This window comes from Tiliqua scincoides, chromosome 3 (assembly GCF_035046505.1).
Source record: "Tiliqua scincoides isolate rTilSci1 chromosome 3, rTilSci1.hap2, whole genome shotgun sequence".
Classification (NCBI taxonomy): Eukaryota; Metazoa; Chordata; class Lepidosauria; order Squamata; family Scincidae; genus Tiliqua; species Tiliqua scincoides.
Genome location: NC_089823.1, coordinates 224,755,764 through 224,872,141, shown reverse-complemented (window position 1 = coordinate 224,872,141; position 116,378 = coordinate 224,755,764). Strand labels below are relative to the sequence as shown.

Genomic DNA, 116,378 nt, shown 5'->3' with positions numbered 1-116,378 from the left:
CCTATCCAACTTTCAACACCGGTACAGCCACAATACAGCCCTGAGGTAAGGGAAATAATGTTCCCGTACCTTGAGAAGGTCTCTGTGACTGCCTCCCCAACACAGGAAGCAGTGGAACAGCAGCACCGGCACTGGAAAACTGGATAGAATTGGGCCCACAAAGGCATAGTTTGAGCCACCCATGGTGGTTCAAATGAAATGAGAATAGCTCAAATGATTCAGATTGAGACTGCATTGATGGTGAAGGGGCTTTGCCTTCATGTTATGTACACACACACACACACCCATGTGTTTGCTATTTCCCTTTGGGAAGAAGATCCTCTTGGTACCAATGGGAGCTTCCTCCCAGAGTAAATACCACATGCAGGGCCCCTGATTCAGATTGGGACCACAGTAACAGCAAAAAAAAACCCCTTCTCCCATTCCATGGTTCCAATCATTGAGCCCTCCATGCTTACTTTTTTTTAAAAAGTGCAATGGTTCAAGCTATGAATTTAAAACAATACACTGATTTCACCCTAAAATACTTCAGTGAATAAAAGGTTCACGTGACATCACAAAGACATCAGGTTCAATGCCAGCTGAGCCTCCCTGAGGAAAGTGTTCCAGAGTTGCGGTGCCATTACTTAAAGGCCCTCTCATGTGTCTCTGTTCATCTAGATGAGGTTACATTCCCCCTGCAAGAGCAGTTGTGCAGTTTGGGGATGCTCCTGGACTCACAGCTTTCCCTGGAGAGCCGGGTGGCAGCAGTGGCCAGGGGTGCATTTGCCCAGCTTTGGCTGGTGTGCCAGCTGAGGCCTTACTTGAGTCAATCGGACCTGACCACAGTGGTCCATGCCCTAGTGACTTCTAGACTGGATTACTGTAACGCATGCTACATGGGGTTGCCCTTGAAGATGGTTTGGAAGCTGCAATAAGTGTAGAATGCAGCAGCCAGGGTGGTTACTGGAGCTAGGTGATTTGATTCTGTCAGACTGCTGCTTTGGTGACTGCACTGGCTGCCCATTTGCTTCCGGGTCCAATTCAAGATGCTGGTATTGACCTTTAAAGCCCTTCACAGTTTGGAGCCAGGTTATCTGAGGGACCACCTCCTTCCATATATTCCAGCCCACCCTCTTAGGTCATCTGAGGGGGCTTTCCTGCAAGTGCCTTTCTCTCAGGGGATTGGTGGTATGGGGGTGAGCCTTTTCGATAGTGGCACCACAATTATGGAACTCTCTACTACCCCCTCCCTCATAGTGTTTCAACGAGGGCTCAAAACCTTTTCGTTTTGTCTATTGTTTGGGTGATGGGTTGTCTGTTTCCTGTGCCTCTAAAGCAGATCCTTGATTGGAAATAGTTTTTGCCCTCCTCCGATTGGTTTTTTTTAAAAAATTCATTGTTTTAATAAATTGTATATTTTAGCTATAAATTGTAAGCCACCTTGGGCATGTGCTCAGGCAGAGGAAAGGCAGGATAAAAACCTTTGAAATAAATAAATTTAATACTCTCTGAAGGCTGGGGTACCCAAAGAAGGGCCTCCAAAGAAGAACATAACTGGACAGGGTCAGGCAGGATGAGGTCCTCTGTAAGGTAGCCTGGTTGCTGGTTACTTCGGGCTTTAAAATTGGTGTCTTAGACTTTGAAACAGATTTATATTGGCTTGCAAGAAGAGCCAATGTAATCTTTTAAGACTGGCAAGTTATATTCCATACATCCAATCCCAATTAGTAACACATGCCTCATTGTGCACTTGTACAGACCTCTGAAGTGGTATTGTTGAAACAAGTTCATCACAAAGGAGGGATATAGGCAACCATTCACTGAGTGGTTACTCACCATGGTATACAACAGCCAAAGGCCTATGGCAGCCATTTTCAAACCTTTTTCATCTTGCGGCACACTGACAAGGCACAAATGGTCAAGGCACACCATCAGTTTCTTGACAATTGACAAGGCACACCATGCTGCTGGTGGGGGGGAGGGTTCACATCCCCATCGGCTCTACTAATATATGACCGTCCTCCAAACTTCTGCAGCATACCTGGAGACTAGTCGCAGCACACCAGTGTACCATGGCACAGTGGTTGGAAATGGCTGGCCTAAGGACTACACCAAAAGTATCACTTCTGCCTTGATCCTAAAGACATTCAGGGTGCTGTCCTAACCAACTTTCCAGCACCGAGGTAAGGGCAATGTAGCTCCAAAGTAAGAAAACATACTCTTACTTTGAGGAGGCCTCCGTGATTGCCACCCAACTGCAGGATGCAGCACACACCCCATCAGCACAGCTATGGCAGTGCTGGAAAGTTGGTTAGGATTTGGGCCTTACTAACTGCTCTTCAAATTAAGGCATAAGCCACTCATTTTGCCCCTTTCCAAGATGGCTTGTTCCCGATTGCCCCCATTCACAGCACTTTTGTTCTTCATTTGAAAATGATTCAGGCTCTGATTATATATCACATCCAGTCATGTGGAAGTACATGTTACGAGAGCAAGATATGTTATGAGGGCCACAAATGTCCTTTTCTGTCAGGACAAAAAAAGAGAGAGCAGGGAATATTGGCATATTCTGGAGCAGAGAGGATTAGCACAGAAAGTAGGTGACATCTACGGTTTGTTATTTTTGTTGGCTTGGCCCGTTGACAGTTTCTGCCTGAATTCTGAAACAACTGTCACATTCCATGGGGCTCTCTGAGTTTGCAGAACCAACCGAACCTTTCAAACAGGGAGTGAAGATTATTTGTTTACATACCTCTGATGTCATAAAATCACTGTCTGGCCTCCAGTAGGCAGGCACCAAGAGGAGAAGAAAGGATTGGTGAGAAGAGAGGCCAAGAAGAGGCTGATGAGCTCACCTCTACCTCCGATATCATAATAATCCCACCATGGCTGCTGACTCCAGCTTCAGCTTCAGCTTCGAGATAGGCTCATCTTCCCAGGTATCAGTAGGGAAAGGAGGAGAAAAATAGGGTAGAAGAAAAAGGTGTGCCCTAGAGCAGTGTTTCTCAAACTGTGGGTTGGGACCCACCAGGTGGGTCACAAGCCATTTTCAGGTGGGTCCCCATTCATTTCAATATTTTATTTTTAATATATTTGACTTGATGCTACCATGATATGCGAATGCATTTGGAGACATGTTATACATCTAGACTTTTAACAATGATGAAAACTGAAGTAAGCCTATTGTGTTCAATAAGACTTGGGGCACAGTCCTAACCAGATCTACTCAGAAGTAAGTCCTATTTTATTCAATGGGCTTACTCTCAGAAAGTGTGGTTAGGATTGCAGCTTTAGGCTGTAAACCTATGTGTACTTTTGGACCCCTTGTTACAATAGCACTTTTTGGAGTTATATAGTGATTTTCTGCAGGAAAACAATATGGATGAAAAGGGTTAAATGCCTTCTACCTCAGTGCCACAGTCCCAGTCTGAACCACAGCCCTTGTGGCTGTTGCATGGATGTAAAATTGAGCCTCTACCTATATCATTACAATGTTTTACCGAACATGTACTTTGGTCCTAATGGTCAAACTAGATATGGCACTGTACAACATCTGTGGCATAGCTAGAGGGGGTGCAAAGCACTAAGTTTTGCAGGTGCCTGAACACACCATGCAAGTGAAATGCCTCCATTTTGCTCCCATAGAAAGGCTCCGAAGAGAAGGGGGAGGGGCTGCTTGTACGGCACATTCAAGTGCCTGCAAAACTTAGTGCTTTGCACCCTCTCTAGCTAAACCACTGCTTGGAAAGTCTGAGAAAACACAGCAACGCAGGGACGAACAGACATACTGTCCCAACATTTCATGTTACTGTCCTTCTACCCAGTGGCCCACTTTCCAAATAGGAATCAGAAGTCACAGCCTCTCTCAACCTCAGAGCACTTGTCTCTAGACTCAGACATGTGGGTCTGAGTTGTGCATGTGGGAGTTCTGCAGGGTGACCAGATGTCCTCTTTTTCTAGGACAAGTCCTCTTATTTAGCCTTGTGTCCTGGAAAAGAACTTAAATGCCCTCGTTTTCTCTGTATGGGGGCCCCTGCAGGTGGCGCATAGCCTTCTTATATTTAACAAATCATGTATTATCGTTTTAAATTGAATAATAAATAATATAGTGTTTAATTTAACCCCATGAAATCAATACATGAGTGTTTTTGGCTTTGATTTTGTCCTGTCCGACGTTTTTCTTGGATGTCCAACGTTTCGGGGTGCCTGGTCCTCTTTTGCGGTTATGACATCTGGTCACCCTGGAGTTGTGGGAACTGATCCATGAAGGCGCGGTGCATTCTGCACATGCTCAGCGGCACCCTTGACTTTGACTTGTTCAGCATTAGGACAGGCGGAGCTTTGGCACTGAAAGTTGGTTCTGAACAAACTACACACCCTGGTGAGCAGCCAGTGCAAGGAGGTCCCCCTGTGCTTGCTGCTCATCACATTGGCAAGAAGGGCACCTTGCAGTCCAAGCTTTGCAAGGATGCAGCTTTTCTCCCTGTGCAATGCAGAAGGCGCTGCTGCCACCGGGAGACACGACAGCAGGGGCTCCAAGGCTGCTCTCTGCGGGTCAAGGTGGGTGGTGCGCCCCTTCTTACCCGGATTCCGGAGAGCTGGAAGTGTAGGGGCGCAGGCGCAGTGTCATCCCCGGGGCTGAGCTGGACACAGAGGCGCGTGCCACGTCCCCATGGCAACCGCCGCCCGGGTGCAGCCTGTTGCCCAGGTAGGCGCGCGCCCGTTGCCCAGCAAGCGACGCAGCGAGAACTGCAGGTGAGCGGCGGCGCGCATCCCTCCAGGCTGCTGGGGTCCAGTTTGCAGGAGGAAGGTGTCGCCGCGGGGCTGCAAGCTGCCCGAATCGCGCGGCCGAAGGGGGAAAGAGGCAGGCTGGAGGGAGCTGTCCAGCCCTCTTGCGAGCTTGATTGCTGGTGCCAGGAAGAGAGGGGCAGTGAGGGGAAGTACCTGCTTCCATCTGAATGAGTGGGAGGCCTTTCAGGCCTGCAATTTCATTTTTTGCATTTGTATCCCTCTCTTCCTCCAAGGAGCTCAGGGCGATGGGCATGGTTCCTTCCCTCCTTTCGTCCTCACAACAACCCTGTGAGGTAGATGAGGCTAAGAGAGAGAGAGAGAGAGTGACTGGCCCAAGCTCACTTAGGAAGCTTCGTGGCTGAGCAGGATTTGAACCCGGATCTTCCAGGCAGGGTGACCGAACGTCCTCTTTTTCCAGTACATGTCCTCTTTTTTAGTCCTCACAACAACCCTGTGAGGTAGACGAGGCTGAGAGAGAGAGACTGGCCCAAGGTCACCCAGGAAACTTCATGGCTGAGTGGAAGTTTGAACCTGGATCTTCCAGGCAGGGTGATCGGACTTCCTCTTTTTCCAGTACATGTCCTCTTTTTTAGTACTCACAACAACACTGTGAGGTAGACAAGGCTAAGAGAGACTGGCCCAAGGTCACCCAGGAAAATTCATGGCTGAGTGGAAGTTTGAACCTGGATCTTCCAGGCAGGGTGACTGGATGTCCTCTTTTTTCCGTACATGCCCTCTTTTTCCAGTACATGCCCTCTTTTTTAGTCCTCACAACAACCCTGTGAGGTAGACAAGGCTAAGAGCGAGAAAGTGACTGGCCCAAGGTCACTTAGGAAGCTTCGTGGCTGAGCAGGATTTGAACTCGGATCTTCCAGGCAGGGTGTAGTTTCTGGTTGCTCATTTTCAGAATGCAAAAGGGTCAGATTAGTAGTCAATCTATACTGCATTACTCATGCTTTGATTCTCTTCATATGTGGTGTAAAATTGCATTTTTGCCCCCCCCCCAGGTAGGCATGCAACCAACATACGTAACTCTTGATCGACAATATTCTAAAGCTTGTGAAGATCTGAAACATCCTGAGAACCCATTCATAACCCATGTTCTGCGAGAAGTGAAGCAAGACGACGAATCGTAAGGCAACCATCTCTGGGCTAAATTGTTCTTGCAGTCAAAAGTAGGGCTTTTAAATTTCCCTAGAATCAAATGTCAAAATTTTGTGCCAAGGCAACCTGATTCTAGTTTCAAGCCTCAATGTCTTTGAGCGCAGGGTCTTGGGTATAACAGGACTGGAAAAGAGGTTAGGGGCCCACTCCTATCCAGTTTTCCAGCACTGATGCAGCTGTGCCAATGGGGCGTGCGCTGCATCCTGCAGTGGGGGGCAGTTATGGGGTCCTCCTCAGGGTAAAGGAATGTTTATTTCCTTATCTCAGGGCTGCACTGCAGTTGCTTGGGCACTAGAGCAATGGATAGGATTGTGTCCTAGGGTTGTTAAGGAAGCATGATAAGGAAGTAGGACCCTGCCTCCTGGCTACATCTTTGACATTGAGAAGGTGTGAAAGCCATGCATTGGATGTTTGTGTTTTGGCTCTCTGCACATGAACAGTCATATTCACCTAGGGCTTCTCCATGCATTTGGGAACCCCAAAGACCAGGATTCATGAATGTTTGGGGGAGCTATACATGTTCTGAACACACAAGGAGAAAATGAGTGAATAGGCCTTTTTGGAAAGCCTCTGCCAGACCAAGTAGGAAATACTGGACTAGAGACTGCTGCCAGAGGCATATTTATATGACAGAACTTTTTATGTTATCCTGGCTGCATAGAGTTGCTTTTCTGTGAGTTACTTCCCATGGTATTGTTTAAATGGAGCAACTTAATGGATAGGAGCTGACCATGTGGGATTTGGCCACTGAACTGACACGTGGAAGGAAGTGTGTGCCAGTTCTATAGGAAAGACCCATGAGATCAACCCCACTCACTTGACTAGACTGTTTTTTAACCCGAGCTCACCTAAACAGGATCTTCTTATGGAGAAATTTGACTAAAGAATTGACAAAAGAATTATTTCTCCGAGTTTCTTGAAGTGGAGCAGGTGGCTTTCTGGGTGGGCAGAATAGGAAGGGCAGGTTGGGAAGAAGCTGGAGAACTCTCATTGGAAAAGCTGGAGAACTCCCTCCCTCCCTCTCTCCCTCCCTCCCTCCCTCTCTCTCTCTCTCTCATAGAAAAAATCTACAAATATTTAAAAGGAGGTTGAAAAATTGCTCCAGGAATGGGGTGATGCCACATTACTAATGTCAAAACTGCTGATCAAGAGCTAGGTACAGCTCCATATGGAGCCAAGTACTTATAAAAAAAGAACCCATTCTGTAGTTTTTCATCTTGATGGAGATTGAATGAGGAAAAACTACCTGTGGACAGGTAGCTCTTGATCAGCAGTTCTGACATTAGTAATTTGGCATCACCCCATTCTTGGAGCAATTTTTCAACCTCCTTTTAAATATTTGAAAATTTTTTTAATGAAGGCAAATGTTAATGTAAATATAAGTGTCTACAACTTAAAAAAAAAGTTTTCAAGGCAGATATCGTCCCTGACTGGGTCAGGGGGAAAGTTAAGTGGGGATGAATACTGCATTGACCTTCTGTTGTGTACCTTCTGTTGTGAACTTGGTACATGCAAAAGAACCTGTAGCCATAGCTTTTTAAATATGTTGCTGTGCATCCTTGCAGTGCTCACCCAGGTGGCTCTCCTTGGGATGGACTGGTCACAAAACTTCAGACAAATGGGAAGATCAGTAAAGGCCTCCTGGCCTGACTGGCTTTCACGTTCACCACACGGGTGTTCCAAGGAGAAAACATAGCTACGTTTTTCAGGGACATTCGTGTCTTCCCTGTTGTGCTCTGCTTTGCCCAGGGAGAACTATGGAAAATGATTTCTAGATATCTTGTACAATGGAACGGCAGTGGATAAGAGCTGTTGTCAGGTTGTGCCCAAGAGCATGAGCTAGGAAGTCCCTGGTTCAAACCTCTCCTTCCTCGTAACGCACTATGGCTGCAATCTTAATCACACTCTCTTGGAGTAAGTTCTATTTAAAATAGTGGGACTTCTGAGTAGTTAAGAATAGGTTTGCACTGCTGGTGATTGTAAGAAGCTACACAAGGCACAGTTCTTTCAGGCTCAGTCCTCCATCAATATCATTTATAAATGATATTATTTATTACTCTGAAGTAATCCCACTGTGTTCCTTAAGACTTCGGCTGTAATCCTATCTTACTCACCAGAAACAAACACATTTACCTATGGCAGGGGTGGCCAACCTTTCAATTTTAGGGCTCCTGGACCTTTAAGAATTTTGTAGAGGTGGGAATTTCAGCAGGTGCAGCTTGTCACCAATGAGATGTCACTATTCTTAAAGGTCTACCCAAGTGTTAAAGGTCCAGGAGCCCTAAAGTTGAAAGGCTGGCCACTCTTGACCTATGGGGATAATACTACTGGCCTCCCTTACAAGTCTGTTGTAAAGAGTACTGATATAATGTATGTGACTGTAATGGAAGATCAGAAGATCATCAGGTGGATGATGTGGTGTTGACAGCGATTCCATGTTTTGACAGCTGTTTGACAGCTCTGGGAAGGGCAAGGGCTGGCTCCACAGCTGTAATCAATCAAGGCCAATGGAGACTCTGATGAACACCTGAGCTTCATTTGACCTTGATGGGACTTTGAATGGACATGAACTGAAGAGATGGCTCACCTGGGCCTAATTTGGACTTAACAAGGGGCTAACAAGGTAGCTCACAGGTGAGTTGCATTTAGGATTATGAGACATCCAAGGCTAAAAGGCAGCTTCAAAAGGAGACAGAGCTACCCTGACCCAGAGGGAGATGCTGCCTGATCCATACCTATGGGAGAAGGGGACTGCCAGAACTCTGCTGGAAGACACAGAAGAAAGGACTGCCAGGACCCTGCTGGAGGAGACACTCTGTTGGAGAAGACACTGCTGCAGATGAGGGACTCTGCTTCAGAAGACTGGACTGTGATTTGGAGGGATTGGATTGGACTTGGGCTGGAGGCTTTGGACCTTTACCCACTGAGTTAAGTGGAGTTTTGGGGAGGGAAAGCCTCTGGACAAGAGGACTTGCAGGAGTGTATGTGTTTGTAGCAATAAATTCTTGTTAATTGCTCAACTGATAAGGAGTTCTGGTCACTTCTTTGCACACCACAGCTGTTGGTCTTGGAAAAGGAGGGTGTTAATTAGCCAAAAAGTGAGCTACCTTTAAACAGTTAGAATATGCTATGTAAATGATATCTAATATTATAGCATCCAGTGCATTCTAATTTTATGAAAATTGAGGCTAGGGGAGGAAAGTATTTACTGTGAAGCAAGTAATAATACATACTGTTTGCTTTTAAACTCCCAACTACGCATGCATGAGTTTCTCTTCAGGTTTCTCTTCATGGATTACCTGTTAAAGGTTTCCATGGAGAGCAACCCTTGAGTCTAATCTTTTGAACCTCCATTTTCCCGGGTCCAAAACAAAGCAAAAACAATCCCTTCTGTTTGCATATTATTAACAGGTTATCAAAAAGAATCACTATCAAAATAGCTGGAAATAATCGCCTGGTACCTGTTCAGAGGGTTACAGATGGTGATTTTCAAATCATTGCCACTATCTTTACAAACAATGTATTCCTCTCAGGTATGTCTCATTATTTTAACCTTTGAAACTCAAGCCAATGTTCATGTTTTTTGCTGGCCTGTCCTTTCATGTACATGTAGTAAATAGTTATTAATAACTAGACTTGTGTAAAATTTATTATGAATATTTCACAAACTGTTCACAAAGCAGTCTACATAAGGGCCCAGTCCTATCCAACTTTCCAGCATTGATGCAGCCGTGCCAGAGGGGTGTGTGCTGCATCCTGCAGTGGGGAGGGGAGCAGTCACAGAGGCCTCTTCAAGGTACAGGAATGTTTGTTCCCTTGCCTCGGGCTGCATTGTGGCTCCTCTGGCACTGGGAAGTTGAATAGGATTGGGGACCTAAATCAGGTGTGTCCAAAGTTTTTGGCAGGAGGGCCACATAATCTCTCTGTGTTGGGGGCCAGGGAAGAAAATAATTAATTTACATTTCAAATTTGAATAAGTTTACATAAATGAATATATTAAAGATGAACTTATATGAATGAATGAAGGTCTTGCAATAGCACAAGGCCTATAAAAGGCCTTGCACAAAACAAGGCTGGCCTTTTCTTTGCTGCTGCTACTGCATCACAGATGTGAAACAGCAAGCAGTGGAGGGAGTCCTCATCCCACAGTCACCCTCATACCGAGAGCAGTTGCATCAGGTCAGTGTAGATTCCAGCAAGTCTCCGGAGGGCCAGAGGCTCATTGGAGACTGGGGGCTCCCTGAGGGCCGCATTGGGAGTCCTCGAGGGCCGCAAGTGGCCCCAGGGCTGGGGTTTGGGCACCCCTTACCTAAATCAATAAACGGTTCCCTGTTTCCAGAGGGCTCACAATCTTAAAAAAAAATACAGAAGAGGCACTGGCAAGTGTTACAAAAGCTGTCATGTTGGAGTTGGCAGTTGCTTCCCCCTGCTAAATATAAGAGGACACCACTTTGATAGGTGCCTTTTTGCCCATTTACCAAGAGTTTATGTAGGAAGCTACCTTATACTAAGTCAGGCCTTTGGGCCATCTCCTTAGTATTGCTGTCCCTGACCTGCAGCAGGTCTCCAGGGCTTCAGACAGGAATTCTTCTCTGCTGCACCTGGATATTGGCCCTAGGATCTTTAACATACAAAGCAGGTGATCTTCCACTGAGCTAAAGCCCTTCTCATGTTCATGTGCCTGCTAGCAGAAAGTAGGCACTCGATTCCTTCAGATCCTAGAATCCAGCAACTGGCTACAACTGCGCAGTTATATAACTTTATACCACTTGAACCATAATCACCTCCACATCCTACAAAAATGCTAAGAATCAGTGAGAGTGAGACTGCAGATCATTTTCTGTTAAAGGTACACCTAGCCCACATCTCAGAACTATTATTTACAGGTTTCCCTAAAGAGAAGGAATGTCAAAGCAGTTTTTCTGTGTATGATCCCCTCATAAGGTTCTTGCCTGCCCTTTTCAGTGCACTAACAGCCCAATCCTATGCACATCTACTCAGAAGTAAGTCCCATTACAGTCTATGGGGTTTACTCCCATGAAAGTGTGCATAGGATTGGGCTGCAAGACGGTAATCCTATACACACTTTCCTGGGAGTAAGCCCCACTGAACATAATAGAATTTATATCTGAGTGGAGTTGTATAGGATTATACTGTGAAACATATTGGTAGGCACTTGGGTGCAAGTGGACCACGTTCCGCATTTAATTCTTTGTGAAAAGAAAAGCAGGAATTCGCAACTGCAGTTTGGTGAGGGGAAAGCAAGTGGATACATAAAGCAAGCAAATATTATTTCCAAGCCAGCAAGGAAGTATATAAGGAAATGAAAGCAAATGTGAGTGTTGGTGGTGATGGACATAATCCTAATGACCACTTGCTATCAAATTACTCACTAAATGGGGATACTGCTTTGACACTGCAGTATGTTCAGTAAAAGGAAGCTAATTCCAAAATATCCAAGGTTTTTCTGGTCTTACTATTAATCACCATGTAGTGAGTAATTTGATAGCAAGTGGACATTAGGATTACGTCTGCTAAGCTAAGCTACTGGGCTGGGGCACCTTCCTTATGAGGAAAGGCTATGTTGTTTGGGCCTCTTCAGCCTAGAAAAGAGGCGCCTGAGGGGGGACGTGATTGAGACATACAAAATTATGCATGGGAAGGATAAAGTGGATAGAGAGATGCTCTTTACATCAGAACTAGGGGACATCCACTAAAATTGAGTGTTGGGAGAGTCAGGACAGACAAAAGAAAATATTTCTTTACTCAGTGTGTGGTTGGTCTGTGGAACTCCTTTCCTCAGGATGTGGTGACGGCATCTGGCCTGGATGCCTTTAAAAGGGGATTGGACCAATTACTGGAGGAAAAGTCCATCACAGGTTAATAAACCATGATGTGTATGTGCAACCTTCTGATTTTAGAAATGGGTTACCTCAGAATGCCAGATGCAAGGGAGGGCACCAGGATGTAGGTCTCTTATTGTCTGGTGTGTTCCCTAGGGCATTTGGTGGGCTGCTGTGAGATTCAGGAAGCTGGACTAGATGGGCCTATGACCTGATCCAGTGGGGCTGTTTTTATGTTCTTATGTTTTGTTTTGTTTTTATATATGCCTTATGAAGTTTTTATGAGTGAGTCTAAAACCACCTTTGAACCTCTCTACTACTACGTATGCTGAAGAGAAATGGGGAAGAGGCATTTGTAATGTGAGTGAGCCTTCTGGCCAGCAAAGGCTTTGCCTTCTCCATACCAAGCCAACTGGCTGCTGCTTCTATCCTCAAGGGTGCAAACAGCCACCCTCTGATGATTGCAGATGTGGGAAAAAAAGAGAAAGATGGACATTTGTAATAGGACTGAATGTTCTGGCCAGTGCAGGTTTTGTATTTGCATTTGGGACAGATTGAAGCAAGGGCTGCTTTCAGGGCAAACTATACATAACATTAAACCTTTTGTTAGATGATAGGCTTAATGTGAATGTGGACCAGAAGCAGTTCTATTATCTCAAATAATTAGTTGGGGGGGGGGAAGGATCCTGTCCGAAAGTGTAGTATGTGGCAAGGGTATTTTTTACTACCCCCCCCTCCTGGTTGCTGTTTTTACGCTGAAAATTCCTTCTACCCACAAAGTGGCAGTTTGCCCCCAAAGCAAAAGAGCTGTGCTGGGAGCAAAGTGCCACTTTGGGGAGGTGGTGGAGAGGGGAAGTGTCTCAAAACATTAAAAAACCTCACCATGTGCTACTTTTACTCCCCTCTTTTGTGGTCAGAGATTAAAGGACCACTACTAGTCCACTTCTGCTTGAAGCAAGTCTTCTTACAGTGGGGTTAATGTCACGTGTAGTTTAGTACAAAGCCTCATGGGTGAAAAATCACAGATTGTTTGGAAACTCCAGTGGGCTGTGATTGAAGTGATTCCATTAGATAGAATGTGTCTGTCAATTTCTGTACTGCTTGTTCTTTTCAGGACTGGACCTGAGATACAATCTGGTAACTGATGCTGGTGCAGTACATATTGCAGCCTTCCTTCAGGTACTACACCTTAGGACCATTAGTAATACTTAACGATTATGTTGCACTTGTAATAATTAGGTGACCATATCCTATTAGCAGCAGTATCCAAAGTGGAAACCACTGTGTGCTGATAAAGCCATCCCTGCTGTCCCTGGTGGATAGAGCTTACTGTTCCACTCAGGGGCCTCTCTTTGGCCCTGCAAATTGCCCAGAAACACCCCCTCCCACCTCCTCCCCTCCCTCCCCCCACACCTACCTTCACCGCTTGTGTCGGTGCAGGTGCGCTGGCACAAGCGGCAAGGAGGAAGCTGCTTAGGAGGTGCATCTACATGGGCCAACGCGGCTTCCTCCCACGAAGGCACAAATGTGCTTTATGGCACATTTACAACCCTCCCAGGGCTCCTATACCGGCATAAGTGCCGGTTAGGATTGCACCCAGTGGGAATTACTGGCAGAGGCAAGATCTGAATTTAGGAAGTCCTGATTTGTAGCTATGTTCTCTCTCTCTCTCCCTCTCTCCCCCGTGTATGTGCGCGTGTGCATGCGTTTTTTGTTGAAATGGGACCAAACCCTTTCCTGTCAGTCACTTTTCTGTTCAAAATCTTTATCTGAATGCTTACTCCCCCCCGCCCCCACTATAAAGGCAATATATATATACAGGTTGTCTTCCATGTTGGTGGATGTACAGGGTTGGTTGATGTACCCATCCAGCACCAGAGGGTGCCATTGTGATGTGTGCTGAATTGGATCTGCACATGCCTGACGTTGGTAGCTCTGAAAGCATCATTCCCTCTTTGGGTGGTGTGGGACTAAATCTGGCCTCCTTTCCACTCCCTGCCAGCAGATGATTGGACTATCAAAACTACTGTGTCAACCATCTGTTCAATAAGTGAGTATCTCCCTGTGCTGTGGACTGAAGCATAGTTCAGTTTTGCATAGTTCAGAAGTTCCCAAAACCTTTAAGGAACAGGTGTCCAAAAAAAAAAATATCCCGGATATAATCCTTCTGAACAGAACTGTGCATGTGCCCTTTGGGGAAGGAAATGGAAGGGCAACTCCAGGTATCTTGGGGTGGAGGTAAGAAATTCACACGTTAACAACCCTCTCAACAACACTGTGTTCTAGGATAATCACACCTTGCGTTACCTCAACTTGATGTTTAATGATATTGGTACTATTGGAGCAGAATTCATCGCTAAATCACTGCATGTAAGTATTGATTATGAACCCAGTGAGGCACGAGCTGCATTGCTGTTCTTTTTTTCTTTTTTTTTTTTAACTCAGTGCTGGTTGTTCACAAATCTGATCTTTAAGAAAAGGCACTGTATTTGCATTATACTCAGTTTTACTGCATTCATGTTGTACTGACAACCTTTGGGCATGATCCAGCCAATAGGATTTTTGAAATCAATAGGAATTACAAATAGTTAATCTGGTTAAATTGTGTCCCAGTTACTTGTTTCTTTATGGGTTATATATGATATTATTTCTAAGTGCCTAAGCAGCACTGAATGAGGTAGGTGCTTTAAGCATAAAAAATGGAGAATAAAATTGCAATCCTATACACACTTTCCTAAGTGCCATTGCAGACAGTGTGACCTACTTCTGAGTAGACATGCAGAGGCTTGCACTGTAAAGGTATTTTATGGCGTTTGCAGAGGAGGAGACAGAATGTCGGAGGAGAAACCATTGCTCACGCTGTCATTCAGGGCTAGGAAAGAATCAAAATGTTCAGGCTCTGGGAACGTAGATGCAGGCTGAAGAACTGAAAGAAAAAAAGCCCTCTGTCTTTGACATCTTTTGTGCAGTCCTTAGCCTGACATTCTCACAGTCTACAAGATGCACCTGCTGAAATTTCCATTTCTACATAATTGTTAAAGGTTCAGGAGCCTTAAAGGTGAATGGTTGGCCACTCCTGGTCTAGCTTATCAGGGGGTGGCCAGCCATTCAACTTTAGGTCTCCTGGACCTTTAACAATTGCGTAGAAGCAGGAATTTCAGCAGGTGCAGCTTGTGAGAATTTCATCCTCTGCACAATGCCCTCCTCTACACAATAATTAAAGGTCCAGGAGCCCTAAAATTGAAAGGTTGGCTAGTCCTGAACTAGATTATATGGATGTCTTGATATTCCAACTTCTCTGAAAAAAACAACCCAGAAAATACAGTAACAAATCAGTAACTGTCAGCATCTACTGGGATAAAAAGTACGTAGTGTAGATGTTATATATTGAGGAGATCTGAACACTTGAGAGAAACTCTACTAACTTCCAGTCTCTAATTACCCTTTTAGAGAGTTAGCAATTTCTCAATAGCTCAGCCAAAAGGATGAAGGCCTTAATATGGGGTGAAAGAGGGTTATTAGAATCTCAAAACACATAGACAAAAAAGCCTTGCTGAGGGAGAATCAGCATGGCTTCTGTAAGGGGAAGTCTTGCCTCACAAACCTTTTAGAATTCTTTGAAAAGGTCAACAGGCATGTGGATGTGGGAGAACCCGTAGACATTATATATCTGGACTTTCAGAAGGTGTTCGACACGGTCCCTCACCAAAGGCTACTGAAAAAGCTCCACACTCAGGGAATTAGAGGGCAGGTCCTCTCCTGGATTGAGACCTGGTTGAAGACCAGGAAACAGAGTGGGTGTCAATGGGCAATTTTCACAATGGAGAGAGGTGAAAAGCGGTGTGCCCCAAGGATCTGTCCCGGGATCGGTGCTCTTCAACCTCTTCATAAATGACCTGGAGACAGGGTTGAGCAGTGAAGTGGCTAAGTTTGCAGATGACACCAAACTTTTCCGAGTGGTGAAGACCAGAAGTGATTGTGAGGAGCTCCAGAAGGATCTCTCCAAACTGGCAGAATGGGCAGCAAAATGGCAGATGTGTTTCAATGTAAGTGTAAAGTCATGCACATTGGGGCAAAAAATCAAAACTTCACATATAGGCTAATGGGTTCTGATCTGTCACAGACAGCTCAGGAGAGAGATCTTGGGGTGGTGGTGGACAAGTTGATGAAAGGGTCCACCCAACGTGCGGTGGCAGTAAAGAAGGCCAATTCTATGCCTGGGATCATTAGAAAAGGTATTGAGAACAAAACAGCTACTATAATGCCGTTGTACAAATCAATGGTAAGGCCACACCTGGAGTATTGTGTCCAGTTTTGGTTGCCACATCTCAAAAAGGACATAGTGGAAATGGAAAAGGTGCAAAAGAGAGCGACTAAGATGATTGCTGGGCTGGGGCACCTTCCTTATGAGGCAAGGCTACGGCGTTTGGGCCTCTTCAGTCTAGAAAAGAGACGCCTGAGGGGGGACATGATTGAGACATATAAAATTATGCATGGGAAGGATAAAGTGGCTAGAGAGATGCTCTTTACACTCTCACATAACACCAGAACCAGAGGACAACCACTAAAATTGAGTGTTGGGAGAGTTAGGAAAGACAAAAGAAAATATTTCTTTACTCAGCATGTGGCTGGTCTGTGGAACTCTTTGCCACAGGACGTGGTGACGGCATCTGGCCTGGATGCCTTTAAAGGGGGATTGGACAAGTTTCTGGAGGAAAAATCCATTACGGGTTACAAGCCATGATGTGTATGTGCCACCTCCTGATTTTAGAAATGGGCTATGTCAGATGCAAGGGAGGGCACCAGTTTGCAGGTCTCTTGCTATCAGGTGTGCTCCCTGGGGCATTTGGTGGGGCAGCTGTGAGATACAGGAAGCTGGACTAGATGGACCTATGGCCTGATCCAGTGGGGCTGTTCTTATGTTCTTATTTATTTTATTTTAAACATTTAATAGGATTAAAATTGGGGCCTAAATCCTGTTGATTTCTGTGGGACATATTAATAACATTGTTATCCAAGACTACTAAGCTTAACCCAGTTCAACGTTGAATTAAGTGCACTTAATGAAGTCTATATTGTAAGCCATTAAGCAGTTTTTTTTGGTGGTGATAAAGGACCTAGAAGCAATTGGCCAAGCTACCCTTATGCCACACAGAGGGATGGAGCAAGCAGTAGAATCTCTGTTAGCTATTGGATGAGCTGATCTTCAAGAAGGGCAGATAGAAATGCTTAGGGAAAAAGGATTGAAAGAAATAGGGACCTAAGAAAGAAGAGGCATGGAACTGAGAAAAGCTGCAGTCCAAAAATAACGATTGGAAACAACTTCCAGTTTCATGATCAAGAACTAGAAGTGACTTCTGATAGCTAGTTTTCCAAGCGCTATATAGCAATCATTATTCCAATCACTCCGCAGGGCTACTCACATGCCAAGTGGCCAGCACTGCAGAAGGTAGTTTAAAAAAAAACACACCATTCAGTCCTGGCAGTGGCACAATCCTGGGGATTGCTTCGCTGCCTTTTTCTCCTCCCCCACAACAACTTACCCTGGTTCCCAAATTCCTGAGGAGTTTGGAAACTGCTATTCTAGGGGATATCCTATGTTTAATGGTTGGCAACCTTCAGTCTCGAAAGACTATGGTATAAGCCTACAGCACCCAGTATTCCCAGGCGGTCTTCCATCCAAGTACTAACCAGGCCTGACCCTGCTTAGCTTCCAAGATCAGATGAGATGGGGCATGTGCAGGGTAACAGTTGCTGCCAATGAGTTTGTAAATCCATAGCAAGGTATACTACTTCACAGATTAGCATGTTGCAATAAAACATATTGACATTTCATGCCTAGAGGAATGAAGCTCTGATTCACCTAAGAATGACTGGCAACAAGATAGGCAACAAAGGAGGAATGTACTTCGCAGCCATGATGCAGATTAATTCAACATTACAGAAGTTAGATGTTGGTGACTGTGATCTGGTAAGTAAAATCAAAGAACAATAACTGTTACTTCATCAAAAGTATGAATTATAAGGTAATAAGAATATCATAACTATAGAGACATACAAGTACATAATTCCTAACACTGGGATTTCAGTAATGATGGGATTCCAATGCTTTTAAGAAAAATTATTTTATTACACATTTTTAAAAGGATAAGAAAAGGAATGTGCTATATATACATATGGGAACGGATATAAACATTCAGTCAAAAACAGTCTTAACATAAGAACAGCCCTACTGGATCAGGCCATAGGCCCAGCTTCCTGTATCTCACAGCGGCCCACCAAATGCCCCAGGGAGCACACCAGATAACAAGAGCCCTCATCCTGGTGCTCTCCCTTGCATCTGGCATTCTGACATAGCCCATTTCTAAAATCAGGAGGTTGCCCACGCACATCATGGCTTGTAACCCGTAATGGATTTTTCCTCCAGAAACTTGTCCAATCCCCTTTTAAAGGCATCCAGACCAGATGCTGTCACCACATCCTGTGGCAAGGAGTTCCACAGACCAACCACATGCTGATTAAAGAAATATTTTCTTTTGTCTGTTCTAACTCTACCAACACTCAATTTTAGTGGATGTCCCCTGGTTCTGGTGTTATGTGAAAGAGCATCTCTCTATCCACTCTGTCCATCCCCTGCATAATTTTGTATGTCTCAATCATGTCCCCCCTCAGGCGTCTCTTTTCTAGGCTGAAGAGGCCGAAACGCCGTAGCCTTTCCTCATAAGGAAGGTGCCCCGGTCCCGTAATCATCTTGGTCACTCTCTTTTGCACCTTTTCCATTTCCACTATGTCTTTTTTGAGATGCGGCGACCAGAACTGGACACAATACTCCAGGTGTGGCCTTACCATTGATTTGTACAACAGCATTATAATGGCATTAACAGATAAAATCAAAGTCAATAATTCTTCATCCTTCTGTACTGACATCTTATACCAGTAGTAAATGAATGGGCTTCACTGATTCAGAAATCTTTAAAGTAGCTTGTTGTTCCATCCCAAATATGTTTGAAGAAAATCAATTTGGGCATTAAAATAGTCCAAATTCTACATTTCCAAAGTTACAGTGAAGTGATATTTTTTCCAAAACCTTGCAAGGAGAGAATTCTACCTTATTTTCAACAGATAGCATATTAAAATTGGTATAGGCAAACAGACCATTCATGAAGTTATATCTCATAGCCAATTATACTTGGGTATTTTAGTATTTTATACTTTTAAAATATGGCAGACTACAGGTGGGCCCTCCTTATCTGTGGGAGATCCGTTCTTGAACCCTCCCGCTGATACAGAAAACCATAGAAAAGCCCGTGGTTTTCACCCCTTTTGCCAAAAAATAGCAACTTTTGGTTTCCAGAGGGAAACTGAAAGTGACATTTTTTTGTCCTTATAAGACATTCTGAGGGGGGGGGGGGGTGTCTCGCAGCCTGGCTTCAGTTCTAGAAGTGAGAGGTTGCTAAGCAGTGATGGAAAGAAGAGGCTGGAGACTGAGTGCCCAATCCTGTCCAGCTCTGATGCAGCTGCAATGCAGCCCTAAGGGAACAAATGTTCCCTTACCTTGACGAAGCCTCCATGACTGCCTCCACAGGATGCAGTGCACATCCTGTTGGCACAGCTGCATAAGTACTGGAAAGTTGGATAGGATTGGACCCTAAGACAGGAGGAGGGAATGATCTGGAACAGTGGTTCCCAAACTGTGAACCATGGCTTCCTGGGGAGCCATGAAAATCAACCAGGGGGCTGCAGGATCCTTGTAAAGAAACCTACTGCCCTATACACTGTATAGCAGTGGTTCCCAAACTTTTTAGCATCAGGGCCCACTTTTTAAAAGGACACTCTTATTGGGACCCACCTAGGTTTATGAGACTGAAAAAAAGAGATCTAAAAAGAAATAATATATTTACTTATAAGTAGCAATATTTTTATTTGTTTATTTACAGAAACTCAATCTAATTCTCATAATGAAGCAGTCCTATTGACCTTTAATGAATGCTTTCTTTCCTTTCCTACATTTCTTCCCCCCCCCCCAAAAAAAAATTAAAATAAAACAAAATAAAAAAAAATTTTCTTGGTTTTTTTGGCATTCTTTGTTAGTGGGCATCAACTAAGATATATTTACCTCCCTAAATTGACACATGCTTGCAAACCCCAAGAGTTGAGCTCTTTGCAGGCAATTAGCAACTATCTGGTTTTTGAAAAGCCTCAGAGCTTGAGGAAATTAGTAATCTGATCCTGCCATTACCTGTGTTTACATTGGAGGCTCTGCCCAGACCTCTGCAACCCACCAAAAATCAGGTCACAAACCATCAGTGGGTCCCCATCCACAGTCTGGGTATCACATATAGGTTTGTAGTTCTAATGGGGAGCTGTGACCAATTGCCCAGTAGGTCAAGGGGGAGCCACTAGTCGAAAAAGTTTGGGAATCGCTGATCTAGAAGAATGGGGCAGGGCAAGAAGTCTAGTTGTGGTGATCAGAGAGGAGTAGCAAAATTTGGAGGCAGGAGAGAGAGAGAGAGAGAGAGAAATTGGGCAGGAGGTCTGGTCTAGAGGGTAGAGCCTCCATTTGCCTGAAGATTAACATCCACAAGGTCGCCAGTTCGAGGCCACCGGCACCGTGCGACCTTGAAGCAGCTGGCAAGCTGCAGCTGAGCTGTTCCATCTGCTCGGAGCGTGGGAGGATGGAGGCCAGAATGTTAAACCAGATCGGAGTGTAACATCTTGAATGTGGTGGTTCTTGAAAGAGAGAACCTTCTTTCAATTTGTAAAAATCCCTGCGTGGATTTAATAAGCCTGCCTGTGTAAACCGCCTTGATTAAAGTCTTGAATAAAGACCAAGAAAGGCGGTATATAAATACTGTATATTATTATTATATTATTATAATTGCACATGTCTAGGACCTGCAGAAATAAGGAATGCTGACATTTTTGTTTTGATTTGAAATAACCAGCTACATCTTTAGCTCTGGGTCTCCAGTTGATTTGAATTTATCCTGGGTAAAGGCATTCCTGTGCTAGAAATCCCGGCCTCCAAATATAATGTCTGAACAAAAACCCCAGTGATAGCTCTGTGAGATAAATACTGCTTGTATAGGCTGCTTCTGAAATTAGTTTTTAAAAAAACCTTTGTGACCCATCTTGAGACTAGAGAGTCAACCCATTATATTTTAGGGTTTGGTTCTGATTTGGATACACCTGTGACTAAATTTGTTTGAGTTCAGGTCTGTACGTATTTGGGAATTGGTTCATATGGGAAACATAACTGTTCAAATTACTAAGATGATTGGTAGTTAACTTCTTTGGCAGAGAGCTTTCTTAGTGGAACTTAAGTGAGCCTGATTTTTTTGGGATCGTGCCCTTTGTCTTTATTTTCAGGGGACGCAGAGTCTAATAGCAGTGGCAACAGTTCTGAATCATAATGACGTTATCAAAGCCATAAATCTAAACCGGCCAATACTGTACAGCCAGGAGGTAAGCACCCTGGGTAGTCTTACTTGACATGAGACATGGAAGCATAGAATGCTGAAAAAAAAGAGCCTAGGGAGGTATAAAAAATGAAATACTAAGTAACTGGTAGTTGTATACTGCCTTTCTTGGTCATTGGATCACTTCTTTGACTTTAATTCAAGGCAGGTCACATAGGAAGGCTTTCTCTAAAGCTTTGATGGGGTTTGTACAATAACAAAAATTTCTAATCTTTCAAGAACAAGCAACGTTCCAGGTGGTTCTTTCAGTTTAGTATCAATTCTGACTTTGGTTGCCTTCCTCACTGACTGAGAAACAGGAGCTTTGCTCTCACTGACGGGCAGCAGACATGGCTTCTTCTCTCACACTGAAGAGCAGCTGGAATAGCTCAGCTCAGCTTGTCAGTCACTTCTTGAAGTCTTGCCACTCACGGAGACTTCCGGTGATCTTGAACGGGCACCCTTCGGATGTTATTATTGGGCTTAATGGCGGTTCTACCCTCTAAACCAGACCTCCTGCCCGTAAGACATGAAAGCCTGAAATGCTGAAAAAACATAAAAGGAAGGTTGGGTGGGTTGTACTGTAATGCACATATGGAAGGAGTTTCCTTATTGGAACTTCTCAGCAGCCCCCCCAAATCCCATTCCTAATAGGGGACCTTATGGAGCAGGATAGGATGAAGCCTAAAGGATTCTTGAGGTAGGGGATACCTGCAAAAATTGCCTCCCTCTTGTGCAAATGGAAGTGCCTTCTGTTCATGCAAGATTCCCATGGGATACAACCCAATCAGAATAATGGAAGAGTATGGTGAGTCTTTATTGTCCATCCAACTCTCTGTCCTTTTCAGTCATTGTCCCTAAACAGTTTGGGACCTGGGTACTTTCGAAACTGCCTGTACCCACATGAGCCTGCCGGCGCTTAAAGTCAGCATCAGAGGCCCTGCTTTCTGTTCCACACTTGTGGGAAATCAAACAGGCAGGTGCAGAATATGTGATGCGTATGGGTGCCTATGCCCAGACTCTCTAGAACATGTTATGTTCAAGTTGTAATTTCATAAAATTGATCTTTAGGAAGAGACCACAGTCCACATGGCTCTCATGTTGAAAATCAACCACACTCTTATTGAACTGCATATGTGTAAACATGAAATGAAGAATTTTGGTGTTGAACGACTATGTGAGGCGTTATATGAAAACCACGCCCTGCGATATCTTGACCTTAGCTGGTGAGATGGGCTTAAAGTATATATATTGCATTTTTTTTTTTACTATGAAGCAGAGACTGACACATTGAAACAAAAGCAGTTAAGATCTTATTTCTCATATTAAGCCCTTGCTCTCTATTTTTTATTGCCAGTCCCAAGTGGTGTGGAAGGATTGAGTTCTGGGCAGGAGGCCAGAACCAGTCAGGGAACCAGAGCCGGAGGGACATGTGCCCCAGGCACTAAGCTGAGGGGGGCCTTCTGCCCATTCTAGCTATGGAGGAGGTGCTGGCGGCTTTGCACCCTCTGTTCCTCCTTTAGTGGAAGCTCCCCTTAAAGGGGAGCCTCCACAGGAGAAGGAACAGTGGGGCGTGAAGCCACCACAGCAAGTGCCCACCCCTTCCGGGGAAAACTCAAAAGTGATGTCATGATGCACGTGACATTGTGATGTCACTGTCCTGGGTGCAGGAGCGGTGCCTTATGCCTCTGCAGGGAAGTGTCCTGCAGGGTCTGGGCAGCAAGGGCTGGGTTTGCAGGACCAGGGGAGGGAGCTCCTTTATGGCGCTGGTGCGCCAGCACCTACCAGGCAGTGACTGGACAATAGCGGACCTGATTGCTCTGCATCTCCCAGGATCTCAGCAGGCCCTTATCTGTGTTTTAAAGCACTTGTTCTTCTTTATTGTCTCAAAGGGCTTCCTATATCTTAGGAGAATTTTTTTGGTAATGCTGATTGCTTATGAAATAAGAGCACATTCTTACTATAATGCCTCTCACTATTGAAAAATATATATGTATGCACATCTTTTTTCAGTAACAAAATTACTCGAGATGGTGTCAAATTTTTGGGACAGCTGTTAAAACGGAATAACACCCTGGAAATCCTGGATCTGAATTTCAACAGGATAGAAGACGATGGCGCTTTCTATCTTAGTGAGGCACTTACTACACAGAACCGAACCCTTCAAGCGTTAGTATAAATATAGAATTCATGTATTTGTATAAGAAATGTATATCCTTCCTTTCTGCCACATTGAGGGTATTCTTAACTTCTATAATACAGTTATATGTTTACTGGAATAGCAGGCAGTGATGTGAGCATGGCAGCACTGAATGTATGAAACAAACTGACATATGCTTTGGGTCAAAATAGTGAAGACAAGCATCACAGAGACTTGCAGACCAGGTCCATGGAACTTGCTGCGGCCACAAAATGCTGGAGCAGTTGCATGCAATGTAAGGGTGGTGCCTTAGCATCCTTTGTGATATTGCAAAGGATTTGGGGAGGCATCTCATGGATCACATACCGCTTCTATTACTCGGTTAACATTGCCACCCAAATGACATGTGCTGGTACCCCCTAATGTGAAAGAGGATGAGATTTCAGATGCTGCATTGTGTCATATTCTTTTCAGGTATGTGCATTTTTTGTTAACACAAGTTGAATCAGTGTGTGAAGACTAGTTGGGTAAACAACTCCAGTGTGCACCCAGATGCCAAAATAATTTCTTGGTGGTTGGTCATTTACTTTGCATCCAGACCCCCATAGGTATCTCAAGACTTGGGATTGTGGCAATCTTTTTTTCATTACCAATCTTTATTTGCTCTTTCAACCTGAGTTGATGATAAAAAAAAACAAAATGAAAATTTAAGGGAAAGAAAAAAGCACCCAATTAAGTTTAAAATAAAATTTGTTAAGTAACCATTACTTCCTGCAACTCAGCTTTAGCAAAAGATTTCTATAATTCAAGTTAAAACAGGAAGGGGTCATTGTGGCACCTTAAAGCCTAACAGATTTCTGGCACTGAAGTCAAATGCATGAAGCATTACTCTCAGGTGGCGTGGGGCGGGGGGCATAACTTCTTTCTCCTGGGTTGGCAGGTGGGGCAAAGAAGTAGAACTGCCACAGAGGTGGTGGCTCTTGTATGAACATGTTTTCAAGCAGTATGAGATTGCTAGACTGACCGACTCTGCTGGATGACCTTACTGTCTGGTTTGTTCCCTTATGTTTCTCAGATTAGCTGTCACAAGCAACAATATAACTGGGGAAGGATTGGTGACCCTTGCAGAGTCAATGCGTACAAACCCAGTTCTTTCCTATATCTACATCTGGGGAAACAAAATCAATGACGCAACCTGTGTGGTATGCCTTCCTTTCTAAATGTCCTTGCATGTCAAAAATCACTATTGCAGAGGTGGACCAGTATTGCTACCAGCCTTCCTCTAGCCCTGAGGTATTCAATCTGTGCGTCCCGCCTCCCTAGTGAGGAGTGGCTAGCCTCCAGGGGCGTCACCAGGCATCTCAGGGAGAGAGGTGTCCAGCAGGTGCTCTGCTGCTGAGCTCTGCTCAGCTGCACATGCTGCCTCCTGATGTGCTGCTTTTCTGAGAACGAGGTGGGTGGGGCAGTGTGAAGCATGGTGGGAGGAGGTGGGAGAGAAGGCTGGCTGGGCAGGCAGAGGTGCATCTTATCATGGAGCTCTCTCCATGTGCAACCTTGCCCCAAGGACTACATTTCCCAGTGTGCCCCTTGCCCCGGGCATCCTGAGATTGGCCAAGGCTGGAGGAGAGAAGAGTGCGGTGGTGCTGCATCTCATCAGCTCAGGGCTCGTTTCTGGTAGGCTTTAAAGTAAGTACAGGCAGTGCAGCGCTTTCCTCTGCTTAGGAAGGAAGGAGCCAGCCTGCTTCTAGTGGGGGGTGTCCAAATGCCCAGCCTGCATCTCTCCATCTTGCCTGGGGGGGGGGGGAACAAGAGTGGTATCTGCATGTTGGGTGCATGTGTGTGAGCATCCCCCATCTACTTTGGGGTGAGTTGTAATCTTGCTGTATGTGGCTGCAATCCTTTCCGCACTTTCCTGGGAGTAAGCCCCATTGACTCAAATGGGGCTTACTTCTGAGTAGACCTACATAGGCTTGGGGTCTGTGTCAGCTTAACCCAAGATCTTCACCTTTCTTTTTCCTCCCCCTTCAAAAAAGAAAAAAAGCCACTCTTGATGGTTGTCCCCAAAAATGGATTAAAAATAAAAATCCCCATTCCTTTTTAGCCATCCCCCTTTTTCCTCCTGCCTCCTTTGGGGGGTGGGGTACTCTTTTGGCTGCTATTGTAGGACAAAAGGCACAATCCTAGCTAGGTCTACTCAGAAGTAAGTCCTATTGTGTTCAATGGAACTTACTCCCAGGAAAGTGGGGTTAGGATTCCAGCCAAACAGTCTCTGTCTCAGTTTGCATCAGTTTGCAATTAGCAGATACACACAAAACAAAGTCTTCCCCTCCCCCAGCAAATTCATCACTTCCCCCCCCTCCCTTTCCAAAATCCTCCAGGTGTGCTGCTAACACACTCAGGACACAATCCTAACCAGGTCTACTCAGAAGTAAGTCTTATATTGTTCAATGGGGCTTACTCTCAGATAAGTGTGGTTAGGATTACAGCCTCAGAGTGCTGGCAGCCTTGTTTCTAGTGTATAATTATAACCCCTTCACCCCCATTTTGGGGGTAACTGAAGTGAGGTGTTGTAATGGGGAGCTGTGGCCAATGGCTACAAGGATCAGGGGAGGCATGAGCTGGAAAAGTTTGAGATCCACTGCTCTAGCCTGAGCTTGGTCAAACCTGCTGTTTCTCACAGCCTGTGGTGATGGCGGCTGCAGAAAAGGTGGGGGTAAGTGCTGGTTTCTCTCCCCATCCAAGCCCCGTCTCCCCAGAGCTGATTATTTGCCTTGAGCTTGGGATTACCAATGGCAGATGGAAGTCTCCATATCCAGACATCACACTTGGCATTTTTCCAAAAAGCAGCAGCTACTATGTTGAGTGGAAATGTGTTGTGTCAAGACACAAGCAAATACCGTAGTACTGTACTTCTTGGAGAAGACTAAGGGCCCAATGCTATCCAACTTTCCAGCATCAGTGCAGCTGCAATGCAGCCCTGGAGTAAGGGAACAAATATTCCCATACCTTGAAGAGGTCTCTGTGACTGCTGCCCCACCACAGGATGCAGTGCACACCCCATTGGCACAGCAACGCAGGCACTGGAAAATTGGATAGGATTTGACCCTAAATGTACAGCAGTCACACCATCTTCCTCTCTCCCCTTGTTTCCCTCCTCAAAACATTTATCTTATGGAAGCTTTTGGCACATCTTAGACTAAGTTTCCATAGCGGGTGAGAACTAAGTACTGCATGTGTAACTAAACTTGTGCAGATTCCTCCTATTACTCACACTTCCTTTTGTTTTCATCTCTTCCCTGTGCCATCTTCTCCACTGTAGAAATTTGGACTGTAGACTCCTCAGGGCAGGGATCTGCTTATGTTGTATTGTTAAGCACCATTGTTACGTGAAAGGCCCCTTTTTCCTTAGTTGTGATTTTATATCTGGTTATGTTACTAAAAGATCATACAGGCCACCCTTCTCCCAGCACACTTTTCCAAAAACCCTGGTAAAGTCACAAGCTCATGGTGACAACCTCCACCTCTCTAGGGTCAAGAAGTCTGGCATGGTAAATCATTGTTTAAATGTCTCCTATTCATTGTATTGTTTCAACCCAATCACTGTTTATGCAAAAGTGTCTCCTAATCCAATCACTGTTTATGCAAACACATTAAACTTCTCACACAGGCCAAATTCAGGTCACGTCACAAGCTACACAACCTCCACCTCTATTCATTGTATTGTTTTAACTCAATCACTGCTTAAGTACTCTATGCAAATTTGAACTGCTTTCCTGGGTTACTGTATTGTGTAAGTTCCCCCAGCTGAATTTTTGCTGATAATCCTTTCAATGTTTGACATATTCCAAGTACCCCACTGTGTGTAGTAAGCAAGCACATCCAGGTCAGCTCTAGGTCAGCAAAAATCCTTTTTAAGAGAGGACTGCCACATGCTTCCTCTCTCTGCTCCCCCTTCCAAGGACCAACACGCTGTGTTGGGTCAGAGGGTCTTCCTCACAGGACTCTCCCCCCCCCATCCAACTGCTCTACAAGACAGGTAACTATATATGGCATCTGGAACTCTTTCCCTTCTTTCACCCCCCCTCCTCTCCCCATCTTTTGTTAGCGATTGGGTTTGGCAGACCAGGGACCCCTAAAATCCTTCCCTACAACCATTCCCTTTCTAATTTCCTCGGATGCACCAAATACTTTTCACATGCAACCACCATAAAGCTAGGTACACTAGATGCAAGTACTAGGACCAAGACTCATCATTTTTTCCATGTGCATTGTGTTTACCTGTGTGCTTTTGTAATAAAAAAATAATCTTTTATTAAAAGTTATCTTTCTCTCAGTCTCCACCTTAAGCTAAAAGGGAATTACTCTGCATTACGCGATCTTGTTATCCAGCCTATGGTCCTGAAGTTTCCAATAAGGGCAGTGTAATTATTCCCCTATACAAAACAGCCCTTTTTGGTAACACCATGGTACTAATAATATGTTTGTAATTAAATTAATAGTTGTGTCCTCTAGTACCAGTGAATTACCCCTTGCCAGAGCTGCTGTTTTTCTACATGGAAAAGGGAGTCAGGTCTGAAAAGTGGCACAGTGAAAAAGTTAAACATGTCCTCCCCCAGGGCCCTCATTCCAGTCCAAATCCCCACACACAGAGCTCCCTTTGCCCTTTTAAAAAGATGTGAGTGGAGATCTAATCATGATCTTCCACCATGTATCTCATGTGGTTGTACCCTTAACTGACCTGATATACTATGTGTTTTCAGGCATTTGCCGAGTTACTTCAAAGTGGCCGCCTTAAGCCCACTGGCACTGATGTTGAACCATATGAAGTGGATGGGTGCCTCTACCTCGCTGAAGTCTCCCATGGCCTTAAAAGGCATTATTATTGGACTCCAAGTTATGGAGAACCTGATAACAAGGATGAAAATGCCTCTCTAGCAATAACTCCCATTACAGAAAATTTGTGACTGGTACCATCGTTTTCTTTTGGTCTTGGCTTGTGCAAATTTTTCTCGTTTGTGTCTCAAGCAAATTTACAATTATATGTAGTTACCTGAATTGATTTTGAAAATGTTGGCGTATAGTTACTATGTCAACCCACACTGAGAAATTGCTACATTCTTCCAGTTGTGCCTTAGTCCAGCTAGCATTCTGAGACTACAACACATTTAGCATGTAGTTAGTCTGTGGAACTCCTTGCCACAGGATGTGGTGATGGCATCTGGCCTAGAGGCCTTTAAGAGGGTATTGGACCAATTACTGGAGAAAAAGTCCATCACGGGTTAATAAACCATGATATGTATGTGCAACCTCCTGATTTTAGAAATGGGTTACCTTAGAATGCCAGATGCAAGGGAGGGCACCAGGATGCAGGTCTCTTGTTGTCTTGTGTGCTCCCTGAGGCATTTGGTGGGCCACTGTGAGATACAGGAAGCTGGATTAGATGGGCCTATGACCTGACCCAGCAGGGGTGTTCTTATGTTTAGTTGTAGTTCTATAACACATTATAGTTCTGACTAAAAGCCTAAACATATTTACTAACTTGTACACAGTGGGTCATATTTCTTAGTAAATAGGCACAGGATTGTGGTGGTAGCCATAATGAAAACAGTGGGTCTTATGTAAGTTGCAGCTGCCTTGTTCCATTGCTTTCAATAGGTCTTAGCCCTGATTAACGTTGGCTGAATTGGGGCCATAATGTATGATTAAGATTAACTGTGACAATATATAGCAGCCTTTGAAAATCATTCTTTGTTATCAAAACTATTGTTTTGGTGCCAAAAAATTAATAGCTATTTTAAAGCTGCATCCCTAATCATACATGCTTCAACTAAGGCCCATTATCTGAAATTATTAAATACTGTTAATAATAAATCAATATGATTAATATGTATGTTTAGGATTGGGTGCTAATGCAAATAAACACATATCTTAAAAAAACTTTTAACTCACAGTTGGTTTAACATTTTGATTTAGGTTAACATAAGAACAGCCCCACTGGATCAGGCCATAGGCCCATCTCGTCCAGCTTCCTGTATCTCACAGTGGCCCACTAAATGCCCCAGGGAGCACACCAGGTAACAAGAGACCTGCATCCTGGTGCCCTCCTTTGCATCTGGCTTTCTGACAACATTCATTTCTAAAATCAGGAGATTGCACATACACAAAGGTTATGATCCATCAGAAGCATCTTCCAGTGTCCATTGAAATCAAGCATGTAGCACTGTGGACTAAAGCAGTGAGCATGAATATGGGAAATCCAGAGTCTCCTTTCCAATTCAGCCAGCTTCTTTCTCTCTGTGTAACCTACCTCACAGGGTTGTTGTGAAGCTAAATTGCTACCCTGAGCTCCTTGGAAAAGAGGTACAACATAAACATAGCAAAAAATGGCAAGTTGGTCCAACACAACTCATGCTAGTTTCAGTACAAGGCATGTGAGGATGGCTTCTGGTGAGTGGTGCACCTTGGAAAACATTCACACACAGGAGAAAAAGACCCACAATTTTCTGTGTTAAAGAATGCTGCTAAAAGCAGCACAAAATAGTTTTATTATTTCTGGAAATAGCAACACTAAGAAAACTCCTGTGTATTCTCGGCATCACCTGGCAGGACAAAGTTCCAAACAACACAGTTGTTGGAACAATTCCTGGAACATGCTGGAATCCCTAGCATGTATGCACTACTGAAACAGAGACGCCTGCGTTGGCTCGGTCATGTCGTGAGAATGGATGATGGCCGGATCCCAAAGGATCTCCTCTATGGAGAACTCATGCAAGGAAAGCACCCTACAGGTAGACCACAGCTGCGATACAAGGACATCTGCAAGAGGGATCTGAAGGCCTTAGGGATGGACCTCAACTAGTGGGAAACCCTGGCCTCTGAGCGGCCCGCTTGGAGGCAGGCTGTGCAACATGGCCTTTCCCAGTTTGAAGAGACACTTGGCCAACAGTCTGAGGCTACGAGGCAAAGAAGGAAGGCCCATAGCCAGGGAGACAGGCCAGGGACAGACTGCACTTGCTCCCAGTGTGGAAGGGATTGTCACTCCCGAATCGGCCTTTTCAGCCACACTAGACGCTGTTCCAGAACCACCTTTCAGAGCGTGATACCATAGTCTTTCGAGACTGAAGGTTGCCAACTAACTGTCTGATTAGCATAGATGCATAAACTAAACTGTATGGAAAGGCCACACTCTCTGTAGGTATGTGTCACTGCAGTAGGGTAGACTTTGTGGATCTTGGCTATTAGAATACTTGTTTACATAAAGAATAAGATATCCAAAATAGCTGGTATTTTTTTTCCCCTATAGCTTTTTTAATGGGGAAACAAATGATTGCAGAGAAAAACTTCTGACCTTCTACCTCAGTGGCACTTTTCAGTACAGACATCATCACACTCCCATTATTCCCACTGGATGGTACAGAGTAGGCTTCTAGCCTTACTAGCTATTACCAGAAACCTATGAAAGTAGAAGCCTTGTCTGGAACAGGGTCCAGGATGAGATGGGATCTGTGTGGTGCTTCATGTCACCACAGAGAATACCTTTGCACTATTTTGTCACAGCCCCATCCTTACATGTTAAACTACTGGCCACTAATGGACTGGTTCAGTTACAGTACATGGATGTTGGGTGAGCTACTGGCACTCTGGATGGCATGATATGAACATTCTACCCATGGCAACAACTCACTCACACATGCGAAGTCACACTTGTTCCTGGATTTCCAGGTGATGAATTTCCAGTGAACAAAGAGTAGTCAGTATCCCAGTTATCCTTCCAACTGTACTCTCTGGCAGTTAGAAAAACCTACCTAACCTTATAGGGGTAGAACATCTTAAACAAATGTAATCTCTCTGCTTGCCATGGAATTGTACTTTTTTAAAGCTTGTAGTAAACCAGTGTCCCTCTATTTCAAAGCACAAGATTGGAATTTCAAGGCAGTGTAGATGTTCCTTTGCAATGTTCCTGCCAGTAATTGTTAAAATTATTATTGGGACTGAAGATACCAATAACAAAGTATTAGCAGCAATAAGCAAATGTGATACTTCCATGGAGAAAGACTTCATCCACACTCCCCACCAAATAACTTGGGCTTTTGCTTACTGGAAAGAAACTGCTTCTTCCCTTTAGACCAGCAGCGCTCAAAGTTATGACCACTGTGCACTTGGAATGCAGGCCCCATCCAGACTGCAACCAAGTGTTCTGCCTGGGCACCACATGAAGTTCTCATTTGGGGGACAGGATCACTCTGGGTAGTCAAAGCTCCTGCCTGGCGTCCCAGAATGTCACGCAACAGGACATTCAGGAAGATGCGACTGCCCAGAGCATCCCTATCGTCCAAACGAGAACGACTTTGCGCAGCACCCTGGCGGAACCACTGGGCAGCACTGGGGTTTGACCAGTTCTGCTTTAGATGCTTGTATACAACAGTAATGTATGGAGCACGGAAATGTTACAAAACAAATTTTATTCAGTCTAACAAAATATTGCAAGCTAAGTATGTACATAACCCCTCAAAGGGAAGTATAAAAGCAGGTGACCTACACACACACACACACACACACACACACACACACACACACACACACACACACACAAGAAGAACAAAAGTATACATGAGAAAATAGTTCAGAAATAAACTGAGTCATAGATGATTTCTGGTTCTTACTAAGTTCATAAGAGCTGCTCAGTCTACCCATAACCTTAGGGCCCAACTCTATCCAACTACCCAGTGCTGATGCAGCCATGCCAGTGGGGCACGTGCTGCATCTTGGGGTGGGGGAGCAGTCAGGGAGGCCTTCTCAAACAGCATTTGTTCCCTTACCTTGGGGCTGCACTGGCACTAGAAAGTTGGATAGGATTAGGCCCCGAGAATTGTTATACCTGCAAAACTAATGGGAACATTCCAGGTAGGAGCTAAAAATCTAGACTTAAACTGGATAAAGAGGTTGAGCATCCTCCTCCTTTGAATAGGCCTGTCCCCATGCAGGCAAGTTCATATCTAGATCAAAGCTCCTGTACATATACCAGAGCCAGTGGACAACATGAAATGATGGGTCATTTGGTGGACATGCGGGCCAAGAGCAACTGCTATCTTGCCTAAAATTCCTAGATACAGGAACAGGGTCCATGAAAGAGAGCTGGTGTAAGAAACTGAGTGGGGATGGGGAAAAAAAATCTGCTCCCTCAGGAGGCTAGTTCCCCTTGACTCAGAGGGAAGGCTGCTCAGTAGGAAGGTAATGGAGGCAGAAGTAAGAAGACCAAGGCCCTCAAAAGATTAAGCGAGGAAGAGAATCATGAGGAAAAAACCAAACTATGGTTAACCCCTTCTGTTGTGATGAAGCCAAAGAGGATCTAAGGCTGCCTCATCCCTCAGGGAAGTCAAACTAGACCTCAAACCCAATAACAAGTTCAGAAAGTGTTTTTCAGTCAACTGCACTTAAACCCAACCTCATGCTTGAGTTTAACCTGAACCAAGCCCTTAAAACATGAAAAGGAGACACTGGTTCTCTAGGGACTCAAGCTTTTAACTGCATACTTGTTTTTGTGATTTTTATCCTGTTGTACAGTATATATTGTGTGGTAAAACCCTTAACCAAACAAACATAGGGTAGCATCTTGGCTACAGCTGCTGCCACTGGAAAGTCCCTCCAGGAATGGAAGGGGCATTCCACTTGTATAAGGGGTATGAGTCCTGGCACAAGACAAATGCTTTTCTGTTCCTGGAGGGAATTTCTGACAGTGGAATTTCTGACAGTGGAAGCACTGGTAAGGATGCTATCCTTAATTTTTCCCTCTCAAATAGTTTTTTTTATGGAGTTACATTGCAAGCTAAACAGTTCTTATGTTCTTATGCAAGAGATGAATCTTAAACCAATGCAAAGAGTCTCTGAACTGATTTCCAAACCACTTTTTTACTTTCCAGTTCAGAACCTCACTTTAAATACTGATGAACCTAAACCAGAACTGAGCACATTTTTTAATGGTTCAACTCATGTTCTGCAAAGGTGAAACATTTGTATCAGACTTTCAACCGCATACTTCAGTGCCAGACAACTTAGACATAGTAAACAACAGAAGGGATATGTGCAACATGCCCCTGAGTTGTTTATACCAAGATGCTACATTTACAGAAACTAGCATATCCTATCCTTGCTACCAATCTTTTATTATCAGTATGGTTTTATTGATTGAGTATATTTAAGAGAAATCTTAAATTGACAGGCTTTGTATACCACATTAAAGGCTTCAGCCTGGAAACAAAGAAGTATAATTTATTCCATTATTGCTGCAACAGACTTCAACAATCTCAAAGCCTTTGTAGTGTTTAAAAAGAGGGGATAAAGCAACTATCTTTTTAAAAAAAATCTCTTAAGTGTACAAAAGACAAATAGATAAGTCTTATAAAATAAAACATTTTAATAAATATTAAATAGCTACATTAGCAGCCCAATCCTATCCCCCACCATTAGCTATGATGCAGCCATGCCAATGGGGTGTGCACTGCATCCAATGGTGGGGGGAAATCAGGAGGCCTGGGAGCGGTAAGGAAAAACATCTTTCCATTGGCCTCCTTTTGCGAAGGAATATATTCAGAGAAAAATAAACTCTATAGACCAGTGCTTCTAAAAACTGTGGGTCAGGACCTACTTGGTGGGTTGTGAGCCAATTTCAGGTGGGTCCCCATTCATTTCAATATTTTATTTTCAATATATTAGACTTAATGCTGCCATGGTATGTGACTGCATTCGGGGAAACGTTATAGATCTGTACTTTGAACAGGCTACTATGTATATGCTTTTAACAATGATAGTCGATGGAACTTACTCCTGGTAACTGTGGGTAGGATTACAGCCTGCGATTGTTAAAAATTTCCCTGCTTGATGATGTTTCCAGTCATGACATCACTTCTGGTGGGTTCTGACAGATTCTCATTCTAAAAACTGGGTCCTGGTGCTAAAAGTGTGAGAACCACTGCATAGACTTTTGCAGAAATAAGAGTTTGACTCAGCTGAACAGTGCTGTGAGTTGGTTTCAAGATAAAGTCACCATTGCCCTGGTGAGGTCACAGCAAACAAAAAGGAGGAGCAAAATGGCTGTGAAAATATGCAGCACTCCACAGGGAAAAGAAAGCAGCAAGTATAAGTGTTTCCAATGCATTTTGATAGAATCTTTATTAAGGGAAACTATACATTTGACTTTTTGTAACCTGCTCAGCAAAACACCAAGCAAAAGTACTCGCACAGGTAAATCTGAGCTGTCTTTCGCATGCCATTTTGCTGAGAAGAAACACCATTCCTTGCAGCTGTCTTTTCTCTGTATGCCCAGCAAGGGTACACCATGAAGACAGGTTTGGAGAGACTGGGGGCTCGATTTCACATGAGAAATCCTTGTTTCTCCTACCAACTACCAAACACACAAGGAGTACCCTATCAGAGCTGACAGCACAGATATGCTTAGCACTATGTGAGTCAGTTGAACCTACACTGCAAGTTTTTTTTTTTTAAGGCATGGGGCACAGAGATGCTGTATGTTCATGCAGTTCTGGTTGTTAAGCAAATGTGTCGGCATGACATGGAATTCCAAGAGGAATACCAGGATTTTTTAAAAACTCAAATTTCTAATTTTGTAGCCGCAAAAACAATAAAAATAAATAAAACAATAAAAATAAATGGATTTCCAATGACTGGGACACAGCTTTTATGCCCTGTATAGCTCCTGGCCCCCCTCTATTATCAGGAAATGCAAACTACATTGAGGAAAAATCAGATAAATCAGGTGCATATTGGGCAAATTTGCATGATTCATATGAGTTGTAGAATTTAGCTTTTCCTGGCACATAATCTGGATTACTTTGGTGCAGGACATACAGCCTTGTGCGTAGCTGTTACAAGGCTGTGAAAAGAGACTCCCCACTCTCTGCAATGTAGCTTTCTTCAGAATGAAAAGTCAACTGTGGAGGCACAAAGTGAGGAGCATGGATTAACCATCTTGATACATGATTAGTTTCTGCATGAACACTGCCCAAACTCTCCAATTCATTGACAGTTAAATAACTAATCCTATCCTTCCTTAGCGCTGGCACAGCGTGTGCTTTGCCGGGGCAGTCCATCAAAAATGTGCTGTAAAGCACTTTTAAATATTAGTAGCACCAGCAGGAAGGCCTGTGCTGTCCCGCCACCACTAGTGCAGGCTTTGATGCATGCCAGAGCAGGTAAGTTCCAAACGGGACAGCGAGGGGCTGGGAGAGGGGTGTAATAGGGTGGGTAAATTGGATCTGGGAGGGGGCAGGATTGGCAGCAGCAGTGCACACTGTATTCTATTCCCTTCCTGGGCAAAATCCATGACACTCTCACTTGCACCAGCGATTTAGCAGGCACAGGTCTGAGTAGACCCATTGCTGTGGCTTACCCTGGGGCAAAGGAACAAATGAACCCTTACCCCAAGGAACGCGCCAGAGTCCCAATAATCCCCATAGGATGCAGCGGTGCCCTCGCTGGTGCTGCTGCATCGGCGTGGGGGAGGTGGGATAGGGTTGGGCTACAAGAAGTCTTAAGGCAGATGTAATGAAAGGAAATCACACTCAAATTATTCTGTCACCTAGAAAATGCAAAAACTATACCTTGATTTATTTTCTTTGTTTTTTAAAACCAAGTCACATAACTTTGCTCTAGATTAACAAAATGTAAGAAAGAGAAACTGCCCTTCACAATGTTTGTGCATTACCAAGTGTTTCTACTTGAAACGAAGATGAAGTCCAGCTCTACAACAGCATCCATAATCAGGTTCACTTTACCCAAGACACTCTTGCTGCCAGAGTTTCACCACACACAGGAGGTCAGTACAACTGCTGCAGGAAAATAAACTGAGGTTCTGAATACCCGGTGATAGTAGACCTCAGCAAAGTGTCTGATGGGGTTGTCTGACTATCTATAACGGGCAATAGCACCTGATGATCCTCTGTCCCAATGGGGAGAGGTAATGCGATATCCGAAGGCTTTACATCAGTGGGATCCAACAAAGGACTTTTCTCATTTGGAAGGGAGTCTTGGTCATTGAAGGAATTGTCAAGCGTGATGGGATCTGGGGAGGTCTCACAACCTGCCAATAAAAAACAGTTAAGTTCATTGCTAAAAGTCAAGTTCTACAGGTAAACAATAAAGGCAATGGGGAGAAAAGAAAATATTTTTCAGCTCAGGTCATCTGAAGATACTCTGCACTATTACTGATATTTGGGTCTTCAATGCACTTGATTGGAAATCTGAAGCATGACTGACAGCTGGACTTAAAAGTTCACAGGTTTTATTCAGATAAATGTTTCTGTGAACAGAAGCATACTTCATGAACACAAGCTCTCTCCAAGAATGAAGAAGCATTCCACTTGTGCAAAGAGTCCTTATGCAAATGGAAGGGATACTTTGAATGAGTAGAACTCCCCTTTTATTCTCAGAGGAAGCTTGCATTCACAGGATGCACTTCTGTTCAAGGAAACATTGGATGCAACCCCATAAGCTCTAACTAACAACATTTAACAACATTTCACGAAAAGTCTAAATGGATGATTGATGCAAACTCTATGAGATAATCTAATTTTAATGGAGAGGGAAAGTTTTGAAGCAGCCACTATGAAACCTGTATTTACATTTTTACAGAAAAAACAGAGCTAGAATAGCTAGTTTCACATATCTGCCACCTCAAACAACACATGCAATTTAGCTATGCTGTGCATCTACAAACATGACAACATTCAGACAAATACCCAAATTGCATGGAGTCTTAACTCACAACTCTCTCCCCAAAAACTCCATTGCAAACACTCTTCATTGTCCAAGTGGCTTTCCTAGCTGTTTAGCATGATTTATTTTAACCATACTGGCTAAGTAGACGCTCAAAGCTTGAGCCTGCAATTCCTAACCACACTTTCCTGAGAGTAAGCCCCAATGAACAAAATAGGATTTACTTCTGAGTAGATTTGGTTAGGATTGTGCCCTAAGTACAGTTTTAGATGTTTTGATGAAGAAACATCTTCAAGGACCCATATTTCAGAGATGGCAGTCCATGAACTAAGGTTTTATCCTCTTCTCATTAACCTTGGTTTTTAGACCCAATAACCTACACAGCTTGATGTCTGAACCTCTCTTCCAAGACTCTGCCAATGGTGTCAACTGGTGTCAACACTAGGAGTTGCAGGTCTCCCACTAAGAATGCCTTCTACACATGTTAGATTAAAATGAAGGCCACTAAGGCAACAACTCAAACGACCTACCACATTAAATTGGATTCTGTAAACAGATCTGAAGTGAACTCGTGGGTTACTTTGCCTTTAAAAAGGAGGCCTATGTTTCTATGACTACCAGATTTGAAGTAACCAACACTTACCTGTGTGAACCTTTGCTTTGTGCTTCTTTAGGTTTTTGATATCTGTATAGGAATTTCCACACAACTCACAGATAAATGGTCTTTCACCTAAAAACACAAAATTACCAGTTAGCCTTCATGGATTTAATTTATGAAAGTTATGTAAAACACTCAGTTATAACAAAATACCACATTTATAGCCTTAACATCTAAATTGAGAATTGTTTAAACATCAGCCAAACACAAAATAATCTTCAAGAAACAGCAAAGAAACCTACATACACTAACCCACTCCATGACAAACAAAGCCACACAAGCTTCAATCACCTGACAACTCTGCCATAATAATATGGTCTTCTCATTAATAGGTCACCCATTTTCAAGGTGACCTTTCCAAAGATCACAAAGCTGGTTGCCATGTCTGTCTGTCTGGGGACACAACCAATACAATGAACAGGATCAAGCCAGGGGTCAAGGTTCAATGGCAGAGTCCCTGCTTAGCATGTAGAAGGTTCAGTCCCTAGCATCTCCAGTTGAGGATTGGGAAGCCGGTGATCTAAAGAACTCTACCTGGAAGGCCTTGAGAACTGCTGCCAGAGTAGGCAAGACTGGGTTAAGTGGATCAAAGGTCTGATTCAGTCTAAGACAACTTCATACACCTATAATATTTAACACCTATACAGTGCTGCTGAGTATTACATATATATTAGCTTAGTAACCCTTTTAACAACCCTGTAAGATAGATCAGTAGTACTACTTCCATACTGAAATAATACAAGACTGGAAGACAAGTGACTTGCCTAAGGCCACATAGTTCCTGACCCAGATGAGATTTAAATCAGGAATTTCTCACCTCATACTTAGTCACTAGGCTATTTCACATCCACTAACTGTCAGATTTCTGCCCAGTCCTGGGATGTATTATTTTACTGTAAAGTTGCAACAAAACAGAGTACCCAAACAGCTAATAAACCAGCTATCCCAAAAACATACTCAGCAGGCCCTAGGAATTTACAGAAGTCAACACACATAGAGGAAGAGGGAAGGCTGCATTGATTATAATTCCCACTTCATCCATAATATAATAAGGGGGGAAAGGGAATTTACCCTTCAGCTGGCAAATAACCCAGGATGAAAAGCATCCTTGGTATTGGGTATGCACATTAGGCCCAAACATAGCATGGGAAAATGGAACACATAGGAAGATGCATGCTTGAAAACTGACCTGTATGGGAGCGAAAATGTTTGCTAAGTTCCCCTGAAGAAATGAAGCTTTTGCCACAAATGCCACATATATATGGTTTCTCTCCTACAGAGAAAAAGTGAGTCGATTAATTCACTGCACAAGCTACAGGATAGTGCACATGAAGAGCTTTCTAAATTACAAGCACATGGCATATTTAAGCTTTCCACATTAGCAGCCTCAGGAAGAAAGGGACAATATATGTCTCCATCACAGTCCTCCAGATATACATTCTGATGCTGGCTGCACAAATTCCTTTATGATATATGAAACTGTTTTAGGCAGAGGAAGGCTTCTCTCTGCTTTTGCCTAAGATCCTCCAGCTGGAGATGCCTAGGACCTCATACATGCAAAGCATATGTTCTACTGATGGTAGATAAAGTCCCTTATATAAAATCTTAGAGCACCAGGTATTCCTAGGCACTCTAAGTAGGACCAATTCTGCTTTCTTTCCAAGATCAGCAGCTTTCAGGGTAGTATGGCAGTAATGCCCATGCTCTCAGGACTGCTATCGCTATCTCCTTGGCAGCACCAACCCTCTCAAAAACAGAAAAAAACACTTCGGATGCTTCTCTTACCTGTATGCTTTCTTGAATGAGTGATGAGTGAACTTGAAACTGCAAATGCTTTCCCACAGGTGTCACAAACATAAGGCTTCTCTCCTGTGTGTCGCCGCACATGATATGTCAGGGTGCTTGCTTGAGCAAATCTTTGTCCACACCTATCGCAAACATATGGCTTCTCCCCACTGTGCTTTCTAAATCATAAGAAGCAGGTAGAATCCTGTCAGTGCCTCATCCATTTCTCAGAGCAACAGCCCCCTTAACAACTCTGAATGGAATTTGGCGATGCAATGCCTTTTCACTCACCTGGTATGGATCTTCAGATTGCTAGAAGTTGCAAACTGCAAATTGCAGGCATCACATTTGTATGGTTTCTCCTCTCCGTGATGCATACGGCTGTGAAAAACCAGCTGACATTTCTGAGCAAAGCCTTTGTCGCACAGTTCACATTTGTATGGCTTTTCACCTAAGGAGAGAATGAAGTTGACTACTTTAACTATGCCTTGTGATTTCCAAATTAAAAACTGATCACAAAGTGGGGTGGGGAATTGAAAAGAACGGAAAATCATGACAAGAACAGAAAAATACCACAGGACTAATGGGTGCAGTCCCATACCATAACCTTTAATGGCATTAAAAACAGTAAATAGCAGTCACAGTAGCCAGCATAGTGGCTAAGTTGCCGAGAGGGAAAGTTGCAACAAGGGACTGGTAAGGATAGAAAGGGGGGAAACTAGAGGGCGAATAGGATCAGGGTAGGGCTTTTATCGTAATAACTGTGGAAAGAAATTCTGCTACTGCACTGGTAGTGACCACGGAATTGTCACTCAAGAGGACAAATAAGGGGTCAGTAAAGGTACCAGAAAAAGAGGACAGCAGGGGTTTCAAATGTGTATCTCGGAGAGACTGGTGGGCCGGGCAACAGAGTAATATATGTTCCACTGAGTCCGGTTCTAGGGAACAAAAAGGGCATAATCTGCAATCGCGCAGGATATTGGAGAATCTGCCAGAGTGAACAGCTGAGGGGAAGATATTAAATCTCGCAAGCATAAATGCTCTCCTCTTAATAGGGTTAATCAGCTTATTGAAATAATTGAAAGGGCGACCAAATGAGGGGAGGAGGCCAAAAAACTGGGGAGAACAGGTAGGGTTGAGACTGGAAGAGACTTGGTTGAATTCGGATTCCCAAAGTTTAGATTTAATAATTGAGTGGGCCCTGTGGAGGTTAATGTCTGCAAGGAATTCGGGGGACAGGTCAAACGAAAGAAGCTTGGAATTGATAAATTTGAACCACTTAGAGAGGTAAGAGTCCTTTAATAGATCTTTTAAAAGAGACTCAGAATGAGTACTTAAGTGTAGGCGGAGCCAGAACTTAAAAGTGAGGGACCACACAATGGTAGAGGGAAGGTGGATCCCTAGTTCGAGCACAAGGGTAGACAGTCTAATTAAATTGGGAGCCCCTAGGATTCGTCTAAGGAAGGAGGCTGCCACTTGGTCCAAATCTTGGTTCGCAGCCTCTATCCAAATGGGAACACCATACAGCAATTGGGAAAGAATTTTAGTTTTGAAGATGTGAGGGGCAGCGGGAACATACTGATTGCCCCTAGAATGGGTGCAGTCCATTTAAATTCAAGTCAGTACAGCCCACCTTTATTTTACCCAAGCCTCTTGGTTACTACACCACACTAGCTAATACAGGCGTTCCCTGCTCATCTGACAGGGACTGGAGCTACGGTGAAAAGTGTAAATGGTTGAAAAGTGGAGCATGGTCTTTCTTAGCTTACAAATGTTGCTTCCAATGCTTTTTTTAGCTAGCAAATTGCAAATGCCTTGCAAATTCCTGCTGTCACACAAAGATTTTGAAAATGGGAATAGACCCAGAGCTAAAGTTGGTACATGTGCTCCTTCGTGCTCTCTCTCACACACACACACACACCCACCATAACAGTTTGAATCACCATGTCATATGCAAATCAACATGGGGGAGGGCAATTTTAGCCTTTAGAACAGCAGAGAGAGGTTGAAAGAATGGAGCATACACTCAATGAATGACTTCTGGGGTATTACTGAGAACAGTTCAATTATTATTGAAATGTGTTGAAAGAGTGGAATGTAGAAAAACCAATTGTTAAAAAGCAGGGGATACCTGTACTGGCATAATAACTGAAAGGTTGAATAGGAAGATCTGGTTAATATACAACTGCTGCCCAGAATGTGGGTAGCTTCTAGCACTTAGCAAACTATTTCTCAGCATACTTATAAAACCATTGCCACACACATCTGTTGTACATTGACAAGGTAAGATTTCTCCAACCATTCCCCTCCAACCATCTGAGTAGCTTCTCCCTACAGAAGCAGTTTTTAGAGATGTCCAAGAGTTAGGTTCTACATGCTGCTCCACTGTTCAGCTACAACACCAGATTTAAGCATTTTCAGACATCATGTTTATTCCATAAGTGTTTCATAGTCACCATTAGATTTCCATGTAGTTGTTCTTCAGATGTTTCGTGACACAAGGGTAATTTACCAAGGTGCATTTTGAATTTCCAAATTGAACCTTGTATTTTTCCCAAGACTATAAAAATTAAAATAGGTATACTCCTTGATAGGCTGTTAATTTCTTAGAAAAACCAGATCAGAAGTACATACCATCAGTGGATACCCACAGAATAAAAGGAAAGACACTCACATTAGTCAAAAAGCTTATTCTGAGGCAGGCACGGAATTAAGAATTAAGAACTACATAAAGGAGTTGCATTTCAAACTAAACTACAAGCAATTTTAAAAAACCTGCCAAACTAAAAACAACGTGGTTGCCTTTTTAATTGTTTTTTTCTACATTACAAAAGCAGAACCCAGATGCCTGCACTGAACATGCCTGCTTTAAGAACATGGGAAAACTCACTCAGTATGGGTTGGAAAAGGACTGATACACTGCTCTCTCCCAGTTCTGATGTCACATGATCACTGTTAGTGGCAGAGCGATTGGTCTGGTAGTTGCAACAATGAAAAAGAATCTGGCCTGGAAAGTAGTTATACAATTGCCTTCCAAGACTTTTTGGCAATGGTGGAATACTCTCCCTAGAGACACTTGGCCAGTGCCTTCTTTACAGACTTTTTCTCTCCTCTGCAAGTGAAGAATATTCTCCTAAACTTTTAATATGATTGATTTTTATTCTTGCTTTTTCCCCTGTTACAGATTTGTTTTGTAACTTTATTATTTTTATTGTTTAAATTAAAAGTTAATTGGTGAACCCTAAAGTGTTATTGTTAGCCACTTTGGACATTTTTATTAAAAGGTGAGATAAAAATCCTTTGAAACAACAACTAATACAAAAAATGGACCACATCTCACCAACCATATCTGTGCTCAACAAGGTACAGACTACCCACAGTGGATCTCAAACTTTTTAGAGGCCCTAGAAGCTGCTGCCTGATTTATAAATACCAAGGTGTGTGATTATAATGGTTATTGTGCAGCAGTGCTCCCCCTCAAGTATCAGCTTCTTTAACCCTTGATTCACATAGCCTAATCTGCCCTGACAGTTTCGTGAACCACCAAAAATTGGACATGACCCACTGGCGGGTCCCAGATCCACAGTTTGAGAACTGCTGGACTATAGCAATACTGTAAGTAACACAAGTACAACTGGTGGGGGGGGGGTCGAGGGTGAGAGAATGGGGGCTTTTCCACATACTGTCAAACAGACAAACACAAGAGCTTACCTGTGTGAGTTCTAACGTGCGTTTTCAGCTGGTTGCACTGTGTAAAAGCCTTCCCACAGAGCTGGCACACATATGGTTTGACTCCTTTGTGGATCCTCATGTGCCGTCTCAGGCTGCTGGCCTCAGAAAACACCTTCCCACAGGTGTTGCACACTGGCTTTGCTTTGGAGTATTTCTGATCCAGTTCTTCTCCTGAACTCTCCAACTGGTAAGAGTTTTTGTCGCTGGCAATATTGGATATGCAGTGCTCTTTCAAAGCACAAGCCTGCTGTTCTTTCCCCACTTTGGGTTTCATAGTCAGAGTCTGGACAAGAATCTCCTGTGCAGCAAAAGTTTCACTTTCCACCACAGGTGTAAGCTGCAACTCTGAATTATCCCCACCTTGGGCTGCTTGCTCTGTTATCTCTGTGGCTAGTTTATTTGCATCTAAAAACATCTCCACAGAAGAGTTCTCTGCAATATCACTTGGATATTGTGCTGGTGCATTTGGCAGGTTTTTCAGAGAGCTGAAGGCCTTCTTTCGCTTTTTGGTCTGAATCGATTTCTTTTCCGGAGTTGCCTTCACAGCTGATGGCTGAACTGCATCTGCTGAAGGGGTGTCTGGTTTCTCCTGGTTACTGTAGTCACGAAGGGTCAGTAGGCAAGTCTGCTGGTTCAACGCAATGTTCCCAGTGATACTAGAGATTTCTGTAGAAGAGGGATTAGCAATAAAAGCAAAGTCTTCCATCTTTATTTTACATTTAGTTACCACCTCCTCCACTCTGAGATAGTCGGCAGCCTGATGTATGTCTTTAACATTCCAACTGCAAGGGAAAAAGGTTAAATAGCAATGTACCCGGTGAAGAAAAATATCTGTCTTGATGAACCAGTATAAATATGAAATGAGCAAGGTGGCTAAAAATAAATGATCCACTTTTATTTCAGTAATATTAAAAGTCTCTTTAAAATAAGTGGGTCTAAATTTGAATTTGATATAATGACATGGATTTAACGCTGCCTTTACAACTAGTTACTAGTAGAAAGCTTCCTAGTAGAGTGCTGCCATCCACCCCTACTCCACAGTGCCTCCCCCACACATCACCCAGGGCCTTTCTCCTAGTGGTGTTCTGAGCAGCATGCTGCCTCTCCAACCCTCAGAAGGCCGTTTAAAGGTTTCCAGAGGAAGCCAGAGGTGACATTTTTAAGCCCTTAGAAGGTCTTCTGAGGGCCAGGGAAACCTCCTCGGGAAATCCTCCTCCATGAAACCAGGTGATTTTTTTTCAGCCTTCCAAGGACTTTATAAGGTAGTTTGAGGGTCTTTTGCTGCCTCCCTTGGCCTCCAGAAAGGAAACAGGGAGTGGCAGCCCACCGGGGGGGGGGGCAGTAGCCTGCAGTCTTGGTCCCAGGCACTACCAGGCTCAGGACTGCTACTGCTATCAAGTGCCCAATCTTATCCTACCCTATCAGAGCAGCCTCCTCCTGTTAGCACTGATAAAACCATACTACAGGTTTGATAGACCACTTAATCCCACTTACTATGGGCAGAATGCCATGTTAGCAGCTGGGGCACAAGCATCTTCTTGGCATGCACAACTGAAGTAGCACCACAGCACTGGGCTGAAATACACAAAGCAATGCAAGACAGCCCCAGCACCATGCCCTTGTAATGCCTGTTAAGGGAAAGAGGAGCAACTACGCAACCACAAACAAAGCTCACATTCAAGAACAAAAATATTGTCTCAGGAAGTAGGTTTGAAGGGACACTATAATGTGTCACTTTCTTAGCTTAGATCAGTTAACAATTAATCCACTCAAACAGAGAGTAACATGGCTTTTAACACATAGCTGTGGGCATGGTAACCTTGCTTAAATTCTGAAATCGTAACTGCCAGTTTCTTAAAACAAAGTCCCCAAATCTAAATTTCATAATGAAGACGAGTTTGAAAATATTCTGATGACTCCAAAAACTAGGGAGATGTGCCAGTTGCAATTTTCCATATTATTAACAGAGCACTTACAGCTGTTCCATGTTATAATAAAAGCCAAGTCCTGTTTTTCTTTTTTTAACTAGGGTACAAAGAGCATATGAATTTAAGAGATAAAATGCATATCCAGGTTCATGACTGGTGAATAACTGATTTGCCCTGCAACAAATACAGAAGCAGGAACCTTATTGTTTCCTGATAATCAATTTCATCTTTACCGTAGAAAACCTTAAAGCATATATATGCCATTCAAAATGAACACAAAATCAAATACTCTTTGAACCTGAGTACAAAAAAAGTGGAAATCAGCTCTCAGTCCAGCTATTTACATCCAGTAAGAGAAACCTGGAATGGGCAACTGCCTCTTTCAATAATCATTGGCAAAGATGGAAGAAGTATTTGCCTTTCTTCAACATTCTTCAACACAGTATTTGGCCTTTGAAATGGCCAGCAACTCCCTGGACTGAGGAACACTAAATATATCAACTGTTTTCAGTCATTATACATTACTTTGCATATTCTAGTTTTCACTTGTCATCCCTGCTCCTGCCTCCTGTATGATTTTTCTTAGATTTCAGGGACCTGTGTTTTTCATTCTCTATAAAAAGCTTTGTTTTAAAGAACACACAAACACTTAGTCCTATTATACTACCTGTCAAGGTTTAAATCTCCTGTATATATGAACTCCAAGAGTTTCTGAAATCCATCCGCTTTCACTTGATTCTGATCCAAAAATACATTACTCTCCGATGTATCCCTATAAAAAGCCCCAAAGTATTCGCTGAAGGAAGCCAGCACGTTTCGGTGAGCTTTGAACTGGAATTCACCAATAACTATGGTGCAGTCACAAAGGAAGCCTGCTTCTCGCTGTTTGTTCAGTCTTTCCAGTAGGTGCTCACAGTGGTGGGAATGCTGCATTTTGGGTACTGGATGACAGCTTCTCTGTTTGGCCTAAGATGGCAAAGGAACATGTTTAGTGCCAGGTGCTGTACAAAATATACACATGATGCCTGCCAAATGTAGTGAAAAATCTCAACACAGATGGGTGCACTATATGTAGAACACATAATGGGCTATATACATGCCATTTTCTACATGGAAGTATCTTCTGCATGTACATTTTGTTATACATAAAACAACCCCAGCTAACAACCTATATGTACACAAACAATGTACAAAGTGTTTCAGCAAAGCACTAATAGTATTAGGATCATTCACAGATCCCTATTCTTCTTGGAGTACCATGCACACCAACTACTAAGGCTAATAATCCTGCTTACACAATCACTTATCTCAGTGCTGAAATAAGGGCAAATCAAGACCCTCCTTATGATGTGAGAGCACATTCCAGTCATCATATAAATTTACAGATGAGTAAACCACACTGAACGGGGGGGGGGGGTGGCGGCGGCTTACTCTTGGGGAAACATGTACATAGTTGCACTGAGTGTATCATCTAGTGCAGGGGTCTCCAAACTTTTTGGCCAGAGGGCCGCATGAAATATCTGGTGCAGTGCTGAGGGCTGGAAGAAAATTTAAATATAAAATTTAAATAAATAAATTAGAGAGGGAACTTAGATGAATGAATGAATGAATGAATGAATGTGTGGGCTCATTCACTCAGCCTCTCAGGCCCTCAGAACACCCTCCAGATGCAATCAGAGCACAGCTCTGGTCATGTTCAGTCGAGTGGGCAAGTGGCTTTCAGGGGACAAGAAGCTGGCCGCGGGCCGGATAGAGGCTCACTGCGGATCACATCTGGCCCCCGGGCCGGGGTTTGGTGACCCTTGATCTAGTGTTCAGCATGCATGCCCAAAAGACATTACTCAGAAGTAAACTCCATTGGGTTCAGTGAGATGCTCTCCCTAAGAAAAGTGTTGTGGACTGCAGTTGTATAGTATATGGGAGAGAAACTGGTCTGAACACAACAGGGAGTCCTATCGTTAAGGAGTTAGTGGCCAGCAAAGGTCAGGCTCTGTCTGATCTTCCCACAAATCTAACCGTAAGAACATAAGAAGAGCCCCACTGGATCAGGCCAAAGGCCCATCTAGTCCAGCTTCCTGTATCTCACAGTGGTCCACCAAATGCCTCCAGGAGCACAAAAGAAAACAGGAGACCTGCATCCTGGTGCCTTCCCTTGCATCTGGCATTCTGAGGTAGCCGACTTCTAAAACCAGGAGGTTGCACATACCCATCAGGGCTTGTAAGCTGTGATAGAGTTTTTCTCCATAAATCTGTCCAACTTCCTTTTCAAGGCATCCTGGCCAGATGCCATCACCACACATCCTGTGGCAAGGAGTTCCACAGACTAATTACACACTGGGTAAATACTTCCTATAGCTCAATTGTTAAAGTACACACTGGGTAGAGAAATATTTCCTTTCGCCTGTCCTGACTCTCCCACCACCCAGGTTGAGTGGCTGCCCCCTGGTTCTGGTGTTGAGTGAGAGGGAGAAGAACATCCACTCTACCCATCCCAAGGCACCAGGCCGGACCACCTCATGTGGCAGGGAGTTCCACAGACCAAAGAACTGGACTCCGTGGCAAGCCCCCTCCACAGCCACTGGCTCAGCCCTGCACACACACGCAGCCCGCTGGTGCCCTGTCCCCCTGGCTCAGTCCCTTCCCGAGGTCCCTCCACCTCATGCGCCCCCCCGCCCAGTCAGCCGTCCCTTCCCCCCCTCCGTCCGGCGGACGAACACACCTGGAAGGGGGCGGGGTGGGGGACACACGGAGCCTGCCTCCCCTCAGACCGCCATCTTGTGATGACGTTGCCAACCGCTGCTTCCTCGGAGGGCCGGCCGTGGCTGCAGTCTCACTTCCGTTCTCAGTACAGTCCGGCAACTAAAGGGTGGGGTAGGATCGGCTGGGAAAAAGAGCGGGGCTGCGTTTTCTCCGTGTCCCAAGACCAAAATAAACTACGCTTCCCATAATGCCTTGCGCCATGCGGTGAGGGGCATCATGGGAAATGTAGTTTCTCAAGGCCCACAAAGCTTAACCAGCATGCTGGCATCCTCTCAATGGTTTTGAACTCCATTCGACTTCCTGAAATGGATGCTGCAGTTGAACCAAAATAATATATAAAATAATGATTATTCTACATGATTAGCAATAATAATTTTACATTTATTTTTATTTATATTTACATTTAATTTATTTATTCACATTTATTATTATTTATTTTACATAATTAGCAATATAATAATATTACATAACAATTTACATTTATTATTTTTACACTTATATTTACATTTATTATTATTTACATTTACAATTGTTTTACATAATTAGCAACATATTAATTATTTTACTGACAACAATAATTACAATCATTTGCATTTATATTTACAATTAATTACAATGGCTGTGGTCAGTTTCCCAAGGATTGAAACTTTGTGTTATCACTTTTGTGCTCAACTCCTAAATAATAGCAATTCTAAGCAGAAAAATGGGATACAAAAACGCATGTTTTGGACCATAACTTGATCTAACAACATTTAAATATCATCTTGAGCAATGCTGATGAAATTGTAGCCTGTATTTTCCAGCTGCTTTATATATAAAGAGAAAACCTTTATAAACAGACTGCAAAAAGCACATCAATTGATTTAAAAGAGACAGGACCAAAACTTTTTCCTTTTCCCCGGATAAACAGACAGCAGTTTTGTGCTAAATAAAAGATAGATCAACATGATCACAAACCATCCCGAACTTGTTAGACAAAGTCTCTTGGGATAAATGATCTCAAGATGTAAAAAGACAATCTTGTTTCCGCCCGGTTTCGAACCGGGGACCTTTCGCGTGTTAGGCGAACGTGATAACCACTACACTACGGAAACTCCGATAAGAAATCACTGTAAACTATGTCCTACACGTTTATGGATAGAAGTGCACTCTCTCTCAGCTAAAAGTTGAAACATTGCATGCGCTGTTCAAGTCTAAAACATTTCCAAAAAGTCTTTGTACTTTCCCAGACACGTAGAACTGCAGACACTGGCACTAAATTTCCAAGCATGTCCTTGCTTGGCAATATGCTTCCTTCATTCTAGCAGCTACTGTAGAACTCACACAGCTATCATTACCCATGCACCATCACCCATGCACCATCATCCATGCACTACATGAGACAGTATCCAAGTGTCCTGCTGCAGGGAGAGCTGAAAATTGGACATCACTGAAAACCTGCAGCATTTACCCACATTTGCATTACAGCTTGCCTTGACTCATGCAAACATTCTTGGTTATGCATCATAAAGCAAATATAGGGGGAAAAATTTCTCGCTTTAAAAAAAAAATTTGTTTAGATTTTTAACAAGGCAGTTTAAATCAGAAGTCAGGACGAAGACCTCAACGAGGTTGCAATTCTGCAAACACGTTTGGTGATAAGTCTCACTGCACAAGTTGAGACTTCCGGACTACAATTCTATTCACACTTTCCTGGGAGTAAACCCCATTGACTATAATGGGACTTATTTCTGAGTAGACATGCATTAGATTGGGCTCCCAAAAACCTGGATAGGCTGGAATAATTACAGTACTTTTACATTAAAATATCACAACGTTTTTACCCGGTTTCAGATCTGGGACCTTTCGCATGTTAGGTAAATGTGATAACTACTACACTACAGAAACTCCTATACATGGCTATTTTCCTCTCTTTTCTCCATTAAGTACATTAACTGTGGCTTACTGATTGGGAGCCCAATGTTATGCAGGTCTACTCAGAAGTTTAGAACCACTGTAATCAATGGGGCTTACTCCCAGGTAAGTGTGGATAGGATTTTAGCTTGGGTGTCCTAACAAGAACAACTTGTTGAAAAGTGCTCCTTTTTCCATCAGAGAGATATTAGCATCATTTCATCAGCCCCCAGAACAACCAGGCAGGCAGACTTTCCATCTCTCTGGTCCTTTTGCAAGGACATATACAAGTGTCACTTCTGCCACAACACAGCAAGAGAAGGCAAAAGCCTCCCAAGCTAACAGGATCTACAAGAGCTGTTCATAGGTCCTGTAACAGCTATTTTCAACCCTTTTTTCTCATGGCACACTGACAAAGCACTAAAATTGTCAAGGCATACCATTGGTTTTTTGACCATTGATAAGACACACCATGCTGCTGGTAGGGGGCTCAAATCCCCCAATTGCCCTACTAATAAATGACCTTCCCCATAGTCCCATGGCACACCTGCAGACCATCTGCAGCACACCAGTGTGCCAAGGCACAGTGGTTAAAAATCACTGCCTGATAATATGGTTGAATCTACAGTGAGATTAAAGTGTAGTGAATCCCTTTTTGACACATGTGTTGGGACCTGATCACTTTCTCAGCCCTGTCATCCTAAAATTCTCTTCTTTGGAACAGTGTGTTGGTTCTTCCTTTCTCTCATAAACAAATGGGAGGCTAAACCACCACAGTATTGTTTGAAGATCTTCTTTGTAGGGTGGGCAAAGTTAAGACAAAGGAGTCTTTTTCCAAACAATTCATTCCCTAGCAAAGCAGAGGGGACAGGCAGCCATGGTCTTATGATTCTTGAAGCCTGGAAGATGAACTTGGTGATGCAGCAAAGAAAGTAGACATTTGCATTCACTGTCTCCAATTCAGATAAACATGCAAAGCTGGATGAGAAGGTATCATAGCAACATGCGGAGTCACAATAGAGCTAGCAGCACATGTCTGGGAAGACTGTAACCCTGGCACCCTAATATAAGCCTGGCCCACTGAGGGTCAAGTGTCCTGAGCAGGAACAGAACCATCACTCAGGAATGGGAGAGCTGCCTCCAGCTGTGGTGCTAGACAATGGCTCAGGTCTGCTCAAGGCTGGCGTTGCTGGGGACAAAGAACCACGTGTTACCTTCACCAACTTGATAGGTCGCGCCAAGGCCAAGTCGGTGATGCTTGGTGCAGGCCAAAAGGACTTCTACATTGGAGATGAAGCACAAGCCAAGCGAGGAATCCTCTCTCTCAGGTGGTCAGAAACTGGGGACTGGGAGGAACCATGGGGAATTGATAAAAACCGGCTAAATGGAAAACTGAGTTAAAACTGGCCACTGAAAAATAGGAATAAGTTGCTAAAACAGGCTGTGAAACAGAAGGGAGGGACAGAGGTGATTGGTGAGCTCACAAAAAAAGTCCATCGGACCAGGCTGGTGAAATGTATAGTGCCACTGTAGGGAAGAAAGTCATTTGCAGTAAATGTGTTTATTTGTTATCTCTGATTGTTCTGCAACACAGAAAGCACAGGTAAGCTGGGAGGGATTCTTGGACTGGAGAAATCAGAACATTGGCTGTTTCTTCTGCATATTTAGTTACTTGTACTTTTCCATAGAACAGAAACCTGTTGTCCAACAGGTAGGACTTCCTATAGGCCACACTTGGGTTCTCACCAGTCACCAACCCATTTCCTCATCTGCTGTTAGCCCAATAAACCCAACTTTGGTGTTCCTAGTGTCTGCTGGCCTCTGTCATAGCCACCATATATGCATACTGAGATATGCAGCACATATAAAAACAGGTGACAGTAGTGTCTAGGTGCAGGTGGTGACCAGGAACTATGCATGAGATACAGCAGAGCATGAGTTTGGTCTCCCTAACGGACCGTAGGTACAGGGCTGGAAAAATCCCAAGAATGTAAACACTTGAGGCTGGTATTTAGGAACCGGAGACATTTTTCTAAATCTGCTTTGGATTTCAAAAACTAATCTTGCTCATGAAAATGCAAGAACTGAGACAACAGTTGGGTTTCAAACAGTTATTTCTTCTTTAAGGGAACATCATGATGAAAACACACATAGATTTGAACTGGGCCAAGCTGCAGATTAAGGGAAAATGATGGAAACAAAATACAAAAGCAAAAAAAGAGCTATGCTTGGTTGGAATAAGAATGGGATAACAACCCTTCAAAACTGGTCTTGCATGTTAGTATGATTAGTTAGTATGCATGTGTTAGTAAGGTCAGCAAATTCACCCTATGCTCATGGGCCTGGCAACAACTCATCCATTTTAGTGCCTGATTGCAAGTTCCAAGAACCCAGCTGGTATCATGGGAAAAACATACTGTGTGCTCTACACAGATCACATATCCATTCCAATTAGCTATATGGACTGGCATAAGCTGAAGCATCCAGAAAAATGTCTTCGTCCTTGAAACCAGGACTATCTGAACATCCCACAATTTCAAATACTGAGTCTCCCCTTTAAAATAAAATAGAGGTAAAGCGGGTCAGATGGCTGTTACTTCAGTATAACTGATCACAACCTCTTCCCCAGTGAAACAGAAATGTATATTGGCCTTTTTGCCAAAAGGTACATTCTCTATCATTGCCCAAGTATCCATTGGATGAGATTCTCTTTCCACATATAGGAGACTGTGAAGTCAGCTTCCAAGTTAACAAAACCTAAAACAGTCCAGGGCTGAATTAAGAGGCACATCTTGAGTTTGATTCTCACAAACATGTAGGCCCCAATCCCAATTCTGATAGTTGTCCTATGAAGACAATAGGTCAAACCCCTGCTAATTGGGTAAGAGGCACTTTTTCAAGTGGGTGCTCCTTTTTTTAGCAGGGGGAGAGTAACTGGCCCACCTCACCCCAGCACTGTCTGTTCTAGTGGCTGCCTGCTGGTATTCCTTTGCATTTTTTTAGATTGTGAGCCCTTTTGGGACAGGGAGCTATTTAGTTATTTGATTTTTCTCTGTAAACCACTTTGTGAACTTTTAGTTGAAAATCGGTATATAAATACTGTTAATAATAATGTAACTATGGCTGCAATCCTAACCACACTTTCCTGAGAGTAAGACCCATTGAACAAGATAGGACTTACTTCTGAGTAGATCTCATTAGGATTGTGCCCTAAGACTAATTAAAAATCCATTAAGTCCTACCAACTCCCCTAGAGTGGGTCCACCATGTGGAGATTCCACAGGTACCAGTAGGACTTCTTCCGATAGGATTCAGACCATATGCTGTCATCTAAGTATGCTTGTTTAGAAATTAAGTCCACAGAAAGTTATGAGACTAACTCCCAAGTGAATGCTTTTAATTAGTATTAAAATGTGAGTTGCAGGGAGATGAGTAGAGGGAAGAGCTGAAAAACTGTTGCTAAAGGACTGACAATAATCTCTGGAGCATTCTGCTACACTTTTCAGTACATTCAGTTCACACTGACCTGTTCACCCCTAGCTCAAGCCATTTCTGCCCAATGTTGCATATATGCAACAAGGATCAATTGTATACACCTGTGGGCTGTGTAGAAATGGGTTAAACTCATTGCAAAGAAGTACATTAACTGAAACCAGCTTGTCTGATTACCGTGTAGGATGTTTTAAAGTGATAGTGCAAGGACCGAGGGTGGCCTCCATTGTGAAGCACAGTACCTACTCCCCAGAAAAATGTATAATTCTGTACACATCTATACTACAAATTAAATAGGCTTCTCCATGACAGCTACCCCAGAAAGAAACCTGGGAGTTGCAGATTTGTAAGTGTGCAGACTCTCATGCAGTGCAATGCTAAACTGGTTTACTCAGAAGTAAGTCTCACTGAATTCAATAAGATTTAGGGCACAATCCTAACCAACTTTTCAGCACTGGCATAGCTATGCCAATGGGGTGTGTGCTGCATCCTGCAGTGGGGGGGGCGGTGCGGTCATGGAGGCCTCCTCAAGGTAAGGCAATGTTTGTTCTCTTACCTCAGAGTTGCATTGCCCTTATGTTGGGGTGGGGGCTGGGGGAGGGTGGAGCAGGGCTATGATTGGGTGGGGGTGGGTGGATTGGACCTGGGAGGGGGTGGGATTGGTAGACCTGATGCACGCCATATCCAAACCCTCTTCCTGGGCCTGATCCACCTGCACAGATCAACACCGGATTATGCCAGTGATATCACAGGTGCAGTTCCAAGTTTGCAGCTGCTGCGGCATACCCAGGGGCAAGGGGACAAAAGTTCCCTTACCCCGAGGAGACCTCCAGAAGCCAAAAATCCCTCACAGGATGCAGCATAACCTGCACTGATGCTGCTGCATTGCTATGTGGTGATTTATATTGGATTGGGCTGTTAGTATTATTTCGTTTATGAGACACCTAGGAATGCTGTGCGTATAGAGAGGGAATACTAAGGTTGTAGGCATGACAAACTGCAATATCACAATCATCTTTATTTTCACTAAAACCCTATAGATACCCAGTGGAACATGGAATTGTCACTTCCTGGCCAGACATGGAGAAAATATGGAAGCACACTTATGAGAATGAACTGAAGTTGAACTCTAGCACAAGACCAGCACTGATAACTGAGGCACCTCTCAACCCACTGGCCAATCGTGAACAAATGACTAGACTGCTCTTTGAAAAATTTGATGTACCAGCCCTCTATGTGGCCATCCAGGCTGTGTTGGCACTCTATGCTGCAGGTCTCACAACTGGCTGTGTGATGGATTCTGGGGATGGTGTCACCCACACTGTCCCCATCTTTGAGGGCTATTGCTTGCCTCATGCTGTTCTCCGGCTTGACTTGGCCGGCCGAGATCTTACAGACTACCTCATGAGAATCCTTAGAGAAAGCGGCATTGCCTTAGTGAGCACAGCTGAAAGGGAAATTGTGCGAATCATCAAGGAGGGCTTGTGTTACGTGTGTTTGAACCCTGAGGAGGAGATGGCCAAAAAGCCTTCTGCGATAGAGAAAACTTGGAAGTTGCCTGATGGGCAGATCATTAAAATCCACAACCAATTGTTCCGGTGTCCTGAGACCCTCTTTCGTCCATCTAATGTTGGCATGGAGGCCCCAGGAATTGATAAGCTTTTATTCAACACCATCATGAAATGTGACATTGACCTGAGGACCACTTTGTATGCAAATGTACTCCTTTCTGGTGGATCCAGTCTCTTCCCTGGCATTGCTGAACGTTTGACGAAGGAGTTGATTCGAATGGCTCCCAAAGATACTGAAGTGCTTGTCACAGCACCCCCTGACAGGAAGTATTCTGTTTGGATGGGAGGGTCTATTCTTTCTTCTCTCTCTGCCTTTCAGGAGATGTGGATTTCCAAGGAAGAATATGCTGAAGTTGGGCCCAATATAGTACACAGGAAGTGCTTCTAATCTCCTGTGGTACAGAAACATTTCTATTAAAAAAAAAAAGCTGTTGGGTAAGAATCTCAAATTCATGACATCCTCAGTGAGCCTTATAGCTTCACTGCTTTCTGAAAGATAAATAAAAGTAACAATTCCATTCATGCTTGATTTGGCAGCACAAGGATTGTCTCACACGTGTTTTTCTACATGTAGGGCACTTTCATGTAGGAAATAATATGCAATGCTTAGATAGCTTATTAGGAGCCCTAATCCTGAGCTGGACCAGAGGTGGCACTGACCTCCAGCACCAATAGTGGGTGTTGCAAATGTGCCATAAGGCATGCCTGTGACACCCTGCGCTGAGTCAAGTGCCGGTGCTGGCCCAGCACCAGTTGGTGCTGAGCCCAGGGCTGGAAGGATGCTGTCCGGAGCATGGTAAGAGTTCAGGGCTGTGGTGAGGGCTTTGGGGGAGGTAGGCGCTCTGGGGCATTAGAGGGCAAGATGGGGGGACGCACCAGCAGGGCTCTGCTCTGCTGATTCCTGAATGTGCAAAGCCTTCTGGCCCAACATGGAGTCTGCACCAGCAAAATAGCTAGGACCTTTTGCAGGGCTTGGTGCTTTCCCTGGGGGGAGTCCCCTTTCCCCAAGAAAACCTCCAGCAGTAGTTGCAGTGCCGCAGGATGCAGTGGTAGCCACTTTGGCTCTGCAGGACCCAGTGGTAGTACCACCTTTAGGATTGTCTGCTCATCCCTTCTCTATTCAAAGTTTCCAGTGCTGTGTTTTCTACAGAGTTATTCCTAGGCTCACCTTGATGCATGAGACTAAGAATGTATAATGTCTCTTTCTCCTCCAGCTACACCAAGGAGTTCTGTAGCTCACAAGCAGAAGTTTCTTGGCAGACAATAGGCAACCCAATCCTATCCAACTTTCCAGCACCGGTTGTTGTGTCACAGCTCCTCTCCACTAGGTATCGTGCCCACTTAAGGCTGGTTAGTTTCCCTTTGCTAACTCACCTGGGTAGTAAGCACGTGTCAGAGTCAAGTCCCAGTCCAATAAATGCAGATTGTCAAATCACAGTCCAAAGTCAATATGCCGGGTCACAATCCAGGGTCAAAGTCCAGGTAAGCCAGTTAATTAATGCAAGGTGCCAAAACAGAATCAATATGCCAGGTCACAGTCCAAGGTCAAATTCCAGTCAGGTCAGGTCTCCTCTGGGTCAGGTAGTGTCTCCCTCTGGGTCAGGGTAGCCTTTGGTCCTTCTGAAGCTGCCTTTTATCCTTTGTGTCCCATTAAGTGCAAATGCAGCTCAGCTGTGAGCTACCTCCTTAGCTCATTCAAAGTCCCATCAAGGTCAAATGAAGCTCAGGTGTCCAACCAGGTCTCCATTGGCCTTGATTGATTACAGCTGTGGAGCTAGCCCTGCCCTTCCCAGAGCTGTCAGCCAGCTGTCAGGAATCGCTGTCAACACCACAGCATCCACCTGATGATCTTCTGATCTTCCATTACACTGGTGCAGCCACAATGCAGCCCCAAGGTAAGGGAACAAATGTTGTCTTACCTTGAGGAAGCTTCCATGTCTGCCCCACTACTGCAGGATGAAATGCACACCCCATCAGCACAGCTACATTGGTGCTGGAAATCTGGGTAGGATTGGGCCCTCATTTAGACAAATTTCCTTGAAGGTGGAAAATTTAAAAGCCACAGTTCCTAGTCTTTTTTTTTTTTAAACTGCAGTCTAAAATGTGCAGGGCATAGAGCAGGAGTGTCCAAAGTTTTTGGCAGGAGGGCCACATCAGCTCTCTGACACTGTGTCAGGGGCCGGGGGAAAAAAAAGAATTAATTTATATTTAAAATTTGAATAAATTTACATAAGTTTACATAAATGAATATATTAAAGATGAAACTTATATGAACAAATGAAGATCTTGCAATACCTCAATGCCTATAAAAGGCCTTGCACAAAGCAAGGCTGGCCTTTCCTTTGCTGCCACTACTGCGTCATGGATGGGAAACAGCAAGCAGTGGAGGGAGCCCTCATCCCACAGCTCACACGAGAGGTCAAACAGTCGCCCTCACGCTGAGAGACGTTGCGTTGGGCCAGTACGGGATTCAACAAATCTGCGGAGGGCCAGAGACTCATTGGAGACTGGGGGCTCCCTGAGGGCCGCATTGAGAGGCCTGGAGGGCTGCAAGTGGCCCCCGTGCCGGGGTTTGGGCACCCCTGGCATAGAGGAAGGAGCGTAATTTCAACAATTTGCCTCCCTGCATTCGCTTCTGTTTTGCTCCCACCATCTGGAATGGCTCCAAAGGGGAGGGGCCGCTTGCACGGTGCATTCAGGCACCTGCAAAACTTAGTGCTTTGCACTCCCTCTAGCTACACCACTGCCCAGATAGCTCTGTTTGCTTTAAAAAAGTATAAGCCATCTTTCCCCTTCATAAGAACAGCCCCACTGGATCAGGTCATAGGCCTATCTAGTCCAGCTTCCTGTATCTCACAGCGGCCCACCAAATGCTCCAGGGAGCACACCAGATAACAAGAGACCTCATCCTGGTGCCCTCCCTTGCATCTGGCTTTCTGACATAGCCCCTTTCTAAAATCAGGAGGTTGCGCATACACATCATAGCTTGTAACCCGTAATGGATTTTTCCTCCAGAAACTTGTCCAATCCCCTTTTAAAGGCGTCTAGGCTAGACGCCAGCACCACATCCTGTGGCAAGGAGTTCCACAGACCAACCACACGCTGAGTAAAGAAATATTTTCTCTTGTCTGTTCTAACTCTCCCAACACTCAATTTTAGTGGATGTCCCCTGGTTCTGGTGTTATGTGAGCGTGTAAAGAGCATCTCCCTATCCACTCTGTCCATCCCCTGCATAATTTTGTATGTCTCAATCATGTCCCCCCTCAGGCGTCTCTTTTCTAGGCTGAAGAGGCCCAAACGCCGTAGCCTTTCCTCTTTAGGAAGGTGCCCCAGCCCCATAATCATCTTAGTCCAGGGGTGCTCAATACGTCGATCGCGATCTACCGGTCGATTGCGAGGCAAAATGAGTCGATCGCAGGCTTCTCTCCCATTCACGCATCCCTGGGAGTGAGCCCCTGGCAGGCTCCTCCCTGGGAGAGAGGCAGGCTGCTCTCCCGTCCACGCATCCCTGGCAGTGAGCCCCATTGACTCTACTGGGGCTGACTTACCTTTCCCCTGTTTTTGCACTGGTATGTATGGAGATCTGCCCCCCCAACTTCCATCTGTTGGTTCTGTGTGCACGGGGTTTTGCACTGGTCTTGCTGTGATGTCTATATAGAGATCTTCTCTCCCCCACACCTTTCCCCTGTTTTTGCACTGGTATGTATGGAGATCTGCCCCCCGCCCCCAAAAAAATTCCATCTGTTGGTTCTGTGTGCAAGGGGTTTTGCACTGGTCTTGCTGTGATGTCTATATAGAGATCTTCCCTCCCCCACACCTTTCCCCTGTTTTTGCACTGGTATGTATAGAGATCTGCTCCCCCCCCCCCACTTGTATTGGAATAGAGGAAGATCTGGTGAGGAGGTAGATGTGGTGTCAGCAGTGGCCCCTTTAAGGGTAAGGTCTGGGCATCCAGCAGAGTGTGCTGCACAGCTGCAGCCACTTGAAGGCAATAGGGCCCTCAGGGATATAAGAGCACCTGAGGCAGGAAGGGCTCCACTTATTTATGTGAGTCAGCCTTTTCCTACATGAAGATCATTAAGTCCAAGTACCTTTCCACCATGACTGATGAACATTTGGAAGTGTGCTTGAGGCTGGCTGTCAGCAGCTACTGTCCGACTATGCCTCCTTGGCTGATTCACTTCAGTGCAAGTCATCAGAGTAAACTCAAGTAATTACAAAAAATGTTTATAGTTAATTATGTTGTGTTGTGCAATATTGGCTCATGCAGTTAGGCAAGGTACACCAACATACATTGTACACATAAATGTTATATGTTATGATGGTGCGAACATTGTAAAAAAACTCTGGTAGATCTCCGGGCCTTGCTGGGTTTCAAAGTAGCTCTCGAGCCAAAAAAGTGTGAGCACCCCTGTCTTAGTAGCTCTCTTTTGCACCTTTTCCATTTCCACTATGTCTTTTTTGAGATGCGGCAACCAGAACTGGACACAATACTCCAGGTGTGGCCTTACCATCGATTTGTACAACGGCATTATAATATTAGCTGTTTTGTTCTCAATACCTTTACTAATGATCCCAAGCATAGAATTGGCCTTCTTCACTGCCGCCGCACATTGGGTCAACACTTTCATTGACCTGTCCAACACCACCCCAAGATCTCTCTCCTGATCTGTCAGACAGCTCAGAACCCATCAGCCTATATCTAAAGTTTTGATTTTTTGCCCCAATGTGCATGACCTTACACTTAATGACATTGAAGCGCATCTGCCATTTTGCTGCCCATTCTGCCAGTCTGGAGAGATCATTCTGAAGCTCCTCACAATCACTTCTGGTCTTCACCACTCAGAAAAGTTTGGTGTCATCTGCAAACTTTGCCACCTCTCTGCTCAACCGTCTCCAGGTCATTTATGAAGAGGTTGAAAAGCACCGGTCCCAGGACAGATCCTTGGGGCACACCGCTTTTCACTTCTCTCCATTGTGAAAATTGCCTATTGACACCCACTCTCTGTTTCCTGGTCTTCAACCAGTTCTCAATCCATGAGAGGACCTGTCCTCTAATTCCGTGACTGTGGAGTTTTTTTAGTAGCCTTTGGTGAGAGACCGTGTCAAACGCCTTCTGAAAGTCCAGATATATAATGTCTACGGGTTCTCCCGCATCCACATGCCTGTTGACCTTTTCAAAGAATTCTAAAAGGTTTGTGAGGCAAGACTTACCCTTACAGAAGCCATGCTAATTCTCCCTCAGCAAGGCCTGTTCATCTATGTGTTTTGAGATTCTATCTTTGATGAGGCATTCCACCATCTTACCCGGAATAGATGTTAGGCTGACCGGCCTATAGTTTCCTGGGTCCCCCTCTTTCCCTTTTTAAAGATAGGCGTGACATTTGCTATCCTCCAATCTTCTGGCACCGTGGCCGTTTTGAGGGACAAGTTGCATATCTTAGTCAAGAGATCAGCAACTTCATTCTTCAATTCCTTAATAACTCTTGGGTGGATGCCATCAGGGCCCAGTGACTTATTGATCTTTAATTTATCAGTGAGGTCTGAAACATCTTCTTTTTCAACCTCTATCTGAGTTAATTCCTTGGTCAGGAGGGGCCATTCAGGCAGCAGTATCTGCCCAAGGTCTTCTGCCATGAAGACAGATGCAAAGAACTCATTTAATTTCTCTGCCATCTCTAAGTCTCCTTTTATCTCCCCTTTCCCTCCCTCACCATCCAGAGGGCCAACCGCTTCTCTGGCGGGTTTCCTGCTTCTAACATATTTGAAGAAGCTTTTATTATTCCCCTTAATGTTGCTGGCCAAGCGTTCCTCATAGTCTAGCTTGGCCTCCCTTATCATCTTCTTACATTTCTTTTGCCACAGTTTATGTTCCTTTTTATTCTCCTCATTAGGGCAAGACTTCCATTTACGGAAGGGAGCTTCCTTGCCCTTTACAGCCTCTCTAACTTGGCTCATTAGCCATGTGGGCACCCTCCTAGATTTAGTGGAACCCTTCTTTCTTTGTGGTATACACCTCTGCTGGGCTTCTATTACTGTTGTTTTAAGCAGCCTCCATGCACTCTGGAGAGATTGGACTCTTTTTACCTTCTCTTTCAACCTCCTTCTAACCAGCCTCCTCATTTGAGGGAAGTCCGCCTGTTGGAAGTCAAGGGTTTTTGTGAGAGATTTGCCCGATATTCTTCTCCCAACGTGCAAGTCGAAACAGATCGCAGCATGATCACTGTTCCCCAACGGTTCTGTAACACTGACATCTCTAACCAGGTCCTGTGTACCGCACAATATTAAATCCAGAGTCACCTGTCCTCTGGTGGGCTCCATGACTAGCTTCTCTAAGGCACAGTCATTTAGCATGTCAAGGAATCCGATCTCCTTTTCGTGACCAGAACACAAATTGATCCACTCTATATGAGGATAATTGAAGTCCCCCATGATTACAACCCTGTCCCTCCTTGACACCTCCCTGATCTGTTTCCTCATTTCAAGGTCCCCTTCCGATTTCTGGTCTGGAGGACTATAGTACACCCCCAGTATTACATCACTCCACAGGCCTGGTAATTTAACCCACAGAGATTCTATAGTGGAGTTGGACCCGCCATCAATCTCTACTTTGCTGGATTCTATCCCTTCCTTAACATAAATGGCCATCCCACCTCCCACGCGCCCCTCCCTGTCCCTCCTGTAGAGTTTATAGCCCGGGATTGTGGTATCCCACTGATTCTCCGCATTCCACCAGATTTCTGTTATGCCCACTATATCAATGTTTTCCCTTGTCACCAGACATTCCAGTTCTCCCATCTTTGCTCGGAGACTTCAGGCATTCGCATAAAAGCATTTGTACATGGAATGCCCCAGGATGGGCTGCTTATTCGCTCCTTTGTCCCTGCAGCCTCTCACTGTGCCAAACCATCTATCACATCCCATCACGCTACCTTTCCCAATTTCTTCTCCTACTCTGCCTTTGTCTTGTTGTTCTCTAACCTCCCCATCCTCATCCCATAGGATGACTGCACACATTGCAGGATGTGTTCAGGCGCCTGTAAAACTTAGTGCTTCACATCCCCCTCTAGCTATACCACTGATTTCAAGCATGTTCCTAGAGAGCCACTTGTGAAATGGAGGAGAGTATGCATGGCTGAATCAGAGCCAAATCCTATCCAACTTTCCAGACTTGGTGTAGCTGTGCCTATGGGGCTTGCACTACATCCTGTGGTGGGAGGGTAGTTATGGAGGCCTCCACAAGGTAATCGAACATTTGTTCCCTGGCTTAAGAGCTGCATTGCAGTTGCAGCAGGGCTGGAAAGATGGATAGGATTGGGCCCTCAGAGCACATTCCTGTGCATGTCTACTCATAAGCAAATCCCATTGTAGTCAAAGGGGCTTACTCCCAGGAAAGTGTGGATAGGCTTGTAGCCTCAGAGCCCTATCCCAGCCATGCCTACTCAGAAGCAAATCCCATTGTAGTCAAAGGGGCTTACTCCCAGGAAAGTGTGGATAGGCTTGCAGCCTCAGAGCCCTATCCTAACCATGGCTGCTCAGAAGCAAATCCCACTGTAGTCAAAGGGGCTTACTGCCAGGAAAGTGTGGATTGCACCCTTATCCTGCAACCCTTTCCACACTTTCCTGAGAGTAAGTCCCATTGACTACAACGGGGCTTACTTCTGAGTAGACACACACTGGATTGGGGTCTTAGCCCACTGCTGACCTGCACAATCCGTGCAGAAGAGGAGCCTGGGGCACAGCACTAATCGAAGCCTCCTCCTGCAGAAGGCAAAGAGCCTCCCCTGCAGCCTTGCAAATAGACTGTGAATGACGTCACCCAGCCCGGGAGCGCGGACCCCGCGCCTCAGCCAATCAGGGGCAGCGTGGGCGGGGCGCGTGCGGAGGCCGGCCTTATAAGCCGAGGGCTGCTGCGCCGCCCTCGCCAGCAGCCGGAGGCCCTCTCGGTTCCTAACCCTAAGGCGCGCTCAGGGTGGCCCCTCGTGGCCGCGTTCGTTGTTTTGCTGGCCGGCTTTCAGCGAACTGAAACAAACAGCCCAAAAACGCCGGCGCTGCGCGAGGGGGCCTCCTCGCTGGCCGCCCCGCCCGGCCGCCCGCCCCCTCGGAGGCCGTCGCCCGCTCCGGAGGCCGCGGTCAGCCTGGCTCGAGCCGCTGCTGCCGCGAAGGGCTCGCCCCTGTCAGCCTGAGGCGGCGGCCGTGCCTGGAGGGGGAGGGAAGGGGCGGGGCGCAGAGCAAGAGCGGGCGGCGCTCTCTCCTCAGGCTCCCGTGCGCTCCTGAGCAGTGGGGCGCGCGGCCGAGGACGCCCGGACACGCGCAGAGCCCCCCGGGGCGCGCGAGGGGAGGCAGGTGCGCTGGCGCATGCGCAGTGGGAGCTGCAACAGCCATGCTGGGGGGGTTGCACCTGCTGCTGCTGAAGTGTGCCTTGGTGTCTCTTCGTGCTGCAGTCCTGTCCACATTTACCTGGGAGTAAGCCCCACTGGTTTTAATGGGACTTGCTTCTGAGTAGGCATGCATAGGAGTGGGTTGCCCAGTAGCTTCTCAATGGAAAGGGAAGGGTAGAAAATAAGTATCTGGGGGAGGAAGCACTAGAGCAGTGTTCTCAACCAGTGGTACTCATACCACCAGTGGTGCTTGAGGTGTTGTCTGGTGGTACTCTGGTAGGATACCCTCCACCTGGCAGCAAGACCAGCAATGCAATAAGCAGGGGCAGGAAGCTTGGCTAGGTGGGCAGGGCTGTAGTGCTTCCTATGTGTTCAGTAAAACCCTCCTGTTCACCCTGAGCCTCTTACCAGTGTTTTGTGTTTCGTCTAGTATAGCATATGCACAAGCACTGGGCTTAGCTTTAGTATGTGGTAACAATTGCAGGCACACCTGTTTGGCCAGAGCACACTCTGCCAGCCTTGAAATATGCTGAGTGTCTAAGCCCAGTGCTGTAAACAACAGGATGTTATAGAGAAGCGGTTATGTGTTGTGATAGGAGTGTGTTGTGGTTAGCTAGAGCCAGCTAGTTGTAGCTAGAAGCTTAACAGTCTTGCTTCATGTATTTAAGAGTGAATAAAGGCTTGGAGGAAGCTAAGCAAAGCTCACTTCTCTCTCCTTTTCCAGCTTTCGGCCTCCTCCCTGCATCTACATTTGAATCCTTCTTTGCCAGTCTCATTCATTGCTCTGACTCCTTGCTACTCCAGTTCCTTCTCTCAACCCCCCTCATTTGCTTTTGAGCCTGCACTATATCCAGCAGCTGGGCTTCTGAGTCCTGCTGCTCCCAAAGCTGTTGCTACAGTCTAGCCTCCCAATCTGGAAGTAACTGGTAGTGATGTCATTGCCAGTTACTGTTACAGTGAGAGGTGAAAGTTGAGAAACACTGCACTAGAGAAAAGGTCTATGGAGTCTTAGGAGGACTTCCCAAGTTCTGCTTTAAAGCAGCTTCTCCTCCTTCCAGCACTTCAGTCAACCTTTCCCATACTCCTGTAACTTGTCTCTGTGTGTATGAGTTCCCTTGTGCTTTGGGATACTTTGTAGCTTTTTCATGTTGCCTTCTACCTTCTCCAGTCTCTCTCTTGTTAACCCCCTCACCCCTGACCTCCTTAGGAGGATCAGCTTTGTTCTTGCTAAGTAACTTCACCCATAGGGGGAGGGGAGGGGCACTCGTTCCAGGCTCTTCCATGGGCAGTTAACTGAAGGTTTATTTTTGACATTTATAAGGTAAATATCCCTTGTATGTACAGAGATGTTAAGGCGGAACTCTTCTGCTGCTGAATTAGTGCTCTTGCCTTCTGCTCAGGTTGTTGCTCAGTGAGTCTAAAATGCATTTTAATGTAAAACAATCGTCCTTCCAGCCTTCTTGGCTATGTCTACCCCACCATCTCCACCTTCTTCCATGTGGCCTGCTCAGGCTGTACCTTGTTTCTGATCTTGTCAGATAATTCTCTGCCCTTTTCTGGGTGATTATCTCAATCTCTCCTCTTATCCCTTCTCCCTGAAACTCCTTTGCATTTGTATTCCTTTTTTCCCCACTGCTGAGTAGTATTTAAAAATCTGCAAAGCCAGCCTGCTAGTGCTGGGCTATGTGGGCTATTGGAGCAATGCAATTTGTGTCAAATTGATGTTTGTGCTTTTCGTGTATGTCAACAAAATCTTGCACTGCGTAGCTTACAAAGCTATGAACTCTCTCACAGTTAAGGGAGCCTGGTTTAACTTTGGATTCCATAAAGCAAATGTTCCATAAAGCAAAAATCAAAAAATCAAAACTTTAGATATAGGCTGATGGGTTCTGAGCTGTCAGTGACAGATCAGGAGAGAGATCTTGGGGTGGTGGTGGACAGGTCGATGAAAGTGTCGACCCAATGTGCAACCCAATTGGCAATGAAGAAGGCCAATTCTATGCTTGGGATCATTAGGAAGGGTATTGAGAACAAAACGGCTAATATTATAATGCTGTTGCTTGTACCATAGTCTTTCGAGACTGAAGGTTGCCAACATTGTAAGGTTGTAACATTGTACCAAATCTATGGTAAGGCTACACCTGGAGTATTGTGTCCAGTTCTGGTCGCCGCATCTCAAAAAAGACATAGTGGAAATGGAAAAGGTGCAAAAGAGAGTGACTAAGATGATTACGGGGCTGGGGCACCTTCCTTATGAGGAAAGGCCATGGCGTTTGGGCCTCTTCAGCCTAGAAAAGAGACACCTGAGGGGGGACATGATTGAGACATACAAAATTATGCAGGGGATGGACAGAGTGGATAGGGAGATGCTCTTTACACTCTCACATAATACCAGGACCAGGGGACATCCACTAAAATTGAGTGTTGGGCGGGTTAGGACAAACAAAAGGAAATATTTCTTTACTCAGCATGTGGTCGGTCTGTGGAACTCCTTGCCACAGGATGTGGTGCTGGCGTCTAGCCTAGACGCCTTTAAAAGGGGATTAGACAAGTTTCTGGAGGAAAAATCCATTACGAGTTACAAGCCATGATGTGTATGCGCAACTTCCTGATTTTAGAAATGGGCTATGTCAGAATGCCAGATGCAAGGGAGGGCACCAGGATGAGGTCTCTTGTTATCTGGTGTGTTCCCTGGGGCATTTGGTGGGCCGCTGTGAGATACAGGAAGCTGGACTAGATGGGCCTATGGCCTGATCCAGCGGGGCTGTTCTTATGTTCCAGATTCTGCAACTTGCTCAGATTGGTCACTTGTAAAAGCAAACACAGCAAATGTTAAGTGTGGTCTAGAGTTCAGTTACATTATCATCTACTGCCTTCTAGTGGTAAATTGCAAACTTAGAAAAGTTGCAAACCAGTTGCAGGGCTTGGCAGAAGAATGATGGGTCGGACAGCTTGAGGAAACTGTTAAGCTCCTTTTGTCATGCATTTAAGTTTTGGCATAAGAGAAGAAGGATGTCATCACTGAGCACCCCACAGTGCTATGGTAAGTCCCTATGCACTTGAGGGGGGATTAGAAGGATTGTTAGCTAGTGGAGCTGGACAGATAGCTGAGTCTCAGGCATTCAGGGGACATCCACTAAAATTGAGTGTTGGGAGAGTTAGGACAGACAAAAGAGAATATTTCTTTACTCAGCGTGTGGTTGGTCTCTGGAACTCCTTGACACAGGATGTGGTGATGGCATCTGGCCTAGATGCCTTAAAAGGGGATTGGACAAATATCTGGAGGAAAAATCCATTACCGGTTAATAATAATAAACTTTATTTATACCCCGCCCTTCTCCCTAAAGGGACCCAGGGCGGCTTACAACATGTTAAAAACAGATTAAAAACATAATTTAACAAACAGATAAAAACAGATTAAAAACACATTAACAGATACCATAAAACAGTAGTCAGATTAAAAAGTCAGATAAAAAGAGCATAAAGCAGCAGATCGTAGAGGAATCAGGCCTGTAGAAAATACTAAAAGATGTTAGAAAGGCCATGAACTCAGAAGGCTTGTTTAAACAGAAGGGTCTTCAGGCCTCGCCAAAAAGTCTCAAGAGAGGGAGCCATTCTCAAGTCAAGGGGAAGGGAGTTCCATAGCGTTGGTGCCACTACTGAGAAGGCCTATTTCTTGCCGACACCCCATGTACCTCCTTAGGCGGTGGCACTTGTAAAAAGGCCTTTTCTGATGACCTAAGAGGTGCAATTGTCATAGGGGTATAAAAAGAACCCTTAGAGAAGGGAGAGTTGCTCCTGGGTGTTTCTTTGCTTGCTGCTTGTCTCATTCAACTCTGACCTCCATCATGGATGCCTGGCTGAACATGTAGCCTGGGTGCTGTTTGCTTTCTCTGGTAGATGGGTGAGAGGTGAGATAAGAAATGTAGTGTAAGAAGCTATCTTTGTTTAAAATGATGTATTTCTGTGTGTCTTTATCTCTTGCAATTGCTGCCTTGAAACATATGTCTAATCTTAATATCTCTTTAATAGACCAAAATATATTTTACAGATCTGTGCTTGGTTTTGAGTTCCAGAGGAACCTGTGTCTACTGTCCAGCCTAGCTGCTTGGTCTAGCTACCAAAGTCAAAGTCCTTGTGCCTTGAGGTCTGGGTCCCTGAGTGAGTGGGAGCCCTGGTCCTGCAAGGGCTGGTGTAAGCCTACAGGGCAGTGATCCCCAGGATCGCATTGCTAAGGAGGCTGCAGGGACTGGTGTTTACTTACCAGTCCCTCAGCAGCCTGGGGGAGGGGGTGCAGGGAGCCCTGCATGACCATCTGCAGGGCTCCACAGCCTTCAGAAAGTGAAAGTGGAGCGATTGGAAGTGGAGCGTGATTGCTCTGCTTTCACTTTTTGAAGGCTGGGGAGCCCTGCGGAGGGTTGCACAGGGCTCCCGGCACCCCTGGGAGGCTGCTGCAGGGACTGGTAAGTAAATACCAGTCCCTGCAGTCCCCTTAGCCATGCAATCCTGGGGATTGTCACTGCATCCCCCTACCCCTGCCCCTTAAGAGGGCAAAGTCTAGGGCCCTCTGGCTGGGGCATCACAATGCCCTAGTTTGAGAAGCCCTGCTATAGGGCCTAAGAGTCCATGAGCTGAGGCATTGGCATATAAAGGGTGGTGGCAGTCCTACCAAGATTTGGTACTCTATAATTTGGTTTAATTGGCTAAGAATTGTGCCTTGCTGTCTTGAGGTATGTTGTGCTCCCTTGAGGTTGTACTGGAACAGAATAACACCAACTAAGAACTGTAGGCCTGATAACTAGGCTGAGTTTGGATCCCTTAAGTGCCTATTCTACCTAGAACTAAATTGGGCACATAAGCCCTTAGGCTGCTGTGGGTTGAGATGGTGGGGCCAGGGGCAGAAAAACCTCCTGTAAGGGTCAGGCGCCTGGGTCAGATGCCAATCTTAAGACGGTTGTCTGAATTAAATTGAAACTCCAAGCTGGCTGTTTGAAACTTAGTTTGGGGTTCACCACGCTGTACCCTCAATGCCACCATGATGTAAGCCCCATATTCTGTTGTATACCTTACCCTTTCTATATATTTGGAGCACTGTCTGCCATGCAGCGCTACCCTTGATTCAAGATAACTGTGCTCTATGTTGAGTTGCTCCTGGCTATTATAGTGTGGCCTGCTTTTTGGAAAGTCTCCCAAAAGATAGTGTGCTGTCTTATCTTTTTCTCCCTTTGAAAGTAGCAGTGAACTGTTACAGACTTCAGATAGATAATTTTGTCACAATCTTATACAGCAAGTTTCATTATGAACTCGTGAGATTGCAGACAGTGTTTACAGCTTTGTTGATACCACCATTATAAATGGAATGATCCAAATAAAGTTGTATCATGAAAAACATTAGGCTGAAATCCCACTGACACTGCTTGGAAGCAAGTTCTGTTGAACATGCTGGTGTTTGCCTAATTAAATGTGCATGGGCTTGAACTGGGTTAAGACATCATAGGCAGAATTGACCTGTATCATGAAACCAAGTAAGGACTTACCGTAGGTTTCTGGAAGGTGCCTAGGTCTGAGTGAACAAAATAGGCAACACCAGGAGCACCTCTCAATATAGAGTTTTCTATCATGGTATACCACAGAAGTGTTTGAAAATGGTGTTACTTATTTTACTCAGAAGTAATCCCATCCTGTTCAGTAAGACTTGAACTGTAACCCTATCTTAATCACTGGAATCACTTACAGTACTAGAGTACTATTGGTTGAAAGGAGAAGGAAGTATCATCTTTTATACTGTGCTTGGTCTATTCAGACCTCTGCAGTGACCTTATTCCTTCAAGGCACTATAAGGACTGTTTTTATAAATTATGTCTTTTACTGTGTGCTTTTAATCTGCTGCTATGTATTTTATCTTGTGTTAATTGTTTTTAAGTGTTTTGTATTTTTAATGTTTATTTGTATGTTTGTTTGCTTGTATTTTTAACTTGATTGTTAGCTGCCTTGGGTGCCCTTTGGGGAGAAAGGCAGAATACAAATCTAATAAAATAAATAAATTCCAAAGGTACAAAGTTTCTGCTGACTCAGTTCTTGGTTCAGCTTGGTTCCTTAGCAGACATTCCAGAAAGTCAACTTGGGCTTCTGGGAGGGGGGCACAGTTCCTTCTAATCAAGATGTTATAAGATTAATTAGTGCTAATTAAGCAGAAGGTGCCACTCCCTAAGGTCTTGCAAATTGGACTCCCCACTTTGGTATAATCTATCTTGGAAGCACAAGTCTTTCTGAATTCTAAATTAAGTTGACTGGCCCAGTGGTCGGAACACCTGGATATTTTTGAATATCCTCTAGAGTGAGTCTCCTACCAATGATTCAAATATGGGTGCTGCATACAACTTGCCATGCATCTTGTCCCTTCAGGACCATCTTGGATTGGAGAGCAGTTAAGCTGTTGTGCCCTCCTGGAAGGGCACATCTTAAATCAAGATCAGGAAACTCCTAGCTGCAGACCCAGGAGATGTTCCAGATACTGTTTTTCATCCAGGAAAATCTTTATATTCTTTGTTCAGATTATAACTACTCCTGCTGTGGAAGCAGAACTTTGGTGTTTCCTTCCGCTCTGAGAGTCTCAATGATGAAAGAGCTTCTTCCACGTCTTGGAAAGCCTCCAGTTGCAGTAGTTGCCAGCTTTCCTCCAGAAGAATTGCCTTCCCTTCCCACCAATGGGTATGTGTTTGGCTGCATTTTTTTCTTTTTTAGGACTCAAAGCTGTGAAGCCCAGCCTTGCTTCACAGGACAATGTACTCCAGTCTACCCAGGAGACTAACTTCCCTTCTCTCTGTGTGGAGTTTGTGTATGGGTGTGCATGATATGTTGTCTGAACGTAAGAGTTTTGAGCAAAAAGCTGCCAGGCCCAAGGAGAAGAGAGTAAAGAAGATTATAATTAGGTCCTGCTAAAGGTAATTTTGTAACCAAAGTAATTCAGTGGTATATCTGAAGCTAACAACCCTTTTAAAAGATGCATAGGACATTTAAAAGGAGCACTGAAAAGAGGTGTAGGGAGGTGACAGACCTCCATTCCCAGCTAGAGGAAGCACATTTGCCACCTGTTTCCTCACTAAAACTGTGTGGCTAAAGCCACAGCAAGCTATAAACAGTGTGAAGCTAAAATTGCTCATTTTGACTCTCAAAGGCATACTTGCTGCTGAGATACATGAACCCAGAGTTCACGGGTGACTTTGACTCATGGATTGAGCCAGAAACACACTCTGCTCGGAAACATGAGCCTTCTGCTCCCCCAGGGGAGCCTCTAGACTAGGTTCCCATTCTCATGGCCCAGTAGTTGCTAGAAGTTTGCCTACTCCCAGTCTGGCTGTCCTTGAACTTAAGAACCTAGGGAGAGAATTAGATGGTCTCTGTCCCAGACTAAAGCAATCACCAATTTGGCCCCTTAGACCAAGACATGGCTATTGCTTGGGTGGCTGGGATTTGGCAGGTGCACCCTATTGTATATGGCATAGGCTTGATTCAGTTGACTCAGATGTAGTGATGCTGTTTCCCTGGAATACGGAGTAACCTCTGCAGAGCAGCTAGCTACTGGTAGAAGGATGGGAAGTGTGCTGGGTTTTCTGATTTTCAGTTCCTCTCTTTGTAAATTTTATCTTATGGAGGAACAGTTACACTAGGAACCCCCAGAGCCTTCCATGACTAGGAAGAAACTTTTAGCTGTCTTCTCAAATTCAGTGATGAGAGGGGGAAGAGTAAATCATGACTCCAGAGGTTTCCTGTCTGACCTATATTCTGGTGTAAACACCCAGATTAAAATGGCAGTTGAAGCCCTACACAGCAAACAGCCCAACTGGAGAAATCTACAGAACCATCTTAAGGAAGCTGGAGTTTTCTTCCAAGAAACTAGAGGTTCTTGTAAGTCAGGTTCCCCCAGATAGTCCATTTCCTCCAACTTTGTATTCTAGACTGGGCAAACCCAAACTCAAGATCGTGTATTTGCACATGAAGCGGTAAATGGGGGGGGGGACGGGACGGGACAGTGCTGAGCAACCAGGATGTGTTTTTTATTGTAAATTTCAATCTTGTGTATATCTCAGTCACATGTTTAATGTTACCTTCAGAGCAAATTCAGCTACAGTAACTTACCAGGATTTTCATTCTGCAAACTGAACCGGAATGCTGTGCAACCTAATTTTATGCATATTGACTCAGAAGCCAGCGCTATTGTGTTCAGTGGAGCTTACTCCAGGGTTAGCATACATAGACTTGAGCTATTAGTTCCATAGTTTGATTAATTTCTCTGATAAATCAGCAACTTTGCCAAAGTCGAAGAGGTTATGACAAGGCCATTGTATTTCTAAGTAAACACCAACCATGTATGTTGAGACTTGTTTACCTTAAGGACAGCAATATTACATGAAGAAATACTCTGTGGTTAGTTTATGTGGACATTCATTCAAGAAAAATAGGTTAACAAATTCTACTTGGGTAGATGAATTTCATTTGATCTAGCACTTTAGTTTCAGGACCCAGGGCTGGCCTGAGAACTCCTGGCTCTTGAGGTGGTGTAGTGAATGCTACTTCCCACCTTGTGTTGTGCCAGCCTCCACTCTTCCTGCTTCCTATATTGGAAAGGCAAGAGGGAGACGGAGTAGAAAAGGAATTGTGGATCCTTTTGGGAGTGGTAAGCTCTAGCCTATCCTCCACACTTCCTCTTCCACTATGTCCCCCTTTTACTCTTGCAATCCTGGATGTAGAAGGAGGAAAAAGAGCAGTGGAGGCAAGTGGGTGAACAAAGGTGGGCACCACTTTGCCAATCTATTTAGCCACCTCAGTTGGCCTTAAGGATGGGCTGGCCCAAACGGGGTCAGATAATATTCAGCATGGGAAAGGGCTAGCACTTAATGATAGAGCCCATGGAGGGTACCCAGAAGATTTGAGGTGTAACTCCCAACATCTCCAATTCAAAGTACAGGCATGCCTCTGTGTTCTGGAACCCCCCCTCCCACGGTTACGTGAAACTGCAGATACAGACGAACACCTCCCTCTACCCTCCAGAGGGTCCTCTGAGCCTGGCAGTAAAAAAATACAACTTCCAGTTTTTAGTGCCTTATAAGGATAAGGAGGCCCGGGCCTCTGCTGATGTCCATGGCCTATGCTGAACTCAGAGGACCCACTGAAGGTGAGAGGAGCAGAACTTGCCTCCAGAAGAGGCATGCATGGGGGGGCCCACAGACCCAATCTGTGGATACAGGATTCGTGAATACAGGCCGCCCCATAACTTGAGCAGTAGAGTTAGACTTTTGCCTATGTCCTTGAAGAGCTACTTCCAATCAGCGAATGGGCTAGATGACTTACCAAAACATGGCTTGATCCCACATGAGGCAGTGATATGTGTGCAAAAGATGCGAGGGCAATAGCTGTATTTTACTGAAGCTGTTTTAGCATGGCATTTAAAAACTCTGCTTTGAATAAGCACAGCAGTGTGTACACTTTGACTAAAATAACATTATCTTTTTCCAACAGCAGATGGCAACATACATTCACAAGAAATAAATAAAACCCAGATCTTATCACAGAACTCACCTGGAAGATTGGAAATGCAATAAGCATTTATCATAGGATAGGGATTTAATCCTTTAAAATACTTTGCAATTCTATGATCCAAATGGCTTTTAAAAAAATCTTTATACTGGTATATTGGCTAGTGCAATTTCTTTTAAATTATGGGGAACTCAGGAATGTAGGTTTTTTTTGCAACCTCATAGCTGTTTTGCCTCTTCAGAAATGGATGAGTCCCACTAAAACTCACAAGTGCAGTACGCCATTATATAGCTTCATTTCTAAGCAACATGAAATGTATATATTGTGTGCATATGTTTTAAGTGTGCAACTTAACATTCTAACTCAGTGGTTCTATAACCTTTTAGCACTGGGAACCACTTTTTAGAATGACAATCTGTCTGGACCCTCTGGAAGTGATGTCATTAACCTGGAAGTGATGTCATGGCCAGAACTGACATCAAGCAGGAAAATTAATACCCCCATACAGAAAATCAAATCAATTAAGTAAATTAAAAGTTTGCAGTAAGTATAAGTTTAAACATTTATTTAAATAGAGAACCCTCCTAACCTTTCCAAGCAGTTGCTAATCTGTTTTAAAAAAAAATTCCCCCAACATCCTAAAAACTGCAGTGCTATCTACACTTACTTGGGAGTAAAACTATCATTGTTAAAAGCATATACAGTACATAGTAGCCTATCTACAACGTTAAAATTGCATATCTGTAACATTTGCCCAAATACAATTGCATACCATAGTAGAATCAAGTCCAATATTTTAAAAATGAAATCCCATTAAAATGAATGGGAACCCACCTGAAATTGGCTCGCAATCAACCGGGTGGGTCCTGACCCACAGTTTGAGAAACATTGCTCTAGCTAGAAATCAAGTCAGTGTGATAGCTGGGTTAAGGTTGCAGCTGGTGACATGTTACCCACTCTCTGCACTGAAGCAAAGGTTATATAACTGAATACGTATTTCTTCCCATTTCAGATTGTACCATGTCTGTTGCACATGGATCTTCTGCATCATTGATCGTAAACACAGATTTCCATGCCACAGTTCAGCCTGTATTGTGAGGGAGATCACTAAATCAGTCCTTCGTTAATTCAGATGGCTGGTGTATACATTATTCTGAAGTATGTGTAATGGTGGTGCAGAGTTGAGTTCTTAAGCCCAATTGCCTCGCAAACAAGCATGTTCCTTTTTGAGAAGTTGCTTGTGTTGCTTAGGAGGGCTTCCCCAGCCTTCCTAATGCCTTTTAAGGGCATAAAAATCTCACTGGTTTTCACCCAGAAACTGGAAGTAGTGTTTTTGTGCTATAGGGCCATTCTGAAACCTGCAGAGGCTTCAGAAAGCCCCTTTGGAGGGCTGAAGGGGCCAAAAACTGCAGATTTCCTTATCTGTGGTTTTTGGTACCCCTCAGGGCAAGGGGTCCAAGAACAGATCCCTGCAGAAACTGTGGCTCCACCTGTAGTCTATTTGTTCCTATCTCTCTCTTCATACTTTGTCCTTTCCTAATATCTATGTTGTGAAGATGTCCTGCATGTTTATCTGGATGTTTACAAGATGGTATTTAAAAGATAAAACAAATTGTGTTGTATCTTTTTATGTGTTAATCAAGCTCTGCTAAACAGGATGCCACTTTTCCCCCCAATTGTTTTCTGTATCTTTTTTCTTGTCTTTTTGTTGGTGGGGTGACCCTCTGATCCTGTTCTAGGATATTATCTGAGATAATCACCTGGTTATCTGGAATAACAGATAAATGGAGGATCATCAGTGCAATGGGGAGCAGGATTTTCCCTTCTGTAATTGCATTGGATTTTGTGCGTTTTTCTTTGTAATAAAAAGGCAGTCGTTCAGAGTTGGACGTGTCTGATCTTGATCCTGTTAACTAGAGATTGTGTGTCATTATTTAGATGTGCATGTTCTGGAGTTGTCACAGTTTCTGAAGAGAATGATGCAACACAGCTGACAAGCAGAACAAAACACATTTTTCAGCAAAGACTGTCGAAAGGCTCCTTCAGTGGCAGAAGCCTGTTGGTTTCCTTGTGCAGAATTATTAGTTAGAAGTTAAACAGAGCATTGTGTAAACATGCACTGCTCTTTCATTACAGGTGACCAAGAATATATTTAGTTACCATCTGTGTTGGCCTTGAATCAAGTCTGGGCTTAAGATAAGGCCCTAAGATTAATTGATTGCCATTATAATGAACTCTTAGCTGATGAGTACAGTTTAAACACAGATGTCTTCCTTAAACATCTATCCCACATTAAGGTGTATTAGAAGGTGTGTAAAACAGTGGTTCTCAAACTTCCTGGGAGTTTTACTCCCAGGGTAAGTCTTTTCGAGGGAAGAAGTGTAGTGATCCCCAGGATCCTGTCATTAATGGGGGTGGGGGTGGAAGGAATCATCATCATTCACAACTAGGAATCCTGGGGATTGTGTTGCTCTCCTTGCCCCCCTCCCACCCCTTAAAGGGATGGGGGTTCCTTTACACAAACTGGTGGGTCACGACCTACCAGTTTGGGAACTGCTGCTGTAAAACCTATCCTGCTGTATGTAAAAGGGTCTTCAGCCCATGACCAGATTGGGGGCACCTCCCATCCAGGAATACTTATGAAATTCCAAATCAAAAAATTTAAATTCTTGATTTTCAGAAAATGGTTAATTAACCTTGACACTTCTCACAGACACATTCATGCACAAACTCCCACTTGAGTGTTCTAGCTCAGCACTCTCCTCTTCTTCCCTGTTTCTTCATTTTCCAATTCAAGAAATGGAAGGGGAGGGGGGAGCCCTGGAGGCAGGTATGTGAACACAGATGGGCATCGTCTAACAATCTGCTTCCTGAGGTGGCTGCTTCAATTGACCTGCATGGACCAACCCTGCACAGATATAATCAGCACATAAAATGATGAGGTTAAGCTACGTTGTGAAAGTACTAGTTATGTATCTTTCATGTGAATAACAGCAACAATACCTTATTTCAGTGGTTCCCAAACTTTTTAGCACCGGGCCCCACTTTTTAGAATGACAATCTGTCCGGGACCCACTGGAAGTGATGTCATGGCCAGAAGTGATATCAAGCAAAATAAAATATGCTGTATAAATAGTTAAATTGAATTTAAACAAGGGGAGATGAGTTGGGGAAGCCAGCCCTTTTCCACCAAGTAAATTCTCTCTGTAGCTTACCTGCAAATATCTTACCCCCCCCTCCAAAAAAAAAATCAGTAATATTTTCAGCCCTAGCTAGTGCCCAGTTCAATTTAAGTTCTTATATTTAAACTGTATCACTCAGGCTTCATCTAGCTTCACAAGTCTTTAAAAAATTCACCTTACCAGCTCAATCCTCTGTTTTTATCCTTTTTAGTGCATGTCTGGAGGCTCTGGAGCATTTGTTGAGCTCCACTTGCATTAGATAGGAACCATTCTAGCCTTACATTCCCCTTTGTCTGACCTTCAACCAAGGCAAGGTTGCTTATTCATGAGTAAACAAATGTGAAGTTTAGTTTTGCTTTCCATAGGGCTCAATACATTTGCCAGCTTGGAGGAAGGGACTTCCCTCCCAAGTGTTTTTTGGGAACTGCATTCATTGTATTGGGACCATTCTGGTGGCATTGGGTTCCTCTCAGTCTGCCCTTTGCAATGGACCAAGATGTGTGTGCCTACTCATGAGTAAATGCACAATGTGGCTCAGTTGCATTTTCCATAGGGCTTCATGCATTTTCCTTCTCAGAGATCTGCTTGTCACTTTCAGCTTATGGAGGACAGGTAGCTAGTCTCAACTGCCTGCTGATTTAGCTTGGGGAAGTATATATGCATATATACAGCTCTGCTTAGATATAATGCTGAATGTGTGAAGACTGAGGATGGAGCCAGCAGGCACACTTCAGCACCCCCCCACCATGCAACCAGTGCATGCAGAATTGTTTTGTGAAAAAGGTTATGGCTTAGATGAGTGGATTTTGGAGGCATGCTTTACTCTTGGCCTTAAAAATGAGTAAAGTGTGTCACCACTTTAACATGGTTGGGTAAGCAGAAATCAGTTTTTTCCAGTAACTCAAACCCAATCCAGAAGCACTGATGTGGGTAGCCTGATCTGTACCCTATCTGTTTACTTAGAGATAACTCTTACTAACTCCCACATCCTGTTGGGATTTACTTATTGGTAAATTGACTTGAGATTGCAGATTGCACTGACCATTGGCAAAACATAGGGCAATGTGTTCAATATCCTATTTTCATGCTTTTGCAAATGCAAAAGTAAGAGTTATTATAAATGTACAATTTTAGTTCCCCCTGCCCTTCTCAGGTTAATTAAAGTTAATTCGTTTTAACCAGTTATCAAGTATGAAAAGGAGACTGCTGTGTGCTGATTCTTTCTATTCCAGTTTTCAGTATAGAACATTTTTGTGCTCTGAACTGTACCACAGAGATTGGGGTGACCTGGACCATTTGAATCACTCATCAGGAGCAATACGAATGGACCAGTCCCATACATGTTTACTGTGAATGGGGCTTATTTCATGGGGAATGAGGATGGAGCCTGATTCTTTTGGGACTTTCAATATTCCTGTGTGGTCTCACTGGACAAACATGGGCAGGCATTGGCTTAGGGGTAAGGGCCCCTGCTTTGCAAACAGAAAATCCAGGTTTAATCCCTAGAATCTCCTGTTATAAAGATCTTCAATAGTTGGGAAAGGACTCTGAGGCCTTTGAGAATCACTGCCAGAGTTGAAAATGTGCAGCTAGGCCAATGGCCTGACTGCACTGAGTCATGCGGAAACAAGCTGAGTCACTTCTGCTTGCTACCTTGTACCTCTCTGTGGATCATCACTTTGGGCAAGGCTCTTGATGGCTTCTCCCCTAAGAAAGAATTTAAAAAACATGATAAAAACTATTTAAAAAATTATGGCCATTGATCCAATAATAGCTAATTTCATGCTTGAAAGCTGATTTCCCCCACACACCACTTTCCTTGGAAGATGCATACTAAACCCACTGTATTTAATGTATTTGTTCTATCCCCCACCATCAGCACTGAGGCAGCTGCCTTACCAGAGTGCATGCTTCATCCAATGGTGCTGGGGCAATCAGACAACCAGCAGGAGGTAAGTAATAACATGTTTTACTTACATGTTTTAAAAACATGTTTTACTTACCCACCCACCCCCATTGCCTGTGTGTCTCCTTGGGCCTATGCCAACCATTTAGCCAGAATATATCCAAAGAAAGTAAAGGTGCGGGTGTTACCAAAAAGGGCTGTTATGTTTTAAGGGGAATTATTATATTACCCTTTTTGGAAACCTCAGGATCGCAGGCTGGATAACAAAACAGCGTAATGCAAAGAAATTCCCTTGTAGCTTAAAGAGGAGACCGGGAGAAAGGTAATGTTCAATCAAAGATTATATTTTTATTACAAAACACACAAAGGTAAACATAATACATTTCTTGGTTCTAGTACTTGGAAAATGTACCTAGCTTTTATGGTGGTTGCTTTGTATTGGCAACCTTCAGTCTCGAAAGACTATGGTATCGCGCTGTGAAAGGTGGTTCTGGAACAGCGTCTAGTGTGGCTGAAAAGGCCAATCCGGGAGTGACAATCCCTTCCACACCGGGAGCAAGTGCAGTCTGTCCCTGGTATGTCTCCCTGGCTATGGACCTTCCTTTGCCTCTTTGCCTCAGACTGTTGGCAAAGTGTCTCTTCAAACTGGGAAAGGCCATGCTGCACAGCCTGCCTCCAAGCGGGCCGCTCAGAGGCCAGGGTTTCCCACTTGTTGAGGTCCATCCCTAAGGCCTTCAGATCCCTCTTGCAGATGTCCTTGTATCGCAGCTGTGGTCTACCTGTAGGGCGCTATCCTTGCACGAGTTCTCCATAGAGGAGATCCTTTGGGATCCGGCCATCATCCATTCTCACAACATGACCGAGCCAACGCAGGCGTCTCTGTTTCAGCAGTGCATACATGCTAGGGATTCCAGCACGTTCCAGGACTGTGTTGTTTGGAACTTTGTCCTGCCAGGTGATGCCGAGGATGCGTCGGAGGCAGCGCATGTGGAAAGCGCTCAGTTTCCTCTGCCTTTCCATTGGACCATTCCAGCGACGTGGAGAGGGGGGATTTGCTGCATGGGTAACAGCCTATCCTCCATACCTTCTTTACCCAGGCTTCGCGCACTGGAGAGGACACTCCAACTTCGCCATACGGCGTCGGCACAACACGGGAAGCAGCAGTTTACCGGTTATAAGTCTTTGCTCGATTGGCGTAGAGCATGATGCCAGGGGCTGCTTCCGACGGTGGGAGAGATCATTGCATCTCATTGGGCAGCTACCGCCTGCCTTAAGCTGGGCAGTCCCCAGCCAGTAAGGTGTTGCCTCGCCACGGTCCGTTAACCTCATGGGGTGCGTGGGGTTTAGGGTGAAAACCGACAAGCGGATCGACAACTCTGCACCATGCAACAGAAAACAGAAAACTACTGCCCTAAAGCTGGGCACCTGGAACGTTAGGACAATGACACCTGGCTTCTCTGATGACCTGCAAGAAATAGACGACGCACGCAAAACAGCTGTCATCGACATGGAGCTGAGCAGACTGCAGATGGACATCGTCGCCCTTCAAGAGACTAGGCTGCCAGATTCCGGATCTGTCAAGGAGAGAAATTTCTCATTTTTCTGGCAGGGAAAACCACCAAACGAAACCAGGGAACATGGCGTTGGCTTTGCGGTCAGAAATACCCTGCTGAAATCCATCATCCCACCTACTGTGGGAAGTGAAAGAATTTTGTCCCTGCAGCTCCAGTCATCAGCAGGACCTGTCACTCTCATCAGTGCTTATGCACCGACTCTGTCGTCTCCAGCAGAAGCCAAAGACAAATTCTATGATGACCTGGCCACCACTGTCAAGAAAATCCCTGTAAAAGAGCCATTGTTCATCCTCGGCGATTTCAATGCTAGAGTTGGTGCTGATAACAGTTCATGGCCCACTTGCTTAGGTCAGTTTGGCACTGGGAGGATGAACGGAAATGGCCAATGCCTGCTAGAGTTTTGCTGTCATCACGGTCTCTGTGTCAGCAACACGTTCTTCAACACAAAGCCCCAACATAGAGTCTCTTGGAGACATCCAAGATCAAAGCACTGGCACCAGCTCGACCTGATCCTCACCAGACGCTCCAGCCTTCCCAGCATCAAGATCACACGCAGTTATCATGGTGCTGCCTGCGACACTGACCACTCCCTGGTGTGCAGCAGAGTGAAACTGCAAACAAAGCGACTGTATCACACGAAAAAGAAAGGAAGACCTCGCATTGATACCAGCAAGACCCAGGATCCGAGAAAAGTGGAGGAATTTGCACGAGCGCTTGAGGAATCTCTTCCAGGCCCGGCTGACACAAACGCATCCAACAGATGGGAACATTTCAAGAATACCGTTTACAACACCGCCTTGTCCATATTCGGCAAGAAGACCAACAAGGCGGCAGACTGGTTTGAAGCCCACTCTGAGGAGTTGACACCAGTCATTGAGGAAAAGAGGAGAGCTCAAGCAGCATACAAGGCCTGTCCCAGTGAGCGCAACCTGCAGGTCCTCCGAACTGCTCGCAGCAAAGTCCAACAGACTGCCAGGAGATGTGCTAACGACTACTGGCTCCAGCTCTGTTCCGAGATACAGATAGCAGCTGACACGGGCAACATCAAGGGGATGTATGACGGTATCAAGCAGGCCCTAGGTCCAACACAGAGGAAAATTGCCCCTCTGAAGTCTGCCACAGGCGAGGTCATCCAGGATCGGGCGCAGCAGATGGAACGCTGGGTGCAGCACTACTCTGAGCTATATTCCAGAGAAAATGTAGTCACCGAAGAAGCACTGAACAACATTGAGTGCCTGCCTGTGCTGGAAGAGCTTGACAGTGAACCAACCCTAGAAGAACTTCACGTGGCCCTGGACTCCCTTGCCTTTGGCAAGGCACCTGGAAAAGACAGCATCCCTGCTGAAGTCCTAAAATGCTGCAAAGAGATCATCGTCACTGAGCTGCATGAAATCCTCTGTCTCTGCTGGAGAGAAGGTGGAGTACCTCAAGACATGAGGGATGCAAACATCATCATGCTGTACAAGAACAAAGGTGACAGGGGTGACTGCAACAACTACCGTGGCATCTCTCTCCTTAGCGTTGTAGGAAAGCTGTTTGCCCGAGTTGCACTAAAGAGGCTCCAGGTACTTGCAGAGAGCGTCTATCCAGAATCGCAGTGTGGATTCCGAGCCAACAGGTCCACCACTGATATGGTATTCTCCCTTAGACAACTGCAGGAGAAATGCAGGGAACAACGACAGCCACTCTTTATAGCCTTCATAGATCTCACAAAGGCTTTCGACCTGGTCAGCAGAGACGGCCTCTTCAAGATTCTCCCCAAGATCGGATGTCCACCCAGGCTCCTCAGCATCATCAGATCTTTCCACAAGGACATGAAGGGCACTGTTGTCTTCGATGGCTCCACATCAGACCCTTTTGACATCCGAAGCGGAGTGAAGCAGGGCTGTGTTCTTGCACCAACCTTGTTTGGGATTTTCTTCACTGTCCTGCTGAAGCAGGCCTTTGGAACTGCAACAGAAGGCATCTATCTCTGGACCAGATCAGACGGAAAGCTCTTCAACCTCTCCAGACTGAGAGCAAAATCCAAAGTCCAGCTGAAATGTCTGCGTGACTTCCTCTTTGCCGACGATGCAGCTGTCACTACCCACTCTGCCAAAGATCTCCAGCAGCTCATGGATCGTTTTAGCAAGGCCTGCCAAGATTTTGGACTGACAATCAGCCTGAAGAAAACACAGGTCATGGTTCAGGATGTGGACTCACCTCCCTGCATTACAATCTCTGAGCATGAACTGGAGGTTGTCCATGACTTTGTGTACCTTGGCTCAACGATCTCCGACACTCTTTCTCTCGATACCGAGCTAAACAAGCGCATCGGTAAAGCAGCTACCACATTTTCCAGACTCACAAAGAGAGTCTGGTCCAACAAGAAGCTGACGGAACATACCAAGATCCAGGTCTACAGAGCTTGCGTCCTGAGTACACTTCTGTACTGCAGCGAGTCATGGACTCTTCGCTCACAACAGGAGTGGTGGTTGCATGTGCTATGTATTTGGTGCATCCAAGAAGGAATCAGAAACGGATAGGTTGTAGGGAAGGATTTTAGGGGTCCCTTAATCTGCTAAACCCAGTTTGCTAACTAAAGATGGGGGAAGAAGGGAGGAATAGATGGGGAAGAAGGGAAAGAGTTTCAGAAACGCAGGATAGTTACCTGTCCTGGGGAGCAGTTGGGGAGGGGAGGACCTTTGCCTTGGAGGGGGGCAGCCAGAGAGAGAGCCATGTGGCGGAGTTCTCTCTTAAAAGGGGCTTGGCTGACCTGGAAGCTGGATATGAATGACCCGGATGTGACTTAGAGCTGTCCTAGAGGCGCATGCTCATTACACACAGTAGGACAAGTGGAGCATGCAAGAACATGAAGACTGGGTATCACCCAAGACTGGGGGAGGGAGGCAGTTTGCATAAGGAGTTTAAGAGTGATAAAGCTACAACAATAGAACAATAGACTTCTTCCTCTGGAGGTGCATGCTTGTTTTGCATAACAGTGATTGAATCAGGAGATGCTCCTTGACTGGAGGAGGGGATGTAATCACCCTGAGCTTTGCTAAACTTGTGACTTTTACCAGGGCCTTGGAAAAGTGTACTGGGGGGAAGGTATTCTGAGGTTTGACCTGCATGAGTTTTAGTCCATAATACATACAAAATCACAACTTGGAAGGGAAAAGGAGATTTTCACGTAACACGGGTGGCCTGGGAAAGAGGGGATATAATCCTGAAACAGGTTGCTGCCACCAGGATCCAATCATCCCTCCTCGCCCCAAACTCCCTCTGCCCACTCCTCCCTGCCCATGGCATACCCCTGCTACACCTCTTACTGGCACCAACGGAAGCTTTTGGAGACACCACCTCATGTGCTGCACTGCTGCCCATTTGCAGCAGTAACCCAGAAACACACAATGGCACCCTGGCTTTTGCACTCTGTGCTGCCAGAAAACTAGTACTGGCAGTGCAAGGCCCCTGTGGTTAAATACATTGTTCAAAGGACATGTAGTGCCCAACTGGTCGAAGGTCATAACTCTAAATCTGTCCCAAGATTTCTGTGTGATGCATCATAGGGAAGGATACATGTTGACAGCAGTTCTTAAGAGGAGCTTCAAGGACAAAATTAAAACCCTTCCATAAAGCTTGGATATCAATCAATGCAAGGATGTACTTGTACACCAAGTGCTACATAGTATAGCTTGCCAATGACCTTAACAGGCTAGCCAACACTGACACTACTAGAGTAATTACAGATTATATTAAGTATCAAACCAATGCCAAGAGTCAACCACTAGACAGTTCTTTTACGCATTATTAAAACAGACCCTTCCCAGAAGATTCAAACTAATAAAATTGCATTTGATAAAGCAATCAGGGAAAGCAGATCCATTAAAAAATCTCTCTCTCTCTCTCTCTCTCTCTCTCTCTCTCTGTGAACTAACACTAATCCAGAGATACATTTTCTCAAATGCTCTTATATTGTCATTGAACCTTCATTTAGGTGCAAATCCAGCAACAGTCAATTGTAACTTCCATTGAAAACATCAGAGTTGAAGTTTGTTTGCAACTAAGGCCCAAATCCTAACCAACTTTCCAGCACTGCATAGAGGTGCCAATGGGGTGTGTATTGCATCCTGCAGTTGGGTGGCAGTCATGGAGACCTCCTCAAGGTAAGGGAATGTTTGTTCCCTTACCTTGGAGCTGCATTGCCCTTATGTCGGGGCTGGAAAGTGAGTTAGGATTGTGCCCTAACTTGTTTAGCTCAATATCATAGGTTTAGAAATTCCAAAATTGCATTCAGTGGCAAAAGATAAAAAAAAAATAATTTAGTTTTTCTCATGCTTTCCATTTTTGTTTTGGTTGTTAATGAGACATAATGAGAGCGCACAATAATAAAAGATGTGGGTCTTCATTGTGGAAAGAAATTCATTTTCTCCAACCCATTGCAGCCCCCAAGGATAGTGGACCAGCTGGGCTTTGGAAAACTAGTTTTCTAATGGGGGTCAAGGTGTTGTATTTCACAGCAACCTGTGAGGCAGGCTAATCTTAGAGACCCAGACTTGCACAGTGAGATTTGTGGCTGGGGTGTGTGTGTCCTGGATCAGTGCCTCTTGGCTCATCACACCACACCAATTGAGAACCTAGCCCCTGTGCTTCCCGGGGCAAGGACTGCAAAATGCTGCCTACCCCCCACAAAAAGTCACTTCTGGTTTTCTCAAAAGGCCTTCTGCAATGGGGCGGGGAGGCCCCAAAAATGGGTCTGAAAACGGGCTTGGTTAAAAAAAAAATGGTGGTGGGGGAAGGGTCAAAATGCCACCTCCTTGGGGTGGTGTCCTGGGGCTTTTGCTCCCCTTGACCTCCCCAGGAAAGCCAGTGCACTACACCACTAGTAGGATTGAGGGCAATGGGTGATTTGACTAAGATTTATTTATTTATTTATTCACATTTTTATACCGCCCTTCCTCCAAAGAGCTCAGAGCGGTTTACACAGCTGCTCCCCCCTCCTTCTTGTCCTCACAACAACCCTGTGAGGTAGGTGAGGCTGAGAGAAAGTGACTGGCCCAAGATCCACTTCAGGTATAGATATGGTGACCATATATAAAACTAAGGTGAATCTACAGGTTACAAGCCATGATGAGTGTGCTTTTAGTGCCCCTGATTTTAGAAGTAGGCTACTTCAAAATGCCAGATGCAAAGGAGGGCACCAGGATTCAAGTCTCTTGTTGTCTTGTGTTCTCCCTGAGGCACCTGGTGGGCCCCTGTGAGATACAGGAAGGTGGACTAAATGGGCCTTTGGCTTGTTCCAATGGGGCACTTCTTATGTTTTAATGATCTTCAGTTATTGATGTTGACCTTTTTAACTTCTATTGAAATTAATAGGATGGACTTTGAGGAAATGTGTTTCAGAATAAGGATGCCAAATCAGCAGCAAATGATATTAAAGCCTGTATAGAGGTCTATACACGCAGATCATTATTTGCAGAAAGGCTGCCTCATCCCCTCCCCATACTTTCCAATGTGACAATGGAATGTGTGGCTTCAAATTAGCCTCCGTGGATTTAGGAGTGCCAATAACATCACTGCTCTAAAGGATATACAATTAATTATGACCACTTATTTCATCTGAAAAATAGCCATTGTGCTAAATCAACCATGGATGCAATTTCAGCCATACAGCAACTATTTAGTGCATGCGTGTTTTTCCAGTAATGAACATTAGGCAAGATTGAAATGTAACCTTTGAAGCAGAAAATAAAGATGAAAGAAAGCATCTGTAGTCTATACAAAAGGATCTAAAGGAAAGCACATTTGTTTTTAAAGCTTACAAAGTAACAACCGAAGCAGGAGCCTCTGGTTGCTGAGGCAGGCCGCAATTGCAATACCTAGTATAGTGTTCAGTACTTTATCCCAGTGGTTCTCAAACTGGTGGGTCGTGACCCGCCAGTTTGTGTAAAGGTTCCCTTGTCCCTTTAAGGGGCGGGGGAAGGGGAGAGGCAGGGAAGTGATCCCCAGGATCGTGTTGCTATGGGGGAGACAAAGGGGGGTGCTTTCCATTTACTTTATGTAGCTAGGGCAGCAGCGGGCTGCAGGAGGTGCCGGGGGAGGGGTGCGCAGGCCTTCCTGCACCTTCTGCAGCCTCCAGCAGCCCTACTTACATAAAGTGGAAAGCACGCCCCTCGCCCTCCCTTAGTGATGTGATCCTGGGGATTGTATCACTGCCCTAGCCCCACCCCCACAAAGACTTCCTGAGGGAGTAAAGCTCCCTCAAAGTTTGAGAAACACTGCTTTATCCCGAATATGGTTTGGGATTTGGGACTTAGACTTGGAAGATCCAGGTTCAAATCTATGTTCAGCCATGAAGCTTCCTGGGCGACCTTGGGCCAGTCACTACCCCTCAGCCTCACCAAGCTCACAGGGTTGTGGTGAGGACAAAAGGAGGGGAGGAACCATGTACACCACCCTGAGCTCCTTGGAGGAAGGGTGGTATAAAAATGTGGAAAATAAATACGTTGACAGCCGAGGATATAAACTAGGCTGGGAGGTGGTGCCTTGCCCAAGGTGTCTTGTGGCTAAACGGAACCCAGGTCTCCCAAGTCCAAATCGAACATGTTGTGTTCTCATTACTGTCTATGTTTCTCAATGTATGCTGTGAAGATGAGAAAATTATCACTTTTGTTTGCGAACTGAAGAAGCGAGATTCATGCTGTTTCCTTCTTTACCATGAGTGACTTAGAAGAGGACCAAATATCTCATTACATAAAGCCTGCTATGAATGGCGGCACTTATCACAGGAAATGGATTGGGAGTGGTGCTGTTTAGTAAAAAAAAAAACAGCTGCAAGGGGGCTGATCTGACTCAAGACCATGGCTCACAGGGAGAGAGATTCACTCTTTCCCCTTATTTCTACCCAAAACTATCCCCTTCAAAGTAGATAACAGCTGTTTGGGGGGTTAATAGCCAGCTGAGGGGTTTTTGATAAGAAAATGGATGAGGGGCATCAACCCTCTCCCCATGTTTCAGAGTCCCAAGCCTGACCAGATCCTCTTTTGCTGAGGGGTTCTGTTTTTGTTTTACTAAAAAGGGGCACTTCCAATCTACTTCCTGTTTTAAGTCCATCCATTAATGACAGACTTCACGTAACGTGTAGTTTCACCTTGAAATTGTAAAGAAAATATTGTACGATCTCAGGAATAAAATATGGAGAAGAAAAATCCTAACAAACACCAACCGGAGCGCATTCCTGAGCATTAACCCTCATTTGGTACTACTTAATCTCCAGAATGTATTAGTGCCACAATGGATATAGTTGACAAATTCTAATATGTTGACTGCGCTTAACAATTTACCTTCGGCTGTTGCTGAGCTAATGGTGTCCACCACAGAAAAGACCATTTTAATTACCATTGTCATCCATCTCGGGAAATCTAGGCCTTGGTATAGTTTACAGGGCTTTCCTGCAACTGCTAGAAGACTTGCGGACAGCCAAGGGATCAGGAGTTCAACTTATGTTATGTTAGATGTTATCACCAGAGTGCAGTAAAGGGCATTCAGGTCACATATGTGAATTTGACCTCCTGTGAAATGAGTTTGAGACCAGTTGGGGGGGGGGAGCAGGGGAAAAAACCAGTGAAAGACAGCTATTCCCACCACAGTGACAGTCCAGAGTAGCTGCACTCTCCCAGTTCGTTCTGTGCTGATGTTTCGTGAGGAGGTGCTGAGAGACATGGAAATAGATGAAAGTACTGGATGTGTTTCTGCACATTTGTTGTGTGGTAAAAATGTGTCTTCCTGTCACACTCTGCTTGTTTGCATGATAAAAATATATTTCTCTGGTGTGATGATGAGTATTCATGGTGCTTTATAGAGCAAAAGCAAAATGGGTCCTTGCCCCAAGGAGATTGCAGCCTAAGTGCATGAGTTATCTCTTCTGTGTGCAGCTCACAAGTCTGTGCTTTCAAAAAAGAATTGCTGGCATCCTTCGGGTTGCAATCCCATGCACACTTCCTTGAGAACAAGCTGTACTGAACACAGTGGAATTTACTTCTGAGAAAACATCTTGGAATTGCACTGCCTTTCAAGTGAAACCTTTCTCTCTCTCACCTCTGCCAAGTGTATTACAACATGCCTCAACATTACCTGGAATAAGAGACCCATCAACATCTCCCATACTGCCATGGACAGACAAGCAGCTGAGAGAAGCCCATGAACAAAGTCTGGTCAGTGCCTGGATGGGAGACCAACTGGGAACTGGGCTTGAGCTTTACAGCAGAAGAAAGGTAGAAAATGCCCAGAATAACAGGAGCCATGTTGGCCTGTAACAACATGGCTGGTGAACTGTATTAAACTGTGCGGGTAGTACCGTTTGATGTCACCACTTCACCATTACTTGGTGTCAATTCTGGCATTTAAATAGATTCCAGAGCTACAGCAGATCTTGGGTAGCTGAATCGGACCAAAGATCCACTTAACCCATTTTTGCCAGGGCCACAGGTGTACTCATTTGGTCCCTGTTGTGTATATGCAATGTTGAGCACAAATGGCTTAAACAAGTATCCTGTTTCCAACATTGGCCAGCCAGAGCCAGGTGCCAGCTGGGAAACTCAGAAGCGGGGCATGAAACCAGCAACCTTCTGCATTTATCTGTTCCTGCTCTGTGGCATGCAGGGATATGCTACTTGGAGGTTCCACATGTCTAATAATAATAATGCCTCCCATAAATTTTTCTAACCCCTTTTTAAAAAGGCATCTAACCCAGGGCCAGTCACTACATCCTGTGGCAATGAATTCCATAATTTGGAGTTAATTACTGTATGCATTCTGTGAAATAATGCTTCTGTTTCTTCTGAACCTCCTGCAGATTAATTTCACTAGTTCAAGTATCATTCTAGTATCATGGGGGAGAGAGAGAACAATTCTGTCCAGTGGTGTAGCTAGAGTGGGTGCAAAGCACTAGGTTTTGTAGGAAGCCTTACCACAGCATGCAAGGGGCCCTCCCTCTCTGCTTCTGAGTCATTCCAGTGACATAGCAAGAGCATCCCCCTGTTTTGCTCCCCCTCCTGGAATGGCTCCATTTTTAGTTTGTGAGCACTTTTGGGACAGGGAGCCATTAGTTATTTGATTTTTTCTGTAAACCGATTTGTGAACTTGTTGTTGAAAAGCTGAATATAAATACTGTTAATGATGATGATGATGATGATGGCTCTGAAGGGGAAGAGGAGGGGCCCCTTGCACACTGCGGTGAGGCTCCCTGCAAAACTTAGTGCTTTGCACCCCCTCTTACTATGTCACTGATTCTCTCTATCTACTCTTGCCACATCATGCAACATTTCACCACAGGTTCATCATGGATTACAAGTCATGGTAGGTATGTACAAGCTCCTGGTTTTAGGGGTAGACTACCTCAGATTACCAGATGCAGGGGAGGGCACTAGGACGCAGGTTGTGTTTGTTGTCTTGTGTGCTCCCTGAAGCATTTGGTGGGCCACTGAGAGATACAGGAAGCTGGGCTAGGTGGGCTTCTGGCCTGATCCAGTGGGGCTCTTCTAATGTTTTTAATTTGTGCGTCCTCCATCCTGCTCTTTTCTAAACCAGACAGGCTCAAGTCCACTTCAGAAGGTGTCAGCAGCTTCCATTGTAGAAATTAAATTGTGAACTGAGTTGCAGAAGCAGCAGGTAAGAGGACCAGGCCTCCTCTGTGCAACCTCCTTCCTCAGCCTCCTATCCTCCACGCCTCTGCAATTCCTAGTTCTGCAGTTCCACGTCGCGGCCAGGAGGGGGCAGCGCAGACCATCCCTTATCACCTAACTAGTAGCGTGTGAAGCAGAGATTTGTTTCAGTGATGCTGGTAGGAGAGGCGCATGTGGTGTGAGCCACTGAAGACCTGGCCAGTCGTTCTCATATCGCCACCGCAGCGCAGGAGCATCGATTCCTAAGAAAGGCCCAATCCGCCCAGCATGGGTCTGGACTGCTGCATTTTATTTTGCGCGGTGTGGTGGTGGAGCCACTAAGTGACACACACACACAGAGAGAGAGAGAGAGAGAGAGAGAGAGAGAGAGAGAGAGAGTCTTCAGTGGAGCTTACTCTCAGGAAAGTGTGCACAAGATTTCAGCCCTACACCCTTGATCTAAAGAACGTTTGAAGATGACCCAGAGGGAAAGTCACAAGGGAGGAAGGTGTCATAGGAGGGAAAGCGACAGAATCCAGTCATTCAGCCCCAACCAAGCCCATTAATTCCCACTGGCTTTAGTGGGAGAGTTCAGCACGTGCGCAAAGTCCCTTCCTCAGTGCAATGTGCAGCTGGACTTCATTCTGAGTAGCAAGTCTTTCTTAGGTTAATGGTTGGAAGAGTAAGAAAAGGGGGACACTGATGGGGGGGCACACGTTTTAAGGGGTCACTCAAGTCCATCGTAGTCAAGCAAAATGTTTCTCTTCCTCCATTTCAGACAGTTAAATCTGACTGCGACAGTGGCGTAGCTAGAGGGAGTGCAAAGCGCTAAGTTTTGCAGGGAGCCTCCCCGCCGCCTGCAAGCGGCCCCTGTCCCTCGCCTCCGTTTTGCTCCCCACGCCGGGAATGGCTCCGAGGGGGAAGAGCTGCTCGCACTTCGCAGGGAGGATCCCCGCAAAACTTAGTGCTTTTCGGTTTGCACTCTGCGGTGAGGCTCCCTGCAAAACTTAGTGCCTTGCACCCCCCTCTAGCTACGCCACTGCTGGACAGCCATCCTCACTGAAGAAAACAATACGACCCTTCCAGGCAAAGGTGGTGAAAATAGGAGCTTGCCCACTACGGGCGTCTTAGCAGGCAGGCAGCCTGGCTCCGGAGACTCGCCAGAAGTGGAGAGCGAGCAGCTGAACGGCAAGAATGATTTCCGAGCGCGGTTTGGCTCTTGGGAGGCTCACTCAGGAGAAAGTCCCACTGAACCCCAGAGACGCTTACTTTTGAGTAAACCTGCTCAGGAGAACCGCAGCGTTCCTGCACTGGAACACTGAATAGAAATGAATGGCGGAGAAGATAGTGGCAGGGATATCATCATCATCATCATCATCATCAGTGCCTTCTTGTGCCTTTCTGGTGGGTTTTCCTGACCTGCGGCAGGGGGGTGGGATGGATGCTCTCTGCCAAAGGGGGCCCCTCTAATGGAGAGGGTTGCTGAGCTCGTGAGGGGAGATGAAGGGCTGCTGGTTGTGTTTGGGCGTCTGCTCGACCCTGTCCAGTCGGCAGAGCCGCGGGAGACCTCAGCAAGCACAAACGCCCGGCCTGGAAGTAACCGGGATTATTCAGCCACCCCGCTCAAAACAAACACAAGCCCCCACTCCAGGCAGAGGCCCCGATCCAGCCACAGTTAAGCCCACGTGCATTCCCAGAAGCGCATCCCGCAACATTCAAGAGGGCTTACTCTCGAGGAAGCGCGCAGAAGGGTAATCGTACGGCGCACGCCTGCCTAGGCGTGATTACTCGAAAGTAGGCCCTACTCTCTAGTAGAGGTTGAAAAGTCCTCTTTAGTAAGTGTGCTGAGGATTGCGGCTCGCGTCCCCATCGCGGCCGACTGGAGAGCTAAGCACGTGCGCAAGACTGCGGTGCTGGTCTTGGAAAACCGCATTCTCTGTTTTACTCAGAGTGAAGCCCATTGTGTTCTGTCTTACTCCCCGGAAACAAACACCTCTACCTAACAAGTGCCTACTTTCCCTGGAGAAAGCTCCAGTGAACTCATGAAGACTTAAAGCCTGTGCATGTCAACTCAGAAGTAAATTCCGTTATAGTCAATGGGGCTTACTCCTAGGTAAGTGTGGCTAGCATTGCAGCCTTATTTCTGCGTAAATCTATTTGGGATTGCGCTGCACATCTCGAGGTCGATGGGACTTCCCTCAGGCAGGATCATGCCAGTAGATGCGTGGTTTATTTATTTATTTATTTATTTATTTATTTACTATTCCCTGCATATTACAGCTGCCCGTTTTTTAGCTGGACTAATTACTAGTCAGGTCCCACCCCATCATCATCATCATCATCATCATCATCATCATTTCTTGCATTTCACAGTTGCTCATTCTTTAGTTGGACTTGGTGTTAATTACTAGTCAGGACCCACCCCATTATTATTATTATTATTATTATTATTATTATTCCAAACTACATGAAACACAGTTAACTAGTATAATAACATATAATAGATGGGTTGTTGTTGTTGTTGTTGATGATGATGGTATATTTAGACCTCAATTTCGGGAGGGGACTAGTATTTCCCCCGCCCCTTAATATTCGAAAGGGCAATGAATGACTGCATCGCCTTTCTCGTTTCGCAGGCCAGCCGGGAGACGCCGCCTGCACTTCACATCCTGGGACCACAGAAGTTTCTGCCTGCTTTTCTTTTGGGGGGGCCGCTCTTCCCACCGACTCAGGGCCTGGGTGGGTCTGCAGGCTTCTCCTTGCGTGCGTGCGAGTGCGCCCCCCCTCGCGCTCTGGCGGAGCAGCCCCCTCGCGCGGTGATAAATCTCCCCGTTGATCACTTGATGGATTACCCCTCGGAAAGGTCAGGCGGGCTGGCAGTCATTTCCCCTCGCCCCAGGCAGGGCTGCCTCCGCGCTTTCCTTTTAACCCCTGAGTAGCCACGGCCCGGGCCGCTCCGTGCTCAGGGCGCGCGCCGCAGACGGAAGGCGAGACGGGCCGGCAGGGAAGCTCCACCGATGCCGCCTGCGGCCGGCCGGAGGGTCTGCGGGGCGCGCTGGTGCCTCCACCGGGAGCCACCAGGCGCGCTATTCATTTCCCCGCCGCTCCCGGGTCCTGAACCCCATTAATTTCTAATAATCATAGCCCGGGGGCTCGGGGGACGGGCCCCTCTCCCCTGGCCTCGCCTCGCCGTCGGAGGAGCCTCGGTCGGAAAGCGAGGCTGGCGGCCAGGGCTGGGCGCGGTGCCCGCTGCGCTGGCTGCACCCGGGCTGAGGGATGGTGCCAAAGTCAGCTGAACAACTGGCGACTAGGATAGGAGAAGAAATAATAATAATAATAATAATAATAATAATAATAATAATAATAATAATGCTTAATCAGGCTAAAGAACTGGCAGCTGTGATATGATGATGATGATACCAAATCCAGCTAAAGAACTGGCAGCGATGATATGAGAAATGATGATGATGATGATGATGCCAAATCCAGCTAGAGAACTGGCAGCTATGAGATTATTATTATTATTATTATTATTATTATTATTATTATTATTATTATTATTATTATTATTATTATTATTATTATTATTAATAATAATAATAATAATAATAATGATGATGATGATGATGATGATGATGATGATGATGATGGAAGAATAGACTAGTAGTAGTAGTAGTAGTAGTAGTATTAATTGTAGCCCGCGTTTCTTTCCAACCGGACCGTAGAAGTCTCCCCCCCCCCCCGCTTTGCTGGAGCATCAGAGACCTGCTTTCTCCGCAGCCGAGCCAGGCGTCGGGTGAACCTTCGCTGGTCACTGCCCGAGCATCACTGAATGTATCTTCCTGGGCCCGGGCTGCGGCAGGGACAAGGGGCCGCGAGGAAGCCCGAGATGGGGGGGGGGCAGAGAGGCGGCCACGGCCAGGCTGCGGGCTCGTCCAGTGCGGGGAAGGAGGAATTCCCGGGGCAGAGAGAGAGGGGCGTTGAGACCCCAGAACGCCCCCCCCACCACCACCACATGGACTGGAATTCGTGCAGGAGCGCCCGTCTGCCCAGGGAGGCAATGCCAGGCTTCCCGAGACTCCACTGCGGTGCCCCTCTGTCCTCCCTTCGGGGTCTCGGGTGGTGGGGCAAGAAACACCCCCTCCTTGTGCCTCCTGCTTCTCGATTCCCAGCCCCAGCCCCTCCCGCACGTTTGGAGGGCTCGGAAAGGCTGTCTCCAAACATACTTTGGAAGACACTGAAAAAGCACCTCGAAAACGGGTTACTGGAGGGCTCAGGAGGGAGGTTTGGAAGACCTTGTTGGACGTGGCCGAGGTGCTGATTCCCAGGGGGATGCAGGCAGCAGGATCGGGGTCCGGAGCAAGGGAAACCAGTCCGGCTCGACGGGCTCTGGGGGGGGGGAGAGGTGAGAGAAGGGGCACCTGCTCGGGCGCAGCGCGGAACCACCACCTGCCAGGTCGGACGGGTGACACTGACAAGGTGAAGCTTGGCACAGGGTGACCAGCGGCAGACCCGCCCGGGTGTCTGGGCGCGATCCGTCCCGATACTCGCTCCCAGGGTGGAAATGCCAGGGCTTGACCTTTCTGTGTGTGCCACAGGGCGAAAGGCACCCTTCTAGAGACTCCCTCCTGTACGCGCTGCTGGCAGAAGAGGTCAAGGGCTGAATAACGACTTGGCAGGAGCTCAGTGGCGTAGCTAGAAGGGGTGCCAAGCACTAAGTCTTGCAGGGAGCCACACCGCACCCTCAAGGGCCCCCCCCTTTGGAGCCATTCCAGGCGGGGGCAGAAAAAACTGAGGCGAATGGTTCCAAAGGGGAGGGGGTGGGGCCCCTTGCAGGCTGGGGTGTGACTCCCTGCAAGACTTAGTGCTTGGCACCCCTTCTAGCTACGCCACTGCAGGAGGTTCAGTTCCAGCGCTTTCTATTTGGCTGTTTGGGCTGTCGGGGAAAAAATGCTAGAAAAGTTATGCGTGCCCCGCCCTCTCCTCACAATCCTTCTTCTTGTCTGACCGTGAATTTGGAAGAGGGGTAGTACCTGTCAGTCTTTTCCCCCTCCCGCTATCCCACCCCTCTTTCACCTTGCATTAAGCACCCCCCCCCATAAACTTCCACAGGACAGCACTTGGTCAAGTCTTTCTCCAAGCCTCAGTTTCCCCATCAGTAAAATGGGACGAGTGAACCTCACAAGTGTAGCTGAGAAGACAGACAATCGTAGAGGATAGGAGTTGGTAAAAGGGGAGTCTTTCTCACGCTATAACCTTAGCTACTAAAGGTCCAAGCCTATCCAATTTTCCAGTGCCTGTGCAGCTGTGCCAATGGGGCATTCAACTGCATCTTGTGGTGGGGCAGCAGTCACAGAGGCCTCCTTAAGGTCTGGGAACATTTGTTCCCTTACCCTGGGGCTGCATTGTGGCTGCACCAAGCCTGGCAAATTGGATAGGATAGGGCCCTAAGGCAGCAATCCTATACACACTTTCCTGGGAGTAAACCCAACTGAACACAGTGTGACTAACTTCTGAGCACATGCATCATCTTGTGCTGTGAGTCCCACTGGGACTCCCTTCTGAATCAGTGTGCTTTGAGAGGTTCCACAAGACCCATTGATTTCGATGGGAGACCTATGTATGCATGCTTGACTTTTTACCAGTGAGATCAATGGGACGTGAGCGTGCTTGGGGTGGATCGTAGCCAATGGTTAAAAATCACTTGCAGAGCAGAGCTGTGGTTCAGTAAGCACTTACTTTGGGGTAGGGGGGTCCCATTCAAGTCCTTGTTGCTTCTGAGTAGACATGCTATATGTCTCACAGTCTTATGCAGCCTTCCTCCTTAGGAGCATCATGTCCCCACTGAACGCAGTAAGACTGCACATGAGTAAAGAATACATAGGAAGGCGATGCACAAGTGCTCTCTGTAATTCTCGACGGATTTCCAAGGCTGCTGGCTCACAACGGTTGCAATGGTGTTTCAGTGGATCGTTTCTGATCTAACCAGAAGGAGGTCCATCTCTATCAAAGTATCTGGAAGACTCTGCGGCAAAGAGCTGTAGGGCAGAAAATCGTGTCTAAGGCTGCAATCCTAGCCACACTTTCCGCGGAGTAAGCCCCATTGCCGATAATGGGGCTGACTTCTGAGTAGACATGCACAGTATTGAGCTCTAAATCTTTAAGAGTAACCATTCACAGTTTCTACTCTACGGGCGTTTTTGTCCCTGGCCAACCAACCTTCACAGCTCCAGGTCAACCATCTTTACTCGGAAGTAGACCTGATTCGTCAGCGGCACTTCCTTGAAAGCTGAGTTCTTAGAAGACTCAAAGGCGAGAAAGCTCATTCAGGGCAACGGGACTTGTTGGCAATTAGCAGGTGACAAGGATCGGGCCCCCAGAATCAGCTTCTATTCACCTTTACTCTAAGGGGTGTCCCATTAAGTTCAATGGGGTTGCTCCTAAGCGCCTAGGCTGGGCTGCACCGGGTTATCCAGTAGTGTAGCTAGAAGGGATGCAAAACACTAAGTTTTGCAGGGAGCCTCACCCTTTGGTGCAAGCGGTCCCTCCCCTTTGGAGCATTCGCCTCCGTTTTGCTCCACCCGACCGGAATGGCTCCCAAGGGGAGGGGGTGAAGCCGCTTGCACACTCTGGTGAGTCTCCCTATAAAACTTAGTGCTTTCCACCCCCTCTAGCTACGCCACTGGGTAGCCCTGTGCAGCCCAGCCTAGGCGCTTAGGAGTAACCCCATGGAACTGAATGGGGCACACCCTTTAGAGTAAAGGGGAATACACCACTGAGTCAAGCTAAAGGGTAATCGGGTCACGTTTGTCTCCCCATCCCGTCCTGGAAGGCCTCCTTCGCCTTAAAGAGTTGCGAATTCAACAGGTGTGTGACCTACCTTCCTCGAGATAGGGGGCTGGAGAGAAGCTTCACCTGTTGAATTTCTGCATCCTACTCACAACTCTTCAAGACACAGAAGCCCTGCTAGGAGATTGTAAAGGTGACAATCCTGCGGGGGGGGGGGAGAGATGGGGGGAGAGGGAGAAGGTGCATTTTGGAATCCCAGGGATGGTGGCTGTTAACCCTTTCCTGTTCTGCCCCCTCCCTCCTTTCCAGCTGAACTTCGCGTTCTCTGTCTCCGCTCCTTCTCTCTTTCCATTCCAAACTGGGCAGGAAGCTCAAGCGCTCCTCTCCTAGCAGTGGGTTCAAATTCAAATTCGGATTAAGCACACAAATTAGACTGAACCCCGCCCACCAAAGAGGCTCAGGCTGTTTCGAACAGATGCCCTGGGAAGCCCACCAGCCATCCTGGACAACGAGGTCCAACCTTTTGCATGTAGGTGAGGACCATCTCTGACTGTGGAGGCTCTGATTAGCTCTGGTGACCAGGAGTCCCAGAACAGCGCAAAAAGGAGTTTCTGTAGTGTAGTGGTTATCACGTTCGCCTCACACGCGAAAGGTCCCCGGTTCGAAACCGGGCAGAAACACGCTGCTATCCTTTTAGTCTTCTGGTTTTCCCCTATAAGACCAGATGCAAAGGGGATGGCACCAGGATGCAGGTCTCTTGTAGTGCTGTGACACTGAGACATCTGGTGGGCCATTATGAGATACAGGAAGCTGGACTAGAGGGGCCTGATCCAGCAGGGCTCTTCTGATGCTATTCTCCATTAATGTGTTTAACTGAGTAAATGGGTTTGCGACAGTGGCTGTTGCATTTTTGGTGAGAGACCAAAGTGACCTCAACTTGCCCTACATGCTTCCTCTTTTCTGGAGCGGGGAGTATTTAACCCATTTTTGCCCGACCCCCAGATGTACACATTTGGTCCCTGTTGCGTATATGCAAAGTTAGGCAGAAATTTAAGAAACTCTCCCCCACCCCCAAGGCCCTCTCCCCTTCATTAAAATATTACAGACTTTTAAAGATCCTGCATTCATACCATCTACGCGTTCCAGGTTCTCTTTTCGAGCTTGAACGCGTGTTTGTTCGTTCCCACGTCAGCAAATGATGAATAGCCAATCCTGGATTGTCCTACTGGTTCTGTTGGTTTTGCTGAGCTGTATGCTGTCATGGTTTGGGTGAGAAAATGCTCCCCCTTTCCCCTTCCCGCCCACCTTGCAACCTGAACCGCTGCTTGTTTACTCGGAAGCAAGTCCCAAGAAAAGGTGCGTGGGGTTGTTACTGTGCACTTGAAGCAGCTCAATCCTAGGCCTGCTTAGTACTTACTTGGAAGTAAGCCCCCCCTGATATCAGTGGGGTTAAGGTTGCAAGCTTCAGCCAGTGGCGTAGCTAGAGGGGGGTGTCAAAGCACTAAGTTTTGCAGCGTGCAAAGGACCCCTCCTATTCGGAGCCACTCCAGGCGGGGCGGGGAGCAAAACGGAGGTGAATGCCTGGAATGGCTCCAAAGGGGAGGGCTTCCTTGCACGTTGCAGTGACGCTCCCTGCAAAACTTAGTGCTTTGACCCCCCCTAGCTACGCCACTGCTTCCCAATATTGTACTGAGGCTCGGAAATGTGAGTTCGACGAGATGTAGACAGTGGCCACCCCAGCAGGTGGGGGGGGGGAGAGGGAATCCAAGCTACTCAGAGAAGGTCTGCATCTCCCCAATCCGCAGCAACTCGCTTGCACGCATCGGGTCTGAAAGCCCTCATTTTCCTTGATGGTGTCCGCTGGCAGGATTTTGCAAGCCCAGATCTATGTTTGGGAACATCAACAGCGCTCAGAAAGAATTGAACAGAACTGTTCCACCCTGGATCCCAGCCTTGGGCAACACTTTCATCCCCATCCTCGGTCCATTCACTCGAATGGAAGCAAACCCATTTAGTAGCGTAGCTAGAAGGGGGGCCAAAGAATTAAGTTTTGCAGGGAGCCTCACCGCAGCTTTCAAGGAGGTTGTCCCAGAACAAGAACAAAAACAAAAAAATCCTTGATGTAGTTTCGGTTGATTTACACCCAGACCAGGAGCCAGTTCCTGAAAGGAAGTCCGGTTCTCAGCCACCTCGTGACAGAGAGGTCGTGACAGCGAACGGAGGGCGACCAGGAGGCTCAGGTCCCCATCACCATCACAGGGATGGCTGAAGATTAAATGGCACTTCGAGGCAATTCCATATTATTATTGCCCAAATAGATCCCTCCTCCTCAGTCCACATACCGATCCTTACCTTACTTTTGAAGTAAATCTCATTGATTCCAATTGGACCCCCCCCACTAAGAAATTAAATGGAAGCTTTGGGGGGGGGAGATTTGCCCCTCGCCATGACCTCAGGTCTATTACAAGCTGAGCCTAGGGAGGTTTGCTTAGATGGAAGCCCCATCAGATGGAAGCCCAAGAAAGGAGTAAGTAACGAGTAAGCTTCCCAAGTAAGGAAGCCCACGGCTGCAACCGTGCAAGCCGAGTCGAAGCGTTTACTCGAAAGTAAGCCCCAGTCAACGTTCGCCCCAAGTCCAGACATGTTTCCTCGGAAGTAAGTCTGGCCTTTGTTCAGTGCATAAGATTGCAACGTTCCAGTGAGCTGGGATCCAGCGCCTGGAGGAGGACTGAGCCCTGAACCCCGCAAGTGATCCAGGAGGGGAGAAGCTGCTTTAGGACTGAGGATCTCAGGCCCCCAAAGTGCCTTCAGGGGACAGCGCCTGGGACTTCGATGCCTTCCTCCAAAGCAGCCCCTTTCCCCTCACAAATCGCGGTGGGATCTGTGGGATTGGGGAGGGGGGTCTGGCCTCTCCCAGGTTGCTTTCCTTCTTTCCGCTCCTCTCGCTTGTGGGCCCCCGCCCAGGAGAAAATAAACAAGTGCGTTAGAGTCAATGGGACTCCTCCAGAGTCAGCGCGGGACTTGTTTCCCTTTTATTTCATTGCTCCATCTGCACGCACTAAGAGCCCAATCCCATGCATATCTACTCAGAAGTAAGGTCCTTTATGGGGCTTACTCCCAGGTAAGTGTGGGTAGAATTGCAGCCTAAATGGCCTGGGGAGAACTGAAAGCGAACTGCGCTGTGCGCTGGAGGGCCTTACGGAGATGACAAGGAGCTCTTCTCCCTCTCCCGGCGAAAGGGTCTCAGACTCCGGAAGAAGAGAGCTTCTGCTCTATAAAACTGGGGACCCCCCTCCACCCCCACTCAGATTCCCTCCTCCACACCACCTCTGCCTCTCTGGATCTCACAATCCAGTGCCCCTAGAGGAAAACTGGGGTCCTGTCGCCATAGGCAGCGCCGAAGGCGGACGAGGAGGGGGCTAAGAAGACCCCCCCCAGACAAGTACTTCGCCCCCCATCCCTCCACTGCTGGGCTCCTCGCTGAATCGGAAATCGAACACTAAAATTAGTCTGCAATCGTAAAGTGAAATAACAACAGCACGATTTCAAAGGAAAAAAATGTTTAGCGATGGAAGAGTTAATGCGAAATGTACCGTTATTTCGCTTTCACATCTAGCATGTGGAACAAACCTTGCCCCCCCCCGTTCATTTTCCCCCTTCTGTCTTCTTCCCCCCTATTTTTTTCCCCAGATCCCCCCACTGCCCCGGTGTCTGCAGACTGGAGGGTGCGAACCCTAGTTATCAGAGAGTTAGCCCCCTTGAACATAGGGGGGAGGTTTACTTTTAATTCCTAGTAAACAGGTCCAGAGGTGGGGTGGCGAGATCATGACTCGCTGATTTAAAGGGTAGGCTTGGATCGGACGGGCGGGGGGGGGGTAAATAGGGAAAATAGCACCACTAATTAAGAAGTAATCAATAAAATACATGTCAATTCAGAAGCCCGCATTTCTCCTTTAAGGACTGGCCAGCGGTGGTCATGTCAGTTTCAGCCTTGCTTCCTTTCGCTACCTCGTTTAGATTTCACCGAGGAAGACCAGCAGAAGGGTGGGGGGGGGGGGAGAGAGAGAGAGAGAGCCAGCCAGCCAGCCAGCCAGCCCTTAGGCTATAGTCCTATAGGCACTTTCCAGGGCCATTGGAAACATTACACATTACAGCCCCATTGACTGTAATGGGGCTTACTCCTGAGAGTAGACAGGCACAGGGTTGGGCTGTTGGCCAGCTCTTCCCTGAGAACTCCTGTTCCCAAAGTGAAAGATCTCTCCAAACTTTTTTTTTTTTTGGTGGCGCCCTGGAGATGTCGAAGAGAGAGAGAGAGAGAGAGAGAGAGAGAGAGAGAGTTGAGTGGGGGGGGAGGAGAGAGAGCGCGGGAGAGGCCGCCCGTGCGCATGTGCAAAGGTGTCCAAACTGACAATGCTGGAAGAGATAGCGAGGTTTGGGTTGAGAGAGAGAGTGTGTGAGTGAGAGAGAGAAGAGAGAAAGAGAGAGAGTGGGGAAGGGGAAAAAAAGGAGGAAAAGAAAGGGGGGGAACAGGCCCACCATCCAGTGATCCCCCCACCCGCCCCCGTCCAAGCAGCGGTCCGCGGGACTTGGTGGCAGCAATGAGATCGAAAGCCAGAGCGAGGAAACTAGCCACAAGTAGGTGCCTTCGCTCTTTCTATTGGCTTCCTCTCCCCACGTTCTCAGCCATGCTCCTCAGTCGGGTGGGGGGGGCGTCCGGGGTCTGGGGAGGGTGCTGAGGACGGATCAGGGGTCCCCCCCTAGCCCTGGGTCAGATGCAGCAGAGGTCCTGCCCTCGTCCTCTTCTGACCCCCCACCATTGCTCAACCCCCATAATTGCACCCTAATTCGACTGATCCGGGCTGGCTTCGCTCGCATCCCTCTGCAGAGTCGAGCTGGGTGGCGGTGCCGGGCGGGGTCGTACGCGGAGAGGGAAGTTCCAGGCTTGGCTCGGCGGTGCCCGGCGCTGTTTGTTTGTTTGTCTGCCGGGGTGAAGGCGGCGGCGGCGACGGCTGGTGATGGAGGGGGGGGGGAATCGCTGGTGAACTTCAGCCGAGGCGGCGGAAGAGTTGAGCAAAAGTTCAGTGGCTTGCCTGGGCAGGGGAGGGGGGAGGAGGGAAGGAAGGTGCAGGGGCGCGGCACGCCCCTAGTGGGCGCTGTCGGCTCTTCCAGGAGGAGAAAAACGGTGGGGGGAGGCGAGGGGGACGGATGCAACCTGCGAAGAAGGAGCAGGAGCAAATTGCTTTGCTAGGGCAGGTTGTGGGTGCGTGTGTGTGAAAAGGATGGTCGGGTGGGTGGAGGTACTGAGGCGAGGGTGGTGTGGATCAGTGGCGTAGCTAGAAGGGGGTGCCAAGCACTAAGTCTTGCAAGGAACCTCCCCGCGGCGTGCATGCGGCCCCTCCCCCCTCCCAGGCGGGGGGGGGAGCAAAAGGGAGGTGAATGCTGGGAATGGCTCCCAAGGGGAGGGGGAGGGCCGCTCGCACGCCGCGGGGAGGCTCCCTGCAAGACTTAGTGCTTGGCACCCCCTCTGGCTACGCCACTGGTGTGGATGAAGAGGAGGAGGAGAACAGTGGCACCCCACTGGAAAGAAGTCCCAGGGCATTTCATGTTTTTTTTCCATGGGGTTGGTCAGTTTCAGGCTGAGACGCAGCCGGTTTGCTGCTCCGGCTTGGGGGGGGGGGTTTGCCTTTGGGTCTGTAGTGGTTGCTGACGAGCACAGGCAGTCCCGTCCCCTTCTTTCCAGCATCCAGGACCCTCTGCAGCGGGAGGCAGGCTGTGCGCGGCTCCCGCCTCGATCCACCCGCACGCCGGTCCCCCGCTCCCTTGGCACGTGTACATCGGGGGAACCCAGAGCGAGAAGCAGCTTCGGCTGCAGCGGAGGAGCCCTGCAGAAGTTCGCGAGGGATGCCACGGGACGACGAAGGGTCCTTCTCTCCTCCCAGCTCTGGCTTCCTTTTGGGTGGGGTTGGGGGAAGGGGGTACAGGGGCGGCAGTGGTTGTATTAGAGAAGGGAAAAGCCCCGATTCCCCATTTTCTAGGGGGTGAACTGTCAGGTTTGTCCCCCACTGAAATCACAACATGCTCTGGACAAGGGAACTTCGCTGGCTGCCCTCGGCTTCCTGCAGTTGGTCCCCGCAAGCTGTGGCGAAACAGTTGCCCTTGGCCCCCTCTGGGATCCTGCCCAGCTTCCCTTTAGCGTCTGGAACGGGCGCCTGGTTGGTTTGCTTGTTTTCTGCTTGAATTTTTTTTACGAAGTTCATAAAATACAAGGCTCCACCCGAAGAGGTTGCAACCCTGGTCAGTTTCAACTTGTAAGTGGTAGATCAAACCCTGGTCAGTTTCAACTTGTAAGTGGCAGATCAAACCCTGGTCAGTTTCAACTTGTGAGTTGTGGCTCAAACCCTGGTCAGTTTCAACTTGTAAGTGGCAGATCAAACCCTGGTCAGTTTCAACTTGTGGTTTGTGGATCCCTTAAATTGAGCTCCCTATATTTTTGAAACGCAAGGCGGTTCACTGTGTAGTGTAGGAAGGATTGGGCCGCCTTTGCTCAGGGCTCTTCCGAGTTCCACAGAAGAACGTGTCAATTTCACACGCTCTGTTGATACTTTCTGTGGCTGCACAGAATATAATGTATTCTATTCCCCCCCCCCCCAAACGATCCCACAGGCAAGTCCTGGAAAGTAAGGCTACAATCCTATCCATACTTTCCTGGGAGTATGCTCAGTTGACTATTATGGGGTAGACTTCTGAGCAGACAGGCATGGGACTGGGCTCTCTGTCCCGTTGGCTTCACAGTGGAGGCTGAGCTGGGTTTACAGTTCCAGTCCTGCGCTTACCTCCTTGGGAGTAAGTCCCACTGAACACAGTGCAATTCACTTTCAAGGCGACCCAAGAGGAACGGGCTGCGGGATCGCAGCCCTACAGTTAATTCCAGTTTCCTCCCCACTTTATGTTGTCCCACAGAAATGTGTGTGTTGTGTGTGTGTGTGTTTTGTCCCTGATATATATTGCCACAAAAGGCAGCCAGCTTCCGAGTTTCTTCTTAAACTAGGTGGTCTTTTCCCCCCATCTCACCCACCTCTCCTGCAACCCCTAGAAAGTAAATGTCCCCCCCCCCATGATGGCGATTTTGATTTCCAGTTGCATGAAGTGAGGATGAGGATGGCACGGAAAACGTGGCGTGGCTCTTGTGACATAAGTTGCGATTATTTGCTTGTTTGGGATAAAGAAATGGGGGGGTGGTAGGAGGGAGAAAGGAGGAAGGCAGAAGACCTCATTGGATTGCGATCTAATTTTCAGTGCACTGGACCACCCCTCCTCTTCCTCCTCCTCGCCTGCGTTTGATTAGCAGCTGTTTGTTCCCCTTCCAGCAGATGTATCCAGTACACACAATTTGAAAACAGAGCCGTTCTTCATCCCCCCCCCCCAAAGAACCTGCAGATGCTCTGGCCGCTGGCTTTAAAATCCCTTATGGGGGGGGGGGGGTCGGGAAACAAGTGTTCAAGTCCGGTAGCGCGACAGCGGGGCTCCAATTTCTGGCACGGGCCGTGGCTGCTGTTCCCCCGCAGCCCTGCGAGGTCTTCGCAGGCGTGACCCGCAGGGCTCTGCGAACTTTCCTGGTGCCTTGATGAGAGCAGCAGTCAGGGGAAGACGGGCAGGGCTGCGGGTCGCGCCATCTCCCTCCTGTCTTGAAATAAACGATTTAAAAATACAGTGAAATTAATTTTTTTTGCAGGTTTGGGAACTGCATTTCTTTCTTTCTTTCTTTCTTTCTTTCTTTCTTTCTTTCTTTCTTTCTTTCTTTCTTTCTTTCTTTCTTTCTTCCTTTCTTCCTTTCTTTCTTTCTTTTTCGTTCAGGGGGTACAAAGCACCCAGTTCCTTCCTTCCAGTTCTTGGGACATCTGTGCAGAATTAAATGGCTTATTTAAAATTAAGCGTTCTCCTTTCCCTTTCTTTTCCGCCCCCCTCCCCGAAACTTGCACTAAACAGCAAGATCTCTTTCACAAACCATAAGTCCGGATCAAAATCAACAGTTAGGTCCTTCTGGCTTTTCTGGCTTAGGGAATGTGATGGCTGGGCTGCGGGGCTACCTATGCACACAGACTCGGGAGTGAGTCCTCTTGTAAACAGCGAGGCACGCTCGTGGTACCCCGTAATTCGGTCCAGGCTGGACATCGCTAAGCGAAGCGGCGTACCGGAGGTGTCTAATGGTTTATTTGTACAGAGCGAATGCAGGCTTGAGGTTGCTTGATCCCATCTGAGCAGAATAAAATCGTGGATCACCAAAAAGTGCTAACTATTGCTTAATAATAATAATAATAATAATAATAATAATAAATAAAAGCAGTGAATGAACAGCCAAACTCTGGAGCGAAAGGGCAATTAACTCTAGCTGGAGGGAATTTGGTTGATACAGTCGTACAAGGAAATCTATAATCTTCTCTAGGAAATGTACCGTTGTATGGGCACTTTCAAACAAAAGATTGTAAAACAAGCCATGCTTACTGAAGAGCAAACCTCGCCGAAGCCAGTGGGGATTACGTTGGAGTAAATGCACTGGATCTAGCTGCAAGGTGCAATCCTAGCTGTGGGAAGCCACAGAACCACGAAAAGCGCAGTCTTGTTCAGTGGCGTAGCTAGAGGGGGGTGCAAAGCACTAAGTTTTGCGAGGAGCCTCTAGTTACGCCACTCGAGGCTCCCTGCAAAACTTAGTGCTTTGTACCCCCTCTAGCTACGCCATCGATCTTATTGATAGGGCGGAAAGTCCGATCGCTTTTAGGGGGAGATATTGAAGCACGTGCTTCGTACTCTTCTCCCATTGAAATCAATGGGACAACGAGTGCTTAGTTTGGGCTGGATCGCGCTTGATCTTCCCCATCTCCTTCTGGGCTCGGCTTGCACGTGGGGACCGAGTGGGATTTGTCCTTTGGGCCCTCGGGGATGCTTAGCCTCGTGATCCTCCTCCCCCCTCGCCTAAAATCCTCACTCCAGAGTTGCGCCGATCTACACCATCCGGGCCCGTGTCAGCGAACGAGCCGCCCCCGCTGGTAGCCAGAGACGCCCGATGGCCCCATAAAGAGGCGGAGGGCGATCAGATTAGGAGAACACCCGAGCCTTATAAAAGGCGCTGCTGGTTACGCTTCCGCTCGATCACCACTAAAATAATTTTAAAAGGGGGGGGGGTTTGCAATGTGGAACAAGGCGCGATGCAAACAGGGCTCTGCAGGAATCTGAGAGTAAACCAACACTGAGTTCCAACAGGTCTTTCCTGCACTTGGAATTTGCCTTCGCTCCTGAGTTTCTGTGCCCCTCCCTTTAAGGGAAAGGATGGGGGGCAGTGGCGTAGCTAGAGGGGGTGCAAAGCACTAAGTTTTGCAGGGAGCCCAACCGCAGCCACTAAGTCTTGCAAGGAGCCTCGCCGCAGCGCGCAAGGGGGGCCCTCGCCCTCCCCTTCGGAGCTACTACAGACGCGAGAGCAAAACGGAGGGTTACGCTGCCCTCGCCCTCTTCCCCTTAGTGCACGCTGCGGTGAGGCCCCCGGCAAGACTTAGAGCCCAACCCTATGCAGGTCTACTCAGAAGTAAGTCCTATTGGAGTCAATGGGGCTTACTCCCAGGAAAGTGTGGCTAGGATGGCGGCCTTAGTGCTTTGCACCGGCGGTGAGGCTCCCTGCAAGACTTAGTGCTTTGCACCCCTCTAGCTACGCCACTGGAGGGTGGAGAAGCACTCGCTCATCCTCCCCTTCATTGAACACCAGGGCAGACTTTCTTTACCAGTACTCCTCTCCGGGTACTGGGGGTGTGCCCCCCCCCACTTTAAAAAGGGAAGTGTGTCCTTTGTTTGTCCCAGCTCCTGGGATCTGTTTGGTCAGGCTGTTGATTTGTCATTACTCGACCACGACCTCTGGTTTAGGGTTTCTGTCTTGGGTTTGGCACTTGCGTACAGGTAGCCTCCTGGTGGAAAAGCAGCAACAGGGAGACTACAAGGCAACGTTGCTGCGGGTGGAGAAGAAGGTTCAGAGAGCGTCTCTTTCCATTTGGAAACATTTGGATGGAGAACTTGCTCCCTGGTCAATTTCACAGCCCTCCTTGTCAATATCACTTCGCTGAGCAAAACGCCTGTGAGGACGTCCAGGAGCGTCTCAGCCACTCTTGGTTTGCCTACTTAGCGCCAGGGGTAGTTTCCAGTCTTACAAGACAGTGTTCACCCCTCTCCCCACATGCACACCCCCGTTTATTCCCGATGCTGACCCAGGGGAGTGACTTGTTGATCGTTGTCCTGTGCAGTGGCGTAGCTAGAGGGGGTGGAAAGCACTAAGTTTTTCAGGGAGCCTCACCGCAGCGTGCAGGCGGACCCTCCCCCTCCCCTTCGAAGCCATTCCAGGTGGGGGAGCAAGACAGGCATTCGCCTCCGTAGGGGAGGGGCCCCTTGCACTCTGCGGTGAGGCTTCCTGCCAAACTTAGTGCTTTGCACCCCCTCTAGCTACGCCATCGGTTCTGTGCTGCAGCGTCCCTTGGATCTACCTATTGCCCCTTGCTGCCTCTTGTGGCTGCAGCTTCCTTCCAGATCAGCTGTTGCTGAGCGTGTTCTCTCCCAGACTCATTTTCCTTCTTTCCTTCAAACCTTCCTTGGGAAGTCTTCAGTTGAACTTCTGTCACTAAAGAAAGGATGCTTAGACTGCAATCCTAACCTCACTTTCCTGGGAGTAAGTCCCATTGAACACAATGGGACTTACTTCTGAGTAGACCTGGTTAGGATTGTGACCTTAATTGCATTGGTCAACATTAATTCTTGGGAGCTCCATTTCCCTCCCCCCCTCCTCTAAGCTCTATTGTCTCTGTGCCTGGATATTTACACTGTAAGGTCCTTGGGACAGAAACCTGTAATAAACATGTCACTCTGTGAAGTGTTACTCAGGCAACAACTACTAGTACTGCTGGTTTTCAAAGCAGGAGAGGATGATGAGGGATGAGTGCCTGTTCTGCCAAATATCCCAACTCCCTTTTAATGCCCGCTTTTTGGCTAATTAACACCCTCTTTTTCCAGGAACAACAGCTGCAGTGTGCAATGGAATGAACACAGAACTCCTTATCTATAGCAATTAACAAGAATTTATTGCTACAAACACATACACTCCCTGCAAGTCCAGAGGCTTTCCCTCCCCAAAACTCCACTTAACTTAGTGGGTAGAGGTCTGAAGCCTCCAGTCGAAGTCCAATCCAGTCTCCAAAGCACAGTCCAGTCTTCCCAGTCCAGTATTCCCAGTCCAATCTTCTGCAGTAGAGTTCCTCCTCTCCAGTCGTGTTCTCTCCAGCAGAGTGTCTCCTCCAGCAGGGTCCTGGCAGTCCTCTCTTCTGTGTCTTCCAGCAGAGTTCTGGCAGTCCCCTTCTCCCAGTGTGGGTCCGTCCGGGTTTCCCTCTGGGTCAGCATCCGGCTTCTGGCTCTGGGTCAGGGTCCTCCCTCTGGTCAGCGTCCTGCTCCTTGCTCTGGGTCAGGGTCCCGCTTCTGGCTGGGTCAGCGTCCCGCTCTTGGTCCTGGGTCAGGGTCCAGCTTCTGGCTGGGTCAGTGTTCCGCTCTTGGTCCTGGGTCAGGGTCCTCCCTCTGGTCAGGGTCCTGCTCCTTGCTCTGGGTCAGGGTCCAGCTTCCGGTTGGGTCAGCACCCCGCTCTTGGTCCTGGGTCAGGGTAGCTCTGTCTCCTGTCAAAGCTGCCTTTTATCCTTAGATGTCTCATGATCCAAATGCAGCTCAGCTGTGAGCTACCTCATTAGCTCCAAATTAGGCTCAGGTGAGCCATCCCTTCAGTCCATGTCCATTCAAAGTCTAATCAAGGTCAAATGAAGCTCAGGTGTCCATCCAGGTCTCCATTGGCCTTGATTGATTACAGCTGTGGAGCCAGCCCTGCCCTTCCCAGAGCTGTCAAACAGCTGTCAACACCACATCATCCACCTGATGATCTTCTGATCTTCCATTACAACTTGTGCCTGCAACTTATACTGCACAAATTCCGGGGGGGGGGGGGGGAACATATTTAACAGCACAGCCCTATGCATGTCTACTCGGATGTAAACTCCAGAAGGAGTTCAGGGGGACATCTTGCCAGGCAAGTGAATATAAGAATTCAGCTTCAGATTCATTGATGTTGATCAGTTGCTTCTGATCACAGTGTAAGCCTCTTTTAATTAGTGAAGAGGTGAAATAACATCAACAGTCCAATGCCAACTTTCCTTTTTAGTGCATGGGATGGAATGTGCTACTTATACCAGATTGTATTCTCATTCTATTTAAATTAATATAGAATACCTGCCACCACCACCCCTCTACTCTCATACAGTCATTCATGATATTAGGAGCCATACCTTCACTCTTAAGCCTGCCTTGAAGGGTGGGGAAGTTCATCTTTTGAGTTATGGCAGGAGGGTCCAAGCCTGTTCAGGAATAATTTGTCTTCATTAAATGATCTCAAGTTGTATATCTTAAATTATGTTGGTGGTGATGAGTATGGAATCGACTATGAGTGGCAGTTATTCCTTATTGATAGTGGCTGCAATCCTAACCACACTTTCCTGAGAGTAAGCCCCATTGAACAAAATAGGACTGAGTAGACCTGGTTAGGATTATGCCCTGAGCCAGTTATCTCTCTCTCCAACCATTCCCACATCCTTTTGTAGATTATTCTGAGCTCTTTGTCGAAATAAATGTGGCAGTACCGTATCTTTCAAGCCTTAGGCCCAGTAATAAGGGACAGAAGTCCTATATAAATAGAGCTTCTATATAAATAAGGGACAGAGAGAGGGTAGAGAACAGAAGGAAACAAACAAACATTAGGTGTATCAGATGTCCTACCATGGATACGGAAATTGAGACATACTTTATGATTCATTCTGGGCCATGATGCAAGTGGAGACTTTTGTATTAGAATGAACAGGGAGCCGGGAAGCTCTGTGTGAAGAAACTAGCTGAGGTCGCTCACTGCATCCCACTGTTTTGGGGTCTATTTTTATGACCCATCCAGCACTCTGGGAGAAGCTTACTTCCAACTGTGACAGCTCATGATGAGGCGGACAAGAGCATCTATTCGAAAGTCCAGCATTTGGCTTCTGACACCACTGCAATTGACTCTAACATGGTTTAGCCTTGGCACACCAAAAATAGAGTCCAGCATATGCCAGTAATGCACTGTTGGAAGCACATGATTCTCTCCCCACAGGTGGACATGGCTGATAGTCCACAGAGGTTGGATGTTTCTCAAACTGGTATGCCTTGGAATGCCAAGTGAGGGGTTGTGTGTGCAGTCCCTATGGATTCAGTGGTATAGCTAGAGGGGGTGTAAAGCACTAAGTTTCACAGGCACCTGAACACACCCTGCAAGCGGCCCCTCCCAGTGCCCAGAAAAATCCTGGTAAAATCCTTCATAATGAAATAAGGGACAATCCTATGGGCTTGTAACTGGAAACATCCTTAACTATCATCAATTTAAGAATGGGCTTTAAAATCTTTGGATGTTGTAGAAATGGAAAAAAAATGATTGTGTCAGGGGACAGGGGACAGGGGACAGGACAAGCTTGTCATGTTTCATTGGTGGACAGAGAGGTAGTAAAGGATTTGTGTAATTCTTCATGATAAAATACCATTTAAGAAGGCAAAACAATGGTTGCATGGATAGATCCTTAGTTTAGAAAGCAGCACAATGGCGGTTACCATAGTGGTAAACAAGTACAGATGAATAGAGAGGTATGGCGAGAGGGAGTTTGACACTGGGGGGGTCACTTTTATGAATTTGGGATGTTCCTGAGAAGGTGGTAGTTGAGCAATGTGGTTCATATTTTATGCATGTGCTTGGAAAGGGAACATTCCCAACTGGCCTTTGAGGAATGGGTGCATACCTCAGAATACCATACATGCTTGCTTGCACAAGGTCCCAGTTTCAATCCCCAGCACCTCCAAGTAAGGTTGGGAAAGAGCCTTGACTGAAACCCTGGAGAAGAATTGCCAATCAGCATAGGTGATACTTGGTGAGTTGGCCCACAGGTAGAAAGGAAGTGCATATATTCAATGACTGTGAGCAGAGGACAATTCTTTAGGTAAGGGAAAGCAGAAAACGATAAGGAAGGTAGTCAGTGCTCAAGGAAAATAACAACATCGAGGGTAGAATGGCAATGTACAATCAGGGATGCTATCAGCAGAAGGACATCTGTTGCAACCCTGGACCACTGAAATCAAAGAGGGTTTATCTGGATATTGAGGACATTGATTGGATCAATTGCCCAGCGTTTTGTCATCTTTACCACATCTTTACCGTCATGATCTCTTATACTACATGATCTCTTATACTAGTACATAGTGGTTCTTTATATAAGGTGCTATAATTTATGGTTAATAAAATCCTTTTTATTCCAAGTTTCCCTTTAATTTTAGTATGGTCTGGTAACTAATCCTGAATGCTGGTCAAGGCCAGATATAGATGTCACATCCACCTGGTTGAGTGGTGGTTGAAATAGATCAACAGCCCAATCCTATTCAGTGTTCACACAGTGGGGCCACATGGCCTATGCTGTATCCAGTGACGAAACCGGGCAGGCTGCAGGTCTCCTCAGGTATCAAGCCCCAGTCTGCCCAATGGGTCTGTGCCAGCTAAATCACTGGCGCAAAACTGAATAGCCCTGTATAGGTCCGGGATGGGTTAGGATATGGAAGAGGCCTTCTCCACCATCCCTGCCCACATCCAGACCTGAACTGCCTCTTCCCTGCCCTCTCCCACCTCAAAACACCCCCACCTGTTCCATCCAGGGCAACACCTACCTGCTGCAGTGGCTGTTGGGCTAGGTACAGCACCAGCAGGATAGTGCAGGCTGTCCCACCAGTGCTACCTACCCAAAGTCATTGCAGATATGCTTTACAACATATTCCTTACAGTGTCGGCTGCACAAGGACAGGTTCGAATTGGGCTGTCAGGCTTCAATTCTATGCACACTTTCCTGGGAGTAAGTGCCACTGAACATAATGGGATTTACTTCTGAGTAGATATGCCTAGGATTGTGCTGTTAGACTTTTATAGGGAGTGGGGGTAGAAAAAGTCATTTTTAGATGATCAAAAAGAAAGTCAGTTTTGTGCTTTGGAGTTGGCCAGCAGGAAGCAGTCTTGAAAAGCTGCAAGGTCATGGTCTTGCTCTACAGGGACCAGGGTTGGACCATCCAACTGAAGGGGTCACCTCAGGCAGGAGACTGGTGGGGGCAGAGGTGTCCTGAGGGTGCATCTTACATGGTGTGGCGCTTATCCTGCGCAGTTCAGCTTTCTGAAAGTTCGGGGGTGACGTATTAGTGTAATCATGTCACTCCTGACATTCTGCCCTATTGCACTGCTTTTAATGTGATAGGCCTGCCTCTGGCCCACCTCCGTTCAGTGATCTTTGGCCCTCTCCAGCCTCAGTCACTTTTTGTTCTCACCAGCAAGCGGTGAAAACACAATTGTCGGTGAGAGTGTGAGGCGGATGGGCCCCGGAGAGGGCTGAAGATAGCCGAATGGAGGCTCAGGGGTGTGTGGTATCACCCCTGCTGACACTTGCACTCAGTGTGGCCTGCACTAGCCACACCCACACATAGTGACACCAGTGGGGGGGGGCAACCATCTCTGTCCACTTACTTGCCTCCACTGCAAACTCCCTGGATTGGAAAAAGAAGAGAGGGACAGAGAGGAAGAGGAAATGTGGAGGGGAGGGGAGATCTGGAGGAGTGGAGGAGAGGAACAGAGGCTGGTTCATCATCGAGTGGCAGTATTTGGCATGCTGCCTCAGGAGCTAGGAGATTTTGGGCTGGTCCTGTTAGAGACTAATGGGGCTTTAAGACCAATCTTATCTGTCCATTAACCACCTTGCTTCCCATCTTCTCTTGCATTTGATGAAGTGGACTGTTGTCCAAAAAGGCTTCTGCTGAAACAAATCTGTTAGTGCCCAAGATACCACAGGGTGCCCGGTTTTGTTTTTTTTAAATCCTCTGTAGCTTTGTAAGTAAGCAGACAGGACAAAAATACCACACTTTCCCAGTATTCTCCCAAGAAACATGACCCTGAAAATACTCCTGGGACTTCCTTCCTCTTTGTAGATGTTATGCCATATAAGTAATATAGATCAGCTTTGTATATGCTATATATAGCACAGTGACTGTACAATATATGGCAAGATACTAGATCATGAAACACACATCTGCATTGCATATACTTTATTGAGCAACAACACAGCACACATACATGGGTATTTGGAAGAAATGACTCATGAAAGTCAGAGGAATTGAAAAGTACAAGTGGTACTAATCTCACCCTTGAAGTGTGAGCGTATAAAACACACAAGCACAGAGAGAGAGAGAGAGAGAGAGAGAGAGAGAGAGAGAGAGAGAGAGAGATCTTACAATCTGTAAAATTGATTGCACTTTTAACATAATACTGTATATTTATATGATGCTTCTCAACCAAACATGATCACAGTTGTTTATAAAGCAAAAGGAATAAGATACGGCAGCAGTTCTCAAACCTTTCCATCTCTGGAGTCTTTTACACTCCTAAACAGAGTCTTAGGGTACACCGCTGGCACATGCACAGTCTCGGGAAGCTCCAGAGCAATGCATGCACTGCAGACAGTGGCCATTTATGGTGTGCTGGTAGAGCCCCTGAAGGGGTATCAGGGAGCCCCAGGGCTCCTAAGAGCACACTTTGAGAAATGCTGGGATACAGTGTATGTAACTGACTTACACAGTGTGATATGATGTGTGGTATATGAGCAGATAAATTTTTATATTTCATGTACAGTGTTTACCATGTTCTATGTCAATGACCCATAATAAATAATAGAAGTGACACAATGTTAATACAGGCGACCCCTGGCATCTCTGGGGAATGCACGTGGATACTGGAAACCATGGATAAAAGGAAACCCAAACTTACAGTTTTGCAAAGCAGTTTCTTCTTGGAAGCCACCAGAGGCCTCCCCTGAGTTGTGCCAGCGACCCACTCTACTGGCCTCCACGGGCCTCAGAATAGCATGCAGAGGTGACCAGAAGTGACCTCCAGTCAAACTGGACGTTGTGTTTGCAACCCAGTTGTAGCTTTTTGGTACTTCTGCAGGCCATTCTGAGGCTCTCAGAGGCCGGTAGAGTGGGTTGCTGACCCAACATGACCCAGGAGAGGATTCTGGAGGCTCTCAAGAAGAGACTGGAGTGCTTCTCAAAACAGTTAAGGAAGAGTAATGGGTGGGGGGGGGTGCAGAGAACTTCAGGTATCTGGATCAGCAGATACCAGATTCATAGATACAGGGGACTCCTGCATATGCGAATGTATACATATCATGGCTAAGGGTGTCCTTTTTCTCATGGCAAACCTTGTATCTGAAAGGAAAAGGAAGGAGATAAAATAATTTATGGCAATTAACATTTTCACAAGGCTCTTGGTGTTAACCCTTTGCATAATCAAGTGGAAATGTGTCTGAAAGAAATGAAGGTGGTTCTGGGCTAATTCTTCTTTGAAACTTTTTCCCCCCTTGATGCTCTATCTAAAATTAGATCACTTGTCCCAACTTCTCCCCCCCCCCCCAAAGATTCTCTTTCGAGTGGAAAACTCTCCCCGTTGACATGGCCATAGCTGTTTTAAAAATGTTTGAGGAATGGCCTATAAAGTTAACAAAAAGAAGAAGGGTGGGGGGAGACCCTGGGATGGGTCTCCCTATCAAGCTATCCATAGGTGAAAAATGGCAGCCTTGTAAATGAGCGCTGTTTACACAGGGCTACGCAAAACTTAAGCACTGTTTCTACAAAAGGGAAGGGACTGTTTACACAGTCCTTTGAAAAGTGTGACATATCGCTATAGTTCCAGCACTAAAAAGCTAAACACTCTTACAGGCCTTTGAAGTTCCTTGACTGAGGCAGCAGGGTTGGACTCCAATTCAGATCCAGCTTGTGCGTATAACTAATGACTTTTTAAAAAACCAGATGACTTTTTTAAAAACCTGTTCTGCACTAGTGGAGGGGGAGGAAGAAGGCTCTCATTCCCTTGTTCATTGGCCCTCCCTCAAGAGCTGGATTCTGGCTCCCTGCCAGTTCTGTACAATGTCCACACTGAATATTTGAATTCCGTGACTCTATTTAACAAGTTTCTAAATAAATAAACTCATTGTGTGTCTGTGTTTAAAATTATTTCACCTCTTTTATTAAAAGAAAAAAAAAATAGCAACTGGGTCTTGTGTCGCTGGTTTGGCTGGCTGGCTTTTCCTTTCAGGTTCTTTCTAAACAAACAGAATGGCTACAGATCTCTGAGAGAGATAGATATGGTTGAACCAAACTTGTATCTGCTTGGAGAAGCAAATGAAGAGAGGGATGGGCCCAGGGCATCAGTCACGCACATACCTTCTGGGCTGGGATATCTAATCATAACAAATAACCAAGTCGGGTCCAGAAAGTCTGTTAAATATTAATAGTTTTTAAAAGGAGGACGAGCCGTCTGCCATTTCTTGAGCACAGCCCTGCAGGTTACATGGCTATGACAGCCAACATGGCTATGACAGCCAACAGTGGGGAGAAAGGGTGTAATAAGAATTATCTTGGCTAGGAAGAATACCAGTGATGGCACGCAGACGTTCCTTCTGCCCTAATCCTTCTTTTTCCTGAAAAACCAGAAGTGATGTTCTAAGGCCTTCTGGTGGCCTTAGAAGGCCTTCTGAGGCCAAGGGAGCCTGCACACAGCCTCCCGGGGCCTTAGAACACCCTCTGGACATGACCAGAGGTAACCTCCGGTTGCATCCAGAAGGTCCAGTCAGCCCGACACCCTGGGTTTGGAACCCTCGGATAGTCAAATCCATGGATACCAAATTGGTGGATAAAGAAGACCAACCTGTATAGCTTTTTCTTCCTTACTGCTGTTTTGATCAAGATTCCTTTAACTGGGTGATAGCCCGTGATCTAGTTCCTGCTTAATTCTAGCTATGGACACAATCCACTGGGATTTTATCCTTCGCAAATCCTATTTGCAACTCCAGCAACACTTTTGGCAAACGTACTGGCACTTCAAACACATGTTGACCATCCATGGTCAGTGCTGTCTTTCTTAAAAGTGTTACAATGACTCCAAAATCTAAGATCGCTGTCCAATTCATTGTGTCTTATATTCAATAAGTATATGAGTTGCCATTTCCAGGCACATATATTATCAACACAGTTTGCTTTTGGGACAAAAACCAAGAGGTCAGCCAGGGAGGGGTCACACTGGAAGGCAGACTCAGTTGCAAAAAACTGATCATTTCTCTTATAATTTTTTTTTTTAATTAAAGCCTAGGTCTGCACATTTGAGATGTGACAGAAGGTTCCCGTTGGGCAGGCTTGTGGCATGTGGCAATGCCATGCCAGGTTTGGCTGCGCTATTGTTGGAAATAGACCTCTGCTTTATGAGAACCTGGGCTTTTGTGCGGCTGTGTTTGAAGTGAAGCATAGTGAAATCTTATAAATTAAAAAGGTGACTGAATAATATTTTCAGTGGTCCCAGGATGAGGCCTCAGGGCTATGCTAGCCATGACAGTGGCACATCTCGAGACAGACTGCAACAGTTCTATGAACTGTCTTTGGCTTAGACAATTTATAGCCCAAACCAATCTAAGTCCCACCTGCCATTGTAGCCACACCAATGGAGTGCTCCCTACATCCCAGGATGAAGTTCTGGAGGCCTCCTCAAGATAAAAGAACATTTGCTCCCTTTTCTTGGGTGAAGCCTCTAGTGCCCCAGTGAATCTCCTCAGATCTGCACCAGATGTTTTGCTAGTGCAAAACTGAGCAGACCTGAACAATTGCAATCCTGGCCCCTATTGCTGCCCAGGCCCAGGACCACAAAATGCTACCCCTCCCAAGCTGCCCCCCACCAGTTGTGTCTAGAGGCCTTCTGACAGGTGGAGAGGCTGCCCATGGGCGCCCCAGCCCCTAGAGAGCCTTCTGAGGCCTCCAGAGGGCTTTCTGAGGCCTCTGGAAGATCTAAAAAATCAATTCTGGTTTTTGCCCTCAGAGGGGGACCCTCAAAAGTCCTGTTAAAAGGGGGGCAGTGGCGGTAGGGGGGGTCATGGCAACACCCCCAGGTGGCATCCTGGGGCATGGCCTGAAGGCCCATGAGTCAACACTTTTGCTGACACTGAGTAGGCCTGGGTCTAGCATGGGAGACTTCCTAGGAACCCCAAGTATACCATTTGGCATTCCACCATGGAGGAAAAAAAAGGGTTATAAATGTAATAAATGCATAAAACATGGCCTTGTTAACAGTGTTTGGTTACAGAATTGATTGTATCATGTCTGCTTTGAGGTGAAAGAGAAAAGCCTGGAGTCTTTCAGAGGGAGAAACTGGTACATTCAGAGTTTGGCTGGCATGTTTTCTGAAGGTCTTCCCAGATAATCAGCTCACAGTGCAACAAATACACAGTTG

The 116,378-nt window shown here is 46.1% G+C and overlaps 3 protein-coding genes and 2 non-coding genes across 6 annotated transcripts; 3 read left to right on the top strand and 2 right to left on the bottom strand.

Moving 5' to 3' along the window:
- The first annotated feature begins 4,654 nt into the window (after positions 1-4,654).
- On the top strand, positions 4,655-28,342 carry LRRC34 (leucine rich repeat containing 34). The gene is made up of 11 exons (XM_066621548.1): positions 4,655-4,690; positions 5,781-5,905; positions 9,349-9,470; positions 12,895-12,959; positions 14,067-14,150; positions 17,623-17,751; positions 21,150-21,245; positions 22,310-22,464; positions 23,252-23,407; positions 24,454-24,580; positions 28,139-28,342. Exons 1-11 carry the CDS (start codon positions 4,655-4,657, stop codon positions 28,340-28,342), a joined length of 1,299 nt encoding a protein of 432 aa, XP_066477645.1.
- A 3,510-nt stretch (positions 28,343-31,852) lies between these two features.
- On the bottom strand, positions 31,853-48,005 carry MYNN (myoneurin). The gene is made up of 8 exons (XM_066622278.1): positions 47,932-48,005; positions 45,880-46,178; positions 43,264-44,066; positions 39,844-40,003; positions 39,553-39,731; positions 38,957-39,040; positions 37,753-37,839; positions 31,853-36,474 (listed from the first exon to the last, which is right to left on the bottom strand). Exons 2-8 carry the CDS (start codon positions 46,143-46,145, stop codon positions 36,212-36,214), a joined length of 1,842 nt encoding a protein of 613 aa, XP_066478375.1. The 5' UTR covers positions 46,146-46,178; positions 47,932-48,005; the 3' UTR covers positions 31,853-36,211.
- Positions 48,006-48,993: 988 nt separating this feature from the next.
- TRNAV-AAC (transfer RNA valine (anticodon AAC)) lies at positions 48,994-49,066 on the bottom strand. The gene has a single exon. It is a non-coding gene; the product is annotated as a tRNA-Val (tRNA).
- Positions 49,067-50,990: 1,924 nt separating this feature from the next.
- ACTRT3 (actin related protein T3) lies at positions 50,991-55,316 on the top strand. Of its 2 annotated transcripts, none has more exons than XM_066622620.1 (2): positions 50,991-51,193; positions 54,398-55,316. In XM_066622620.1, the coding sequence occupies exons 1-2, from the start codon at positions 50,991-50,993 to the stop codon at positions 55,314-55,316; spliced, it is 1,122 nt and encodes a 373-aa protein (XP_066478717.1). The 2 variants fall into 2 exon arrangements, with proteins under 2 accessions (XP_066478717.1, XP_066478718.1); XM_066622621.1 differs by having other exon boundaries at positions 51,015-51,126; positions 54,406-55,316.
- A 41,232-nt stretch (positions 55,317-96,548) lies between these two features.
- TRNAV-CAC (transfer RNA valine (anticodon CAC)) lies at positions 96,549-96,621 on the top strand. Its single transcript has one exon. It is a non-coding gene; the product is annotated as a tRNA-Val (tRNA).
- Positions 96,622-116,378: the final 19,757 nt, after the last annotated feature.

Excerpts from the sequence above, each read along its gene's own strand:
- LRRC34 (XM_066621548.1), top strand. The coding sequence starts at position 4,655 with ATGGCAACCGCCGCCCGGGTGCAGCCTGTTGCCCAG. Across the intron at positions 21,246-22,309 it reads CAATACTGTACAGCCAGGAG|GAAGAGACCACAGTCCACAT; the intron begins GTAAGCACCCTG and ends ATTGATCTTTAG. Across the intron at positions 23,408-24,453 it reads CAGAACCGAACCCTTCAAGC|ATTAGCTGTCACAAGCAACA; the intron begins GTTAGTATAAAT and ends TATGTTTCTCAG.
- MYNN (XM_066622278.1), bottom strand. The coding sequence starts at position 46,145 with ATGCAGCATTCCCACCACTGTGAGCACCTACTGGAAAGACTGAACAAA. Across the intron at positions 39,732-39,843 it reads AATCTGAAGATCCATACCAG|AAAGCACAGTGGGGAGAAGC; the intron begins GTGAGTGAAAAG and ends CTTATGATTTAG. Across the intron at positions 37,840-38,956 it reads ACATTTTCGCTCCCATACAG|GTGAAAGACCATTTATCTGT; the intron begins GTCAGTTTTCAA and ends TTGTGTTTTTAG.
- ACTRT3 (XM_066622620.1), top strand. The coding sequence starts at position 50,991 with ATGGGAGAGCTGCCTCCAGCTGTGGTGCTAGACAATGGCTCAGGTCTG. Across the intron at positions 51,194-54,397 it reads CGAGGAATCCTCTCTCTCAG|ATACCCAGTGGAACATGGAA; the intron begins GTGGTCAGAAAC and ends AAAACCCTATAG.